Source organism: Vicia villosa, linkage group LG1, assembly GCF_029867415.1.
Source record: "Vicia villosa cultivar HV-30 ecotype Madison, WI linkage group LG1, Vvil1.0, whole genome shotgun sequence".
Classification (NCBI taxonomy): domain Eukaryota; kingdom Viridiplantae; phylum Streptophyta; class Magnoliopsida; order Fabales; family Fabaceae; genus Vicia; species Vicia villosa.
In genome coordinates this window covers 10,447,711-10,574,970 of record NC_081180.1, presented here as the reverse complement: position 1 = coordinate 10,574,970, position 127,260 = coordinate 10,447,711, and the positions used below count along the sequence as shown (strand labels likewise).

Below are 127,260 nucleotides of genomic sequence, written 5' to 3'. Positions count from 1 at the left end.
GGCAAGCATCTTTAACAAACACAACTCTTCCTGAAGAAAGATGTGGACTTATAGTTTAAGAGATCGAATCTCATCACAAGGGTTGTCTTTGAGAGTGTGCAAGGTGGGCTACCGCTCAGGGTCTCAAGTTTCTCACGGTTAAACAATAGATAAATAGGGCCTTATAAAATGTTTGTTGTATTAAATCATGATTAAATAGGACCTCTGTTTATTTTCCCGTAGTTAAATTGTAACTAACCTACACATGACTTCTAAAAACTTGAGACGACTCTGATCACACTCTATTACAATCCATTAGACATATAGTTTATTAATTTTAATTGATATATAGTTTATGTATATGTATTTATAAATATGAATTGATAAATTTAATTCTGTAGTGCATGTTGATTATATCAAATAAATAGTATATTAAAAGTGTCATAAATAATTGACCAGTTTTAAGCCAGTAATAAATCATCATTAGAAAAATCAATTTAAAAAATGTTCTTATGTGAAAAAATGAAAACTGTTGAAAACATTTTAACCCTCATAAATCTTTATTTTAAATAATTATGAATTTGCTATCCATTAGAACAAAATTGTTACAAAAATGAAAGACCATTGTTAATGATGATATCTTTTCTTTTTCTTTTTTGGTTATAAAGAAGGCTTGCACCCCAAGAGAAAAGAGAAACTATATTGTTAATAGTGATATGTGAAAGTTAAATATGTTCTTGAAAGTTGAGCATATGTTAAATAAAAGGTTTAATATTTTTTTTGTCCTTTATATTAACTAGTAATAAATCCGTGCATATGCACGGGTTTTAGTTTGGTACGAGCATTTGTTTATATAATATATTTATTTTAAATCAAAAATATAATTTGAATCAAATTTTTTAGATCATAAATACCATTTTTTCGTATATAAAAATATTTAGATCAATAATAATTTTTTTCCCGTATACAAATATTATTCATGTTTAGGTATCATTTAAAAAAATATCTGGATCAATAGTAAATTTTGGTATATAAAAATATTTATATTAATAATAAATATTTTTTCCGTATACCATTTTTGATTTTGGATCACAAATACCATTTTTCATATATAAAAATACTTAGATCATTAATAGATTTTTTCCAGTTACAAATACTATTTATGTTTAGGTATCATATACAAAAATCTGTGAATCAATCGTAAATTTTTGTATATATATTTAGATTTATAATAGTTTTTTTTTCTCGTATACTTTCTTTTAATAAAATGTTTTGGATCATAAATACCATTTTTCGTATATAAAAACATTTAGATCAATAAAAGATTTTTTTCCGTATACAAATATTATTTTTATTTAGACATCATTTACAAAACTATTTGAATCAATAGAATTTGATACTAATAGAATTTGACTATAAATAATAATATTATGTTACAATTGAATAAGTAATACACTTTTTCTCCCGTGTGTGTATATATATATATATATATATATATATATATATATATATATATATATATATATATATATATATATATATATATATATATATATATATATATATATATATATATATATTTCTCCTATTTACATTGATAACATATATTTGTGAAAGGATTTCAATAAAAAATAATTTATGCAAATATTATTTTAATTGTATAAACTTCATTAATGACATATATTAATATAAAAATATTTTGAATCATATAAATTAAAGTTAATGATAAGGGACACACATTTTTGTATTTTATCCAATAACACACATTTTCAAGTATATTTTAAATTAATTTTAATTAAAATATATATTTTAAAATAAAATTATTATTATTTTCTTAAAAAACATTGTATCCTAAAATAAAATTATTTCAAATTATATTTCTTCGTTATTAATATTTAATTACTAAAGTTAATTTTTAAAAATGAATATTATTTTAAATGTAAATTAACAATCATTTAAAATGATCATAATAATTTTTTATTAAAATATAATTTATTGGGATTTTTTGATTAATAATTTATTAGAAATAATAATAATAAAGTAATAAAAAGTGAAAAGTGAAAAAGTGAAAAGTGAGTTGGAAAAAACCAACAAAAGACAATTTTTGCCCCCAAGTTATTGATTTAGACTAAGATTATAAAAGAGTATTTTTGTGATTTCAAGAACAACAACTTCTCTTATATTATAGATAAGAAAAGTTTTAGTTGTTTATTGATCAGAGGATTTATCATGTAAATTAAAGGTAATTTAATTTTTATATATTATAATAGATAGATATAATAATAGATATGCTATAGTAATTCAGAAGTGATTAAACATGTGATCTCTAATATTGTTCAATTAAAGTAAATATTTTGTCCGCCCGTTAGAAAAATTAATTTAATTTACCTGTACGTTCGTACGATCACGCATTGATAGATAAAATTATTAACCTTTTCTAAAAATAATTGTATAACAATTGAATTTTTGCCGTTCATAAAAATATTTATAAATTATTCCCGTTTATAAAAATAACTATAACGTATTCCCGTTTATAAAAATATTTTTTTAATAATATAGTATTTGAATTTTTCAAATATTTATTTTTAATTTATTATAAAATGATTTTTTAAAATACATTAATAGTACCTTTTATTTAAACGAATTAAATATAACGATTAAAATAGAAATTGAATAAGATGAAGAAAATTATTTATCGTTGCTATTTTTAACCTTTTTTTATTTATCACATTATTAAATAAAAATATTGTAGCAAACAATTTTCCCTTTATAAAAATAAAACAACTGTTCTCTTTTATAAAAATTGTTAATCAACAATAAACTCTATTTAAAAAAATTTTGGCATTGATAATTATTGTCTATTTAAATGTAGAACTTAAAGTTGGTTTCAAATTATTTTCTCATAATAATGTAAATGTTACCGCTTTCAAATTCTTGTCTATTTATTGAATAGTTATTATTGTTAAAATTTAATTTGAAATTTATTTCCTGTTAACATTTATTATAACTTTTAAAATATAATAATTTTATAGTTAAAAACCTCATATCATTATTAAAAGATAATTATTTTAATCTAACAAATAATACTTGATTATACTATAAAATCAAAACTATAAAATTATAATAAAATAAGGTATTCACCCAAAAATAAAAATAAAAATGATATAATTTTTTACATCAACATTACATCATGTATAAAAATATGATTGATTCAGCTGAATATATAACTAATTTAATTTATAGTTAAAATTATTAATAAATAATTTATTGAAAAAAACATATTTTTACTACATATTACCTTAATTATCTACTAAAAAAAGTGACTATTTAATTGAACTAATTACAAATACGTCATTTGGTGTTTTTGGAAACGTAAGATATAGTTGGTAAAGAAATAAATAATAGATAGTGTAATGGTTTTAATGACATAAATTAAAGGTAGTTAATTGTTTTTGCCTTATAGAAAATAATGCATTTTACAACAATTGGAATTGAAAGAAAATATAATAACGTGATATCAATAACTTGTAAAATGCAAAAAAATCTTTTGGATAATAATTAGGATTGGAAAAAAAAAAGTTAACCGGCTAGAGTAAAAAAATTCAATATAATCTAATACAATAAATATATTCAAGATAATTTATTGCACATTTAAAATTTAGAAAATTCAACGTATATAATTCAAAAATACAATAAAAAAAATTACATTGCAGTGCATTTCATAGTGGATCTGAATCAATAATCATTTTATTAAAGAAATTGTTAATCATTTATAATACAAAACATCATTGTTGTGTATTTTCAAAATTGTTAATCATTTTTAATATAAAACATCGATGTTGTCTATTTTCTGGTTTCTTGTCTCTCACAACATCACTATTGTGATTACAGCTAATAACAATGTATTTGACAAAAAAAAAAACTCCAATGATGTCAACCTGAATTTATAAGAAAATTTTAGTGATCTAAATCATCACAAATTAGACGAATTCAGTAGTGTTGGAAACATGTTGAGTAAAAATCATGTTGTTAGCAGAACCTACAAAAACAAACAAATTATTCAATAAGATATTGTCATCTTACAAAATTTATTAAAAATGGAATAACGAAAAAAACTACAAAATTTATTCCAAATGGAATAATGAGAAGAATTAGCAAGTACAGTAGCATATCAAGCAAGTATTCAGTACATATTCTTTATCACTTTTGAAGTATCTGTGTTTTAGAGATTGAAATTGACTTATTTGAGCTAGCACCTATGTGATTATTTTGGAGTCTTATGAAAACATAAGTTGTTTTCAACTTATTTTCATAAACTCTTCATAATAACTTATAAAATCAGTTTATGAAGAAAAAAAGTGATTTTCTTTTATCTTTTGTAATAAATAAACATTCACAACATGTGTTTAATTAAGTTGTTTATTCAAACATGACCTCGTATAAAAATAGTTTGACTTTAGTTGATCTAAAAGTAGTTTATAAGTTATAAATAATCACTTATATGATAAGTGCTTAACTGAGCAATTTATACACACAGTTCTGAGTAAGAATATTTGGAAAATAGAGAAAGTGTAACCTGACATAGTTAATGGTGCTATCAGATTGAAATTCAAGTTAAGAAAAGAAAAACAATAAACAAATTTAGAATAAGAATGTACCTAACATAGTTAATTTGAGAGATTAGAAAAATCCCAAATCTTACTAAATGACGAACTCTTGATTTTATCGCGGTAACAAGTTCGCTTTTTGCCATTATTTCTATTTTCTTTCACATTCAGTAATCATGATTTGCAGTAACACCAGAAAGAAGGAGAAGAGAAATAGAGAAAATTAGTGAGATCCATTGCAAAGAAATTTAAGAAGTAGAAGTATCTCAATTTTGCGGTAACAAATAGAACGAAAAGGAGGAATAACAACATAATAAAAGAATTTTCGAATTGATGATATGAAAGATATGAAAAAAATTTCCTTTCAGTATTCGGTTTTCCTTTTGTTTGGTACCGAATGAATTGTGCAGGCTTCTGATATCGGATAGAAATGAAAAGATTAACATCCAATTTATTTAGATGCTTTGGATTACAAAGAGTTGTATGGGGAACACAATTACTCAAATGTATTCAGTCTAGGTAACAGAGTATAACAGTCATACTAATGATGGGTAATAGGGTTTACGGAATATCAAACATGAGATGGTAGACCAATTAATGAATTACTATTTATTTATTTATATTATTTTAATAAATTTTAGGTTAACTATTTAAGACATTCCAAATGACCATTATGCCATGAAATTAAGGTTGATTTAGTGATTTGATTGTGATTAGAATGTAATTAACAGGGGATTTAATTTTCTTATATTGATAGTAGACTTCGAGGATCATTTGAATCCCTTAACTTTAAAAATAAAGTTTATATTAATATTTTAACTCTTAAAAATGTGTCATGTTAGTCCTTTTTACCTAATTAGCAACGAATTTGACGATCTTTTTTAAACTTAGTTGTTAACTAGACGAAAAGGACTAAAATAATAAATTTTGAAGAATTAAGAGTTCAATACGATTTTTTTTAAAATTTAAAAGATCAAATTGAATTATGAAGTTAACATGTTAACATGGCAGAAAATATTAAACATAAACAAAATGATAAAGCATTTAGAGTATTTGAGTTTTGAGTATGTGAGGGCATTAACAACAACTAAATTAAACGTTGAAGAGAAAGTTGATAAATTCCCTGTCAATTTTTCAGTTCACTTTATGCAAAGAAAAATTAATATTTGACTTTAGAGAAATATGCACAGAAAGTCATCCACTCACACTGCTCATTATACCATTTACTAACAAATCAGTTTTGATTTAATTCTATATGCATCTACAAGTAAGATTTAATTAAAAGTCTCGTGAAGATCTTTTAATTTAACTTGACCAATTGTATAAAAATTCATAATATTAAAAACTACTATTTGTTTTACTTGTCAAACTTCTTATGTCAATAGTTTAGAATATGATTGTCTTAGATTGTTAGCAGTTTTCTAAACATTTCAGAGTTCATATATTGTAGGATAAGTGTATAGTACAAATTATTCAGTAAAATATGCGATAAGCATTCATATTCATACATGCAAAGAAACAAAACTTTTGTTACATAAAGTCAACATTTTCATTAGAAAATAAGAATTCCAACACTCAAGTAATTGAGCATTTGTTTACTAAATCTCACACATCAAAGTGCCACTTTTATAATATATCTAGTTGAAACAATCATTTGAACTCATGTCAATCAAACTTATAAATTATATATGAGAATGTTTCGACCATTTGAATTCATGTCAATCAAAGTTCAAAGTTGATAATAGAGAAAGAAAGAGACCAACACATAAGAAAGAAAACATATATAAGAAATTAAACACACATTGTAATGGAAAGGAATGAAAGCACCAAACTTTTTGAGAAACTGAGAACAAACCTGATAGAAAGGAAACGGGATATTAAAGTTAGATTTAAAATTTAAAATGTGAAAATGAACACTTGGCATCATGTAATAGGAAAAGTGGATAGTTAAATGGGAGCATTTGTTAATTACTGAGTAGTCTAATTGGTAGTGTAATTTATTTTTACATGAAGGGTCATTTTGGTAGAGCATGTGAGTCATTTGTTATTGGTAGATAGTAGATACCACAAAGAACTACAAGAAATTTATTTTGATGTCAATGTGAAGTGTTCCCTTCTCTTCGTGATAATCAAATGCACACAGTTCCATATTTCCTTTCTCTGAGCATTTCTCATAAATGTACCAACATATGATTGGAATTAAAATGAGGAATGTGAGTGAGACATACAAAATTATTAACAATATTAGGTTAAATTGAAGTTATATATTTGGATTTTGAGGAAATTCGGGTTTCAGTGTTCTCATTTGAACATGTTGAGAGGGACGAACTTGAATTAAATGTCTTTCTCGTTGAGACATGTCAATACTCTAGAAACCGTTATACAACCAATAAACTCAAAACAAAAGAAACCATTACATTGTGTTTCGAGTTGGAATTGATGGTGTCTTTGTCTTCTCTTTGTTTCCCTCCTATTGTGTTTCAAGTTTGACTCCTAAATAAAATGAAACTAGGGTTGTGAGTTGGTTCAAGTGTTTGATAACAAATGGTATTAAATTCAAAATAAACAAAAAACCCATGTCAACTAAAATAATATTTATTGGAGTGTCACGTATGCGCAACTTAATGATTTCACAAAATTTAATAGAAAGAATCAATGTGATTAACAAAATTAGTTTTAAGAGACTAAAAATGAATGTTTATAAGTTAGAGTACGAAAGTGAAATCTTAAATTAAGGCAATGAATCAAAAGATGCATTAAACCTATTGCTTTTTTATGATTTTTTATACAGTAAGATGTCATAAAGGAAAAAATTAAAAAAGATGAAATTACAAGAAAGAAATTTAAAAAAATCAAATAACTAAGACAAAATCATTTTTATAAATGTGTATGAAATGATGAAATTGAGACATATGAGAGCTATGTAATCGATACCCTTGAACTTATAGTGCAATTTAATTTTATGTTATTGTTTGATCAAAAAATTATTATTGTATTATTTTACAAAATTAATTTTAAAATATCTTACTATTATGCATTTTATAATTTTTTTCTAGTTTTTAACCAAAAAATTAAAGTTTTTCTAAATCTTTCTAGTTAACTAGCCATCCAATTGGGCTTGGAACATCTGAATTAACCTTCACTAACTCATTAAACATGGGCGATGATATATCTCAAATAACAACTGACCTAAGGTCAGTCAAAAAGAAGAAAATGTTTCTCCCTTAATTTTAGGGAGAATAAGTCTTCCCTTGACCATTTCATTGATAATAGAATTAGGGAATAATCGATCCACGGACTCAATAACTCAAACCCAAGAAAGCCTTTATAAATACCTCAGTCTTAGGAGTGGGGAGAGACAACCTAACTCAATTACACACATACAGAGCTTCTCACCCCTACATGATCTAGTTCTCCACCTCAGAACAAACCTTAAAACCTCTGACATCCCTTAATCACTAGATATTGTCATGCATTTTTACTTTTAGCCAGTACAAACAATAACTTTCTTAACATATAGAAACAATTGTTCTTTATTCATTAATCTTTCTTAAGAAAATTAAACACTTGTAACTAAGTTGTATTAGGTTTATTACTCTGTGTAAATTATTGTAAAAGAAAATTATTTTTTTCTAATTTTCCAAAGCCCTCTAACGAGAGGCAACAAGTCCTTATAGGTGTAAATAAAGGAAGCCATTAAAGTAAATCAAAATACTAGATTGTATATGTGGTTGTTTGTAATAAAGTTTGATTGTAGTGAAAATCATTCAAGTGTGAGCTATGAAGTAGATTATCGTTAACAGTGTAAACCAATGTAAATATTATGGGTGTAATTCTCTATCATATTCTCTTTACTTACCGATGACATACTTTTTGTGCTTGAGAATATCGAAAATGAATTTTAAATACAACACAATTATATTCATCCCCCTTTCTTGTGTTTTTCTCATCTTCACGTCACATCCCTTCTGATACCTTTAAATGACACTTTTCAACCTTTTTCTTAGTACGAGAGGTGCGTAAGGCAAGAAGTGGTGAAATCCTAATGAGAAAAAATTAGAGAAGCAAAGAGAGGGATTTTTAGAATTAAAGGCTGAGAAATGAAAGACTTTTGGAGGTATCTAAAGAGATTGAGTAATACTTATAAACTTTATATTTGTCTTATTTATACATTGAAATTCGAGATATTAGGAAACAATTGGGTGAAAAATAAGGTTTATTCTTATGAACTTAGAAGACTACTTTCTTGTAACTCTATTTTAATATCATGTAATAACTCATAAGCTACAGTAAATTTGAGAGTTTCTCTCTCCCCTATAGTAGTTCGGTTTAATCAAACTAGATAAATAATTTATATGGGTATTGTATCTTATTCTTATTACTTGTGTGAATTTGCCAACATTATATGTGTGTGCATTAATTTTTTTAGATTATTTATTTTGCTTTGTATTGTTGTTTGTCCAACACATTAAATTTTTTAATTAATTGAAGTTCCTGTAAAAACTAAAATGACATTGAGAATGTGGATTTCATGTTTAAATATATTGTGTATCACAATTTGAAATCTTAATGATTGATTAATTTTATTTATGTGTGTTGTTTGAGTGAAACTTTTCTCTTTTTCTATATATTTTTACTTATATGTGCTTAGAATAATTCTAATTCATATTTAGGTTGTTTAGAGAGAAAAAATGGTTAGGTATTATTTGTTCCCAAATACTTTTAAAGAAAATCCATGGAAAAAGTTTAAGATATAAAAAAGAAATTAAAATTGAAGCTTCATAATCAAATAATCTAAATTTCAGTGAGCTTTAAAACATATAATAAATTAACTTTTAAATGACATATAATTTGTTTTGTTTGAAGTAACAATAAGTTTACATATTAACACATTACAATCGTGATGTTCTTCTTCGTCATGTTATATATTGATGTGTGGTTTCAAGAGTGTGGGTGAGGAAAATAAAGAAAGTGATGATAATCCGTAGTTTGGTACTTGAAAAGAAGACGATTTTGAAGAGTGACCATTTTTCTAGTTGTTAGAATAATTCTTTGTCTCTTTAAATAGAATGTGCTCCCAATTATCTCCAGGATGAGTCTTTGCATGTTCATGTTCATAGTGTTGCAATCCCAGTCTTTGATCGATAAAGGGCGAGTTTCTTGATAGTTAGATTATTGTTAAAAGTGACCTTATACTAAATGTTACAATCTAAGTTTATTCAATTAAAAATGTTTTTAATTTTCAAAAACAAAAATCCTATATATCTAGTTTTTGGTGTTGCAAATCGTGATCAAATCCCAACACTTATTCTAAAAATCTAATTCTTCACACACAATACTGTAGCATAATATGATGACACTAATGTATTGCCTTCAATTTTTCCTATTGAAAATAATTTAGTTTAATTTTAATTTGTATCATTTTGATTATATGGAGTTAATCATCATTGTTACTTATATTTGTTTGTGAGTATTATGTAGATATTGTGAATTGCAAATATCAATTAAAAAAATGTCTTAGAGGTATAAGTAATTGTGTTAAGAGGAATATAATTTTAATTAAAAGTGACATTTATATTTAATTTTTGAATTTTTTTTATGATTTTAATTAAAATTCTAATTTAATTTCCATAAAAAATATTCAAATTTTGTTAAAGAACACATTTATTTATCACAAAAACAAAAATTCACATATCATGGCCGATCTAAACTATTGAAAAAAATAAAAAGAAATTAATCTTTTTTATACATTTTACGGTAATAGTTTCATAATTTATTGTGGAAAATGTTTACAAGTTACAAATATTTATGGCGGTTGTGAAGTCGTATGAATATGAGTGTTTCTTTTACAACTATTCATTCTTTTTTACATAAGACTCTCAAAATCGTTTCTAAATAATTTTTTTATAGTGAATGAAAATGATAAGAAGAAGAGAAAAGGAAAAACAGTTGTTAATAATGTATTATTAGATGTAGTAGTGATGAAACATCCAAATTATAATTTTTAATAAATAGTTATGGAACAAAAGTGAAATTACAAAATAAAATAAGAGATAAAATGTTTAATTTAGCCTTATGATTATGATTTGAAGGCGCTTTTCCAATTTGATGAACTCACAGTTCGTTTAAAAAACATGAACTCTACAAACATGACATGTACATGACTTATATAGTTGATGAGAAATCAAAGGCCTTAGATCTAAATAAGCTAATGAAATAGATAAAAAGATGTGATTAATATTCATAAGGCCTTAGGGTGTAACATACTTTTTCCATGTACATTCAATCAATTTATATATACATTTGTAAAGATATTTAAAAAATAAATTTTTAAAATGCCATTTTAATGTGATTTGATTGGACATACATGTAAATATCAATATAAATGCATAACTATTAATTTTTGAAAAGAATAATTAAATATTAAATGGAGAATTTATGAAAAGACATTAAATTAAGATAACAAATACTAACATTGAAAAAAGATAAATTATAAATTATAAACGAAATATTTAAATTAATTTATTTAATAATTAAAATATAATAAAATAATTTTATTTTATTTTTTATAAAAAGTTATAAAATAAATCAATTTTAAAATTATGAATTTCTTGTCATACAAGTGATATTGTCAAACATATCTTTAGTCATATTTTTAGTGTGGCGGGTGTGATGGAGTTGTTGATATTGGCAAGTAGTGGTACTGTTATCTATCTAGTAACAATAAATAAAATATGTGAATGCGTCTAGGAAATTTTTTTTCTTTCCAATAATCAACTTTTTCAATTAAATCTTTCCAATGACATATTTCCTTATTATTTACCTAAATAACTAGGTTTTGTTTTGAAAATAAGTGTAAGCGTCATCTCATATGATGCATGCACTCAAAAAGTAACTTAGGTGTTATATGAGAGATAGTTATTATGGGACATATTAGCCATCTCATATGGTGCCTAAGTTACGTTTTGAGGGCATGCGCCATATGAGATGACGCATACACTTATTTTTAAAATGAAACTTGATTATTTAGGTAAATAATGGGGAAACATGATTATAGATGGGATTTAGTTGAAAAAATTGGTTATAGGTAAAAAAAATCGCGTCTCGGATAACCTGAGTCAAATATGTGATTTTTTGTCAATATAAGCCATTTTTAAAAAAAATTCCAGAATAACCCACCTTTTAAAAAATTCTCAATCTACCCCGTTTTCTAGAAAAAAACTGGAACGCAACATTGGTGACAGGCCAATTGGTGTTTGCACCTAATATTCAAGAGGAGGCACCAGTTAGATTGGACGCATGCACCTATTGTTGTCAACCCAATTGGCGCATATGTGTTAAGTTGCAAAGGTGACGCCAATTTAATTGTCACCAATGTGTTATTTGTTTTTTCATAATGATCGACAATTTGTATAAAGTCGGAATCGGAAATATAAATATTAAATTTAGGCTACTAATGATGTTAAGTTTTTGTTAAGTTTTTGTTAAGTAGCAAAGGTGACGCCAATTTAATTGTCACCAATGAAACTAATGATGTTGATCGGGTTTGTCATACCGACCACCGGTTCCACGCCCCTAGTTACCCTAACTCGTTGCCCTCGCCCATTGTCATACCCCAAAATTTGCCCGATCAAATCCACGTCTGTCAATTCATCAGGGTATTAAAATAAGGGTCAGGGGGTTTAACATTTCTATTGATAAACTCATTCTCTTATAAGTTGCGTTGAGTAAAAAAAATATGGTGTAATTAACAGGTATTTCTGGCCCAATCATTTGGCCCAATCTATCCCATTATAAGGTTTTGACCTTTTGATTAATTATTCAGGGTTTATTTGTACTGGATTATTGTTATTATTATTGGCTATTAGGATTTTAGATTAATATTTTTTTTAGGATTATTAGTATTAATTTTACTATTATTAATTAGTATTAATTATTATTAGGTTTATCTTTATTATTAAATATTATTAGTACTAACTATTATTATTAATTTTAATAGGATCATTTTTGTTATTAGTTTCAATCATTACTTATTCTCATTTATTTACTATTATAATTATTATTATTAATTATTATTATTAGTAGGTTGTTAATATAAAATATGAAATAAATAAAAAAAAAGGGTTGTATTAACATCAAAGAAAAAAAACGTGAAAAGAAGTTTGAGAAAAAATATATACCAAGTTTGGAAGCCATGAGAATCAAATCTTGATTCTTTAATTAGAGAAGATTTTGATTGAGTTTTTGACCTAATTGAGACATATATAAACTAACAACAATTGCAGACACAAGGGGTTGGTGGTTGGGACGAAAACCTACTAAAGGGAGGCTAGGGTTCAAGGTTCAAAAGGAGAAAAGAAGAGGAAAAACTGGGAAGAACGTCCATTAAGCAATTTCAAAGCTCCATAAGCATTCGATTCCATTCCCAAGGTGATAAAGAGTAAGCCTATACAAATGCTTGAGCAATAAAACGTTTGAAAGGCCATGGTATATTGTTCATACTTTCGTATGCTTCTTGAAATTTCGTTCAACGCATATAGTTGTGTTTAAATATGATTTGATGATTGTTTCGAGTTTCTGAGTTGTTTTAGGGAAGAATAGAACCGTTTCTTTGGAGCTTTAACGCATAGAACACCATTTGCCATTGTTACGGCATAGAGTTCTTCCTTTTCGTTTTCATGATTATGGCCGATTTTGAATCAAATAAATCACACTATTAGACTCATCACGTTCTAATTAAGAGACCTAGGTGATCTATTTGTTAGAATAACATTGTTTTGTTTTATTTTAATTGTGTGTTTATGATTATTGAAACATATTGAAACCGTGACTTTGAGGACGATTTTCTAGTTGATTTGGTATTTTATTTGCTTCAAATTAATGATGGTTGTGTTCATGGCATTTAGATCTACAATTTTGGTTTTAATTTCGTTTGATTTCGTGGAGAATTGATGGAGTTATGGATGTGTGAAGATGAGAGGATGAAATTCGGTTTAGCCATTTATGGGGTGGTGTTTCACGATCAATTATGCAGCCCCATGAGGAAGATGATTTGCTGTCGCTGCGGGATTGGCCAGCCAATAAGTAAGAGGGCCCCGCTTTGACTTTTTGTTAAAACTAACAATTTACTGCAGGTTCTGGTATTTTTTCAATGGCTCCAGTATCAATGACACGGAATCATGGTAGCACGGATGGAAACGGTGGTTAATGGTAATTGAGTGGTCCTGGGTTTGAGTCTTAGCAAAGACATCTATTTTGTGCAACGTTTTATACATAGATCCGGTGCTGTACATCAGCGCTGGCACACGATGCGTCCTCACGCCACAATCGTCAGATCTCATCAGAATTGGATCCAACAACCCAGGAGCTGCAAGCCTATGGTGGACACTCTCAAGTGCATAACGTAGGATCCAGGTTCCTATTCAATTTATTTATTTGTTTTATTTATTTGTTAGGGTAAATAATAATGATTTGTATTTAATTTAATTTATTTATTTTTAGGATTAGTATAAATTAGGATTAGGTGATCATTTGGAACTATTTTCCCGATTGTGTCGATTATTCGACTTAATTGATTTAATTAATTTTAATTAATATTAAATCACAAAAAACCTATAAAGGTTATAAGTATTAGGCTTTGCCCCAATCCCATTAACCCTTAATTAATTCTCTCCTCGACCCGACTAAATCTATTAGTCGCATTAGGCGAGAGATAAAAATAACAATCTTTAATTAATTCTCTCCTCGACCCGACTAAATCTATTAGTCGCATTAGGCGAGAGATAAAAATAACAATCTTCAGTTAATTCTCTCCTCGACCCGACTAAAGCTATTAGTCGCTTTAGACGAGAGATAAAAAATTTAAATAAATTCAAAACACATTTAATTTGCTGCCCGCGACGATCAATCTATCGATCTGAGTAACCAGCAATGCCCCTTAATCCGTTAGCTATACTGACCAAATCTATTGGTCACCGCATCTAACGGTGCCATATCAAATCAGGGTTGTACGCCCAAACATCTAAAACATACTAAACCACGACACTACGGATTTTCATCCCTTCGATCAGGCAATTCAAAATGCCTTGCAAAACACAAATTCAAAAATACGATAGGCCACTCAAAAAGCCTTCAAAACAATTTCAAACCACAAATTCTAATTCTAAGGCGTACAACCCTGTGCCCGAACTACGTTGACTCTGATTCTCCATAAGGAGATACGTAGGCACTTGGTAACAAGGCGAGTCTCCCCCCTAAAATCTCAATTTTCCCCTATTCAATATTTTAGCCATAAACCTTTACCTTAGATTCAAAGCCAATAGGATAGGGTTGAGGGTGCCTAACACCTTCCCTCAATCTGATTATAATAACTTACCCCGAATCTCTGAACTGCGTAGGGTTTCCTATTCGCCCTTCAGAATAGGTGGCGACTCTAAAAGTCTAATTTTTAGGGCAGGTTGCTACACCCATGTTGTAGAGTCACCCTAGGTGTTTGAGGATTTGGTGTCCCAAAAACATTAGCATCATGAGATTCCTTAAGAAGTTTTTACATTTCAATGAAGTATTCTGTATGGAATGACGCGCTGTCGTAACTGAGTTTGTGACCCATGCCAGAGTAGTTGGGGCGTGTTTGGGTTATTGTTCTGCAGGCGGAACGATTAAAGGGCGATATTTGTGTGAGCAATTCGTTGGAGAAAGGTTGAAATGGTTGTGGTGTTCGATAGCCACATTGCATGTTTTGATTTTGTGATGTTTGGGCTTCTTGGCTATGGTAGGAGAAAAGGATTACATAAGGCAAACCTTCGACTTCAACATTGAGTCGAAGGTTTGTCTTATGTAATCCTTTTTCAAGATTTTGGACATGTTTTGAAGAGAGAGCGATCCTAATCTCGTGTATCTGTTCTTGAGATTCTTCCAAATCATGATTACCACGCTAGTCGAACTACTCAATCGACGTGGTTAATATTTCAAAGCTTTTTCACTCAAGACTTCTTGACACTTAACATTTTTCAACGTAGCTATTAGCCTTCTTTGTTGAATTTTATCTAGCTAAAATTTCCAAGCTAACAGATAAACACGCTTTTTCCTAATTCATCCAACATATCTTAGTTTTTTCAAAACTTACTCCCCATAAAAAAGTGTCGTTGAGTTTAAGTCAACTTGTTCAATACTTGACTTATATAGCCTCGTAAAATGAAAAAAGAACACTGGTAAACTATTTATGACTCGACTAATTAGAACCACTCTTCCACTCATTGAAAGGTGCCTACCTTTCCATGAGAGTCTCTTCTTTAATGGGTCAATAGTTTATTTTTAAGTAAATGATCTCTTAGGATTAGCTCCCACTTATAATTTTAAAAAGCAAAATGAAACTTTATTAACGCCACTACGATAAAGAAAGTTTGATGACACGTTTAATATGAAAACCACCTAAAATTTCTTAATTAATGTTTTGATTAAGAGTGGAAAAACAAGGTTGCTCCCCCTAAGATGACCTTTTTACTCGCATTTTTTTGCGAGATGACCTATACCCTCTAATGTGGTCGTCCTGTTCCGTCTATTTTTTTATAGGCGCAGGTATTAAAATAATTTTTTTATATAGTGTCCATAAAAACTCACCTATTCGTTTTGTCCGTCTCGCCTTAAGTCTGTCCTTTTTTAGTTAATTCTACTAATTTCAATTCTTGATGGTTTTGTTTTATACATTTATTTTTAAATATATGTATTTATTTTTTAAGTAAAATTTGTTAAAAATATGCTTTTATAAAAAATTGTTTTAAAAAAAGTGAAAAATTTAATTAAACGGTAAAAAAGTCTATTAATCTATTAAAAAATGAAAGAAAAATATAAATAAAAAATAGGAGGACAAGCCCGCCGCCCGCCAACCCACCATCTTGGTGGGACGGGCGTGATTTTTATGCTCATTTCATACAGCGGACTCGCCCGCTCCGCTCGTTTTTTGAGGGGCTTACGACTGGACGGAGCGGGCGGCCCGTTTTGCCACACCAAATAATTATATATATATATATATTTACTTTTTCATTTGTTAGATTTGAGCATATCCAAATGGAGTAGGGATCCACTCTATTTCCTAAAAAGAAATGGAGGATCCATTACTATAGTTTTGTGTGCATAAAGGTAAATAAATAGTAAATATGTGTCACATGTCTTAGAAATACATGTAATATACACACAAAACTATAGTAATGGATCCTCCATTTCTTTTTAGAAAATGGAGTGGATCTTTACTCATCCAAATGTTGCTTATCGATACTAAATTTTACTCATAGGATCCCTATTGAAACAGATTGTGATATCCACAACAGTAAAAAAGGGTGCATCCACTACAGTCATATCCTATCAACCATTAAATCTATTTATTAGGGGTGTTATGTGTACCATAGCTATTGGTGCATAAAGGATAACTCCTTGTTTCTTATTGGATATAAATAGCTTTCCTATTAGTTCATTGGTAACTAACTGATAACGATTTTGTAATAGAATGAAATAATGAAAGAATCATCTTCTTCTTTCTTTATCTTCTACATTCATTCAGTTCATAGTTCATGATAGCTTGGTATAGTTAATATGGTATCAGTAGAATTTACCTGCAAATCTTGCGCTTGCAAGATCTGATCTTTTCCGCTTCCGTTCCCTTCTTGCCAAGCTCGTCTTCTTTCCCCGCATCGTCGTGGATGACCAACAGCAAAATTCGTTCTTCATCCACCATTCTGATCATCCTGGTCTTTTTCTGGTGTCTCATCTCTTGACAGAAGAGAACTATCCGTCGTAGCGGTGTGTAATGCTCACTGCTCTCCGTGCAAAGAATAAGATTGGCTTCGTTGATTGCTCGATTTCGTAACCTCCTGACGGTGATCCTCAGTTTCCTCTCTGGCAATGCAATGACAACGTGGTTGCGTCGTGGCTTTTGAATTCAGTATCAAAAGATCTCACCTCCAGCATCATCTACGCCTCCACTGCGGCGACGATTTGGAATGATCTTCAAGAAAGGTTTTGGCATAACAACGGTCCCCGATTGTTTCCGCTTCACAAAGACTTCATCACTTGTACTCAAGGGAGTCTCTCGGTTGGTGCCTACTATTCCAAGATCAAAGGCCTTTGGGAGGAACTCGCTGAATTTCGTCCTACTCACCAATGTGTTTGTGGCGGTGTCAGTCCATTGATTGATCACATCAATTGTGATTAAGTTCTCACATTCTTGCTTGGATTGAATGAAAGCTTTAATCCAATTTGTAGTCAAATTCTCCTCATGGATCCATTACCATTGGTTAGTCGTGTTTTCGCATTGGTAATTCAGGAAGAGAACCAACGCATTGTCAATGCCATATCTAGTGAGAGTAATGAGGCAATAGCTTGTGCTGTTACTAATTCAAATGGTGCCAAGTCTAGGGCAGCTAAGAAGGATTGTCCCTTGAGTTCACATTGTTGTGTTCTTGGCCACATCAAGGACAAATGCTTCAAACTTCATGGCTATCCCCCTGGGTTCAAAAAGGGTAAAGGATCAAATTCATCACAGCCAAATGCTAATGCAGTTGACACTGACATCAGGGAGGAAGACACAACCTTGAACACCAAGCAATATCAAAAACTTATTGCTTACATTCAAGGTCAAATGGTTAGAGAATCCAGTTCAGATTCTCCATCAGGTGATTCAATTGGTATGGTTTTCACTTCATCACATCACAATTCTTACCCTGTTAGCAATACTTAGATAATTGACTCAGGGGCAACATCTCATATTGTGCACTCTTTAAAATTGTTTGATACATATAAATCTCATATTTAAATGGTTTTTTTTTAAAAAATATTTAAAAAAATAATTGTAGAGAAAGGTAGACACAAATGGTTTTATTTTAAAAAATACTTGTATAGAAAGGTGCAGTGAATCATTTTTCTTAGGGGTGTTCATTGGTTCGGGTAAATCCGAACCAAACCATAGTGTTTGGGTTGGATATTTTTTCAGTTCGGGCAAGAACCGAACCAAACCAATGAAATCCAATGACAATCAGTTCGGGCATTGGATTTTCAATTTTTTACCCGCAAAGCCCATCCCTAACCAACCCTAATTAATTATCATGAAAGTTACTACGAAGCATTCAACTTCAATAAGAAAAAAATAAAATGTATGTGGACAAAGTATGCTATTTTAATTTGTTATTAGAAAATTGTTAGTGTAATTTGATAAATGAACATAAAACTATGAAACACATTCATTATCATATTAACTCAAGTGACTAGTTATAGATCAAAAGTCTTAATCTTAAATATTTTTCTTGTTAGATGTTTTTGAATCTATTATGGAAAAAATTTTAGTCTAATATTTAAATTTGAACACTATTAATACTATATTTTTTATAATATTATGAAAAATTAATTTTTTGTAAATAAGTTTTTTTTAAAAAATATTTTTTCATTTTTTCATTTTTTATTTACCCGATCAATCCAACTCAAACCAAACCGTGGTTTCTCGGATCGATTCGGTTTGGACTTTATCACAATAACTTGTAAATCCAGTCCAAACCAATCCATTTATTTTTAATCAGTTTAGATATTGGATTCTCTCAAAACTGAACTAAACCGGCCCACGAACACCCCCTCATTTTTCTATCAAAATCGAGATTGATACATAGATACATATTCTAAAATTATAATCCTTCTAAAATCTTTTCAGCATATGAGGTGAGGAGGAGTTTCCATTAAATTTATAATCCTTCTAAAATCTTTTCAGCACATGAGGTGAGGAGGAGTTTCCATTATGTTCATCTCGCTCTGACTCGTTTTTTACTATTGTTTCTGAAAGGACGTGTTTTTTTTTTCACCCCTAATTTTGTTCAACAAATTCTCCCAAATAAAAGTTGCAATAGATAAGGGGCGAAAGTGTAATAAGAATAAAAATTTTAATTTGTATTTTTTGTCGGGTCTTGTCGGGTTATCAGATCTTATCTCCCCGTTGAAAAGAGCAACTCGCCGCCACATCTTGGCCGTGACCAAGGGAGCTTGTTTGAGCCGGAGATTCTCACAGCCGTCACTCTCCCTTCTCAATATCGTCCAGCCTCTTCTTACTCAAGGGTATACATTTTTCCTTGTCTGAGCTTTAAATAAAAAGCCCCAAATTTTGATTAAAAACCCTAATTTCCTTACTCAGTTTTGAATTAACTTGCTACTTGTTCTGACTTTGATATTAAATTGAGTATCATACTAAATTCTATATTTGATTTTTATTTGAAAAATTTGCATTTCTTTTTATTATTATATAACTTGTTTGCATGATTGTATAGTATCTAGTATGTATCTATCTACAAGCTCACAATAGTTTCTGTAAATACGCGGTGCTGCATACCGTGAATAACTGATTAATCAAGTGATACTACCCGTTTTCTAATGAGCTATTATATTTTGGTTGTTTCCATCATTCACACTTTTCCTTTTTCATATTGTATGAAGGTAATTATCCATGGCTACAGTTTCAAGGAAATGCACAATTGAGGCCTTGGAGAGAAGAATTCATACTGAATATAACGTAAAAGAAAAGAAGAAGCCTATAAATGAAGATATGAAATCACCTATTCTTGCACCTTCTATGTCTAATGTTTCGTCCTTGCATTTATGTCATCCATCATCAGATACACTCAACAAAGGTAATTTATATTTTTCTCGAAGAGAGAATAAACTGAAAGTGGCTTATGACAACAATTTATGCAGGAAAAACTTGTGAAAATAAGTTGAAATCAGTTCGTTGACATGACATAAGTTATTTTTTCATAAGATCTTTTAAACAGTCATGTAAGTGTTTGAGTCATAAGATAAACGCTAATGCATTGTTCTGGCTACTATGTAAGATTTTATTTTTTTGCTGTTAGAGAGAAAAAAGGTTAAGTATTATTGGTTCCCAAATACTTTTAAAGAAAATCCATAGAAAAAAACATTAGATATAAAGAAGAAAGTAAAATTGAAGCTTCATAATCAAATAGTCTAAATTTCAATGAGGTTTAAAACATATAATAAATTAACTTAAAAATGACATATATATTTTTTTGTTTGAAGTAACAATAAGTTCAAAGATTAACACATTACAATCGTGGTGTTCTTCTTCGTCGTGTTCTATATTGATGTGGGGTTTCAAGAGCGTGGTTGAGCAAAATAAAAGAAGTGATGATAATGTGTGATTCGGTGCTCGAAAAGAAGATGATTTGAAAGAGTGACCATTTTTCTAGTTGCTAGAATAATTTTTTGTCTCTTTAAATAGAAGGTGCTCCCAATTATCTCCGGGATGATTCTTTGCACGTTCATGTTCATAGTGTTGCAATCTCAATCTTTGATAAAGGGCACAGTAATCTTGTACTAAATATTAAAATCTAAGTTTATTCAATTAAAAATGTTTCTAATTTTCAAAAGCAAAAATCCTATATATCTAATTTTTGGTGTTTCAAATCCAACTATGATCAAATCCCAACACTCATTCTAAAAATTTAATTCTGGACACACAATCCTTTTGCATAATATGATAGCACTAATGTATCGCGTTCAATTTTTCTAGTGAAAATAATTTAGTTTAATTTTAATTCTAAAAAATGTGTTAGAGATATAAGTAATTATGTAAAGAGGAATATAATTTTAATTGAAAGTGAAATTTATATTTAATTTTTGAATTTGTTTATAATTTTAATTATAATTTTAATTAAAATTTTAATTTAATTTCCATAAAAAAGATATTTAAATTTTGTTAAAGAACACATTTATTTATCACAACAACAAAAAGTTCATGATCGATATAAACTATTGAAAAAAACTAAAAAGAAATTAATTTTTTTATACGTTTTACGGTGGTTTAGAACCACCCCAATGTACTCATCAATAGTTGTATGATAGTTTCATAAATTGTTCATATTTTTACATAAGACTTTCAAAATCGTTTCTAAATAATTTTGTTTATAGTGAATGAAAATGATAAGAAGAAGAGAAAAGAAAAAACAGTTGTTAATGATGTATTATTAGATGTAGTAGAGATGAAACACCCAAATTATCATTTTCAATAAATAATTATGAAACTAGAGTGAAATTACAAAATAAAATAGGAGATAAAATGTTTAATTTAGCCTTATTTTTAAGATTTGAAGACGCTTTTTCAATTTGATGAACTCACAATTCATTTAAAAAACATGACCTCTAAGAACATGACATGTACATGACTTATCTAGTTGATGAGGAATTGAAGGCCTTAGATCTAAATAAGCTAATGAAATGAAATGGATAAAAAGATGAGATTAATATTCATAAGGCCTTAGGGTGTAACATACTTTTTCCATGCACATTCAATGGATTTATATATACTTGTAAAGATATTTAAAAAATAAATTTATTAAAATGACATTTTAATGTGATTTGATTGGACATACATGTAAATATCAACCCATAACTTTAATTTTTAAAAGAATAATTAAATGCAGACAGTAAATGGAGAATTTAAAAAAAGACATTAAATTGAGATAACAAATACTAACATTGAAAAAAGATAAATTATAATCGAAATATCTAAACTAATTTATTTAATAATTAAAATACAATAAAATATTTTTTTAAAAGAAAATTATAAAATAAATCAATTTTAAAATTATGAGTTTTATGTCATAAAAGTGATATTGTCAAACATATTTTTAGTCATATTTTGAGTGTGGCTGGGTAGTGGAGTTGTTGATATTGACAAGTAGTGGTACCATTATCTACTATCAAGTAACAACAAATAAAATATGTGAATCCATCTCGGGAATGTTTTTTTTCAATAATTAATCTTTTTAATTAAAACTTTCCAATGACATATTTTTTTTATTATTTACCTAAATAATTTAGTTTTATTTTGAAAATAAGTGTAAGTGTCATCATATATAATGCATTATATAATGCATGTATTCAAAAAGTAACTTAGACGTCATATGAGATGATTATTATGTGACATATTAGTCATCTCATATAACATATTAAGTTACGTTTTGAGTGCATGCGTCATATGAGATGACGGCTACACTTATTTTCAAACTGAAACTTGATTATTTTGGTAAATAATTGAGGAAACATGATTATTGATGTGATTTAATTGAAAAAATTGGTTATTGATAAAAAAATTGTGTCTCAGATACTCTGAGTCAAATATGTGATTTTTTGCCAATATAAGCCACTTTTAAAAAAAAATCCCAAAATAACCCACATTTTAAAAAATTCTCAATCTACATCACTTTTTAAAAAAAACTAGAACGCAAGATTAGTGACAGGCGAATTGGTGTATGCACCTAAAATTCAAGAGGAGGCACCAATTAGATTGGACGCATTCACCTATTGTTGTCAACCCAATTGGCGCATATGTGTTAAGTTGCAAATGTGACGTCAATTCAATTGGCACCAATGCGTTATTTGTTTTTCATAATGATCGACAATTTGTATGAAGTCGGAATCGGAAATATAAATATTAAATTTAGGCTACGTTTACATACAAAAACAAAAAAAACACTAAGGTTGTTGATCGGGTTGGTCATACCGACCACCAGTTCCACACCCCCTAGTTACCCTAACTCGTTGCCCTCGCCCACGTTGTTGAGTCACTCTAGGTGTTTGAGGATTTGGTGTTCCAGGAACATTAGCATCACCATATTTCTTAACAAGTTCTTGCATTTCAATGAAGTATTGTGTATGGAATGACATGTTGCCGTAACTGAGTTTGTGACCCATGCCAGAGTAGTTGGGGCGTGTTTGAATTATTGGTGTGCGGGCGGAACGATTGAAGGGTGACATTTGTGTGAACAATTCGTTGGAGAAAGGTTGAAATGGTTGTTGTGGTGTTTGATAGCCATATTGTATGTTTTGATTTTATGATGTTTGAACCTCTAAGCTATGGTAGGAGAAAAGGATTACGTAAGGCAAATCTTTGACTCAATGTTGAAGTCGATGGTTTTCCTAATGTAATCCTTTTCGAGATTTTGGACATGTTTTGAAGAGAGAGCGATCCTAATCCCGTGGATCTGTTCTTGAGATTCTTCCAAATCATGATTACCACGCTAGTCGAACTACTCAGTCGACGTGGTTAATATTTCAAAGCTTTTCACTCAAGACTTCTTGACACTTAACATTTTTCAACGTAGCTATTAACATTCTTTGTTGATTTTTCTCTAGCTAAACTTTCCAGGCTAACAGGTAAACACGCCTTTTCCTAATTCATCCAACATATCTTAGATTTCAAAACTTACTCCCCATAAAAAAGTGTCGTTGATTTTGAGTCAACTTGTTCAATACCTTACTTATATAGTCTTGTAAAATGAAAAAAGAACACTAATAAACTATTTATGACTTGACTAATTAGAACCACCCTTCCACCCATCGAAAGATGCCTACCTTTCCATGAAAGTCTCTTTTTGAATAGATCAATAGTTTATTTTTAAGTAAATAATCTCTTAGGATTAGCTCTACTTATAATTTCAAAAAGTAAAATGAAACTTTATTAACACTGCTACGATAAAGAAAGTTTGATGACACTTTTAATATGAAAACCACATAAAATTTCTTAATTGTTGTTTTGATTAAGAGTGGAAAAACGAGGCTGCTCCCCCAAACATGACCTTTTTAATCGTATTTTGTCAATGATTTAGACCTATACTCTCTAATGTGATCGTCTTGTTCAATCGTTTTTTTTAGAGGTGCATGTATTAAATTATTATTTTTTGTATAGTTTTCCCAAAAACTCTCTGCCCCGTCCTCATTTTTCATTATGTTCATCACGCTATGACTCGTTTTTTACTAGGTAATGTTTTTTTCCACCCCTAATTTTGTTCAACAAATTCTCCCAAATAAAAATTGCAATAGATAAGAGGGCAAAAGTGTAATAAAATAAGAATAAAAGATTTAATTTGTATTTTTGTCGGGTCATGTCGGGTTATCGGATCTTGTCCGCCCGTCGAAAAGAGCAACTCGCCGCCGCATCTTGGCCGCGATAGTGATCAACTTTTCTTGTGCGTTTTTTTCCTCACTTCCGCCGTGACCGAGGGAGCTTGTTGGAGCCGGAGATTCTCACAGCCGTCATTCTCCCTTCTCAATATCGTCCAACCTCTTCTTACTCAAGGTATGCATTCTTCCTCGTTTGAGCTTTAAATCAAAAGCCCCAAAATTTTGATTAAAAACCCTAATTTCCTTACTCAGTTTTGAATTAATTTGCTACTTGTTCTGACTTTGATATTAAATCGAGTATCATACTAAATTCTATATTTGATTTTTCTTTGAAAAATTTGCATTTCTTTTTATTATTATATAACTTGTTTGCATGATTGTAGTATGTACTAGTATGTATCTATCTACAAGCTCACAATAGTTTCTGTAAATACGCGGTGCTGCATGCCGTGAAGAACTGATTAATCAAGTGATGCTACCAGTTATCTAATGAGCTATTATATTTTGGTTGTTTCCATCATTCACAATTTTCCTTTTTCATATTGTATGAAGGTAATTATCAATGGCTACGGATTCAAGGAAACGCACAATTGAGGCCTTGGAGAGAAGAATTCATACTGAATATATCGGAAAAGAAAAGAAAAAGCCTGTAAGTGAAGATATGAAATCGCATATTCTTTCACCTTCTCTACGTCTAATTTTTCGTCCCCGCATTTATGTCATCCATCATCGGATACACTCAACAAAGGTAATTTATATTTTTCTCGAAGAGAGAATAAGCTGAAAGTGGCTTATGACAACAATTTATACAGAAAAACTTGTGAAAATAAGTTGAAAACAGTTCGTTGACATATCATAAGTTATTTTTTCGTAAGATCTTTTAAACAGTCATTTAAGTGTTTAAGTCATAAGATAAACACTACTGCATTGTTCTGGCTAGTATGTAAGATTTTATTTTTTGCTGTTAGTTTTAGTGTTTTACTTTAAGCTGATACATTTTTATTTTACTTTTTTAGGGATTTTCAGTCTTTTTGGCCGTACCATTTTGCAAGGTATTGTGCAGCCTATGAAACATTAAGATTCTTTCTTCTTTAGTTTCTTCATCTTGATTTTTGAAGTTCTTATGTTAATTATATATTTAAGTTATAACTTGAATTTATGTGCAGATATTGAAGATGCCTCAGAGTATGCTCAACTTTCTGTGACTTTAAATTAAAATCTGATCACAAGTTCACAACTAATGGAGAGGTATTTTATTTCAAGCGTTTTATGATCAACTTATCTTTAATAATGTAATTTGATGGAGTCAATAGTTAATCTTCTCTAAAGTTTGAACTTTGAACTCAAAAATGATTAATAGAAAGAGTAATTTTTTGATCTCAATCTTTTAACCTATTTATGACCATGGAAAAATGCAATACAAAGGTTTTAGCTCCCATTCTTTGTCTTCCCTGTTTGCTTTGAATTGATGTATGACTTATATTCTTCAGTTTTCTGCCGAAAGAGGAAGTCCATTTCATGGAATATTGCATGAACTTCTTCAGAAAGGAGATGCAGCCGTAAAGTACATGCAGGGATCTAGAGACATGAAAATCGACAACTGGATCCTTCTTGATAATTATGTACAAATATGCCCACTTTCTTTATCTTCTCAGTCTCGGCCTTTGCGAAGGCATTCAAAACATTCTAAAAAGCACATGTCAATGAAACAACATAAAAAGCATGGATCATTGGATCTTTCTCGAGACTTCTGTAAGTAAGTTTAAGGTCTCTAAACTTCACTTCATCGCAATCTGTTGATCCTTACCATTACTGCTATAGCCCCTCAATTTTGGTAGTGTATATTGTAAGGAATTTTTCATTTCGTTTTTTATGGTGGAATCCTTAGATTCATGCTAGGAACAAGTAAAGTATTATGCACCTTGCTTTATTCTAGTTGCATAATTTTTTCTACTATGGTATTCTTTTAATTCTCTTATCCCTGTTCATTTTAATTTCAGATTTGATATTTTCAAGCCAATGCATGTTATGTGGAAAGATTATATAGCACTACTGCTTAAATCCTCCGGGTACTATTCTAAATTTGCTATTGATGAATTTCCCAGTTTCTTAACTTCAGGTTTTCCTGCACTTTTACTTTCTGATGGTTTTTATGACAAAAAACCTATTTAATATTATAGGAGAAATCAATTAGCTCAATGTCTTCTTGGTGCAGATCTACATGGTGCTATTATTTTAGGTTTGAGTGCACTCTATTTCTATTTAAGTGAATCAAGTTTTTCAAAATGCATTTCTATGATGATTGTGGTTTTAGTTTAATGTTATCTTGTTGATTTTTTTTTTTTTTTTACATCTGAACTCCTTATAGAAGGCTCCACATGCATTGGCTTTTCAATTTAGAAAAAGAGTCGGGATTTTGAGATTCTTGAATAACAAATATTAAATTTTTTAATCCTCTGCCTTCGAAATAATGGTATGGTTGTTATCACTGACTGCACTGTGTCCATATCGATGTTTTTCCAGTCGTGGACAGTAAGCAAACCCGTTTTACTGGAATTGGTGGCATCATCGTTCATGAAACTTCTGAAGCTTTTGGTATAGTTACAGAAGAGAACAAATTTCGAGGTAATCCGTTCACTATATAAAAATATTAATTGCTGTAGCATTGGTAGATTTGGAAAAGTTTACCAAAGGACCCGCAAGAGAGAGAGAAAAAAAAAAAAGACAGCTGGCATATGAGACAAAGGTTGTTAGGACAGCACATGGCAGAGCCAGGTGTCCAGCTGTGAGTGGACAAATAGTACTAGGTTTGCAAATAAATAGCAGTAATGATTGTGAGTCAGATAGGCAGAAATTGAGTAGTGGAATATCCACTTGGGAGAGTAATAGGCCTCTCTAAGAGCCTCTGTCATTTCTATCTTTTTTTTCTGCAATTTCTAAGCTTTCTGCTTTTAGCTTGTACTACTAGATCCCATTTGAACTCTAGTAGCTTAATAAAAATCAGAGCTTTCTTACACAATCTTTTCCCTGTTTATTTACTGTTTTTTAGATATTAAATTGAATCCTATCAATTTGGTATCTAGAGCCTTGGTTCGAAGAACACAGTGGATGGTTGTTACTCGTAGTGAGATGGAAAACAGAGTCGACTCAGTAGAGCAAAGGATGAACACTTTCGAAGGAACGTTGGAACAGATTCGCCTGATGGTGTTGGAGCAGCAGGCGAGGCCGCACGTTACAGCTGAGCAAATCCGTCAGATAATCTTAGAACAACCACGGCGAAACCATGGAAGAAACGGACGCCCACCAAGGGGTGGGTACGACGAAGAAGAGGAAGAAGAGAGCGACAGAAGCTCCCTCTCACGCGAATCGCAACACCGTTACCGGCGAAATAGAGGTGAGGGTCGTTCACGATTCTTTGGAAGTCGAAGGAGACTGGAGATTCCGTTGTTCAAAGGTGAGGATGCTTATGGTTGGCTGGTGAAGATAGAACGATACTTCCTGTTGAACGAAGTTAGGACAAAGGACAAACTAGATGTAGCAATGATGGCAATGGAGGATAGGGCCCTAAATTGGTACCAATGGTGGGAAGAACAAACATCTTTGAAAACGTGGGAGGAATTCAAGATAGCCGTGATGAGACGTTTTCAACCAGGGTTGCTGCACAACCCTTTGGGACCATTATTGAGTCTGAAACAGAAAGGCTCAGTAGGAGAGTATAGAGAGAAATTTGAAATGATGGTGGCACCTTTGAGGAGGGAGGAACGAATCATGCTAGACTCAATTTTTCTGAATGGACTCAAGGATGAGATCCAGGCTGAGTTGAAGCTCCATGAAAGCCAGGATTTAGCTGAGTTGATGGACAGAGCCCTATTAATTGAGGAAAAAAATGAGGTTGTCACAAAGAAGGGTAGCTCATGGAAAGATAGGGGAGGCACTTTCAGATTGAAAGATCCTGCAGAGGCTGGAGGATCTAAGAAGGAAAGTGAGACGAATCAAGGAGGAGGAATGGACAAAGGAAAGGGTCGAAGGCTGGACCCTGCAGAGCTGGAGGAAAGGAGCAAGAAAGGGCTTTGTTTCAAATGTGGAGACAAGTGGAATAGGGAACATGTTTGCAAATTTAAACATATGAGCTTGAAGCTGTGTGAAGACAGTAGTGAGGAAGAGGTAGAGGTAGAGAGGTTAGAAGAAAACCATATGGCAGTAGCAGATAGGGTAAAAGAGCTGCAGACTCTGCAATTATCTATGCAGAGTAGGGATGGGTTCACTTCTAACAAATCTTTCAAGGTATGGGTGGAAGTGAAGGGGAAGAAGCTGCTGACTTTAATAGATTCAGGGGCTACCAGCAATTTTATTGACCCAAAAGTGGCAGCAGAGCTAGCTGTGAAAATAGTGGAAACTCCTACTTATGTGATTGAAGTAGGAAATGGAGAGAAGGTGAAAAATCAAGGAGTGTGTGAGGGGCTGGAATTCAATATGCAGGGAGTGAAATTCAGTCAACATTTTTTCATGATGGAGTTAGGTGGTACTGAATTGGTGTTAGGCATGGATTGGCTAGCGAGTTTGGGGAAGATTGAAGCCAACTTTGGAGAGCTCAGTTTAAAATGGGAGAAAGAGGGTTTGGCATATGAAATCAAAGGAGATTCTGCCTTATGTGTTAGGCAATCAAATTGGAAGGCTATGCTCAGAAATTTAAGAGATGAAGGTGTAGGATTCTATGTGCACTCTAGGGAACCAGAAGCATTGAAGGAAACAGGGGGGCAGGAGGAATGGGAGAAACTTTTGAAGCCTTTTGAGGCATTGTATGGGAGAAGGCCTCCTGTGTTGATAAGAGGGGATACTCCTTCATCAGCAATAGATGAAGTGAATAAATTGACTGCCGAGAGGAATGTGGTTTTGAGGGAACTGCAGGAGCAATTGCTTAGAGCTCAAGATGTCATGAGGAGTCAAGCAAACAAACATAGAAGGGCTGTGGGGTATGAGGTTGGAGAGAGTGTTTTTCTGAAAATCCAGCCTTATAAAATGAGGAAATTGGCTAAAAGGTTGAATAAAAAACTTAGCCCAAGGTATTATGGTCCCTATGAAACAATACAAAAAATTGGTGCAGTAGCTTATAAATTAAAGCTGCCAGAGGACACTAGGGTGCATCCTGTGTTCCATGCTTCATTGCTCAAGAAAGCTGTATCACCTTCTGTGGCAACACAGCCTTTACCTGTGTGCATCAATGAAGATTGGCATCTGGAACCAGTCCCTGAGAAGATTCTGGAACAGAGAAAAAATGAGCAGGGTGGACTAGAGGCATTGGTTCAATGGAAGGGCTTGCCTGAGTTTGAAAATTCATGGGAGAGTGTGGACAAACTGCAGGCTGAATTTCCAGAATTTCTCCTTGAGGTCAAGGAGAATTTTGAAGGGGGGAGAATTGGTAGATTTGGAAAAGTTTACCAAAGGACCCGCAAGAGAGAGAGAAAAAAAAAAAAGACAGCTGGCATATGAGACAAAGGTTGTTAGGACAGCACATGGCAGAGCCAGGTGTCCAGCTGTGAGTGGACAAATAGTACTAGGTTTGCAAATAAATAGCAGTAATGATTGTGAGTCAGATAGGCAGAAATTGAGTAGTGGAATATCCACTTGGGAGAGTAATAGGCCTCTCTAAGAGCCTCTGTCATTTCTATCTTTTTTTCTGCAATTTCTAAGCTTTCTGCTTTTAGCTTGTACTACTAGATCCCATTTGAACTCTAGTAGCTTAATAAAAATCAGAGCTTTCTTACACAATCTTTTCCCTGTTTATTTACTGTTTTTTAGATATTAAATTGAATCCTATCAAGCATTAACAGAGCAAATTTTCCTGTATTCTCAGGTATTAGAGTTGTTTGTTTAGGCTTATGGCTTATCTTAAATTTTACTAGTGATTGTTGTCAAATGTGTTAGTTACGAATTATAAGGAGTTTTGCAAACTTGTTCTGGTATCTCTTTATTCTATTATGTATCCTTTTCATTGTTACCTTGCAGTTGTTCCAAAGAAGGGTTCTGTATTTGTATTCCAAGTTGGTTGCTGGAAAGTCACTCTGCAAGGAGATTAACTCAATTCAAGAAAGATTGGATTATGATTGTAGCGGTACGTGAAGACACATCCTCATTCGTCAGTTTCCAATTTACACATATTCTTTTAACATTTAGTTTAATAGATATTTCGTAGTTTATACAAAATTTTGAGTATGAGCATTGTTGCATGCTAAATATTTACATTATTCTTACATGTGAATGGTTTTTAAATATTAATTAGTATATATTATTATAAACTAAATACGCTTAATTTGAAGTATAAAAAAAATCAATCAAGGTATATCAATGGGAGAATGATGTGAAATTTTTACATAAGAATAATGGAATAAGTAATATCATATATATCTAAGTTACAAAAGGATATATTACAAAAGGTTATCTAGCTACGACTTGATATGATATTTTACATGGTAAATAAATAAATAGAATTACAAACAAAGAAGGAACATATATAGGCATAAAAAAAAAGAATGATGATATACTACATAAGAAAATGATAAAGAGAGTGTCCTAGAGTATAGGACTAGGAGTTAGGGGTGGCAAAACGGGCCGTGGCCCGCGGGGCCGGCCCGCCACCCGCCAAAAAATGGCGGGTTGGGTTGGGATTTTAGGCTCGCCGCTCGCCAAAACTCGCCCCGCAAAAACCCGTCGCCCGCCATACCCGCCCCGCCAAAGCCCGCCGCCCGCCAAAATCCGCCTCTCCTCCAAAACTCACTCTTTTTTTAGTTAATTCTAGTAATTTTAATTCTTGATGGTTTATTTTATACATTTATTTATAAATATATGTAATATTTTTTTAAGTAAATTTGTTAAAAAGTTGCTTTATAAAAAATTGTTTTAAAAAATAAGTGAAAAGTTTAATTAAAAGGTAAAAAAAGCCTATTAATCTATTAAAAAAATATAAATAAAAATAGGCGGGTAAGCCCGCCGCCCGCCAACCCGCCATCTTGGCGGGGCGGGCATGACTTTTATGCCCATTTTACTTGGCGGGCATGCCCGCCCCGCTCGTTTTTTGGCGGGCATAAGGCGGGGCGGGCGGCGGGCGGGGCGGGCGGCCCGTTTTGCCACCCCTACTAGGAGTGAGTGCATTCAAGTGGAAGACCTTGTGGAAATCTCTTCTTATCTGTGCAGTAATTGTAAATCATATAGTTCTTCTGCACCCATCTCATCCTCTGCAAACCAGTTGAGTCAAGCTCTTGTGATAGCCATGATGCCGATGTAGGAGAAGATTTGCATGATGATTTTCCACTGCTCCATATACAAGCATTATTTGCATTGAAATTTCTGTATGAAGCTGTGAATGGTGCTTTGGACCAATCTGTCTTTATAAGTCCACCTCTTGTTGCCCAATCATCAGCATTCCACAGGCTTGAGTATATCCTCATTGCTTGATTCTTAGGAAATGGAACTCCAATTCTTTCCAAATTCTTGAACTCCCTTATTGGTGTCCCGTCCACTGAAAACCTGAAATTAGTTCATCAAAAGTTTAATAACTTCACTATGATAACAATTTATAAAAGAACAATATATCATTGAATTGGATGAATGCTTACACAATACGTTGTGGATTCCATAGAATTGAGTACGTGTGAAAATTTGCAGTTGGGTCAAACCATAGATGAAATTGTTGCTCTCTATTACCTTTTCCTTGGCTAAACACATTGGTATGAACTATGTAAGGATCACCACTCAAATTTCCCAAGAATTCGAAGTCTATCTCATCCCATGCACCTCCTTTTGAGGATAGCTGAATTAATTTAACATAAAAAATTCCAATCGGTATAATCTCTTTGCATTAAATCAAATATACTATAAATTTTTTTCATGCATGTATACTTACATAATAGGCGGTGACAGTGCCAGCAGAGTTTCCTGGAACAAGTTTAAGCTGCATATCAATTTTGCCAAATAAGTATTCATTTTTGGATTGAAAGCCAGAGCCGGAGGCTTTGTCAAGGGAAAGAGTGAGAAGATTGGCGTTGTTGAGTATTTTGGCACGACCGTCTCCCCATGTAATTTGAAAATCTTGGTTGAAGTTAGCAGCAACACATGCTACATTAATGAAAAGGAGCACTAGTAATTTGTTGCAAGTGGTAAAAGCCATGATGTTGTGAATTAGTAAAAGTGGTAATATTGGATATGTTGTGAAGATTGAAGAGTTGTTTGGTGTATATATAGTAAATGAAGAATGTGAGATTTGAAGCAAGTTGCTAAGAGGGGAAAAGGATAAGAAGGTGAGTTTGTGATATAGTACTTGTAGCAAGCTGTAGGTAGTTGTATTGAATTGAATGGTATAAAGAAATTTAGCTGTCAAAAGCTCAAATGATAACTAAACCAACAAACTTTGTCGTATTTAATTAATTAAGAAAGTATGGATAAAGGTAAAACTGGTGAAGAGGGTATGTTGCAATTGGAGGAGTACGCGGTTTAAGATTGGATTTTGGGAGAGAATTGCATGACTATGCAGTCACTTTCATGATCATGTAAATAATAAAGTAATGTTGCATGTTTGTATGTATGAGTGAATATCTTTTTACTTAAGTGGATATGGTTCCTGTCAACGTCGCCACAATTGACCCTATTCCCTTGTTAAGAGGCAGCTAGCTAGCTGTAAATTATAATTATATTTACTTTTTCATTTGTTAGATTCATTAGTGTATATCCAAAGGCTGCTTCAGGATGGATACTAAATTCTGCTCATAGGATCTCTATCAAAACCGATATTTACACATAGATACAAATTTCAACTTAATTTGCTGTTATTGCAAATACTGAATTTATTGTTAGTAAGTTTAGAACTTATAAATTATGACTAGGGATATTCTTACTCCAAAAATACGTTGTCAAGAATGAGAAGTGGGAAATGATTGTGTGATATGAATAAAGTGGCTAGGAAAGGAAAAGGATAGGAAGGTGAGATTGGGATACTGAAAGGTGTATTGTATTCAATTGAATGTTATGGTATAAGAAAGAAAGCTGTCAAAAGCTCAGATGAGATTTCAACTAACAAACTTTGTCTTATTTAGTTAACTAAGATTGGACGGGTAAAGTTAATACTGGTGGAGGAGGGTATGTTGCAATTGGAGGAGCAAGCGGTTTAATATTGGATTTGCATGACTATGCGGTCACTATCATATCATCATATAATTGTAAGTAAAGTTAAAAGTTGTATGAATTGATGAATATCTTAGTTATAGGATAAGTGCCTGTCCTTGTCGCCACGATTGACCCTATCCCCTTATAAGAGGCAGCAACCACCTTAAGGTAATATTTACTTTTTTTTTTTTTTTTTTTAATGTTTACATTCATTTTCTACACCAAATACTTACACCGTATGCACTGCACTGTTTACTGTATTTATACGATAAATAATATTTTTTAAATAAAAAATATATTTATGAACAGTGTTACAAACATGATCATTGCTCGTGAACAATGCATGCACATTAACTTTTAGTAGTAAAATAAAGTAGATTAATAAAATTTAAAAAGTAACTTTTAGTAGTAAAACAAAGTAGATTAGTAAAATTTAAAAAATTGGTTAATGAAGTGATGAACTTGGTTAATAAACGTCCAAATATTAAAAATAATTTAGTGGTAGAACAAAATTGACTAATAAAAAGTAAAAAGTGGGTTAATGAAGTGGTCAAGTTAGTTAATAAATGTCCAAATATTAAAAATAATTTTCAATAAGAAAATAAAGTTGGTTAATAAAAAGTAAAATGTTGGGTAATGAAGTTATGAAGTTGATTAATAAACTCTCAGATGTTAAAAATAGTAATTTTTAGTAGTAAAACAAAGTTGGTTAATAAAATGTAAAATGTTGGTTAATAAAATTACGAAGTTGGTTAATCACACAATTTTATATCGACATCCTTTTATCTAAAAAAAATTATTTTTAACAAAATATATTTATTATTATAATATTTTACTGTTAACTGTATTGATGAACAATGAAATACGGTATAGTGTATGTGTTTGGTGCAAAAATGACATTTTTCTTACTTTTTTTTCCACTTGTGTTAGTTAGAGGCCGAGAGCATATTCCATATGGATGGATAATAAGTTCTGCTCTTAGGGTTATGGTTGTTAATGATAAAGTTCAATTGAAACAAATTATAATGAAGATAGCTTTAATTGATGTTTCAATTCTACTATCAGAACCGGGTCGAACCCATGACCTAGCTTTGATACTACTTTAACTGGATCAAGCGCTTACCACTGCGCTAAAAGCAATTGTTTGTAGCCAAGGCGCAACTATATTCCCTTATAGTGAACCTCTTCAAAGGGCCTACCTGGTGCACCTAACACACCTGTGTAGGCGCCCGTGGGTGGGATGTTAAGTCCTTCGAATCTCTCAGGTTGACGCTGGATTAATTAAGCCAACAGACCCAACACAATAGGCTGTGATCATCAATAAATGTTACAAACTACCTTTTTCCAAATTGAGTTGTAATTTTTGAAGGATCCTAAACATCACTTTGGATTAAATAGAAAGGTCTAGATGCATGATAAGGTTGAGAGTAACAAGGAGCTATCTTATTTTTAGCAAGAACACCACTTTCACATTCAGGGGTACCAGATAAAAAATTAGAATTTAACAACCTTATGAGTTCCTCAACTTGTTCCTTTCTCAAAGTAGTCTTTTTTGCCTCATGAGCTATAGGGAAGGGTCTGTGAACTTTAGGACCTGATTTGGTGCCCTTTAGATGAGCTAGTCTCCCATGAATTTTTCAGCAAGTTTCCTGGGTATGACGTGGTTTGTTGCAGTGGTCACACCACCAGAGGTTTGAAAAATTCTTCTGGTTACTTGAACTCTTCAGGGCAGTAATTTCTGCAGCAAGAGCATTGGTCTCAGGAGGAGGTGGAACAATTTTGATCACACTTCTCCTAGTTTCCTCTTTTCTGACTTTAGCAAAGACCTCACCCAATGAAGGTAAGGTTGCTCTCCCAATGATCCTGCCACGAACTTCATCTAGCTCCTCATTCAGACTAGTAAGGAATTGAAATATTCTACCTTCTTTCACTGTTTGTTGATGGTGTTTGGCATCCTTTGCTGAGTTCCACTTGTAAGTGTTAAAGAGATCAAGTTCCTGTCAAACCCGCTTCAAAGAGTGGAAGTATTTTGTCACGTTATTACCTCCATGCCGAATTTCTATGACTTGCAAGGTGAATTCATAAATCTGAGATTTATTTCCAAGGTCATAATACATTTTTGTGACTCTATTCCATAGCTCTTTGGCTGTGGAATAGCATATGTAATTGCTGCTAATGTCTTCCCCCATGGAGTTTACTAGCCAAGTCATGACCATGTAGTTTTCAGAATCCCAAACAACATAATGTGGATCAGTAGTATCTGGCTTGGGTCGCTCACCATTGAGGTATCTGAGTTTTCCTCTGCCACGAATATACAATTGGACAGATTGATGCCACCGAAAGTAGTTCGACCCATTGAGTCGAAAGGTGGTGATTTGGACAAAATGAAATTCGCCGGAAATAACTCGCGACAAGTCTTTGGGGTCGACAATCTCCTCCTTATTCTGATCATCGGTGGTGGCTGAGGAACTGTCAACCATGACTGCAAATCAGAGGCGCAGAGATCTTTTCTCTGATGCCAAGTTAAAATATTTGGTAATATTATATTTAACTATACAAGGATTCCTCCTTTTTATAGAGGGAATTACAACAGGTGATAGACTACAATTTAGGAAGGAAATCCTAAATTAAGGAAAGAATAAATCATAATAAGAAATTACCTGAAGTAGACTAAACAGAAAGGAATCAAATTAATTATATACAGACAAAATTATTTACTCCCAGTTAAGAGTTGTAAATGCTGTATTTTACACCTTGTCAACACTCTTCTACTCAACGTATAATACTACCACCTGTTACCCTCATTCGTTTCTCCTTTAGGTCTCCACGCCGTGAGATAAGTGTATTACCCAAAAGAACGATATACATTATTATTAACCAATACATATCATTAATTTCCAAAAAAGGTAAAGTAGCGAGACTCCACACCTACCATGCTATAATACGTGCGGATATTGAGTATATACCTATGTCTAGGCTTAGTACTCAATAGATGATTATCTTGGATCCAGTAATGACAAGCACCTTTCGATGTCATATTACAGCATGAAAACATGTTTTAGTGTAACACGGTGAACTGACTTTTATAATCGAAAATGTCGCGGTTAAGCAAGAGTCGCCACCGACTTTTATTTTATCCAATTGGAAAGGCAAAAAGAACAGGAAAGACCTTTGAAAGATTTTGAGTTCGGGGGTAGGTTATACAAAGGGAAGGTGTTAGGCACCCTTTGCATCCATGGTTATCCATGGGCTCTTAATTGCTTAGCTCACTTGTTTGTTTGAATCCTTTGAAAGAGTGTCGTGTGTGAATAGTAAAAATTTCGTTTAAGGACTTTGGCTTATAAATAAGCGTAGCCTTGAAAGTATTTGAAATGAGGTGTGAAAAGTATTTTGAATTGATTTGAATACGAGCAAGCAATTAAGCTACCTACCCTACGTTTGTCTTTCGTGTTCTTTAAGTCTTTCGGGTGAAAGGGTCTATCCATACCATAAAGGGTAGGAAGTCTTTCAATTGGATGTTAAGGGTCATCGAGGTTTATCGTTCGCCACAAGACTGTCCCTTGCCATAAAGAGGGCAGGTAGTCTAAGGGAAGGATATAATAGTCATTAATCCTTTTAGGCATCATGCGAGGATACCTTAGCAATAGGACAATCATCTTATAAGGCAACATTGAGGGACAGAATTGATGATAATGAACTGAGGGCAACGTTTGTTTTGCTTAGGTATCCTCGGAATCGAGGGACGTTGACTATTTAGTACAATTAAAGGCAACAAGGCAACGGGCAACAAAGGCAACCAGAGGGATTACCCTAAAGGTGTGTGGGTGCAACAATCACGTGGTTAACTTCGATTACATTTATCTTGCAGTTAGTGATCTATCGTCCAGTTAATTATTCTTGTCACTCCCTATATTACTAACCATGCAGTAAAATAATGATACAATTTAAGTACCTTCAAGGCCAATCAATACAACCAGTAAACAGTTACATAATAATATGGGGAAGGGGACAATGAAACCAGCGGATCCCTTAATAGGGTTTGACACAAGTAATAATGAACAAAGAATATCAGGGTTAGGGTTTAGGTTTACCAACATTCGCAGCTCTGGAAATTTGACCAACCTTAGCCTTGACTAATGAAGGTTGATGGGCGGAGGTTTGCCTTGAGCAAGAAACACTGACCCTGACCATTAAGAGTTGACAGAAGATAAAGAAGGAAGTGAGTGTAGGTGGAATTCTTTAACACTAGAAAGTAAACCCTAGTTGATATTTTATAAGGCACAATAAAATAAAAACATTATTTAAAATAAAGATATTGGAGAACTTAGCTTTTTGTCGGGTGAGGCGCGTAGTCGGAAGGCGCTTGAAAAAGACAATCCTGAAAAGGCACAGAAAAAAGAAGTATATTTTTTTAGTGTAGGAATGTTCTCATAAAGCCTGATTCGGGGCACAAATTAACCATGGTTAATAAAATAGTAAAAGTTAAATTAATTAATTATTGGTATTAATCTAATTAAACAATTAAACATTAAATTAATCTAATCATAAAAAAAACAATTAAATCAAATTAAATATTTAGTCAAATATTACCAAAATTATGATTTCATATAAAAAAAGGAAATTTAAAAAGAAGTTTTATTAAACAAGTGAAATAAACAACATATATAAAAAAACAAAAGAAGATAAATAAATAAAGACAAGTTGTATGATAAAAGAAAACTTAGCGTTTAGGATCCTGTGTGGCAGGCTGATGAGGATCTATGATGCACCCTCACTGCAGTATGCGTTGGATCTGTTGGGATAATGATCTGATGTTTGATTGTTGAGGGTACACCATAGGCGGCTTTGATGGTGCACACTGGACCTGCTGTTGAAATTTTGTGAAAAATAATGCAGACTATGGGAATCGATCCCATGACATTGCACTCAATAGAGTATCACTTGCGCTTCTCCACTAGGCCAGGTTCACTATGCTGTCAACAAAACGAGTTACCAATATAATATCAGGAAATTTATTCGCCCAGAACTTAAAAAAACGTGCGCGCCTCGAGGCTTCTTCTTCCTCGGATGTCTGCAGAATACACAGTATGGCCACAGTTTTTTTGTGTATTCCATTAGCCCCTGCAAAATCGATCCTAACCGAAAACAATGAATAAATTGAATTCAAAGGCACAATCCGATCATAAATCATCATTCGAACTCAACAGTATCCTCGATTTTGGCTAATTTTATCTCCACCTTCAAGCCCCAAATCGGAGCTCTTGTGACCTAACAATGGTGGAAGGCCAAACCTGCACTCAAGCTTCGATTAAAACACACAGAAAGCTTCGCAACACTATAAGAAACGCAAATATGTACCTAAATTATATTTATCACGCATGAATCAATGAAATCGTTATATAAAAAATTCACGCAAACCGTGAGTGATATCCTTTGATTCTGAACGGGTTGGCTAAATGTGAGGATGTGATTAGCTTCCAGAAACACCAAGGAACATGTTGCAATCCTTTAAATGCCTTCAATTGTCCTCCAAACCAGAAAACGCAACTGGCACTTTTTCTTGAAATTGTGAAGGCTCGGCTGGTGCTCTTGAGGCTGCGAACCTTGTATCTTCCCGAAATTCCGACTGCAAATTCCACTTGTTCCACGTTTCTATGCTTCTGTTTATTCCGGCCTTCTTCGATTAGTGTTGTCATTATGAACCTGAAAATAAAACAAACAAACCAAAAAAGACTGCAACTGCAAGTGAGTTTTTATGTTAATTGTTATATCAATGAGATGAATTTGAGAGAGGGTTTGGTCTTGGTTGTATGAATAATGGTTTATGGTTTGCATTGGCTTATGAAATCTTACTGAGGCAAACGTGAGAGGGTATGATGATTGGTGAAAGATCAACGTATGTATGCATGAGTGAAAAAGCAGCGTGACTGTAAAAGAGAAATAGGATTTGTTGTGGTATGGGAATGGCTACGTGAGAATCCTCCAAAATAAGGGTTTTTTGTTAGTAATTTATAAGAGAAAAAAACTAGGTTTTAAAAGGACAATGGGTTTAGATCAATTTGAGCCCAATGGACTTCATATTTTTTTTTTCTAAAAAACAAACAGAAATAGAACAAATGCAAATAATAGTATAGTAAAGTAATTTACTAATTTTAATTAAAATTCAACTTAAATTTAAATTGAATTAAAATTTAAATTGTAAACCACCAAAGGATTGGTAAATCGAAAATATTGTTAAATCGTAAAAACGAACAAAATGCGGAAAGGTGAATATGTAATGCATATTTTTTTGAATTTTTTGAATTAATGCAAAATTAAGTTGATCTCCTGACGTTAAGATGCAAATGATATGCAAAACCTACGCTAAAAACAAAAAAATCTGGAGGGCAAATTTTGGGGTATGACAGCTACCCCTGTTCAATTATCTTAAACCTGAAGATGTAGAGTGATTTGTATGCCAGTCGGTATCTGAAGGTGGAAGATGATTGAACACTAGAATACCAAGAAATTTGCCCTATTTGAAGTAGGGACTTCTGTCGGAGATGGGTTTGTAGATGCCATCTGGTACTTGTTGGAGTATGGATTGTTGCGAAGTTTCTGCTTTTTGCTGTCTTCTTTTTTGTTTGAATGTTGAGGAACCGTCAAAGGTGTCGACTCAAGTCTGTGTCGGGTTATTTAAGGAACCGTCAAAGGTATCGACTTAAATTTGAAGCATATTGTTGAGGCACCGTCAAAGGTATCGACTCAGATATGCGGATAGGTTGTATAAGGAACCGTCAAAGGTGTCGACTTATATCTGAAGTGTGTCGTTAAGGAACCGTTAAAGGTGTCGACTTAACTTTGCAGCATATCATTGAGGCACCGTCAAAGGTATCGACTCAGATATGTAGATAGACTGTATAAGGAACCGTCAAAGGTATCGACTTATATCTGAAGTGTGTTGTTAAGGAACCGTCAAAGGTGTCGACTTAACTCTTGCTATATTAAGGAACCGTCAAAGGTGTCGACTTAATACTGAAGTAGGCTGTTAAGGAACCGTCAAAGGTGTCGACTTAACTCTGAAGTGGATTAAGGAACCGTCAAAGGTATCGACTTAATTCTGAAAGTAGATCATTAAGGAACCGTCAAAGGTATCGACTTAGATCTGAAATGTTTCGAAGTTGTTTATTTGATTGCAGCAATAACCTGAAAAAGGCAAAGTTAGCTTTTTTATGCCATGTTATGATGCATGTATTGTGTTTATGTGACGGGATTCTCAAAATAAATGAGAACCTTGCATGTTATGTATGCATTTGTCGCGATGCATTATGTATTATGTATGAACCTGTATGTGACTGTATGAGTATGTTTAAATGAGTTCATCAAAGTGAGAAACTTTGTATGAAATGTATGCAATGTATGAATATGTTTATGATTTATGACGTATGACTATGATTTATGCTTTTTGACACATCTTGATTGAGAAGGTGGATCTCCATGTCATTGTAATTTTGATGTTTGATCTTATCTTGAAGATGCTCAGCTGGGGATTTATGATTTCTGCTTTGGGGATGATCAGTAACTTGATGTTCCCTGATTGGGGATTAGAGATATTAATAAACCATGTTGGAGAAGACCAAAGTGTTGGAGAACCGATAGTGTTGAAGATGTAAACTCTGTTGGGGAGCCATGTCTTTGTCGGGACGAGAGCATTTGAAGATATCTTCTTAATGATTACTCTGTGGGGATATGATCTCGTGAACCCGGCTCTGTGGGAAGACGTGGGTGTCTTGAATATTGCCCCTAGCATTATAGTACCTGCCATTCCTGGATTTAAGACATGTCACTGAATGTTGATCAAGATGTCAAACTGGACTTGCATAGGTTTGCCCCCGCTAGTAAGAGCTTTGGAAAGATTCGCCTCACGAGGACTTTATGAGATGTGCCGCTATGGGCGACATGCCCTCAGTAATCGTAAACTCAGGATGATGCCCCTGATTATTTTGGCATCCTGAGAGATTCTCAGAATCTTGACTTGATTGCCTCAGTTTGATCAGGAACATAGCTTGAAACCCACTTGAGGTGTATGCCTTTGATTGTTTGGCTTTTGAGAGATTCTTGGAATCTTGACTTGATTGCCCCAGATTGTTTGGACAAATAGTTTGAAACCCACTTGAGGTGTATGCCTTTGATTGTTTGACTTTTGAGAGATTCTTGGAACCTTGACTGGTTTGCCCCAGATTGATTGGGCAAAACATGCCATGCCCATTGTATACGTGGGAGACATTTCTTCTCGAAGTAATTTTGTCTATCGGGATAACTTTCAGTCATTAGCCATACCCTGTGCAAGTTCTTTCTGATGCTAACATTTGAAATTATGTAGCAGAATATGTTTAATAATGAATTCATGAGATGCAGTGCATACGTTTGTCTTGAGTTTTGAGAAAAACATTAAAACAAGAGATGTAAAAACATGATATTTGTAACAACGTGATGTTTGTAAAAACGGAACATCAACTCAGCATTTTTGGTAAACCTTAAGGAGTCAGGATACTTTTGTTGTGACAGTATGCTTTCGAACTAACCATGCTTCAGTTAGGGCTTTCAAGGGTTGTAACGTGGCTTGGTTCACGATTTAAGAAACAAAGGATAATGGCTCAAAATTTGATTGTACCCACCCCTCTTCGTGATGATCTTCAGTCCTAAGCTCAATTAATTCAACTTGTGCCTTCAGGTTCCAAGAGACTTTTGGATTTGCACCTTTGATAATGATGATGGTTCACAAGTAAAGAGAATTTTTGAGATGACAGTCACTTCTTCCTTTTGGTAGTCACAACTTTGAGTTGTTCAAGAATTTATTGACTTCTCTTTTTCATTCATTTTGTTTTATATCCCTAACTTTTGCCTAAACTGTCTATTTTGAGCTTACAGTCAGCGGGATGCCTTGATTTTTGCCTAAGTCATCATTTTGATTTTTGACTTAGCAGGCTTTTCTTTGTATGTATATTTTCATCATTTTTTTTTATTTTTTTTATTTTTTATTTTTTGAAAGATATTGACTGCCTTACTTAATGATTGATGAACCATCATTGGCTTTTGATTGACATCTCCAACACTTCTTTGATGTGTGCAGATGAACGCTTGTGATTGAAATCTTTATTGAAAGGTGTTACTGAACGATTCTCTTGAAATAGAACGTACGGCCAAATTAACTGAGAACTACCCTGCCCCAGGATATGATCAAGGGTTTTAATTTAGTACAAGAAAGAAACTTCTACTTCTTAGGCTCAAAGGGGTTGACGAGGGATTAACATCCTTATATCTCCACTGTTTAGGAATTGAAATAATGCCTGTACATCGTCAGCATAGTCCGTTCAAAAGCATACTGTATGAGGTTATGGTATCGTTTTCGTCATCCTCCCTCAAAAGGCATACAGCTTTAGCAGGAATTGAGTATCATAAAACATATGCAAAGTAAAGATGCAGTTTAGATGAGTGATAGCGAAGTAATTTATTCAAGACAAACATATGCAATGCACTGATGATGATTATTAAAACAGATAATGTCTATCATAAGACGACTGTTTAAACACATAGAAAAGAAACATGCAAATGCAAGTAGATCTAATGATCCAAAGTCCGTCCGTCTAGACGTCAATCAGTCTTGTCATGACTAGGCGTAGGAGCGGTGATTACCACAGGAGTTTCAGGAGAGTTGGATTTGATTCCTCCGTCATTGATCAGATCTTGAATCTTTATTCCTTAATGTCCAGCAATTGTTTGTGTAATGTCCAAGACTGTTGAAACGGTACGCGCACCTCGTATTGAGTTTATAGTCAGGAGTGGAGGTGTTAGCATTCTTAGGAGGGTCCCTTAGAGTAATCAATTCGATCTTCAATGGATGTTGTAATGCTTGAGCCAATGACATATTGATCTCGGTGAATTGACGCTTAGGTACGTCTGGCTTTCTTCGTTGTTGTGGGACTTGGTGTAGAGATTCAGAGTATCCGGGGTTCGAGCTTCTGGAATGTGTATCTGATTGAGAAGACCAGAACGGGTCATGCTTTAGACCATATCTGTAGAGGAGTATCAGAACGAGTCATACATTAGACCATATCTGAGGAGGAATATCAGAACGAGCCATACATTAGACTATATCTGTTGAGGAATAACAGAACGAGTCATACGTTAGACCATATCTGTTGGAATGTCAGAACGAGTCATACATTGGACTATATCTGTTGAAGGATATCAGAACGAGTTATTCATTAAACCATATCTGAAGGGGAATGTCAGAACGAGTCATACATTAGACCATATCTGATGAAATAATGCCAGAACGAGTCATACATTAGACCATATCTGACTGAAGATACCGGAACGGGTCACACATTGGACCATATCTGATAGGGAATACCGGAACGGGTCGCACGTTAGACCATATCTGATAGAGAATGCTTGCTTGTTAGAGTCGATGAGTTATTTGACGAAGTTTTGGAATGTAAAAGGGCTTGTCAGAATGAATCTCCCGCTCGATTATATCTGAGAGGAATGATTGTCGAGGCGGAACCTGAAAACAAAGTTAGAAATATGCGATGTCATGAATGCAAATGAAATGTTTTTCAAGGATCTTTAAGGAATTTAGTCAGCAACATTGGAAAGTGATTTGGTCGCATATTTGTTTGAAGAATTCTGACTCTTGTCTTTGAACATCCTTCTTTGAGAATCAAGCTCACCATATCGAGTGGATCATCGCCTCTGATTCAGGATACTTCTGTTATTGGAAGGTATGTGGCCGGAGGAAAGTAAATCCTCTTGCCCCTTGATTAGGAAATTCGTCCTTGATAAGAGCACTTAAAATTGTGCGCCCTAAATTCCTAAGATCCTTAAAAGGGTTAGTTAAATCATGTTATGCTCATGGTGTCATGATGTCATGCAGATGCAATGCATTAAGTAAAGCATAAGGTCAAATTGTCCTACAGGCAAATCCTGCAAGAAAGTAGAAAGTTAAAACGTAAGGCAATGAGGACGAAATGTCCTACAAGCAATCCTGCAAGGAAATAGAAAGTTAGAGCATAAGGTAATGAGGACGAAATGTCCTACAAGCAATCCTGCAAGGAAATAGAAAGTTAGATAACAAACAGGTCACACAAGAGTCCTTAGGTTTAAAGGCTTGCATGAAGTTGGTAGGTAAGTACCCCCCACTGAAGTTAAGTTGGTTCAACCTGTCCTATATAAAGATCGGGTTCTAGGGAGCTCATATCATTGACCTTTCTCGAAGGCGCTTATCTCAGTTCGGCAATCGAATCACCAACCAAGAAGGTCCTGAAAGTCCAGTCCATATGAGTGTAGCTTCGAGTATCAACCAACTCCGATCGGAACCAAAGCCAGCTATCTCGCTACTTGCTAATAGGCCAAAGTCAAGTTCAACTAGGGTTCTAAGGCAAATTAGTGCTTAATGACACCACGCAGCAGCCAAGTGTTTCCTCAAGTCGGATCCCAAGGAACACCAGGACAAACAAATGTGTCACACTAACGATGGCCACCATATCAACCACATCAGTATACGCTGTGCAGTCTCCTTGGTCTCATGCCATTTACCTAAGGTTCTCAGATCCGGGTTAGGATCTTTCACACAAGTAAATACCCAAAACAGCCTTTGAAATATAAAGCAAACAAATCAAACAATTAAAGTGATCCTAAACTTTAAGGTAACCCCTCTTTTATTCGAAAGCATCCCCAGCAGAGTCGCCAGTTCTGTAACACGGTGAACTGACTTTTATAATCGAAAATGTCGCGGTTAAGCAAGAGTCGCCACCGACTTTTATTTTATCCAATTGGAAAGGCAAAAAGAACAGGAAAGACCTTTGAAAGATTTTGAGTTCGGGGGTAGGTTATACAAAGGGAAGGTGTTAGGCACCCTTTGCATCCATGGTTATCCATGGGCTCTTAATTGCTTAGCTCACTTGTTTGTTTGAATCCTTTGAAAGAGTGTCGTGTGTGAATAGTAAAAATTTCGTTTAAGGACTTTGGCTTATAAATAAGCGTAGCCTTGAAAGTATTTGAAATGAGGTGTGAAAAGTATTTTGAATTGATTTGAATACGAGCAAGCAATTAAGCTACCTACCCTACGTTTGTCTTTCGTGTTCTTTAAGTCTTTCGGGTGAAAGGGTCTATCCATACCATAAAGGGTAGGAAGTCTTTCAATTGGATGTTAAGGGTCATCGAGGTTTATCGTTCGCCACAAGACTGTCCCTTGCCATAAAGAGGGCATGTAGTCTAAGGGAAGGATATAATAGTCATTAATCCTTTTAGGCATCATGCGAGGATACCTTAGCAATAGGACAATCATCTTATAAGGCAACATTGAGGGACAGAATTGATGATAATGAACTGAGGGCAACGTTTGTTTTGCTTAGGTATCCTCGGAATCGAGGGACGTTGACTATTTAGTACAATTAAAGGCAACAAGGCAACGGGCAACAAAGGCAACCAGAGGGATTACCCTAAAGGTGTGTGGGTGCAACAATCACGTGGTTAACTTCGATTACATTTATCTTGCAGTTAGTGATCTATCGTCCAGTTAATTATTCTTGTCACTCCCTATATTACTAACCATGCAGTAAAATAATGATACAATTTAAGTACCTTCAAGGCCAATCAATACAACCAGTAAACAGTTACATAATAATATGGGGAAGGGGACAATGAAACCAGCGGATCCCTTAATAGGGTTTGACACAAGTAATAATGAACAAAGAATATCAGGGTTAGGGTTTAGGTTTACCAACATTCGCAGCTCTGGAAATTTGACCAACCTTAGCCTTGACTAATGAAGGTTGATGGGCGGAGGTTTGCCTTGAGCAAGAAACACTGACCCTGACCATTAAGAGTTGACAGAAGATAAAGAAGGAAGTGAGTGTAGGTGGAATTCTTTAACACTAGAAAGTAAACCCTAGTTGATATTTTATAAGGCACAATAAAATAAAAACATTATTTAAAATAAAGATATTGGAGAACTTAGCTTTTTGTCGGGTGAGGCGCGTAGTCGGAAGGCGCTTGAAAAAGACAATCCTGAAAAGGCACAGAAAAAAAGAAGTATATTTTTTTAGTGTAGGAATGTTCTCATAAAGCCTGATTCGGGGCACAAATTAACCATGGTTAATAAAATAGTAAAAGTTAAATTAATTAATTATTGGTATTAATCTAATTAAACAATTAAACATTAAATTAATCTAATCATAAAAAAAACAATTAAATCAAATTAAATATTTAGTCAAATATTACCAAAATTATGATTTCATATAAAAAAAGGAAATTTAAAAAGAAGTTTTATTAAACAAGTGAAATAAACAACATATATAAAAAAACAAAAGAAGATAAATAAATAAAGACAAGTTGTATGATAAAAGAAAACTTAGCGTTTAGGATCCTGTGTGGCAGGCTGATGAGGATCTATGATGCACCCTCACTGCAGTATGCGTTGGATCTGTTGGGATAATGATCTGATGTTTGATTGTTGAGGGTACACCATAGGCGGCTTTGATGGTGCACACTGGACCTGCTGTTGAAATTTTGTGAAAAATAATGCAGACTATGGGAATCGATCCCATGACATTGCACTCAATAGAGTATCACTTGCGCTTCTCCACTAGGCCAGGTTCACTATGCTGTCAACAAAACGAGTTACCAATATAATATCAGGAAATTTATTCGCCCAGAACTTAAAAAAACGTGCGCGCCTCGAGGCTTCTTCTTCCTCGGATGTCTGCAGAATACACAGTATGGCCACAGTTTTTTTGTGTATTCCATTAGCCCCTGCAAAATCGATCCTAACCAAAAACAATGAATAAATTGAATTCAAAGGCACAATCCGATCATAAATCATCATTCGAACTCAACAGTATCCTCGATTTTGGCTAATTTTATCTCCACCTTCAAGCCCCAAATCGGAGCTCTTGTGACCTAACAATGGTGGAAGGCCAAACCTGCACTCAAGCTTCGATTAAAACACACAGAAAGCTTCGCAACACTATAAGAAACGCAAATATGTACCTAAATTATATTTATCACGCATGAATCAATGAAATCGTTATATAAAAAATTCACGCAAACCGTGAGTGATATCCTTTGATTCTGAACGGGTTGGCTAAATGTGAGGATGTGATTAGCTTCCAGAAACACCAAGGAACATGTTGCAATCCTTTAAATGCCTTCAATTGTCCTCCAAACCAGAAAACGCAACTGGCACTTTTTCTTGAAATTGTGAAGGCTCGGCTGGTGCTCTTGAGGCTGCGAACCTTGTATCTTCCCGAAATTCCGACTGCAAATTCCACTTGTTCCACGTTTCTATGCTTCTGTTTATTCCGGCCTTCTTCGATTAGTGTTGTCATTATGAACCTGAAAATAAAACAAACAAACCAAAAAAGACTGCAACTGCAAGTGAGTTTTTATGTTAATTGTTATATCAATGAGATGAATTTGAGAGAGGGTTTGGTCTTGGTTGTATGAATAATGGTTTATGGTTTGCATTGGCTTATGAAATCTTACTGAGGCAAACGTGAGAGGGTATGATGATTGGTGAAAGATCAACGTATGTATGCATGAGTGAAAAAGCAGCGTGACTGTAAAAGAGAAATAGGATTTGTTGTGGTATGGGAATGGCTACGTGAGAATCCTCCAAAATAAGGGTTTTTTGTTAGTAATTTATAAGAGAAAAAAACTAGGTTTTAAAAGGACAATGGGTTTAGATCAATTTGAGCCCAATGGACTTCATATTTTTTTTTTCTAAAAAACAAACATAAATAGAACAAATGCAAATAATAGTATAGTAAAGTAATTTACTAATTTTAATTAAAATTCAACTTAAATTTAAATTGAATTAAAATTTAAATTGTAAACCACCAAAGGATTGGTAAATCGAAAATATTGTTAAATCGTAAAAACGAACAAAATGCGGAAAGGTGAATATGTAATGCATATTTTTTTGAATTTTTTGAATTAATGCAAAATTAAGTTGATCTCCTGACGTTAAGATGCAAATGATATGCAAAACCTACGCTAAAAACAAAAAATCTGGAGGGCAAATTTTGGGGTATGACATTTAGGTTGCAAATCTAAAACAAGCATTAATATTAAAGAGTCACAAGTATTACATCATGAGTAGATTTACATATAACACATGATATATTTATTACACAAATATAATGACTATATCTAACTCCAATAATAGAAATTTTAGCTACACTTACACATGGTTTGTGTAATAGTTGGTCTTTCCAGAGACGTTGACTTCAGAAATGGGATCCACCATGTCACCTGAGGATCCCTTCCGACTTCATATTTCCTTTCTTATCCTTCCGTTGTTGACCAAAGTGAACCTACTCAAATTATGTACTCATGCGATCCACTGTAACTCCCTTTGCACTAAATTTACAACTTTTATTTATAGGAAAAATTCTAAAGCTCTTGTTGGGCGCACCGTTCTTGCATACATCGTGCCTGGCTTGCTCTAACACTTCTGTTCATCCTATTTTCTTCTTCATAAAAGCAACACTTGCATGTCTTTCACATGTGCTTGCCCGCCTTTGCTCGCCTAGTGCACCACCCATTTGACTAGCACGCTAACCCTTGATTCATTATGAAGTACTTGTACCTGGTGCTGCCACCTAGCCATACTCTGCACCTAGCGCTCATGTAGATAAGACTTAGCGAGCCTCGTTTCTTCAGGGTTATTCTTTTGAGTGTTTTCTTCATGTTGATTTGTGGTTATACAATTCTTTTCATATGTTTTTAATAAATGCATGCAAGAAAAGCCTAATAGGCGTTTCTTTATTTTTCATAGATAAATTGGGGATTTTTCGTAATGATTGCTTGCAAAATAAGCTGATAAGTGCCGACATTTTGAACGTAAATTTAGCACTTATCAATTAGACTTATCCTAGAGAATATCTCATATGAGTTACTTAAAGATACAAAACCAAATATTTTTAATTTTTCGCAATTTTCGATTGCAAATGTTTTATTCTAAATGATCGCGACTTTACGTGTCTATAAATCTGATGACTGCAAGTGCACAGTCGTGTCGTGTAGTTTTAAAAGATATCAAATCCACAGGGACTATGAATCGATCTACCGTTATCTAAGGTTACTATGTAAAGCTAGGGCTACTAAAATTTTGATTGATCCTAAGGGAGAGTGATGGTGAGAAATAAAGAATATAATAAAAGACAGGTATCAGCATGTATTTCGTTTAACTTAAGGTGATCCGAAGGTCCATTGGCTTTTGCATAATTCGATTAAAAATCTTTACTAATTCAATTGGTTAAAAATCCTCGTCTCAAACTTTCGCTCTATTGATTCAGATTACTATCCTAATCCTAATGTACGCTTTCGCCATCCCATTAGATTTTAGAAGAGCTTTTTGGAAACAACGTAATTAATAAAATGCCTATTTTATGAAGTTGTTATCTATTTAAATCCCCTAATCTCAAACTTTCGCTCTGTTGACTCGGAACATGCTAATATCCCTAACGTACGCTTTCGCCATCCCGCTCGGGTGTAAAAACAATTTTTGAAAATAAATAAGTTCTAATTAGTTTTAATACGCTTTCGCCATCCTTAAAACTAATGTCCTATGTCTACTATCCAGTTAAAGATCTCAAACTTTCGCTCTATTGATTTTAACCTTTGACCGTCTTAACCCCTCAAACTTTCGCTCTATTGGTTTTAAGACTTACTAATTAAATTAGACATATAAACCAAAAACAGGTGATAGTTAATAAAACATAATTAAGCCAATTTATTTCGGATCCCACAGTTAACTTACTCTACATACCGATACCTTAGCTATTTAGCCAGACATATTAATACGGTTAAGCATGCATAAACTAATTTGGCTTATAATAAAAGGCATGTTAAAAGGCATATAATATATCATGCAAATCAATATATAAATAAGGCGGTAAATATTAAACCTGAATTAAATAAATGGCAAGTAAATCTTCAAGTATCGAACTTCCACCACAGGTTGGCTGGATCGTTCTTCGGAATTTAAACGGACAGAAAATAAAACAAGGAAATAAAAGCGATAAATCTAACGTAAGGCTAGATTTATAAAAAGTCCACAACAATTTCCGGTGTAGAAATCGTTGTGAGAAAATAAGTGTTTGAATGAAAGCAGAATGAAAAATATGGTTCGCGGTACAATTTCGGCAGCACTTCGTTGGCAGGAAATCGGACTCTTTGGAAGTGAGATAGTAGGTTCTATTTATAAGGGAGGTTTTGCTGTGACGTTGCGTGAAAAGAGGAACTCAGCAGACTTGGACTTGGAGACGTGCGTCTCCGATTCTTGGGGAAGTTCTGTTGAATGACTTGAGACGTGCGTCTCAAGTGGAGTAAAAGTAGGAGGAGCTGGAGACGGGCGTCTCCACTCTGGTGACGTGGCGTAGAACATTGGAGACGTGCGTCTCCATGTGCTGGCAAGGTTTTGGGCCACGCGCCTTTGGTTCCTTTGTGGGCTGAATTGTCTCTTTTTGGCCCTTGGGTCTTATTTGCACCCCTCTTTCACTTCAGCACTTCTTTTTCATCATTTAGGCATAAATGTTGGTTGTTTTAGCTCCATTTCTTCTCTTTTTCACAATTAGTCATAATAAGAGTGTAAAACCTGAAACAAAGCAAAAACTCGCGTAATATCATAATAAATTAACATAATAAACGGAAAATGCTATAAATATCTATGGATTTCAAGCTAAATATACGATATAAAATCGTGTTATCACTAAACAATGGTAAAGACAAGTTGGATAAGTTTGATGCCAAAGCTGGTGAAGGAATCTTTCTAAGGTATTCTATTGAACAGGTGACTCCAAGCACAAGAGAGGGGGAATGGGTGAGGTGACTCCAAGCACAAGAGAGGGGGAGGGGTGAGGTGACTCCAAGCACAAGAGAGGGCGAGGGGGGGTGAATTGTGGTATTTAAAAATCGTGATTAAATTAAAATTTATTTCTTAAAACAATAACTTGTGTTGGTGTTAAAATTGCAGAGATAAAAGCAAAAGTAATGGACTAAAAGTAAAGAGAAATTAAAGAGTTAGGGAGATTGCACTAGAATTTATTGAGGTTTGACCGATATTTTGGCCTACTCCTGCCCCCAAGAAAAACTTATTGAGACTTTCACTAAAATTATTTTTGAGCTTTTACCAGTTTGTGCCCAAGAACCTTATTACAATCGACTGAGAGATTTTCACTGGCTGATCCCTAGATTTTCACTGGCTGATCCCTCAAACTGAGTGGAGCTTTTCACAAGCTAAGTCCACGAACCAAAAAAGATTTTGACTAGCTGATATGGAATCCAAACAAAGGTTTTGCTAGGATAACCTTAACAACCAAACAAGAAAAATGCAAGAGAATCACACTTGAAAAAATAGCTGAACACCGGTACAACTAAAATTTTAGAAATGTATTTCACTCACAAAGGAACTAAGACAACTTTTAGTGAGACAGAGAGAAAGAATGATTTAAAATCAAATTCCGGTGTGTGAAATAGTGAGGAGACTGCCTCCTTATATATGAGAAAATGTAGCTCAAAAAGAAAAACGATCCATGAAATTTTTAATGCTCATAATCATTTATGTCATAGATATAATCGATTATATTGTGTACAAATATAAACTTTTCAAATTGCATGTGTTGTTATTAATTGACTACCAAGTCTAATAATCGATTTTGAGGTGTTAGAATTGAGATAATCGACTAGGCCTGATAGATAATTGATTATTTAGAGTAATTTTCACTCATAGTTAATTATATAGGCTTATTTTAAATATCAACTCCATACAATTGATATAAATTGGAGTTGGAATTCATTAATTCTATACTTTAATAGATAAAATATTAAAGTTTATAAATATAACATGATATCACAATTCATTAGTAAACAATTGAGCTTGGAATACAAAAAATCTGAATATTTATTTATTTGTTTATTGTATAAAAGAATAATCGAATTGAAATGAAGCAAGTTACAACTACAAGTGAAAGAATTTGAATGGGCCTAACTAAAAAGAAAAAGGAAAAAAATAAATCTTTAAAACATATAGTTTGCAATATGAATATAGAAAGATTGATTAAAGATTGATTAAGATGCCGTGCACTCAGTTGGAAGTCCTTGAGGAAATCTTTTGGCGTCATTGCAATAATTATAAATCATGTAATTCTTCTGAACCCAACTCAATCTCTGTTGACTTGTTGAATCCAACTGTTGAGAGTACCAAGCATTGGATGATGAAGCATCTGCATTGAAATTTCTGTATGAAGCTACGAATGGAGCTTGATTCCAATCTGTCTTGACAAGACCGCCTCTTGTTGCCCAATCATCAGCATTCCATAGACTTGAATATATTCTCATTGCTTGATTCTTTGGAAATGCAACTCCTTTTGATTCCATATTCTTGAACTCTCTTATTGGTGTTCCATCCACTGAAAAACTGCATTCAATGAATACACACATGCTCATCAGAAATCAACACTCATTAAATGAAATTGAAATGTGTGTTAAATTTGTAAGCAGTACTTACACAATGCGTTGAGGATTCCAGAGAATGGAATAGGTGTGGAAATCAGCAGTTGGATCAAACCATAGATAGAATTGTTGCTCTCTATTTCCCTTTCCTTGACTAAACACATTGGTATGAAGAATGTATGGTTGTCCACTCACATTTCCCAAGAATTCAAAATCAATCTCATCCCAGTTTGATCCTTTAGATGATAACTGCATCATGCCATAGCAAAAATAAGGAATTAGAAATTTGAAACTTCAATGAATATTACTACAAGTATTACTACTAGTAGCATATTAGCATTAAAATAGTAAGTGTTGTTTGTACTTACATAGTAAGCAGTGACGGTGCCTGCAGAATTTCCAGGTACAAGCTTGAGTTGCATATCGATGTTGCCGAAGAGATATTCATTCTTGGATTGAAAACCAGAACCAGAGGCTTTGTCAAGAGAAAGAGTGAGAAGTTGGCCATTATCAAGTATTTTTGCACGACCATCTCCCCAAGTAATATCGAAGTTTTGGTAGAAGTCTCCTGCTGCATAGGTTGCCATGAAAGAAGCAAAAAATAGTTGAGATAGGAGGAAAGTAATGGTTGAAGAACTATGATAAAATGCCATGGTGAATTTGTATTGAACGTATATAGTAATGGTGATGAAATGAATGTTGAATGGATGATTTTGGCAGAGAAATGGAAGTTGTATTTATAGTCATACATTTGTGAAAGGAAGGAAGAAAGAGAGGAAAGTGCAGTCACTCAAATATGTTGCCGTGTACAGCTAGGAGTAGTAGTTTTTCATTCCATCATGAGTTGGCACAAATATTAGTTATATATACAAGAGCCATGTTTTAATAGGCGCTCTAAAATCTTGACTAGTTTTATGGATTATTATATAATAACACATTAACACTTATGTTCTTCTAGATGAGAAAGAGTGCGGTGATCATAAAACTTCTTTTAAGGGTGTGTTTGGATTGGCGGTAGATAGAATTGATTTTGAGAGAATTGAGTTTGGTAGAATTGATTTTAATAGAATTGAGTTTACAAGAATTAATTTATGTTTGGATACAATGATATAGAAGTGATTGTTATCAATTAATGTTGTTTGGATAGTTTTAACAAAATTGGTTTTGAATTGTATAATTACCAAAATGGTAATAAATTCTAGTACAAATCAAAAAGAAAAGAAGTAATTGATGAAAATTAAAGAGGGTAAAGTAGGAAAATTTAAAAGATGTAATAAATAATATATAATAAATGTAGAATTGATTCTACTAAACTCAAAAGTTAGGAATTGTAGCTTTACTAGAATTGCTTTTGGAGGATGAGAATTGATTTTGAAAAAGTATCCAAACAAAAAAATAAAACCAATTATCAAGTTGAAATGGACTAGAAGTGCTTTTGGGGCTTGTAGAAGTCAATCCAAACATGCACTAAATAAAGTAAAATGTTTACAAGTGGGCAGCACCCTTTTTTGTTGCAGCAAACCCAAAATATTGGATTCAAAAGGTTTAGGTGACGCGCATTCACATATTGGGTGTCGAAAATGCATGTCGGTTTCAATGTTTATTGTCGGGACATAAATTTCATTATTTTTATTTCTTTTGGGTAGCTAAGCACTAACAGTCAATACATTATCAACAACCCCTCGATACATTTTGGATAAAATATGTAATAATAATAATAATAATAATAAAGCAACTAGATAAAAATATGTTTGAATTAATAGTGGGACACAACTTTATATATCTTTCACAAGTGACTCAGATGTGTGAATTTTAAAAAAATCCGAATAAAAATGAGAACGTTGATTATAGAATCGAAATCAACTTATATACTAGGTACATTGATAATTGTCAATTGTTAGAATCCAAAATGTGGATAGTTTGTTAATAACTTTTGTGGTATTTCGATAACTTTTCTCCTTATTTTCGATTCAATTTCGGTTTATTATCGTGTAAATAAATAAAATCGAGTTTAGTAGTAAATATATTATTTATTAGTTTTTCTTATGTATTTTGTAGGTATTTTGCAATGTGAGAAAGTTTTGGATGATAGAAGGTCATAGATGGCACTTTGGAGCAAGATTTAAGGCCTTTTGAAGAAGTCATGTTCAGCAAGGGCCGCTGAGCGGCGGTCAAACACGCTTTCCAATAGCGAGAGGAAACTTTTTGTTCAGTCAGCTCCGCTTAGCGGACCCTTGCGTGGAAGCAGATATTTTTAGTGTTCCGCTTAGCGGCCGTCTGGGCGCTAAGCGGAGTTACTTTTTCAATGTACTACTTTTAGGCACTTGGAGATATTTTGGGGTGTAATCTTATCTTCTTTTTCATTCTTACCAAGAACACATTCTAGGGCAAGAGAGATGAGAGAAAAAACTCATTTCCATTCAAGATTTCTCAAGCATTTTTCTACATCATCTTTGGATTCTCATGCTAGGAGATCTTGTTTTGATGTTTGTTGTTGAATCTATGGAGAGCTAAACTCCCCATGTGTCAAGATTAGAGGTAGTTAGCTTGTATAGTATGTATTTAGTTTGATCTTTTGTATATGAATCTTGTTAATGATTAATATATGGTGAATATCTTTGTTATTCATGTTTATATGTTGTTTTGATACACTATTGAGAGATATGTTTCAAATCTTGACCTAAAGGATATTCATCTATCAACAAACAAACTCTAGAGATAGATTTGTGGGTTGATAATCACAGATATCAAGCTTTAAAGATTATTATGTTAATTGTCGGCATGAGAGATCATCTGACGGTTGATATAATAACATTCACGATATTGCTTTAGAGATAAACGGTGTCGAGAGGATACGTGGTTGTATTAATCATTAATACGTTCATATACATAGTCATCAAAGTATATAAAAAGCAAGCTAATGAAAACTAATCTTGACACAGTTTTACCAAACCGCTTTTAAACCCTAAGTTATTGTCTTTAATTTCTTTTCATGCATCATGCTTTTTACATCTTATGACACTAAACTCTTTCATAATCCTAACTCAAAACACCTTAAACTGTAGAACGGCGGTAATATCGCTTCAATCCCTGAGGAAACGATAAAGGAAATACTTACCCTTTTAACATCAACAACAATTATCTCTCTAGAATTCAACATGTATCATGCTACGCGGTTTTTTTCTTCTGATGTGTTCCCACATGTTTTTGGTTGTTGAACTACTTCAAACCGTTAATACTATCGAAAGTGTCTTCAAGTCTACCCCATTTGTGTATTCGAAAATACGCCAAGTCAAAACACTTGTCTGTCGAAAGGATCAACTTGTCGAGATTTGACGTTGGCAACATGATTTAACTGTCTACACTTAAAATTTATATTCATGTCATATCCTACATCTTTGTCGAAATGCTGAACAGAAAATCTCATGCTAACGGATACCCAAAAAAAATACCATTTTCGATCATATTAGCAATATGGTAAAGATATGGCATTTTTTAGTAAACTTATAGCACTATTCAAACCATTCTGCGTATGTCAACGTCATATTGACTACCTATACCTACTTGTCTTCATGACTACCTATACTTAGCCGTCACATCTACAATTGTGCAATCCCAAATCCCTTATATGCTGCTAATATTGAAGGTCATATCTATGTTGGCAATCGCACTTACATTTTGGAACCACCATTGAAGAAGGAAAAATCTATCATTTAGACTTCTCAAGTATTGATTCCTTTTTCTATTGCATGTAATATTCATGCATTCTTGGATCCTTTACCCAAATAATCTGTAAAGTCCGCCAAATTGAGCAAACCTCGCACATTTGAGGACAAAAACTTTGAGTTAGGGTTTATGGATCAACCCCATTGTGTATTATGTTCTTCTCTTTATAGCAAAATATTTTTCAAACCTGTGTAATTTAAAAATATAATCAATAAAACTAATTTCAAAACACAATAATAATAAGAGAATAATTAAATAGCCATGACATCAAATTTATCGCGTGGAAAACTTCCTTTAAAGTGAGATAATAACAACCATATGAGCTAATAACAGAGAATATTAATATTCACCGAAAAACAACAAAGGTGGAAAACACACTTAACTCTAGAGAATATATATATATATATATATATATATATATATATATATATATATATATATATATATATATATATATATATATATATATATATATATATATATATATATATATATATATATATATATATATATATATATATATATATATAAGTGATAGAAACATACAGAATTTGCAGTTCTAACTGATAAAGTTTGCTACATAACCATCTATCACTCGGAGCTAATTTTTCTTTTTTTCACAATATTGTCCTTCCTTTTTTAATTCCCTATTTTTGTTTTTTCTAGAAGTCTTATTTAGTTGCTTTATGGATTAAAAAAAATCTCTTTCAATCACTAACCAATTGAGTTCATCAATTATAACAATACACATAATTTTTTTTTCTTTTATTATTCTTCTCTTTTTTTCATTTTATAAATAAATGGTGGATCTCACTCTAAGACTCATGGTTTATAATTTGGAGAAGTAGAGGGGTATTGGACTGATATGATTGTTGGATCGAATAAATTATTGAATTAGTGAGAACCAATCAAAACTGATAGAAATCGATGAACCGACGATTTTGAGAAACCGACAGATTAAATGCTCGATTTTTCTCTGAAAAAACGACATCATTTTGATAATTAAAAAATTGAAATATAAGTAGACTTTGTTCAAAAACTTATTTGAAACACTTTTTTTCATTGGAATTATTAAACATTGCATTTATTTTGTTATTCAGTTTATGTTGAAATTAGACTTTGTTTAAAATTTATTTGGATTTGTCTTTTGTACTATTTTGTTAAAATAAAATAAAATTGAAATATAAATATACATTGTTCAAAGCTTATTTGAAACAACTTTTCGTCATTGGAATGAAATTTATTATACACTGCAGTTATTTTGTTATTCAATTTATGTTGCAATCAGACTTTGTTCAAAAGTTATTTAAATTAAATTTATGATGACTATGTTTATAATTTGAATTTCTAGAAGGAACTTATCAAATTATGATATTTTGAAATTTTGTAGGTGTCGTGATTTTTGTAGAGAGTGGTTCATCCGGTTCAACCGATTTAATAACTATGTAGTTTATTTATATAGATCGATTTATTCAACTAAGTTATTCGATTTAATTCAGTTTAGTAATGCAGTCGGCTAGTGATCCAGGAGTTTGACCAACGAACCAGTGACTCAGTACCCTCACTGGTTTAATGATCGGCCCGATTTTTAAAAGATAAATTGAGCTTCAAATTAGTTACCAAGTTAGTTATACACTTAGTTTATATAAGTCTTATTATATCATTTTAGTGAATTAAACTTTCATTTTGATCAATCCAAAATTTTACACTTTTTCATATTTTCTCTCATCTATAATTTACTTAGATTCTTTCTATATACTATCAAGAATCTTAACATTTTTATTTAATAAACTACTAATAAATAAATGTTTTTACTCAACTAAAATTAAGATAGAAATTGTATATATTTATTTTATATGTCGACTCCAAACAATTGATATAAATTGGAGTTGGAATTCATTAAGTCTATACTTTAAAAGATAAAATATTAAAGTATAGAAATATAGCATGATATCACGATTCATTAACAAACAATTGAGCTTGGAATACAAAAAATTTGAATATTTATTTATTTATTAATTGTTTCAAAGAATAAATGAATATGAGGCAAGTTACTACAGAAATTGAATAGAACCAACTAAAAGGAAGAAAAAAAAATTAAATCTTCAAACATATGGTTACAATATGAATATAAGATTGATTAAGATGCATTGCACTCTGTTGGAAGGCCTTGAGGAAATCTTTTGGTGTCACTGCAATAATTGTAAATCATGTAATTCTTTTGCACCCAACTCAATCTCTGTTGACTTGTTGAATCCAACTGTTGAGAGTACCAAGCATTGGATGAGGAAGCATCTGCATTGAAACTCCTGTATGAAGCTACGAATGGAGCTTGATTCCAATCTGTTTTGACAAGACCACCTCTTGTTGCCCAATCATCAGCATTCCATAGACTTGAATATATCCTCATTGCTTGATTCTTTGGAAATGCAACTCCTTTTGATTCCATGTTCTTGAATTCTCTTATTGCTGTTCCATCCACAGAAAAACTGCATTCAATGAATAAACAAATGATCATCAATACTCTATTCATTTAGTGAAAATGAAATGTGTGTCAGATTTGTACTTACATAATGCGTTGAGGATTCCAGAGAATGGAATAAGTGTGGAAATCAGCAGTTGGATCAAACCATAGATAGAATTGCTGCTCTCTGTTTCCTTTGCCTTGACTAAACACATTGGTATGAAGAATGTATGGTTGTCCACTTACATTTCCCAAGAATTCAAAATCAATTTCATCCCAGTTTGATCCTTTTGATGATAACTGCATCATGACATATTCAAATAAATAATTAGGAATTTCAAATTTGAATTAATATTACTATAACTATTATTCTAACATATTAATTAGCATTAAGATAGTAAGCGTTATTTGTACTTACATAGTATGCAGTGACAGTGCCTGCAGAATTTCCAGGTACAAGTTTGAGTTGCATATCGATGTTGCCGAAGAGATATTCATTCTTGGATTGAAAACCAGAACCAGAGGCTTTGTCAAGAGAAAGAGTGAGAAGTTGACCGTTATCGAGTATTTTTGCACGACCATCTCCCCAAGTAATATCAAAATTCTGGTAGAAATTCCCTGCAGCATATGCTGTCATGAAGGAAGCAAAGAGCAATAGAGATAGAAGAAAAGTGATGGTTGAAGAACTATAAATAAAAGCCATTGTGTGTAGATTAGTAATGGTGATGAAATTAATGTTAAAGGGATGATTATGGAAGAGAAATAGGAGTTGTATTTATAGTCATACATTTCTGGAAGGAAGGAAGAAAGAGAGGAAAGTGCATTTCCACTCAGACATGTTTCCGCGTATACAGCTAGCAGTAAACTGAAGTATTTTTCAATTACATGATGAATTATAAGTTGGCACAAATATTATATAGAAGAGCCAAGTCTACAAGTGGGTATCACTCGTTTTCTTTTTCGCAGCCAAAATAAGAGACTCAAAGTTAAAGTAGTAAAGGGGTTTAGGAGACGCATTCACATATTTGTCGCTATCGAACATACAAAGTCGGTTTCAATGTTTAATGTGGGGTCTCAAATTTCATTATGTTTATTTCTTTTGGGTAGCACCAGCCCCTCAGGATATGACTAGGGGTATTCTTCACAATATCACTTTCTAAATTTTTAGTTTATCACTTAAAATTGCAAATTTATATGCGTAAATAAAACTCCTTTGATAATCTTATCTTTTGGTTATTTGAAATTCAAGAATATTAAATAATATAATATACTAGTAATTTAGACCATCTCCAGCGGTAATTGTTTACCGTTTCGTACGCCAGTTGACGCTGTGACAAAGTTTGAAAATTGAAGTCCGTCACGCATGTGAACGTAAGACGAACAATTGAATAAAATAATAATATAATTTAAAAGCTATTGTTCAACAGCTCTTTTGTCTTTTTAATTTTTTTTATAATTTATTTGGTTATAAATAGAAGCAAATGTTAGTCAAATTTTATCTCACAATTTTATTTCTTACTTATAGTATTTTAATTTTTCTCTCACAATTTCATCAGTATAATCCAAAACATAATGTTATAAACTTATAATTTATTCTATTATCTTATAATTTTTTATTAAGTTAAGTAGTTTATCGCTTACAACTTTATTTTCTTTTAGTATTATTTGTTCACTTTATTTTCTTTTCTTTTATTTTGTTTCATACTTATAAACTAATTCAATAGTTAGTTTTATCAATTTTTACAAAATTTATAAGCTAACATATTCTCTATTAATATTAACTAAATTATTTATACTTGGGTCTGGCTCAATGGTTACTCTTTAATATGTTTCTCATCCCTATTTAGAAATTGTTGAGTGTCTTTTCATAAGTAATTGGTTAATTAACACGAGTGTCTAATTGGTTATAGGTGGCAAAATAAGTCAAATAAATTAAAGAAAAATGATTTAGGAGTTGGTGTAATTAGTTATGCATTTGCAATAACCAGTTACCATTATTAGTATTTTTCAAAGTTGTACTGGTTACAGGTTTTGTGTGATGAGTTATAGGTACGAGTTTTTCAGTTTTCTATTATTTGACTTATGTAGCTTGTGTCTCAATCGGCTTATAATAATTGTATAAATGTCTTGGAGGCATTCTCATCAATGTTAACAAAAATATTCCCACTCTCAATCCTCTCTCTCTCTCTCTCTAATTCTTTATATTCTCTCTCTCTCTCTCTCTCTCTCTAATTCTTTCTATCTCCATCTTTCTGTCACTCTCCACATTCAAACCCTCCATTTTCACCAACAAGTGATTGCAAGTTCTAACAGAACCAAATATGACCATCATCTCATCCTTATAGACTTGTAATAATTGTATAAATGTCTTGGAGGCATTCTCATCAATGTTAACCAAATTTGAGTTTTGTTAATTTCTCTAAGTACTTCAATTGATGAGATGATGGAAGTTTATGTTATTTAATTAAATTTTGTTGCGAGTATATTAAACTTAATTGAAAAGTATGCGTGTTATGTTGAGTAGCATCCTTAATATTTTTTTATTCTTTAAACTAAGAGTCGGGGGTTTTAGGGTGTTACATAGTGGTATAAGAGCATGGCGGTCCATCTGGCCAGGTTTTTTGGTGTTGTCCATTCTCTAGTATGTGATATGTGTGAAATTCTGTAGGTGCTCATTTGCTTTTCTAACCATTTGCTAACAAGAGCGGGATTGAAACAAGTAGGGAAAAGCTTTTGCTTCTTTGAGAAGTTTCAGGTTTTGAGGGATGGTTCAGAGTATCATTGTTTGCAAGAGTGCATGTGCTGACGAGGTTGTGTTGTATCCAGAACTCGAAGATAGTACAAATTCGAGACTCATGTTCGTCGGTCAGGAAGAAATATCCTTGAGAGGATCAACCCAACCTTCTGACATGCGTAGGTGTGCTAGACTTAATTGGAAACAAAAGATGATCTGCCCACCATAGGTGGACCAATATGTATTTAATGAATTGCTTGCTTATTGTGATTCATATGCCTTTGAGGAAAAATTTGAAAATGCAAAGAAAAATAAAGCATCTAAAAATGGAGCCTGCAATCATACAGTTTGAAGTATTAGTATCATCCAACATGCTCTTCTAATGGTAATTATATTTTTATCTCACCATTTTTTAAAAAATTATATTTTCATTTAGCATATATTGTTAATTAAAGTTAATTGTATTAATTAGACTAATGAGAAGAGAAGAACTGCACTAATTAATAAGCTTCATGAGAGGACATATGGGAGGGAAAACAACGAGTACATCAACGAGCGTGCTAGAAAATCTTGGGTAAGATGCTATTTATGTTTAATTATTTTATTTGATTCTTTTACATAACTAAATTGTTTAAACTCTAATATTTTATTTAACTTTTTACGTATCTGTCGGAGGAGTATCATCTAACTTCATGAAATAGTTGTTCTAAGGGACCCACGTCATGTTGATTCAGTTATGTCCCTTCATACTTGGAGTGATTCAATTGTCGGAAAAAATAAAAATGGAAAACTTTATGATGTTGGACCTTTGGCCTCCAACTATAGAAGAAGGGATATAACTTTATTTACGAGAATTACAAATGGGAAAGGTTTGTCATGTCCACCAGTATTAATCCCTAAAATGGCGGAAATAGTGAGATAGTTAGCTCTAAGTGAGACAACACGTGAAACAACGCATGAGGCTGAAACGGAGGAAATGAGAAAAAGACATTTTGAGTTGGGTGAAGCCTTGAGAGTTTAACAACAACAAATGCAAGAATATATGCTATCACAAAATAACTCAATCAATATTTTAGTGGATATGACAAAGCTTGTGGATTTGGAGCGATTTGTGGTCAAGAAGCAATAAGCAAGGATGAAAAAGATCAGAGTGATAAAGACACTATGGATGATTGATATTTTTATTGATATTTAAATTTCTAATTTTCAAATATTAATTTTTTGTTTTTAATAATTATTTTTAAATATAAATTTTACAACATTTAAATATTTTTAATTAATTTTGAATTTAAAAATGTTATATTCCTACAAATTATTTATAATAATATAAATATAATTAAATATATAATTTTCCATATGCGAGGTGTAGAACTCTTACAACATGTTGCCAGGTGTTTTTCATCTTGCAAATTCACGTGTTATGAGGTGTTATTCACTAGTAATACATGTCAAATCTCTGCACACTTCTTTGGGACATAGTTAATGTCATGTGCACTATATAAAAATTTGCATAGTGTTTTCACCAACGTTGTAAAGTTTTTTTCACCTTGTAAATAGTTATGACAAACGTTTTTGTTAAGTGTTCTATCCACTCGCAAAATTTGTAGTTGTGATGTGTTTTTTTGTGCTATGAAATACTTTTACTCGTAGAGTCGTAATTTGATATTTTTTTATGGTGTGTTAGGAGTTTGTTTGTGATTGAATGTAAAGTAAAGAAGTCACTAGTTATTGCATTGTGCTTGTTCCTAAACTGATATTATTTACAAATATTAATATAAGGGAGGGTGTTAAAATTTATTTATTTATTTGTTTTGGAATTTCCAAAAATCTGGTGTTTAGAATTGTGGGTATTGATCGTGTCTTAGTAGTTTCGTGGATAGCTTATTTTGAGGGGTTTCGTGGATTTACACACAACCAATCATATTTTTTTATTAATTAAATAATAAAACTAAAATTATCTCTCTCCTCCATTATCTCAACCACCCTCCATGTTGGCAATTAAAAACGAAATTAAATTTTAAGTAAATTTAAATTCTCTCTCTTTTTATTGGTTGTTCCTAAATATATGGATTTAGGTTCGTGTCCATGCAAGAATTGCTCTAAGACCTAGTTTATGAACAATAAGCATCCAATATTTTTCAATTTTAAAACTATTTACATCAAGAAGAAGACCAGATGAAAAAAACGACAGAGAGAGATATTAACCAACAAAAGCACTAAACAAATCTTAGTGCATATGCATGAAGGATGCAGACTTGAAGAGAACACAGAAAAAATGATATGCAACTAAATGATATATATATAGTTTAAGTTGATGCACTCATAAGTAATTATATGAAGAAGGCAATCAACTTAGTAATGTGATTTGCATTGTGATGCTCACTGCATACACAGAATTTTAGACCCATTATTGGAAAAAAGTTTCATGCATGCAAGTGGAGATAGAGAAGAAAAGACATGATGGATCGTAGATCATGTAATATAGACAGACTGGAATAATGCAGCAAAAGAATAGAGAGAATGGATGAAATGTGACTAATTAGTGTCTTTAATTTCCCTCCACGTTCCATTTGGGAGTACGCATGACAACAAAACTACAGTAATTACATCGCAAAATAATTAGCCAAAAAAAGAATCATTCATCAATGAAGTACAAACACATATCTAATGACATCATTTTCATAAAATCTATAATGTGATTAACATTGATGAGAACTTAAACTTGTTTTCAATTTTCAACTCACAAGCAAACATATCCAAACTGATTATATATGAAAAATTCAACAAGATGAAGTAAACTGATGAATCATTGAAACATATAATAGAGATCTTTACAATCCAAATTCAAACATAAAAGTAAGCTGATCAACTATTCAACAATCCAAATTCAACAAGATCATTACAATCCAAATTCAAACATAAAACTAAAACGTAACTAAACTGATGATCAAAAACAGTACATGAAATGAAATATTCAAGAAGATGAAGTAAGCTGATCAACTATTCAAACTTGATACAGATCTTTGCAATCCAAACTCAAACATAAAACTAAAACGTAACATCTTTCTTATTTCCAGCAGCATGATTCCTTCTTCAACCAACGAAGTCGATCCATCGAAAAAACTAGAAATTCAAAAACAAAAATAGTTTTCATAAATCTCCATTTTGAAAGTATTTGAAAAGCTTAAAAAGAAATCAAATTTAGTTACCTTTATTTATCCACCAGGTCTAGGACGCACGGCTTTATCATCATGTCGTTGTTGCAGCCAGTTCTTAAAACGCGGATAGGCCACCCAGTAACATATTGCAGCACCGATCAACGCCGTAGGGATGGTGAGACCGAGCACAAATCCCAGTGACGTCGAGTTGTCATCCGGGGTTTCAACATTTCCAGGTGAAATGTCATTCTCAAGAACACTTCTGAACGACGACATTCTTGTGATTTTCTTCATTCAATGGAGAACAAGATGCGATCAAAGAATCTAGAGAGAGAGAGAGAGAGAGAGAGAGAGAGAGAGAGAGAGATGATTTGAGTTTTGTAATGAAGAGAAGTATTTATTTACACACAATGAAGAAGTTATAGAAGTTAGTTTGAATTTAGTTAGTTACAATTCTGTTTAGTTAGTTAGTGCGTGAGTAATAATCACCTACAGCATAGTTAGTTTACCTATGGTGGTCACTCACTCATTCATCTTTGATAATAAGAATACAATACAAGAGAAGAAAGAGTATAATCTATCATATAAGAAAAGTCTACCATTTGGGATTTTCTTAGGCTATCCACATCAGCATCTCTTCCCACAATAATCCACATCAGCCTTTGACAGTTACAGTGTTTCTTCTTCCAATTTTCTATTTCCTTTATTTCATTCAATCCAATTTTATCGTTCACAACCATTCATCAGCGGTTACAATCACGAAACGTTTCAATCTTCATATCCAACCATCCTTTCTCATCCTTTCTCTCATCCTTTCTCTCTCGCACGGGTAACAAAATTTCCCCAAATTCTAACCCTTTTCTTCTTCAATCGATCCCTATTGTGATTTTGTTCTTCTTCTGCTTCTCTTCTCTGTAACATTAATTGTGGAAATGGAAGAACGAATTTGATGGCTTCGAACCATTGAACTAACAATTACTTAAAGCCATTTGGAATCGATGAAGACTCTTCCATCTGGTGCTGATAAAATTCCTCATTTGAATGTTGTAATTCTCGGTGAAAATATTGCTAACGAAGAAGAAGATTATGTTCTTCCCAGCGAAGAATTCGCTTCCAAAGCACATGTTCGATGACCGGAACAGGTTCTTTTCATCAATAGTTTTTATGGATTTTGACGTTAATTTTTTTTAATTTTTTTCATTAAAATTTTTGAGTTTTGTTTAGTGTATGTTTGTTTTGGAATTTGTTAGTATCTGCAGATGTATAAGAGATCCATTGAGGATCCTGCTGAATTTTGGTCTGAAATTGCATCTGACTTGAAACTGATACGAAAACTGATATGGAAACTGTACAACAATTGGTGTTTCCGGTGTTGCGGATCCGTCAACAAGCTTCCATTTGCACCCTGATCGAAGCAATTATTGGGTTTTGTTTGAATTTTCAGATAAGGTTTGTTTTTTGATGCAGATTAGATAGATTCTTTTCATGTGCATTTTATGATCGATTTTGCTCTGCTTTTGTTTTTTTAAAGATTTGGTTTTTAAGATTGTGGTTGATTGTTGTGCATTTAGATTGATTCCTTATCTGAATTGTGACCATCATTGATTGATCGGTGATTTGTTTGTGGTTCTTTGATTTGAACTGAATGAGAATTCTGAGTTCAAGTGAGTGTTTGTTGAAGTAGTTTTGTTTTTCTACTTCAGGAAGATTGTTGCTGCAAGAATTGGAGACTCGGATAACTGGTTTTGTTGATATGGGATCAGGGAGTATTGCTCTGATGGTTGAGACATTGAAAATCAGGTTAGACATTTATAAATGGTTCATATTTAGACATTTATACTCATTTGGAATGATGTTTGTATCGTAGTGTACTTTCTATTGAGTTGGAGGACATCTCGGGCAACGATGGCATCTATATTCAATCTGATGGAGAGCATGTGGGATTCCTTCTGATGGCATCTATAAGGTTTGTTGTTTGGATGAGGTAGAAATTAGAAAGCAATAAAATTGATATTTAAAAGCAATTTGATGTATTCCTATGGACTTCTATATCTTTCACTTTCCACCTATTCTTTACTATGTGCTACACAACTAGCCTTCAATGATGTCTTTTAGACGATTTAGAAGTGAATTTACGATCTTTTGGTTAAGATAAACATGTGTGAACGAGTATTTTCGTTTAGAAGGGTTGATTAGTCTCTAAATTACTATCTTTGTGAAATTTGTTACATTGTATTTGCAGCTCTGTCTGGTGATATGAGCAAACTTCTCTTGGCAGCAAAGAAGATAAGAAGAGCAACATGTACATAATTTTGATTTTGTTTATGCTTTGAATTTCAGATGGCGATTCGTTTCAATTTGGGTTTCTCCGATTAAGCTAACGGTTCTCCAATTTGGAGGAACCATTGGAGTTTAAGGTTTAGCTTCTGTTTAATTTTCATTCAAGCTGTGCTCCGTGTTGCAACTCTAGAAGGATTTGGGTGTTTAGTAATAATAATCAATATTAACTATTTACCAAACTAATTCTTTTCACTCTGTATTGAATTGTTTATAATCACGATTGTTATTTGTTGATGATGTTGTAGGAAATGGCGACTCCAATTGAGCTTCCAAACAGGATAAGAGCGGAAGGGAAGCATTATTATTCCATGTGGCATATGCTATTTGAGATCGACACTAAATATGTGCCGTTTAAGCCGATTGGTCGGGGAGCGTATGGGATTGTATGTTCTTCTCTTCTTAGATCTGGAACCAGAACCAGGAGGGCGACCTCTTCCTATCTTTGAATCCAATGGCAATGATGAAGAATTATTGAGGAATGACGAATCGAATGGTATATCCAATTGTTCTAGGTATGATAAGAGATTTTCATTGGACCTATTAATTGCAGTTATGGCCATTTTAGTTTTTTAATTTTTGACTCTCTATTTTGATCTGTTGGAAATTGAATGTACAACTCTTTATGTGTAGAGCAGAAGCCCTTTTGAAACTTCATCAAATTGATGATGCAGAATTAATTTTGTCACATGCTCCGAAATCGGATCCACAAATTAATCATTCACCTTTTGAAGCAATATATTTTGGGATGTTTGCTGAAGCTTATTCCTTCTATGTCAGAACACAGATTCAGATCGCATTCGGAAGGTGAGTTTAGACACGATACTATAAGTATTACTAACCTTCATTGGAAAATTCTAAGGTGTCAATGGTTTATGTTGCAGTGTGAATAATCAATTATTGATGTATTGCAGGTTTGAGAATGCGGTTACATCTGTAGAGAAGGCAAATCATATTGATCTCCAAAATATTGAAATTGCTGGAAAATGATTTTATATTTTTTTCTTTTGCATTTAAACGTGTTCAAACCATGATTTAAATATGTACAAGACATGTTTTTACCAGTTACTTTTATGTCATGTTTTTCTTATGTACTCAACATTTATTGTTTAGGGTTGTTGAATCTGATGAAGTTTCTGTTTGGTTTTGCAGTTTTGTAACGAGTATGTTGTTCCAAGGTATATAATGGGTATTGTTAAGAAAGTCACTGCTGGAAAATGATTTTATATTTTTTTCTTTTGCATTTAAACGTGTGCAAACCATGATTTAAATATGTACAAGGCATGTTTTTACCAGTTACTTTTATGTCATGTTTTTCTTATGTACTCAACATTTATTGTTTAGGGTTGTTGAATCTGATGAAGTTTCTGTTTGGTTTTGCAGTTTTGTAACAAGTATGTTGTTCCAAGGTATATAATGGGTATTGTTAAGAAAGTCACTGCACAGGATATAGTTTGTTCATAGGTCCTTAATCTTTTTAATCCTTCTCATCTGTGCATGCTTTTGATTTTTCCCAGGGTTCAAGAGGGAACTTTATGTTGTTTTTTTAAGAAACATCATTTGACAGAAAAATGGTGGAAAAGGATAGTTAGCCTTGAAATGCACTCAATTCTTCCTATTTATTTCACTCAATTCTTCCTACTTTGAGGGATATTTACTGTTAGTTTGATTTTGTGTAGGTGTGAAGGTGCATGTGTAAAGTTATATAGATTTGGTTTCTTCATTCGTAGAGAAATTGGTGAAAGAGCAAGCATCGATGAAGACTCATCTTGATATTACGGTATGAATATGATATGATTCTAATCTGTGATTGGGCGTGTGTTTTACGATGTTGAATGCTTGAATGGTCAAAGGAACATATTTATATGATTAACCTTCCGGTCTTCTTAGCCATATTTATCATCTTCCTTCAGGTATACCATATTTGCCACTCATATGGAGAATATATCGGAATTAGCAACAATCTATCCTAACGTGAAAATTCATCACTTTCATGTTGAATTAAAAAACAACCATTTGGAGTTCAAGGTGGTATCTCTAATTCTCTATCCTTTTCCTCTTGCATCAGATTACTATCTTCAAACTAATATTTTTCTTTAATTTGTTTCAACTTAAGGAAGGACCGAAGCATATCCCCCATTATGGGCTTCTCTTAGCAGAAGAGGCAGGATTACCAAGTTCAGTTATTGAGACAGCCAGAATGATCACAGGTTGTTGCAAATTCTTTGGGCCTCATTTGCCTTAAGTTCTATGACTCTTGGATTTTATATGCCATTATTTAAAACATTTGTTTTATACGGTTGATGTAATTATATTAGGAGCATTAGAATCAGGAGATTTTTCATGAGATCGACACCCATCAAACCTGGATTTACGAACATGATCGTCCCCGACGCAAAACTCGACAACATATTAAAATGATGAAAACTGTAGATAACCCGGTAAAACATTGCAGAACAAGAATTTTGTAAAAACTAATTTCGAGGAACAAAGAGGGCTTTCGTGGAAATTCGCTGCTGCAAATCAGAATCACGGCGCTGGAACTATGTCGATGCCACCATCGAAAGATAAGTGTTTCTCATCCATTACTTTAAATTATCGAAAGACTACTTTTGAATTGGGTTATGCATGACAGGTTTTACACGGTTTTGGTGAAGTTGTAACTTTTGTAAAGACTGCCATAGATTGCAGGGGGATGTATAATTAATAATTAGGTAACTATGTTCATACTTATTTCATAAGAAAGTTATGGTTACTATGTCAGACTTATTGCACATGTAGGTTATTATTCTCAAGCTTTCTGTAATCATGCATGCATATGTTTAATTTTTTAGTGTTTAATCAACAATTTTTCTTTGATTTGTTTTGTTTAGTGTTTGTTTATTTATAAAATTATCACTACAGTCTTTGAAATGATTATTACACTCTTTGAAATGATTATTACACACTATTCATGTGTAAATCCTAATTTAACTTATATGCGTAGGAGAGATGTTTATGATTTGCACCAGTGTTCTCGGTAAATTTTGCAGTCATGGATTGTTATATACATTAAGTGACAGATTATGTTGAAGAATTGGTGAATATATAGAATTGGTAAATATATGGCTGTTAATGTTTCATTGTTACATTACAGGCCTTCTGTTTGCTGTTCTGATAACTGAAGTGTTGACTGATTCAATTAAAGACGTTGTTGGCAGGCCACGGCCCGACTTCTTTTGGCGTTGCTTTCCTGATGGAATACAGGTAATAGGAATTATGCAAGTATCATATCATTTGTTGTCATTAATTAACTTGATTGGTTTGTGTTTTTTTCTTATTGTTTATTGTTGTCATTGTCTTGATAGTTTTGTTTATGATGAGGATGCGAGCTTATGTTTTGAGGAAAGTGGTCATTAACCCTTTGTTTGATTAAACTTATAGGTGTATGATGCATTGGGAGGTGTGATTTTTCATGGAAAGTTTAGTGATATAAAAGAAGTACATAAGAGTTTCCCAAGCGGTCATACATCATGTGAGCAATTATTTTCCTATCTTTAGTCAGTCAATGCATGATTGGATTGATAGCGAGTTTAGCAGTATCAATGTGCCGCTGATTTTGGAAAAAGCTACATTTTAAAGCTTCGACAAACTCACACTGCTACTATGATTTCGTCAAACTCAGCGTGATTCCGAACATACACTCCATTGTCTCTATAAGTGCTCGAGTTAGTTAGTTTGAGCAATTGGAATCAGCATTGACAGGTACTTATCTAATCAGATAAATTTTTTTGGCTGGGTCCTTTGCAGGTCTTGGTTTTCTCTCCTTGAATTGATGCTCATTATGATTCAGCCCCATCTGCATAATTTGAAGGACCTTCTTTGGTGCCAACTTGGATCCTTGGACTGGTCGTCATCTTTGTTCTTCTGAAACCTCTTTGCAATTGGTCTGGTAAGCTCACATACACAAACATAGAAGGTTGTATAGGTTTAAATCTAAAATGCAGTTACGGTTGACATTATAGTTTCTTCGTAATGTGAACGTGTACAGATGAATGCAACTACGTTGGTTTGCATACTGCAATTTAGAACCATGGTAATCGGCAAAAATCAATATAACAATGTCAGTATCATCATATGTACAGGTTTATTCTCAAGTTGCTTCCGAGATAATAGAGAAGAAATTGGCTGATGTGAAGCAAGGGATGTCTCACGCTTATTAGAATTATCTGGAACGTCTCGCGCTTATTTGTAATAATCTATAGTGTGTCTATTGTTTAATATGATATCTCTTCATTTTGTTAAACCAGCTGTATCTAATTTTCCTTCATGTGAGTGGAATTAACATTTTATTCAAAGAGTATTCAATTATGAGTCACTGTTTTCCGCTGCAATGTTGTTAACTTCCAGGCAAAAGCATGGTTTTTGAATCAATTTAGGGAGCTGCTTTGGAATTACTTGGAAGTGGTTTATGTAGAGGGATTTGGAAGGGTGAGGATTAAGGTGGTTATAGTTTGTTATAATTCTGTTGGTTCTGTTAAGGGGATTGACAATTCAGTATAATCATTTCAACTTTGTCTGGATGTTGAACATTTTTGTTTTACATAATAGTTAATAGTAAGTTTTTATTGTAAAACTTATGAAGCACACAAGGTTGGGATTTCTTTAAGCAAATCATTTTCTTAAAGGATTTAAATAATTTTTTATTTGGATAATTATGTAACCTTTTCAATTGCTCATAACCCATTTGCATGAAATTTTCATCTATCTCACCCACCATGTAGTTTGGTTTGATGTTTATCCATTGGACTTTACTATCATTTTTGTATAGTAGCGATATTAATTGATTGAATGTTGTTTTATATTAGTTTTATTAGAAAAACTTAACTAATATGAATTTAAATTTTATTTTATTATAAAAATCTTATCATGAACCGTAGGAGACTCAATCATTTTAGTCGATTTATAAATAATTATTTAAGAAATTCACAAAAACTTTAGTTGAAGTATTATAGAGTATCAATAGTTTTTCATTAAAAGAATAAAATATATTTAATAATTATTTCAGACTAATTAGTTCAATTATAGGCAGAGATCGAATATAAAAAACATTTTCATATAATTAGTTCAATTTTCTATTTGAAGAAAATGATGTTACTGATCAAATGATTGAGTATTAACGGAAACATGAAAATGATCAAAATATTTAATTTTAAAGGGAACAATAACAACACCCACAAAATATTGAATATTAACGGGAATATAAAGTTACTGATAAAAATATTGAATATTAACGGGAGCACGAAGTTAGTGATCAAAATTTTGAATATTAAAATAACAATTTTATTATTCTTTTATTTAAAACCAATTATTTTTCAATGGAACCTTAATATTTAAGAAATATTGCATCCTTAATTGTATTATTCAATCTAAAACAATATTTACTTATTTTCTTAATTACTTTTTATTTTCAATATTCAATTTTTTAATATTAGTATTTTTATAATTTTACTCATTTTAAGCAAAATTTAGTCTTTTACTAATACCTTTTAGGCCTATTAATCCTACTCTATTAACTGAAGGAATAAAATTAGGTTACCGACTCTCTTTTGGACATGGAGCTTACCATCTTAGGCCCAAACTATTATATCACTTTATTAACTTATTTATTTTAACCTAACCCTGAGCCCAAACTGTTCAAAAAATATTTTTCTTTTACAAACATATTTTATTATTATATTAACCTATCCTCTCAAAATTTAATTTTCCCTATCATTTTTAATTTTCCTCAACCACAATGCGCAAACACGACGGGTACCCGTGCGAGCACGGGTAAGACACTAGTTTTTTCAGAAAAAGAAAGAATATTCGTAGAAAAATTATCTATATGAAATTGAAAGTGGGACCCCCAGTAGAAATTTTAAATTATACGCACTCTTAGTCGGTGTACACGCTTTTTCAATACTTTTCTAGAGTGACTGACTGATTTAAAACGTGTAATGTTTTCAATTTCATCTCAAAGGAAAATATTAATATTTTATTATATTTGTATAATGACTTATATCCGATTAATTGATTTTGTTGCAAAGTCATTTTTAATTTGAGATGGATAACATTTTATTTTTTATTTTAAATTGTTATGTTTTGTTTTACTTTGAAAAATATTTATAAAATTAGAAATTTTATATATTGATATCAAGATTAAAAACTGATGATAAAATTGGAGTTTTTTGAAATTCTTTTTATGATAATTTTCAAATTTGTGAAATGGTTTCTTTAATGTATATTGTAATATTTGTTAGAGGCAACTCGAGGGGGTCAACGAGGGAGCATTCTTTACTTGGGACACACTTTGTGAGAGACACACCACATCTCCACCTAAAACCTTAAGGTGATAGGTGGGACTGACAACGCGATTGTTAAGGGGTGGATAATTAACTCAATGGACTCTTCTCTAATCAGCAACTTTATTCGATTCTCCACTGCCAAGATGGTGTGAGATGCAATTGCGACCACATACTTTAATGGCAGTGATACCTCCCAGGTGTATGACCTTCGGCGACGGGTGACACGTCTTAAACAAGCTGGTGGTTCTCTTGAAAAATATTATAACGATCTCCAAGGACTTTGGCGTGAGATAGATTTTCGTCGTCCAAATCTGATGACATGTCAAGTTGATATCCAACACTACAATACTCTTGTCCAAGAAGAACGAGTGTATGTGTTTTTGGATGGACTTGATGACCGCTTAGATAATATCAGAAGCGATGTTTTACAAATGAAACCGTTTCCAACAGTGGAGCAAGCATATGCACATGTTAGGAGGGAAGCTCTTCGTCAGGCAGTGATGACAGACAACTCCAATGAATTATCTGGAGCAGTTCTCGCATCTAAGGGCCTCAAATTACATAACAGTAAGATATTTTCTCAATCCAAACAAAAAGAACCATCTAATGGCACTAAGTGTTCTCATTGTGGAGGTAACAAACATACTAGTTAGTCATGTTTTAAGCTTCATGGCTATCCAGACTGGTGGCCAGACTTTCAGGCTCGAAAGCGTCGCGAAGCATCAGAGAGCAACTCGGGCAAAGCTGCAGTAGCTACTGCTGAACCGCATCTTTCCCTCATTCCAAAATCAAGTTCCCACACCACTGAAGGTAATGTTCTAATTTGCTCTAATCATGATGATGACTCTAATGCATGGATACTTGATTCCGGAGCTACCGATCATATGACGTTTGATGCTGCTGATTTTTCTGAACATTCGACCCCTCGGCGCTTAAGTATTGCCAACGCAAATGGTGGTTTATCGGCGGTAACAGGGGCTGGAACTGTGATGTTATCACCATCCCTTTTGCTTTCAAATACACTACTGGTTTCCTCTCTATCTCATAAGTTGTTGCCTGTGAGTCAAGTTACAAAAGACTTGAACTGTGTTGTGCTAATTTATCCGTCTTTCTGTTTCCTTCAGGATATTCTCACGAAGGAGATCATTGGGCATGGTACTAAGAGAGTGGGACTTTACTATATGGAGGATTTCAGTGTAGGCCGAGCGCATCACATGCATTATCCAAGAAACAACAAAATGGAGCAAGTCTTACTTTGGCATCGTCGATTAGGCCATCCTTCGTTTGGTTACCTGAAGCATGTGTTCCCAAATTTATTTTCAGATACATCTTTGTTGAACTTCAAATGTGAAGCTTGTATTTTAGCCAAGAGTCATCGAGTCACTTTTCCATTAAGTGTGAATAAAAGTAATGTTCCTTTTGCTTTAATCCATTCTGATGTATGGGGTCCATCCCCAAAATCTTCTATCTCTGGTTATCGGTGGTTTGTGATATTTGTTGATGATTGCACTCGAATGACTTGGATTTATTTATTAAAACAAAAAAATGAAGTGGTACACATATTTCAACAATTTCATAAAATGATTCAGACTCAATATTCAAAGAAGATTAGGATCCTTCGCTCTGATAATGGTGGGGAGTTTGTAAATCACCAATTCCATGAGTATTTCAAAAAACACGGACTTATTCACGAAACCACGTGTCCACAAACTCCACAACAAAATGGTATTGCAGAACGGAAAAATCTCCATATCCTTGAAACTGCTCGTGCTCTTTTACATGGAGCACATGTGCCTCACCACCATTGGACTGATGTTGTTACTACAGCAGTATATCTCATCAATCGGATGTCGTCGAAGGTTCTTGAATTTAAAACTCCGCTGCAGACCCTGTCCACATATGTACCGCTGCCTACAATACAAATGTTGCCACCTCGTGTCTTTGGGTGTGTTGCGTTTGTTCACCTACATAAAAACCAGCGAACAAAGCTTGATCCGTGTGCCATTCGCTGCCTGTTTTTGGGATATGGTGTACACCAGAAAGGGTATCGCTGCTATGACCCTACTACTCGACGCATTTATGTAACTATGGATGTTAAATTCTTGGAATTTGACCATTTCTACTCTTCGGCATCACCCAATTCTTCTCTTCAGGGGAAGACACCAGAAGAAGAGTCGAATTGGTCGACATTTGACTGGTTCAAAGATATTGATATGCCATCAACTGAAGTTTTTGGTGATTATTGTCAAACTCAAACAGACCATATGAATCCTGAAGTTGAAGTATCAGAGTCCCCCCCCCCCTCTCCAGTACTCAACGATCCATCTCCTGAGAATATCATTGAGGTAAGCTCTCCTATATCTCCTGATAATGATAATAATGGTGATATCTCTGTTAGCTAAGAATTACCTCACAGGCATAATCGGGGAAAACCACCGAAGCGTTACTCTCCTGAAGAAGAGGATCATAGATCGAGGTATCCAATTGCTAATTATGTTTCTATGAAAGACTTATCTGAACCAATTAAGAAATTTGCAAATGAGCTATCTTCACACAGTGTACCTTGCAACGTTGAAGAGGCCATTGAAGATCCTAGATGGGTTCAAGCTATGAATGAAGAAATGGAGGCATTAAACAAGAATGCGACATGGACTCTTGTCCCTTTACCAAAAGGAAAGAAACCAGTAGGGTGTAAGTGGGTTTTCTCTATCAAATACAAAGCTGACGGGTCTATTGAAAGGTACAAAGCAAGACTAGTAGCTAAAGGCTTGCCGTAGACTATCAAGAAACTTTTTCTCCTGTTGCCAAGTTGAGCACTGTCAGGGTTCTTTTATCTCTTGCAGTAAATCTTGATTGGCCATTGCATCAGTTAGACGTGAAGAACGCGTTTCTCCATGGGCACTTGAAAGAAGAAATATATATGGATATCCCTCCGGGATACATGACAAATTATGAGACTAAGGTGGTGTGTAAATTGCAACGCAGTTTGTATGGCTTGAAGCAATCTCCTAGAGCGTGGTTTGGGAGAGTGAACCTGGCAATGAAAAAATATGGCTTCCAACAAAGCAACGCAGATCATACGTTGTTTCTGAAGCACCGTCAAGGTAAGGTCACAGCTTTGATTGTGTATGTAGATGATATGATTATTACAGGAGATGACTCTGAGGAAATAGCAAAACTTCAAAAACAACTGGCAGCCGAATTTGAGATGAAAAATCTAGGTGGACTCAAATATTTTCTAGGTATTGAAGTTGCTAGGTCGAAGAAAGGCATTTTTTTATCTCAACGAAAATACATCTTAGATCTTTTATCAGAAGTTGGGCTACTAGACTATAAACCTGTAGATACTCCAATTGTCCAGAACCACCAACTTGGAGAATATCCAGACCAAGTGCCAACAAACAAAGGAAGGTACCAGAGATTGGTTGGCAAACTTATTTACTTATCTCATACACGACCTGATATAGCGTATGCGGTAAGTGTAGTAAGTCAATTTATGCACAACCCGAGTAAAGATCACATGGACGCAGTAATTCGAATCATGCGGTACTTGAAGTCATCGCCTGGAAAAGGCTTGATCTTCACAAAGAATAATCATGTACAAGTTGAAGGCTATATAAACGCTGATTGGACAGGAGATATCACTAACAGAAAATCCACCTCAGGTTATTTTACCTTTGTTGGAGGAAATTTGGTTACTTGGAAAAGTAAGAAACAAAAGGTTGTAGCATTATCAAGTGCTGAAGCAGAGTTTCGAGGGATGGCTAAAGGTCTTTGTGAGCTTCTCTGGCTTCGAAGACTGTTAATTGAAATTGGCTTTGCTCCGAATAATGCGATGAATCTTTTTGTGACAACAAGTCTGCAATTGAAATTGCTCATAATCCGGTTCAACATGATCGAACAAAACATGTGGAAGTAGATCGACACTTTATTAAGCAAAATTTGGAGACCAAGATAATTCAATTTCCGTTTGTTAAGTCTGAAGATCAATTAGCCGATATACTCACAAAAGCTGTATGTAGTAGAGATTTCTACAACGCACTTAACAAGTTGGGCATTCGAGATATCTATGCACCAACTTGAGGGGGAGTGTTGGCGTTAGCTGTCAACAAGATTGTAGGAACTATAATAGGAATATAGTTATTAATTGTTAATTACCTTGATTTGGTTATAATTATTCTGATTTAATTATAATTAGAAATAGGGTTTTCTGTGTATATAAATATAACCTATTTCCCTTTGTAATATACAATTTGAGATATATGAAAGTGTCGTATCAGTTTAACACGTTTTTGTTTGGTATTTTTGCGTATTGTGAAGTGCTTTTCAATCGCAATTTAATATTTTTTGTGGTGTGTTAGAAGTTTGTTCGTTAAGGAATGCAAAGTAAATAAAGAAGTCGTTGGTTATTGTTATTGCATTGTGTTTGTTCCTAAACTGAAATTATTTACAAATATTAATGTAAGGGAGGGAGTTAAAATTTATTTATTTATTTGTTTTAAAATTTCCAAAAGTCTGGTCTTTATAAATTGTGGGTATCGTGTGTTAGTAGTTTAGTGGATGACTCATTTTTAGGGGTTTCAGTAAATAGTGAGTAATAGTATCTATTGTAATGCCTATTTAAAGACTTAGTTTATGAATAATAAGCATCCAATATTTTTCAATTTTAAAAGTGTTTACATCAAGAAGAAGACCAGATGAAAAAAACGATAGAGATCAGAGAGATATTAAGCAACAAAAGCACTAAACAAATCTAAGTGCATGCATGAAGGAAACAGACTTCAAGAGGACACAGAAAAAATATATGCAATGCAACTAAGTGATACTTTAAGTTGATGCATGCACTCATAACTATATGAAGAAGGGAATCAACTTAGTAATGGGATTTGCATTGTAACGCTCACTGCTTACACAAAATTTTATATACCCATTGAAAAATTTTCATGCATGAAAGTGGAGATGCAGAAGAAAAGGAAAGTATGGATCACATCATAGATCATCTATGCAAAAGATTAGATCGAATGTATGAACTGTATATGCATGGATGGAATGTAACTAATTAGTGTTTAATTTCCCTCCACGTTCAATTTGGTGGGAGGACGCATGACAACAAATATACACAGTTTCATCGCAAAATAATTAGCCAAAAAAAGAATCATTCATCAATGAAGTACATACACATGTACATAAAACCTAATGACATCATTTATGAGAACTTAAACTTGTTTTCCATTTTCAACTCACAAACAAACATATCCAAACCGATTATATATGAAAAATTCAACAAGATGAAGTAAACTGATGAATCATTGAAACATAATAGAGATCTTTACAATCCAAATTCAAACATAAAACTAAAACGTAACCAAACTGATGATCAAAAACAGTACATGAAATATTCAAGAAGAGGAAGTAAATTGATCAACTATTCAAACATGATAGAGATCTTTACAATCCAAATTCAAACATAAAACTAAAACGGAATTAACACCTAACTAAAATCTTTCATATTTCCACGTTGAAAATCCTTCTGCAAGCAACCACGTCCATCCATCGAAAAAACTACAAATTCAAAAACAACAGTTTTCATAAATCTCCATTTTGAAAGTATTTCAAAAGCTTAAAAAGAAATCAAATATACCTTTATCCTTCTACAGTTCTACTGCATCTCGAAGTTACCTACGAGGTCCATCAGGACCCACGGCTCTGTCAGTATGTCGTTGTTGCAGCCAGTTCTTAAAACGCGGATAGGCCACCCAGTAACCTATTGCAGCAAGAGTCAACGCCGTAGGGATGGTGAGACCAAGCAGAAGTCCCAGTGGCATTGAGTTGTCATCCGGAGTTTCAACATTTCCAGGTGAAAATGACATGTCACTCTCAACAACACTTCTGAACGACGACATTCTTGTGATTTTCTTGATTCAATGGAGAAGAAGATGCGATCAAAGAATCTAGAGAGAGAGAGATGGTTTGAGTTTTGTAATGAAGAGAAGTATTTACATACAACACAATGAAGAAGTTATAGAAGTTAGTTACTTTGAATTTAGTTAGTTACAATTCTGTTTAGTTAGTTAGTTAGTGTGTGTGAGTAATAATCACCTACAACTTACTTAGTTTACCTATGCTGCTCACTCACTCATTCATCTTTGATAATAAGAATACAATACAAGAGAAGAAAGAGTCTAATTTTTCCAGAAAAAGAAAGAATATTCGTAGAAAAATTATCTATATGAAATTGATAGTGGGACCCACAAAAGAAATTTCAAATTGTACGCAGTTTTGATTGTGTACACACTTTTTCAATTCTTTTCTAGAGTGACCGACTGATTTAAAATGTGTAATGTTTTCAATTTCATCTCAAAGGGAAATACTAATATTTTATTTATATTTGTGTAATGACTTATATCTTAATAGTAATTGATTTTGTTGTAAAGTCATTTTTAATTTGAGATGGATAACATTTTAGTTTTTATTTTAAATTGTTATGTTTTGTTTTACTTTTAAAAATATTTTCAAATTTGTGAAATGGTTTCTTAAATGTATTCACTTTCAATGGTCGTTGTTCTTATATTGTCAACCGAATTAATTTTTTTTAATAAGCAATGGAATTAAAAGGGAGCAGAAGGGATGCTCCACTAGGGATGTCAATTGCATCTGTTAATGGGAATCCCTGTGGGGAATATCTGTGCGGAGATTTGAAGTTGGAGATTTTTTTTCCCGTGGGGATGGGGATGGAGGGAAAAGTTCCCCCGATAACACTTTGGGGCGGGGATTGGAAAAGTATCCTCCGTCCCCGTGGATTCCCCGACTCCGACGATATATTTTAATTTATATATTTTATATATTATATAATTATATATTTTACATGAAAAATATTAATGTATTAGAAAATGAAGAGTCATTAGAAGTTATAGATTTGTCACACATAATCAACCACTTGCGTTGGACGACGTTGGTGTTGTTGTAGTAAATCAGTGGAAGCACGGTAGAAAGTTATGTTACTATTTATTTATTTATTTTTACATAAAAAATATTAGCAACATCAAGTTCTTTTGTTTTTTTTATTTATTATTGATGCAAGATGTATTTTTATTTTTTTTATAAAATAATGATGCAAATATATGCTTTTTAAAAATACGGAAAAAAATAACAAAATACTAGTGTCATATTTTTGATCAAAAAGTGTAGAAATTTTCTTAAGATTCGATCTCCGTGGATATCCGTGGGGATCTGTGGGGATGGGGATGGGGGGAAATATTCCCCCGTGGCGAGGATTAGAGATGGGGATGGGGACTAAATTTGGGGGCGGGGCGGGGAGCGGAGAAATATCCTCCGAACAATATCTGCCCCGTTGACATCCCTACGCTCCACCCCAATAAATTAGTCAAAGTTAAAAGTATTTTTATCACACCATATACATTTTTCATAAAATTTAAAAAATGTCATTTTTGCGATCTTGAAAAGATATTTTTTTTTACATAGACATTAATTGATTGATTAGCTTTGCTTTATAAAAACATAAGGATTAAAAAATTTATCAATTAATTGGTTTTGCTTTTATGAAATAAGAGAAGGATAAAATAATTTGTCTATTTAGAAGATAGCATCCGTAGACTAATTAACAAATTTCAGATGCTAACCTCTAGATGATAATGTTATATATATGATTAGTTCTTAAACTCTTTCACTGAAAATTTTATGTAATGTTTTCTTAAATCTTCTGAAAAATCCTTTATTTTCTTATTCAATTATTGTGTTCAATAATACAATGAGCTAAAAAAATGAGTTTCTTGTTTGCTTTGGTTTTATTGGCTAGTTTTCTTATCTCTTTATCTGTTTCGGTGGTCCCTTTGGTTCCGATCATGGAGTGGCAAAGGGTCAACAAGAAAGCCTTCAATGGAGGAAGAAAACATCTTATGAGGTTGATGTCTACCCGGTAGGAGCAAAAATGAAGGGTGAGGTGGAAAGCGGAGTTTCTTCAATTTATTTCCTTGAAGTCCCATAGAGCTACAATTTTGCTTTATTATACAAATGGCATTGGAGAATTTTAGAGGAAAAAGAGTCTATGTAGAGGGAGTTATTGAAGGTCGTGTATGGAAATATTAATCATGACATTCTGGCAAGTGACAATAGAGATGGTAAGACACTAAAAAAAAGTGCTCCCCAGCGACACATATTAGCGACGTGGCTGTCACGTGGGTATTTATTGCCTCTAGCGACGTGATTACCACGTCGCCACATGTTTTTAATTTTAAAATAACTTTATAAACATAAAGTAAGGATGAGTCAGACGTTGGGTTACGTGAATAAAGTTGCGACGTGGGTCAAACGTCGCTACATTAAATGTATAAATTATAAATTTAAAAAGCAATAACGTTCACATGGGGGGAGATTGGGGGGAGATTCAAATTTTAAAAAATTAAGTAGTGACGTTGTAAACACGTCGCAACATTTAAAACGTTATATTGAATTGACTAGGTGACAGGATTTATGGCAGAGACATTAATTAAATGTTACCGTTTGCTTGTTGCGACGTGTTTACCACGTGGCAACTAGCGAAATTAAATTCACGTCGCTACATTGGGTATAAATCAATGCAATTCACTTTACTCCACCACACCTTCGTTGCAGAACAAGAACAACAATAACTTCATCCCCAAAACCAGAACAAGAACAACAACTTCAATCTCCCAAAATCCAACTCCAATTGCATCAATCCAAATATTTTTTTGATATCAAAGGTAATGAAGAGGTTGAACAAGTATTATGTTATAATTTTATTTTTTATTCTGTTATTAATTTTTTATTTTTTTTTTTGGTATAGTTTTAGTAGATTGAAGAAGGAGGAGAGTAGATTGAAGAAGGAGGAGAGTAGATTGAAGAAGAGGTAAGTAATTAAAATATATTTTTAGTGTAATTTATAATGATTTTTGGGTTAGATATATGGTATATATTTTTGGGATACATTTATAATGTGATTTTTTTTAGTAGATTTATTAAGATAATATGTATGTGTTATAGATTTTTTAGTAGATTTATTAATTAAGATATGAATGTGTTTGTATATAGATTTATAATGTGTTTGTATAAATTGTAAAACTATTAGAAATAAATTGATATATTAAAATTGTTATAATGTGTTTTAAAAAAATTGATATATTAAAATTGTTTTTAGTATAATTTTATTAATATTTTTATTAAAACTATACAAACATTATTATATATTATATATTAAAACTATTAATATTATACAAACATTAAAATTATTAAAGTTGTTTTTAGTATATTGATATATTAAAACTATTATTAAAATTATTATATATATTATAATATTTTACAGTATATAAAATAGATTATTATAAATATTAATATAAATTTAAAAAGAATATAATAGTTATATATATTATAAAGTTTTCATTTTTAAGAATATAATATAAATATATACTATAAAGTTCTCACTTTAAAAAATATATTTTTATAACTTAAATAAATTTTATATATGTAAAACTAATATAATAGTTATATATTATAAAGTTTTCATTTTTAATTTTTATTATATATATTATTTATTATAATGAGAAATATTATACTAAAAAAAATTTTAATAAAAAACAAAATATGTATATGTATATCATATATTTAATAAAAACATTTTTTATTTTTATTTTTTATTTTATTCATATATAATAGATTTAAAACTGAATTTGTATATATGTTATAAAAACATAATATGCATGTGTTTGTATATTTCCAAATATAATAGTAATATTTCTTATTTCTTATTTTTTATTTTTATTACTATATATGTAACAAATATATAACAGTAGTATTTTTATTAAATAATATTTCTAATATATGTAGTCTAAAATGTGTAGTTAAAAAAAAATTATTTTATGGTTAAATATGTTCAATATAACGCGTGTAGTTAAAAATATTAGTAGTATTGTTACTAAATAATAGTTTTATTAAGAATAGTAAATATTAACTAGTATACGTCTAAGAAGAATATTAAGTTGATTAGTATTCTAACTCCAAATGACAATGATTGTATAAATGTGCAGTATGGAATATTATCGGTATTATCGTAGTTGGATGTACGATAGAACATTTCCAGGAAGAATGGGACTTAAACCCAATTTTATAGTAGGAGTTGAAGGGTTTATAAGTTGGGCGTTTGCTCAGGAATTATGTCGAAGCGAAGGAGGAGTTAGGTGTCCCTGTCTTAAATGTGAATGTAGACAATAATTAGTGACCCACAGGAAATAACAGCTCATTTGCATAGAAGGGGTTTCATTGCAAATTATTGGGTTTGGACGTTTAACGGTGAAGAACTACCTAGTAACGTACAAGAGACTAGCAACTCTCATGCTTCAAGTAGTCGGCCGCCTGTGGAATATGAGGAAAACTTTAATCTGATTGGTGACATGGTTGAGGATGCTTTTGGTGTGAACGTGACCTATGATGAGCCTGAAGATTTTGGTGGGGAAGAGTTGCCGAATGAGTAAGCGCAGAAATTTTATCAGTTGTTGAATGAGATGAATACGCCGTTGTTTGATGGATCGTCTGAGTCAAAGTTATCAATTTGTGTGAGATTGTTGGCCGCCAAGGCAAATTGGAATGTTCCTGATCAATGTTTGGAATTCTTCGTAAAGATGATGTTGGACTCAACTGCAATGAAAGACAACTTGCCTACAACATTTTATGAAGCAAAGAAGTTGGTGTCGAAGTTGGGCTTAAGAGTAAGAAAGATTGATTGTTGCATTAATGGTTGTATGTTGTTCTACGACAATGAGTTTGGTACTCAAAATGGGTTGTTGGAGGAATGTAAGTTTTGTAAGAGTCCAAGATATAAAGTTCCCAGTAGAGCCGTTAACACTAATCAAGACCGTGTAGCAGTAAAGTCCATGTTTTATCTTCCAATAATACCAAGGTTAAAAAGAATGTTTGCTTCAATGCACAGTGCAAGTCAAATGACATGGCATCACACAAATAACACAAGTCCAGGCACTATGAGGCATCCATCTGATGGCGAGGCATGGAAGCATTTTGATCGAATGCATCCTGATTTTGCCGCAGAACCTAGAAATGTCAGGCTTGGATTATGCTCGGATGGATTTACTCCCTATGTCCAAGGGTCGGGAACCGCATATTCTTGTTGGCCAGTTATTGTAACCCCTTACAACCTCCCTCCTGAGATGTGCATGACAAAACCATACATGTTTTTGACGTGCGTCATTCCAGGACCTTCGAGTCCAAAAGCAGGAATTGATGTGTATTTACAACCTTTAATTGATGATTTGAAGAGATTGTGGATTGGAGAATGGACTTATGATATATCACGTAAAGAAAACTTTATAATGCGAGCTTCATTGATGTTGACCATCAACGACTTTCCAGCATATGGCATGTTGTCTGGTTGGGGTACGCATGGCAAAATGGGTTGTCCGCATTGCATGGGAAACAACAAAGGGTTCACGTTGGATAAAGGTGGGAAAAGCTCGTGGTTTGACTGTCACCGAAGATTCCTACCACGAAATCACTCCTATAGAAGAAACATGACAAACTTTAAAAAAGATGTACGAGTGAAAGATTCGCCTCCGCCTCGATTGTCACCATGGGCTATATGGGAACAAGTTAGTGAGCTACCAAAATTTACAGATACTGGCAAAGAATGCCGAATTGAAGGATACGGAGTCACGCACAATTGGACAAAAAGAAGTATATTTTGGGACCTCCCGTATTGGAAGGATAACTTGTTGCGCCATAATCTAGATGTTATGCATATTGAGAAGAATTTTTTTGATAATGTATTTAACACAGTGATGGATGTGAAAGGCAAAACAAAAGATAATGAAAAGGCCAGACAAGACATGGAAAAATGGTGTAACAGAAGAGAGTTGGAGTTGAAGCCTCTACCGAATGGAAAGTTATTAAAACCCAAGGCTTGTTTCACTTTGACTTCCCAAGAAGCTAAAGCTGTTTGTCGATGGCTAAAAGATTTGAGAATGCCCGATGGGTATTCATCAAATTTATCAAGGTGTGCTGACCCTAACACTGGGAAGTTGCATGGAATGAAAAGTCACGATTGTCACATTTTCATGGAACAATTGTTACCAATTGCATTTGGCTCGCTACCCAAACATGTTCTTGATCCACTGACTGAAATTAGTCAGTTTTTTAGAGATATTTGTGCGTCAGCTTTAAAAGTGGAAGACATCATGAAGTTGGACCAAAACATTGCAATCATTCTTTGTAAGTTGGAACAAGTATTTCCGCCTGGTTTCTTCGACTCAATGGAACATTTACCTGTGCATCTTGCATATGAAGCCTTTCTTGGTGGACCAGTTCAATATAGGTGGATGTATCCGTTTGAAAGGTTCATGGGTGATTCAAAGCGATCAGTGAAGAATAAAGCAAGAGTTGAAGGTTCTATATGTGCACATTACCTGCATCGAGAAACATCACATTTTTGCAGTCATTATTTCAATCACTTGATGTTAACTCCTAGAACCATACGGAATCCGGTAAATGTCAACCAGAGGAGTCAATTCACCTTATCAGTATTCGGTCTTCCAGGTCGACCTTCTGGAAAGAAGAGTGTGCATTGGTTGACCCAGAAAGAAATGCAATCCGCACATGTCCATGTCTTGATCAACTGCGTCGAAGTTAAACAATACCTTGAGTAAGTTTACCCAATAGTTTTTTTTACCTTTGTTGACAATGTCTGTATACCAAACTTATTTAACTTATGGTGTATATTTTGTAGGGAATTTAACAATGCCTATTTTCATAGTACCGGTGTACAATCAACATCCGGCGTCATTCATGCTGAATTTCCCTTATGGTTCAAGCAAAGATTGTCTACCGTGTTTCCACCAACTCCAGAAATACTCCATTTGTGAAACTTGGCAGAAGGCCCTATCCAAAGCGCAAATGAATGGCACACATACTTCGTGAACGGATATAAGTTTCACACTGAGGCATGGACCGAAGGGAAAAAAACCATAAACAGTGGTGTATTTGTAAAAGGAGTTACAGATGGTGGTGAAGATGACTTTTATGGAGTTATTAAACATATCTACGAGTTGGTATACCATTACATGGATTCAGAAAATAAAGTTGTCTTGTTTTATTGTGAATGATATGATCCAAGTAGAGGCACAAAAATAGACAGGTCATACGGTACTGTTGAGATTCAAATGAACCGGAAATACAAAGAGTATGATCCTTTCATAATGTCAAATATTGTTAGGCAAGTTTATTATGTACCTTATCCTTCATTTGTGACACGTAAAAGAGGATGGTGTGTTGCAATAAAAACAAAACCGCAAGGTCATATTGAAAATGGCGATCAAGTAGAAGATGTTGCCTATCAAGTTGATGATGTTGATCAAATTAATGAAGTGGTTGCAGCTGAAGACATTACAAGTTTGTCTGATACAATTGTTGAGGGACATCAAGTTGATGCATCTATATTGTTGGTTGAAAATAATGTGGATGAAGAGAATGATGAAGAGTTTGAATCCGATGACAACAATGAAGAGAATGACGAAGAGAACGACGAAGAGAACGACGAAGATAATGATGAAGAGAATGATGAAGAGAATGATGAAGAGAATGATGTGGATAGCGAAGATGAAGAATAACTAAACATTGAATGTATATTTATATGTTAATGAATATTTATTTATGTGTTAATGAATATTTATTTATGTGTTAATGAATATCTATTTATGTGTTAGTGGATATCTATTAAATATCTATTTATGTGTTAATGAATATTTATGTGTTAATGAATATTTATGTGTTGATGAATATTTATGTGTTGATGAATAATAAAATAGGTAAAATGCCACCTAAGAGTAAAGATAGTGGTAAGAAGTCCCAACGTCCGAGGATAGTAGTATGTGAGGCGCCTCCCATGGTCGTGTCTTCCCGCCCTCAGAGTGTTGATCCTATGTCTTTAGCCAGTACTCAGGCTTTTACCCCATTACTCTCCTCCCACACATTTCCGTCTGGGGTACCGCCATCCTTCCAGTACTCAGCGGTACCGCCATCCTTCCAGCATCCTAGTGTGCCCTCGTCCTTCCAGCAGGCGGGAGGACCTAGCTTTCCATTCACACATACTGGTGTGCCCCCGCCCAGCTTTCCATTCGCCCATACTGGCATGCCTTCATCCTTCCAGCATACTGGAGGATCTGGTTTCTCATATCCCATGCAGATGACTTCCTCCTTTCAGCATACGGGAGGATCCAGCAGTACACCTCCGACACAGGCTGGACGATCTCCTAGTCCACGCCCCACACAGGCTGGACGATCTACCCGTCCACGTCCGACACAGGCTGGACGATCTCCTAGTCCACGCCCCACACAGGTTGGAGGCTCACGCACCCCACATCCCACACATGTACCAGCCCGTGAGGTTGATGAGGCAGTTGATGAGATAGACGGAGCTGATCTTCGTGGGAGGGATGATCCCGATGAGATTCATGTCGTTGACGGTAGATTTTGGATTCATCCCGAAGGAAGCAAGTAAGTTTCCTATTTAAAAACTTTAATATATGTATACATTTTCATTTTTTATATAAATTTATATCTAACATTTTCATTTTTTGTTTCAGTTTTACGCCGAGTCGGACTGCTGCTAGGATTGTTAACTATATAATTCAGCAGATGTATAAATCAGCTTTTAAGAGCTATGGGGACGTCAAAAATAAAGATGAATGGTTTAGAATGTTTAAGGTATTGTTATTTATGTAGGTTATGCATTTAATTTATTGTTTTAGTTATAGTTATTTAAATAAAATTCTCATTATAATTACTTAACATTTTATTTTAATGTCATACAACATTATTGCAGGAGAAATGTGTGTGGGATCCTTTGAGTGAAAAAAGTGTTCAGAAAGTTTTCAATACCAGATGCTCTAAAAGAATGTCTGATATGCTGCGGCGAGTAAGGGAGAATTATGAGCTTCACGGCATCCGTCCTAGCTGGATAGGCGAGGAGGTTTTTCAGGAGCTTGTAATATATTGGAGGACTCCAGAATTCCGGGCTAAATCAGAAACCTTTAAGAAGATGAGGGCATCTGAAAAGGGCGGTTGTGTCAACACAGTTGGAAGTATTAGCACCGCCGAGCATGCCCGACGATTGGTAAAAGTTTTAAAATTTTTAAGTTACTTCTTTATTCATAATATAATTTACTAATTATTTTTAATTATATTATTTAGGCTAAGCAGTTGGGTAGAAGACCATTGATGCCTGAGCTGATTTCGAGGACCCGGACAAGGAGATCGGGAGGTGTTGTCGACGAGCGCACTAGGATGTATCTTGTAAGTGAAATTTACGTTGTTTATTTTTTTTATATTGATACAAAGTTTGTGATGTGAATTTCATGTGGCAATTGATAATTTGCCACGTGAAAATCATGTGGCAAATCATAAGTTGTGGCGTGAAAATAACGTGGCAACGTTTTAATATATTTTAATTTATAATATGTATATATTTATTTAGTATCATTAAATATGCATTTAAATATTTAACTTAATTTTTTTTATTGAATATTTGTGCAGGAAGAATATGATAAACGACTTGCCATTTTTCTGGAAAATAATCCTCAATTCATGCCAGCAGAGGGGGAGCCGCTTAACGCGGATGTTGATCACTACATTTGGTGTGACGTTATTAAAGATAAAGGGCCTAATGGTTGCTTTTTTGGGGCTGGAAATTTGGCGTCCAGCTATAGATCTGGTGACCGTAATCTGTTCCAAAGAGTTCAGGATGGAGAGGGTGGATCGCGTCAACCAAATCTGACACAGGAACAAACTGAATTAGTAAGGCAATTAGCGAGACGCGAAAGTGAGGCCCAGATCGAGATGATGCGGAAGAAGCAGTCTGATATGGAGGAGCAGCATGCGCGACAGATGGAGGGCATTATGAAGAAGCAAGCTGAGATGGAGGAGCAGATGAGACGGTTTATGCAAGGAGGAGGAAATTACAGTAATGCTCCTCCTCAAGAGCCGGAGGATGACGGGGTGGCTGATGATTTTAATCCGGATAACTATTTTCCGGATGATGCCTCTTAAAAACATTTTGTATTTTATTTGTTTTAAATTTTTTTTAATGTAAAATATTCTACATTTTAATTCATTAAAATATTAGTTTTAAATTTTTAATTTTATTTAATTGAATTTATTATATAATGTTTATTATATTAATTTATTTTATATAAATTTATTATATAAATTAGTTTTTATAGATTTTATTATATAAATTTTATTTTATAGATTTTATTATATAAATTTTATTATATATAAATTTTATTATATATATTTTATTATATATTATATTTTATTATATATTAATTAATTATATAAAATATATAAAATAAAACAAATCTAGCGTGAATAAATTTAAAAAAAAAAAAACATTTAATGTAGCGATGTGGGAAACACGTCGCTACATTGGTCAACAAACACACTTCCCCACACCTGCCACACCTGCTGTGTGTGCAGTGGGATGTTTCCTATGTAATCCTGTTGCGACGTGGGAGTCACGTCGCTACTTTCTGACGTGGTCTCCACGTCGCTACAATGTTGCCACGCGTGCTCCTGCGACATAAATGCTCACGTCGCTACTTTTTGTTTGCCACGTGATTTTGCATGTTGCGACGTGTAATCCACGTCGCTGCAGAGAACATTTTTTGTAGTGAGAGGGCGGAATCAGCTTGGTGGAAAGATCTAATTGCGACTATTAAGAGGCATGTGTATGGTGATTTTGAATTTTCATCAGATCGGTAAGAAGAAGGAAGAGGTGGTGGAAAGTATGAGGAAGTGGAATGATATTTGGGAGTGGGAGAATTTTGGGTTATGGGGTGATTTGGATGTAGACCTCTTACTCAAAAAACAAGAGGTATTGAAGATAGAATTTTGTGCTTGCCAAACCAAACTGTTGGTTACACTGTAAAGTATGGATACGATATAATAGTTGTTGGTTATACCTTGGAGGATGAAGTTGATGGAAAGCCATAAGCGTTCAGAAATTTATGGAGACTGCATCTTCCTTTTCGAATTAAAGATTTCAGTTGGAGAATCTCTCTCAATAGGTTTCCGAGTAAGGACCAATTAGGAAGGTGTGGGATCTTAACTAGTCACCATGATCTCTATTGTGTCCTATGTTTTCAATTTGGATCACCTTTTGATCAACTGACAGGTTATAAAGAAGGTTTGGCAAGAGAAGGAAAATTGATTAGATTTTGAGATGGGGCTTGAAGGAACTATTTGGCCAAAATTTGTTCTTCGTTGTAGAAGTTTTGTTAAGTTTAAAGCTAAAAATGGGAAGGAATGAGTAGCTTGGATGGCGGTTATTTGGTGCATATAGAATCTTAGAAATAAAATTATGTTCAAAATTCAATCGCCAATGTATCATATTTAATTTGCTCCATTAAATTATCGTTGTGGAAATGGTCCATTCTAGTAAATATTTTTTATTCCAACTATAACTTTTATCATTTGTGTAAGGATCCAATCCCTTGTCTAATTTAAGTTGTTGTTTGTAGGAAGTCTTTCTATTTCGGTTCTTCCGAATTTGTAATCGGGAAAGAGTGCCCCTAATACTTTTTTAATTCAATATTTGTTTATAAAAAAAAATATTTCCTTCAATATAATAAATCTAAGAAACCTTCATAAATTACAGGTAACGTACAACTATATCTATTTCCCATGATTCATAATGTGGTTTTTTTTTTCATCTAAGAAGTCATCTGAAAGCTAACTTTTTGAATTTTTTGAACTTCTCTCAAATGACATTTTTCAAATTTGTAAAATGATTTCTTGAATATTGTTCCTGTAAAAACACTTTTGGATCACCTCCCGAAAGTTAATCCAATGAGACTGCAATTGTATTGTGTAAGACTGAGAGGATGACTGGATGGATGACTGGATGAGTATGCATGAACTCAAGAGTACACATATCTAAGTGCATGCATGAAGGAAACAGACTGGAAGAGGACACAGAAAAAATATATGCAACTAAATGATACTTTAAGTTGATGCATGCACTCATAACTATATGAAGAAGGCAATCAACTTAGTAATGGGATTTGCATATTGTCACGCTCACTGCTTACACAAAATTTTATATACCCATTGGAAAAGCTTCATGCATGAAAGTGGAGATGCAGAAGAAAAGGAAAGTATGGATCATAGATCATCTATACAAAGAATATAAACAGACTGGAATAATTCAGCAAAAGAATAGATAGAATGCATGAAAAAAGAGCATGAACTGTATATACATGGATGAAATGTGACTAATTAGTGTGTTTAATTTCCCTCCACGTTCCGTTTGGGAGGACGCATGACAACAAAAATACAGTTTCATCGCAAAATAATTAGCCAAAAAAAGAATCATTCATCAATCAAGTACATACACTGATACACATGTACATAAAACCTAATGCCATCATTTACATAAATTCTAGAATATGAGAACTTAAACTTCTTTTTAATTTTCAACTCACAAACAAACATATCCAAACTGATGATCAAAAACAGTACATGAAATATTCAAGAAGATGAAGTAAATTGATCAACTATTCCAACATGATAGAGATCTTTACAATCCAAATTCAAACATAAAACTAAAACGGAATTAACACCTAACTAAAATCTTTCATATTTCCACGTTGAAAATCCTTCTGCAAGCAAGCAACCACGTCCATCCATCGATAGAAAACTAGAAATTCAAAAACAACAGTTTTCATAAATCTCCATTTTGAAAGTGTTTCAAAAGCTTTAAAAGAAATCAAATTTAGTTACCTTTATCCACCAGGTCTAGGACGCACGGCTTTATCATCATGTCGTTGTTGCAGCCAGTTCTTAAAACGCGGATAGGCCACCCAGTAACATATTGCAGCACCGATCAACGCCGTAGGGATGGTGAGACCGAGCACAAATCCCAGTGACGTCGAGTTGTCATCCGGGGTTTCAACATTTCCAGGTGAAATGTCATTCTCAACAACACTTCTGAACGACGACATTCTTGTGATTTTCTTGATTCAATGGAGAACAAGATGCGATCAAAGAATCTAGAGAGAGAGAGAGAGAGAGAGAGAGAGAGAGAGAGAGAGAGAGAGAGAGAGAGAGAGAGATGTTGAGTTTTGTAATGAAGAGAAGTATTTATTTACACACAGCACAATGAAGAAGTTATAGAAGTTAGTTACTTTGAATTTAGTTAGTTACAAATCTGTTTAGTTAGTTAGTGCGCGAGTAATAATCACCTACAACATAGTTAGTTTACCTATGGTGGTCACTCACTCATTCATCTTTGATAATAAGAATACAATGCAAGAGAAGAAAGAGTCTAATTTTTCCAGAAAAAGAAAGAAGATTCGTAGAAAAATTCTCTATAAGAAATTGAAAGTGGGACCCACAAGAAATTTCAAATTATACTTGTGTACACACTTTTTGAATACTTTTAGAGTGACTGATTTAAAATGTGTAGTGTTTTCAATTTCATCTCAAAGGGAAATATTAATATTTTACTAATTTGTATAATGACTTATATCTTAATAATTGATTTTGTTGCAAAGTCATTTTTAATTTGAGATAGATGACATTTTAAATTTGTTATTTTTTGTTTTACTTTTAAAAATATTTATGAGTTGGATTAGAAAAATTATTGATATCAAGAAATAAAATTGATGATAAAATATATTGTTTCCATTTATTCATAATGTAAATTTTTTTTTCATCTAGGAATTCCTCTTGAAAGATAACTTTTGGAATTTTTTGAATTTCTTTGATTACAATTTTCAAATTTGTGAAATGATTTCTTTAACATATTCACTTTTAATGGTTGTAAATATTGCGTACTCTTAAATAATTTGTGAAACTTGTTAATTAGTCTTCGGATGTTATGCATTATCAATTCTTTGATGTTATCTTCTAATTTGTCAATTTAGAAGATAACATTCGGAAACTAACTAACAAATTTCAGATGTTAACCTTTAGATGGTAATGTTATATGATTAGCTCTGAAACTCTTTCACTCAATATTTTATATAATATTTTCTTCTATCTTCTGAAAAATCATTTTCTTCTTATTCAATTTTTGTGTTTAATAATACAATGGGCTAAAAAAATGAGTTTCTTGTTTAAAAACATAAACTAGTTTCTTTTTTCTTTTTTTTTAATAAGCAATTTAGACCTAGCGGGTTTCGAACCTGAGACCTTAAGAGGAGCACACTCTCAAGACCCAAGCGATTCACCGCTAGACCACACACACGCACACATAAACTAGTTTCTTGTTTGTTTTGGTTTTTTTGGCTAGTTTTATTATCTCTTTATCTATTTCGGTGGTCTTTTTGGTTTTGATCATGGAGTGGCAAAGGGTCAACAAGAAGGCCTTCAATGGAGGAAGTAAACATCTTATGAGGTTTGATGTCTACCCGGTAGGAGCAAAAATGGAGGGTGAGGTGGAAAGCGGAGTTTCTTCAATTTATTTCTTGGAAGTCCCAGAGAGCTACAAAGCCAAGGATATTTTTGAGATATTCAAGAAACGCAGGACTTAATGGAGGTGGTATTCCCTCCGAAGAGGAATTAATTTGGCAAAAGGTTTGGTTTTGCAAGGTTCAAAGGAGCAGACGACATAAGGATGTTGGCGGTTAGATTGGACAACATTTAATAGAGGAGAAGAAGATTTACGTAAATGTTCCCCGGTTTGTAAGGAGGCATGAAGGTTTCGGGGAAGGAGTTTTAGGAAAGGGGAATAAAGGAAGACCAAGAACTCAAAGAAGGGATACTTCGAGTTACAAGAGAGATCAAGGAGGCAAGGTAGGTAGCAGATCTTTTGTAGAAGTAATAGGCAGCAAAGCTTCAGTAGGGCTTATGGTTAACCCAGATTCATCGTATAACCTTCAAACCTATTTCGAAGTGGAAGGTTATTTTACTATTAAGGTTACGCCTCTTGGATGTAATATATGTTTGTTGGAAGAAATGGAATTAGGAGAAATCAAAGATCTTAATCGAGAAGGAAAGAGTTGTCGGAGTCAATGGTTTACACATATCAGGGAATGGATAGAGGAAGATGTGGACAAGGAAAGATTAACTTGGATTAGATGTTTTGGTATCCCCTACCATGCTTGGAACATCCCTTTCTCTGAATTTCTGGCGAAGACGGCAGGCACATATATTTTCTCTGACGAAAACACTTTGAAATGAGAATGCATGGATGTGGTCAGGATCTTGGTGAGAACAAGGTGTTATATAGTTCTCAATGAGTATTTTTCTGTAAAGATTAATGAGGCGGCTTTTAGAATCAAGATGATAGAAGACTCACATGCTTCCTTGCGAATCATTGTGAAACAAAATGATATGCAATAGAATAAGCCCGATGATTCTTCAGATTCATATAGCTCTTGAGGTATCAATAAGTTTAAAGGTCGCAAAGATTGGAAGTTGGAGGAAACCTCAAACAATTCGATAGCAAGAAAAAGTACATATTCATTGATCAAGGAAGGAGATTGCAAAGTCGACTAAAGCCAAAAAGAAAGGATTGAGGAAGCGGTTTTAGATATCTTCTGAAAAGTTGAAAAGGAATATAGGTGAAGTCATTTTTTACTCTGCAATTGAAGCGAATAAGGAGGCGAAAGCAGTTACACGAAAAGGTGTTGGGTCCCAAGAAGACATGTCCAGGTCAATGGCTTTTAAGGAGAGAGTGGCGAGTAGGGCTAACACTTTAGTGGACACTTTATTCAAAGCCAAAGCAGCTAGTGGGATTATTGGATCCATTCAAAATAATCTTATTCCCAGAGCTATAGTTTCAAAGACAAGGGTCGTTAGTGAGTTTGGGCCTAGTGAATGAGATCCTTCTAGATTCAAGTCCAAGGTAGATCCAAGTGGGCATTTAAAGGCAAAACTCAATTCTCCAATCACATTGAATAAGGCATAAAAGCATTCCATTTTCAAAATCAAGAGTCTTTAAATCCCTAATCAAATCCCTTATTCCTTAGTCAAAATTGATTCTCTATAGAGTTCGAAGGAAAAAAGTGATTGATTTTTGTGTGGCTCAATTATATGTTGTGAATCGATTTCTAATTCAGATGTTCATAATGTGATTTTTTTTCATCTAGGAAGTCATCTGAAAGCTAACTTTTTGAATTCTTTGAACTTCTCTCGCATGACATATTTTAAATTTGTAGAATGATTTCTTGAATATTGTTCCTGTAAAACACTTTTGGACATCCCTCGGAAGTTAATCCAGTGAGGCTGCAATTGTATTGTGTAAGATTGAGAGGGTGATTGGATGGATTAAGGGATTCGAGATGCATGATAGTAGTATGCATGAACTCAAGAGTGAATGTCCTGCTTATCCCTCAGACATGAGCTCTTATTTATACCTCTTCAATGATGACCTGAAACTAGGGGTGGCAAACGGGCATGCCCGCCCCGCAAAAGCCCGTGAAAAACGGGGCGGGCGGACGGGCTTTTTTAAGAGTGCGGGTTTAAAACCTTGCCCCGCCCCGCAAAAACGTGAGGGCGGGCGGAGAAAGCCCGCGGGCATTAGGCTTTTTAGGCCTAAAAATAGTAAAATTCTATGAAAAAACAAATGCCCGCAAAAGCCCACAAAAAAACGGGGCGGACACATTAAAGAGATCGGGCCTAAAACCTTGTCCCGCCCCGCGAAAAAGTGCGGGTAAAACAGGCTTTCCCCGCGGGCCGGTCCCGTTTTGCCACCCCTACCTGAAACCATTATGGAGGGACTCTTTGAGACCCCTAATAATGGTATCAATTGTAACTTTCGTTGTTGCCTTTATGGAGCATAACGATTTGCATAACGGCCCAAACATCCCTTCGTATTCGTAACTGCCACAGCCGACTGAGGCTAACCGGCAGCCGAGGTACTAACCCGTAGATCCTTTCGACTTGCTCAGTGTCCTGTGTAGGGGTATCCCTCAGGCCTACCCGATCGGATGTTATAAGTCGGCTTCCTTGCTATAGCTCATAATCTCATATTCCGAACTATTAGTCGGCCTAAGTATTTTTTTTATATGTATAAATACATTCACTTTCAATGGTTATAAATATTTTGTACGGTGATATTGTCAACCAAGCTAATAAATAAGAGGATGGTGTGCTCTCCTACCCGATGTTGTATCCATTAATGTTAAAGAAAAGTTTTTACTAACAAATAGGAGTTTATATTACATGGGAAAAAAAACAATGAGGTGAGGTGTGAAAGAAATTGTAGTTTAAAGAATAAGGAAATGTATACTACTATAGTAACATTTGTAGCCATTCATCAAATGCCTAAAATGATTTTAATATAAGAAACAGATTATTTCCTAATCACAATTTGTGTCACTTTTAATTTATCAGATGTCTAAAATCTTTTTAATATAAGAAATAAATTATTTCCTTTTAATCTCAACTTTAAATCTCATTCCACTTCTACAAGATTTACAATCAATTCTAGAGATGTATAATTGATTTTACGTGATTTTAAGATATTTGATTTTTTTTTAAGTAAAATTGATTCGGACTATAAAATTGATTCTACTAGAAGTTAGAATTTATAGCTTCTACCTCTAAAATTGATATCGGATGAATAATTTTTACACTAAAATTTATTGTTCAACTCACTTTTACTTAAATGCACTCAAACATAAATCAATAATGTTAAACTCAATATTATTAAAATCAATTCTACCAAACTTAATTCTGCTAAAATCAATTATGTCGACCAAACATACTATTGTCCCACCAAATAAGGTGAAGTATATGAATTGTTCTATCTACAAGTATACTTCTATGTTAATCATTAATATCAAAGCCTTTCTTAATAACCTCTTAAATCTTTCTCTTCCTTTACCTCTAAGTGTTTGGTTTATGTCCAATCAGAATCTCAATAGAGATAACCTCTTAAATCTTTCTCTTCCTTTACCTCTAATTGTTTGGTTTATGTCCAATCAGAATCTCAATAGAGATCATTTTTATACTTTCTCTTCCTTTACCTCTAATTGTTTGGTTTACGTCCAATCAGAATCTCAATAGAGATTATTTTTATACTTCAGTCTTCAATTTCAACTATTATTACCAAACCTATAGTACTAATAATAATGAGGAATAGAGTAAGAGTAAGAGAAAAAGATAAACACGTATCACGTGACACATTTTAAGAATGCTTCACAATTAGAATCCATCCACTAAAGTACCGGCGGCGTCACCATTGTTCAAATATCTTATTAACCCAAAAAACCATGACGAGTGTTTTGGTGCAATCCACAGTGATAATGAGATAATAATATGAAACTCACAATTAATATACATTATAAGAGACCTGAGTTATCATCTCAAATCTGATAGGTGTTTGGCAAACATATCATCCCTTAATCCAGAATAAATGAAAAGGTGATGAATAAGAGTATTAACAAGAAAGTCAAAAACATATGACAATCGCGGTTTTTCCTAAGCTTGAACATACTGTACAGGAAGTTCGTTCAAAATCAGATACAAGGGCATGAATGAAGAATATGATACCATGGACTGCACAATTTGGATGGTGCTGAAGAAGACAACTAAATTTGCAGAACATCAGAAAAATCTTAAGGCTTTTGATTAAACCTACTATCATTTGTCCAAACAACCCTACTCGTCTAACTCCTCTATCTGAGCCCGCTTCTCAGCTGCTATCTTTCTGATAAAGAAACCCCACCTCATTGCTGCCTTGATCTTCAGCCATCCCACAACAGCTCTACCAGGACGAGAGCGGTCCTCATCGAAGTTCGGCATAGGAGATGGCATGAATGATGGGAAGGAATAACCATCCTCGGTATTCATGGAAGCATGACCACCCATGCTGAAAAGGCGGAGCAAGTGCTGCATGTCTTCATTCTCTAGTATCTCATTACTTCTAACACGGATTTCATCTTCCGAAAAGAAGTCATCAACGCCCTTGTCCCTGTTGTGTGACCAATCATCAAAAGGATTTGGTGCAGATGGTTGAATAGAAGAGCTACCAGCATGGAAACCTGATGTCGATTGAGGAGGACCAAGAGCCAACCCAACGGTGCTATGATCATTTCTAGAGCTTAGAGATTGGTGATCATTGCTTATTAATTGATCATTAGACAGATATAATGAGCCTTCGAACTGACTCCGAGAGCTGGAATTTCCAATCAATGCCTGGCTTGGATACCTTGTCACCATATTATTGATATAACCTGAAATTGTATAGTAAGAAAGTCATACACAATCATCAATGTTGCATGAAACTATGCAAATAAACAAGTATATAGATGTATGCAAAACGATCCATCAAATTGGGATTCAAGGAAACAGAAATGCTTACCTCCAACTGGCATCCCTGAATTAATCTGGTGTTCAGAAGTAACAGACATGGGGAGGGATGGCATTTGCAGTTGATGGTCTAAACCACCATCAAAATCAATTGCCTCAACATGAAGTTCATTTTCAGGTACAGCAGAATTGTTGTTTTGCTCGGCATCTATAAGTGATTTACCATCGTACTCTATAACCTGCTCCCAATTGTCATATGCCTTTTTCACCAATGAATCTACGTAAACCTGGACTTGTAAAAAATAAAATAAAGGCATTACAAGCTTACCCTATTCCGAAGAAAGGGCTTCACAGGAAACTACAAACTTTGAGCCTTGGTAAGTCTTAATTGTCACAGTAATGTATTATCAAGGAGTTCCAAGCACTTTTTGGTTGTGCTCAATACCAGTGCTTGCTTATTAAAAAAAAAACTTTAAAATGGTGCTCATGCAAGTTTGAGTAACAGATACATACAGCCAACATTTCCATACGAATTATATTAATTGGAGCACGCCAGGAACATAAATGCATTATTGATCATTTAGAGAAAAACAGTATCAATCAGAGTCATCAAACAAAATAGCATGCACTTTTTGGTTGTGATGAATATCAGTATTCTTGCAAATGTGAGAAAGAAAAAGAAACATACAGCTAACATTTCCATATCAATCATATTAATTGGAGCATGCTTTGTACAGTAAACGAATGCTCGACTTTTGGAGAAAGAAAGTATCAATCAGAAAGTCATCAAACAAAGTAACTGAAATATCAATGGAAAAAAAGCAGGGTGCAAACTAACCTTCTGATTATCATTGAGAGAATCAGCAGAGAAGAATTGCTCTCCTGTTATAAGGCCACGCAGCTCATAGACGTGGTTAAAAATAACACCAACATTTCTTGTATCCTCTGGATAATAAACATAAAGCTTCCCACTTAGAACACATGTCTTTGCATGTTCTAAGAGAGCTTCCCACATCTTGTTTGACATACCACTCCCAAGGATCTACATTTAAATGATATAAGAAAACTGGTGGAAATACCTAAATTCAAGATAAAGTGCAATATCTAAACTTACATTCCGCAATTTCTGTTGATCCTTAACCACAAGTCGAACCTAAATTCAAGATAAAGTGCAATATCTAAACTTACATTCCGCAATTTCTGTTGATCCTTAACCACAAGGGCTTCCTTCCGATACTACCATTGCACCTGTCAAACCGACAAAATTTCCCAGTGTAATGCTTTTCTTCGACATTCTTATTACATGTTCTAGAAAGTGAATGATCGGAATGAATAATAATTTATCTCAATTTATTCTTACATTTGTCACGGTGCTGTGTTTTTCAGTCTGAAGATGAAAGGGAGATGTGCTCTAGAACAATTTATTGCACAAACATAGACAAAAAGGTAGTTCAGGATTTTTACATTTCTATTAAATTTTGCTTAGAGGAACTATTTGATCTTTTTCTTTATCTGTGATTTTTACATTTCTAATCATTTATTTTCTTGTTATACTTGCAGCTGACTCAAGCAGATGTGAAACACTTCTTTGACTCTATCTATGGAGAGGTTTGTAGTTTTTTTATGTGGAATTAAGCTTTTACTGCTTATTGTTTGAATGTTGGTATCTAGTGAGATATTTTCTTAGAGTGGTTGTCAGAGTATAACAAGAATGTAATAAATGGATGTGTAATAATATGAGCAAATTGGATGGTGGTTACAGTTACACGATAGATCCGACAGTAATTCAGCCATTGAATGCAATTAGATATAACCTTGATTGTTGATAACATCTAATGGTTTAGAGCACCACCACTGACTTGGTTCTGATGTTGAGCTTTCGCTTTTTTTCGTTTGAACACTGAGTTTAGGAGCCATTACACATACGCATTTCGGGTGATCTGTGGTGATGCATATGCCCCTAGCTTTGCTTCTTGAAGGTTTACGAGGTTTCAATAATGGGTGTATTGTAGGTTCTTATTAGATATTTGTTTGTTTCTTCCAGTAGTCCATTCTGTTTGTCAAGATTATTATAACATTGTGAAGAAAAGATGAGAGAATAAAGGGAATGGTGCTCTGCCAGGGTTCAATAGTTTTGTGAAAATTCATTTTAGGGAATACAGATAGTTCAAGCTAATACAAAGAGTTAGTGAATATGTATGTGCATTAAGTTAAATACTAAACTACCTTAAAGTAGTTTAAATAACACTGTAAATTATAAAAAACTATTATTGAACATCTAACTTATTTTCATTAAACATATCACTTAGACAGTGCTCTCTGCAATTGGTTATTAAAATGAATCTACTTGTTTGTTAGCTTAGGTTTTATCAGGTTCAAATGTTTGATTGCTTTTAGTCACTAAAAAATTATGTAATTGTAATTAATTCTTTTATAATTTATTATCTATAATTGTTTCAATTATTAATACTTCTAATGCTTTGTAGGCTAAGTTCACTTGCCCCCTGATGATAATGATGAAGATAATAAGCAACTTAAGAAGCAGTGGTATAAAGACATTTCTTTGTCAAAACATAAATCAAAGAAGAAGAAGAAGAAGAAGAAGAAGAAGAAGAAAACTTATATATGAAGAAAGTGTTATGACTTAGTTAAAAAATAATTTTTATGTGTATGATTTTATAGTACTTGAAATATTATGACTGTACATGATTTTGTATACTTTTTGGTTAATATTAAAAATATTTTGACTTAGTTAAAATATGATTTTTATGTGTATGATTTTATAGTATTTGCAATATTATGACTGAAAATAAAATATAAATAAATGGTGTATATGAAATAGGATGTAAATAGATTATATAATTGTTCCTGATTTTTACAAAAATAGGGTGTAATTAAGAACATATCTATATCCGATTTTTATAAAAATGAGGTGTAATTAAGAACGTATCTACACCCAATTTTTATTAAAACTGGGTGTAATTAAGAACGTAATTACACCCGATTTTTATTAAAATAGGGTGTAATTAAGAACGTAATTACGCCAATTACACCTGATTTTTGTTAAAATAGAGTGTAACAAAGAACTATTTACACCCGATATTTTTAAAATGGGGAGTAATTAAGAACGTATTTACACCCGATTTTAATTAAAATAGGGTGTAAACTAGAACGTATTTACACCCGTTTTAAACGGGTGTAAATTCGTTAGACATTTCTTACCCGGTGGATATACACCCGATTTTTATTAAAAATAATTAGTGTAAATTTAATAAAAAACGGATGTAAATTAACATTTTTGTACTAGTGATAGTTAGTTCTAAGTGAGGCAGCACGTAAAACAACGCAAAAGATTGAAATGGAGGAAATGAAAAAAAGACATTTTGAATTGGGTGAAGTCTTGAGAGTTTCACAACAACAAATGCAAGAATATATTCTCTCACAAAATAACTCAACTTATGGTTCATTGGGTTAAAATCATAGTTTTAGTGGATATGACAAAGTTGGCGGATTTAGAGCCGTTTGTGGCCGAGTAGTAAGCGAGAATGAAGAAGATGAGAGTGATGAAAACACTGGGGATGATTGATACTTTTATTGTTATTTAAATTTCTAATTTTCAAATACTAATTTTTGGTTTTTAATATTTATTTTTATATATAATTTTTACAATATTTAAATATTTTTAGTTAATTTTAAATTTAAATATGTTATATTCCTACAAATAATATTTATTATATTTATATTATTACAAATAATAAAATTAATATTTATAATAATATAATATAATTAAAAAAAATTAAATATTTATAATTTTTCATATGTAGCCCCTACAACGCGTTGCAAGGTGTTTTTGTTCTTGCAAATTCGTGTGTTGCTAGATGCTTTTACCTAACAATACATGTTAAATTTCAGACCGCTCTTTGGCATATAATTGACGTTATTCAGCGTTATTTTGCACTCTATAGAAATTTGTAGGGTGTTTTTCGCCAAACAACATTGTAAAGTATTTTTCACCTTACAAATAGTCACGACAAACGTTTTTGTTTGGTATTTTTGTGTATTGTGAAGTACTTTTCAGTCGCAATTTGATATTTTTTTGTGGTGTACGTTAGAAGTTTGTTAGTTAATGGATGCAAAGTAAATAAAGAAGTTGTTGGTTATTGTTATTGCATTGTGTTTGTTCCTAAACTGAAATTATTTGCAAATATTAATATAAGGGAAGGTGTTGAAATTTATTTATTTATTTATTTGTTTTAGAATTTCCAAAAGTCTGGTCTTTATAAATTGTGGGTATGGTGTGTTAGTAGTTTAGTAGTGAGTAATAATATCTATTGTATTGTTTTGTCAAAAAAAAATAATAATAATAATAATATCTATTGTAATGCCTATTTAAATTAAAGACTTAGTTCTATGAATAATAAGCATCCAATATTTTTCAATTTTAAAACTGTTTACATCAAGAAGAAGACTAAGTGCATGCATGAAGGAAACAGACTTGAAGAGGACACAGAAAAAAAATATGCAACTAAATGATACTTTAAGTTGATGCATGCACTCATCATAACTCATAGTAATGGGATTTGCATTTGTAACGCTCACTGCTTACACAAAATTTTATATACCCATTGGAAAAAGTTTCATACATGTAATTACATCGCAAAATAATTAGCCAAGAAAAGAATCATTCATCAATCAAGTACAAACACATATCTAATGACATCATTTTCATAAAATCTATAATGTGATTAACATTGATGAGAACTTAAACTTGTTTTCAATTTTCAACTCACAAGCAAACATATCCAAATTCCAAACTGATTATATATGAAAAATTCAAGAAGATGAAGTAAACTGATGAATCATTGAAACATAATAGAGATCTTTACAATTCAAATTCAAGAAGATGAAGTAAACTGATGAATCATTGAAACATATAATAGAGATCTTTACAATCCAAATTCAAACATAAAACTAAAACGTAACCAAACTGAGTGATGATCAAAAACAGTACATGAAATGAAATATTCAACAAGATGAAGTAAACTGATCAACTATTCAAACATGATAGAGATCTTTGCAATCCAAATTCAAACATAAAACTAAAACGAAATGAACACCTAACTAAAATCTTTCATATTTCCACGTTGAAAGTCCTTCTGCAAGCAAGCAACCACGTCCATCGATCCATCGATAAAAACTAGAAATTCAAAAACAAAAATAGTTTTCATAAATCTCCATTTTGAAAGTATTTCAAAAGCTTAAAAAGAAATCAAATTTAGTTACCTTTATCCACCAGGTCTAGGACGCACGGCTTTATCATCATGTCGTTGTTGCAGCCAGTTCTTAAAACGCGGATAGGCGACCCAGTAACATATTGCAGCACCGATCAACGCCGTAGGGATGGTGAGACCAAGCACAAGTCCCAGTGGCATTGAGTTGTCATCCGGGGTTTCAACATTTCCTGGTGAAAATGACATGTCACTGTCAAGAACACTTCTGAACGACGACATTCTTGTGATTTTCTTCATTCAATGGAGAACAAGATGCGATCAAAGAATCTAGAGAGAGAGAGAGAGAGAGAGAGAGAGAGAGAGAGAGAGAGAGAGAGAGAGAGAGAGAGAGAGAGAGAGAGAGATGATTTGAGTTTTGTAATGAAGAGAACTATTTACACAATGAAGAAGTTATAGAAATTAGTTACTTTGAATTTAGTTAGTTACAATTCTGTTTAGTTAGTTAGTTAGTGTGTGAGTAATAATCACCTACAACTTACTTAGTTTACCTATGGTGCTCACTCACTCATTCATCTTTGATAATAAGAATACAATGCAAGAGAAGAAAGAGTATAATTTTTCCAGAAAAAGAGAGAAGATTAGTAGAAAAATTATCTATATGAAATTGAAAGTGGGACCCACAAAAGAAATTTTAAATTATACGCACTTTTAATTGGTGTACACGCTTTTTCAATACTTTTCTAGAGTGACTATGATTTAAAATGTGTAATGTTTTCAATTTCATCTCAAAGGGAAATATTGAGGTTAAGAAAAAGGTAAAATAAGTATAAAAATATTACAAAATTAAAATAAAATTACCAATATCTAAACTTATGTAATGTAATTACAAAAATAGATTAAAGTTATAAATAAATTACAAATCATTTCAATATACTCCCTCTAGTCCCATTTATAAGAAAAAATTCTCTTTTTAGATATATTGAATAAATAATGTATCTGGACGACATATTGTTCAGATACATTATTTATTCAATGTATCTAAAAAGATAATATTTTCTTATAAATGGAACCGGAGATAGTAATAAATATTATCGGTCCTAACACAAAAAATTAGAAGAACATGAAACAAATAAGGCTTAAAAGTTATTTGTTCAACTATATTCAATTCTTAATTATAAATAAGAATATTTTAAAGACTTATTATCTTCCAGCACGTTTTATGTTCAAGAAAAAAAATTAAACAACCATGTTTAAAAAAAAAATTACAAAAAAAAACTATGTTTTCAGATTATTTACCAAAGTGTCTAGGTTTGGGACACCGAAAAGGTGTATGCGCCAAATGAAATGGGTTGTTCTGCTAGTCGCTGTCTATGAATTCGTCAACGCCACCATAATTTCCCGGAAACCGATTGTCGTAAAGTCGGTTACCCAAGCCCTCAAAAGTGTTAAATGGTGGTGGGGAGTGAGTTAGGATACGACTTTCGATACGTAGCACCCAGCAGCACTAGAACTACCTTGATAAAATCCAAATTGGTTCGACGGTGTTGCATAGCCAAAAGGGGTGCCACGGTGAGATGATTCAGCATGTGGACCATCGTCGGGACTTAGATGGAGGCTTGACGAACCGGTCTCAATGTTTTGGCCGAACAACCTTGTGGACCCTGTGTACGCTGCAAATCCAAGTGGTTGTGATTGGGTATGATATTGGCTAGCGGAATGGTGTTTGTTTTCAGCTTCTTGGAAAGGTTGAGACTGTGTTTGGAAGAGATTTTGTTGGCGGTAGTTGCGGTTGGAACGAGACGGAGTCTGGAACAGATTTTGTTGTTGGTGGGTGTACTGATTTTGTTCTTGTTCTCGTTGTTGTAGTTGTTGTTGCTGTAGTTGTTGTCGTTGTTGTAGTCGTTGTTGTTGTTGTTCCTCTTCAGGTTGTTGTTGTGGTAGGATATAGTTGTGAGCACGGGGGTCTATCAAGTAGAACGGATCTGCAATAAATAAATTAGGGGTGGTAACCGTACGGTACCAACTCATGTATTGTGCGGACAGTTTCATCTCACGATCACTCACGGGGAAGTCTAGGACATATTGGCGAAGGTCTTTCCACATATGGCGCCATTCGGGTGCAAAATCCTTCCATAATAACTTGTTCATACACAATATTCATAAGAAAACATACAAAAAGTAAGGAGGATTGCATCAAAGCCTTGACACCAAAAGTGTTTAGCTATCCATAGACATGGTAGCTTGCACAAGAAGGAAGGAAGGAAGAATAGCAAGCATCAACGGTGATTTCTCGACGATCAATGCTCCGATTCCTCGATTCTATGTTGCTACAGGTGTATTAGGGTTTCTTGGCTCTCAAAATGGTGTAACTCCTCTCAAAAACAGAACTGTCCCTTAAATACAAAATTCAGATTCTGTCCAGCGCGCGTTGCGCGCTGTAGCTCGCGTCGCGCCCCCTTCATTAATGATCAAACCGCCCTAAAACGCGCATCGCGCGCTCCTATGCTCGCGGCGCGCGGAAGCCCCTGGATTTTGATCTTTATTTTTCCTTTCAGCGCGCGGCGCACGCTCTAGCTCGCGACGCGCCCTTGAGCCTGACTTTGAAACTTTGTCTTTGCAATTCTTTCATCAATCCAAGCCTCAAGTTCCATCCCCAAAAGAAAACCTGCACAAAAATCACTACAAAATAGGTTAACAGAAAACGAAAGCTAAATTAATTAAACTAATATTATTTACTTCAAAATAAACGGGAATCCAAGAATATGCGATAAAAATAGTCAAAAGGTACCAAATACAAGAGCAAATATTAACACAATTTGGCACCTAACAATGATGTTTTAGTGATTGATGAACTATATGAATGATCATATGATAATATGTTATGGTGAAATGTAATTGTATGAATATGTCTGATAGTTACTATGTTATAAATTATTATACATGTTAAATAATAATTAAATCAATTGCGATGGTTATGAAGTGTGGTTGTGAAATAATTATATGATGTGCATATGATTGCGATTACTTATGTTGAGGTGTGTAGTTCAAAAATGGGAACTATTATTGTTTATGCAATAATAATTGACAATTATATGAATGAGTGTGATGTGTTGATGATTGATTTCTGTGTTAATAATTATTTTATGATGATAAGTTATGTTAATTTTCATGGAGAAGAGTCCATGAAAGTGTGAGTCATTAAGGTGTGTTTTTAATGGTTCGAATCGGGACCATTGATAAATGTTGCAACATAAAAGTTATTGTTGCACTATTATTGCATCATATGTTTTGTTGTGATGACGTTACGAGTTGCTGATTTTGAAGAGGGTATGGATGATTTTCGGGTTCGAAGAGGGACCTAGTTCGAATAGGGGTCGTTGGTGAGGGGACAATAACGATAATATAACTCTAATGTCCACATTAATACCACATGCATATAGAGTCGAGGTGTTGTTACATTGCATATATATTTGCATTGTGATTACTGTGTGAATAAACTATCTATTGAAGATTGTTGTTGTTATTTATGTGTTACCAGGGCCGACCCTGGGCCTGGGCAAGCAGGCCCACAGCCCAGGGCTTCAAAAAATTGGGGGCCTCAATTTTGGGAGGTGTGGTTAAAACATATAATACTAAAACCAAAAATATATACTTATTAGCGAAAACAGACAACAGTTCGTTGCATATAGCCTAGTGGTTTGGCAATATCTTTGGAATGTTTGAGTAGGCGGTTCAAGTCCTGTGGGGCTGCTTTCAAATTTTAATTATTATAATTTTTCAAGAACTCTCCATTGTTTCATAACTCTCTTTATCTAACTACAGTTTATTTTACTCCCTATCTAACTAGTTCACTAAATATAGATGATATAATTTTTGTGACTATTACTATTTTTCAAATTTTAATTATAGTATAATTTTAAATTTTAAATTAAATTTTATTTCAATGATTATTTATTGTAACTCTTATAATTTTATTTTAATTTATTTTAGATAAATTTTAAAGACTATTTATATGTTATAATCAAATATTTAAAATTTTGTCAATCAATTCATTTAATATCAATTCTTTTTACGATGGAAATCAAATTTATAATCACTTGTGCTTTGATTATATGACTTGGTTAAAACGCCACTTTCATTTTTTTGAGATAGTGAATGTTGCTTAGAAATTGGAGCAATTAAAGCACTTAAAAAATTCTTATTCTTAATTCAGTTAATCATATTTCGATTTTGAATTCTTTAATAATTTGCAGATTACTACTTATCTATATTGAAATTCTTTTTATGGTTAGAAACAATCAAAGACATATTTTTAATTTTTTTCTCCGAGATTCTTCTTCATTTTAAAGGCGAGTAAAACGTCAATTTTTTTAGGGGTCCATTTATTTGTTTGCCCCGGGCCTCTAAAATGTCGGGACCGGCCCTGTGTGTTACTCTTCCTGGTCTTATGCACCACTAACATATGTAAGTGTATTCTCACTCCTTTTTTGTTTTGTTGGTGTGTTGATGTATGTTACGTACAGATACTTATGGGAGGGAAAACAACGAGTACATCAACGAGCGTGCTAGAAAATCTTGGGTAAGATGCTATTTATGTTTAATTATTTTATTTGATTCTTTTATATAACTAAATTGTTTAAAATCTAATTTTTTTTTATTTAACTTTTTACGTATGTGTAGGAGGAGTATTATAGACGACTCGTAGAATATCTATCTAACATCATGAAACAGCTGTTCCGAGGGACCCACGTCATGTTGATCCAATTATGTCACTTCATATTTGGAGTGATTCAATTGTCGGGAAGAATAAAAATGGAAAAATCTATAGTGTTCGGACCTTTGGCCTCCAACTATAGAAAAAGTGATAGAACTTTATTTACGAGAATTGCAAATGGGAAATGTTTCTCACGTCCACCAGTATTAATCCCTAAAATGGCAGAAATAGTGAGATAGTTAGCTCTAAGTAGGTTTCAGAACAACAAATGCAAGAATATATCCTCTCACAAAATAACCCTACTTATGGTTCAAAGGGTTAAAATCAAGGTTTTAGTGGATATGACAAAGTTGGCAGATTTGGAACGGTTTGTGGCCAGTAAGCGAGGATGAAGAACATCAGAGTGATGAAGACACTATGGATGGTTGATATTTTTATTGTTATTTAAATTTTTAATGTTTAAATATTAATTTTATGTTTTTAATAATTATTTTTAAATATAAATTTTACAACATTTAAATATTTTAAATTAATTTTGAATTAAAAAATATTATATTCCTACAAATTATTTATTATATTTATATTATTATAAATATTAAAATAAATATTTTAATAATATAAATATATTTAAAAAATTAATTAAATATATAATTGCCCATATGCATAGGAAATATAAGTCGCTATAATGACTCAGTTGAACAAAAGAGCATGAGAGTTTGGTGATTGTTTGGGAATAATGATTACGATAACAAATTAAATCAAAGCGTAAAGTTGGGTTTCAAATGATATGAGAAAATATGTTAGGGCTAGATGTATGGATTGCCTTGTAACAACCTTTAATCCTTATTTTATGTAATATTGTTAGAATCGTCCAATATCGAATCTCAAGAACTGTTTTCCTTAATTCCTTAACCGAAAACTTTTGATGTTCATTTTTAATCCTAATTCCTTAACTATTCAAGATGATATCAAGCAATATACACTTTTTAACAAGAATATAACGGTTACTATGGTTAAATCCCCATTCTTAAGCGATTTCACGGTAGTTTTAGAGGCGTAGAACCCCTACAACGCATTACAAGGTGTTTTTCATCTTGCAAAATTGTTTGTTGTGGTGTGTTTTTCACTAGCAATACATGTCAACTCTCTGCACACCTCTTTGACATATAGTTGACGTTATGTGCACTATATAGAAATTTGAAAGGTATTTTCACCGAGCAATGTTGTAAAGTGTTTTTCATCTTGCAAATAGTTAAGACAGACGTTTTTGCTAAGTGTTCTGTCCGCTCGCAAAAATTTTAGTTGTGAGGTGTTTTTCTATAATATTCTTTTTGTGGTGTGTTAGGAGTTTGTCCGTGATAGAATGTAAAGTAAAGAAGTCACTAGTTATTGCATTGTGCTTGTTTCTAAACTGATATTATTTACAAATATTAATATAAGGGAGGGTGTTAAAATTTATTTGTTTTGGAATTTCCAAAAATCTGGTCTTTAGAATTGTGGGTATTGATCGTGTCTTAGTAGTTTAGTGGATAGCTTATTTTGAGGGGTTTCGGCAAATAGTGAGTAATAGTATCTATTGTAATGCCTATTTAAAGACCTAGTTTATGAATAATAAGCATCCAATATTTTTCAATTTTAAAACTATTTCCATCAAGAAGAAGACCAGATGAAAAAACGACAGAGAGATATTAACCAACAAAAGCACTAAACAAATCTTAGTGCAATAAATGACATGCATGAAGGTTGCAGACTTGAAGAGGACACAGAAAAAATGATACGCAACTAAATGATATATATAGTTTAAGTTGATGCACTCATAAGTAACTATATGAAGAAAGCAATCAACTTAGTAATGCGATTTGCATTGTAATGCTCACTGCATACACAAAATTTTAAAGACCCATTGGAAAAAAGTTTCATGCATGAAAGTGGAGATAGAGAAGAAAGGACAGGATGGATCATAGATCATGTAATATAAACAGACTGGAATAATGCATCCAAAGAATAGAGAAAATGCATGAACTGTATATGCATATATGGATGAAATATGACTAATTAGTATATTTAATTTCCCTCCGCGTTCCATTTGGGAGGATGCATGACAACAAATATACAGTTTCATCGCAAAATAATTAGTCAAAAAAAGAATCATTCACCAATGAATACACATTTACATAAAACCTAATGTCATCATTTACATAAATTCTATAATGTGACTAACATTGATGAGAACTTAAACTTGTTTTCAATTTTCAACTCACAAGCAAACATATCCAAACTGATTATATATGAAAAATTCAATAAGATGAAGTAAACTGATGAATCATTGAAACATATAATAGAGATCTTTTCAAACATAAAACTAAAACGTAACCAAACTGAGTGATGATCAAAAACAGTACATGAAATGAAATATTCAACAAGATGAAGTAAACTGATCAACTATTCAAACATGATAGAGATCTTTGCAATCCAAATTCAAACATAAAACTAAAACGTAACATCTTTCTTATTTCCAGCAGCATGATTCCTTCTTCAACCAACCACGTCCATCGATCCATAGAAAAAACTACAAATTCAAAAACAACAGTTTTCATAAATCTCCATTTTGAAAGTATTTCAAAAGCTTAAAAAGAAATCAAATATACCTTTATCCTTCTACAGTTCTAATGCATCTCGAAGTTACCTACGAGGTCCATCAGGACCCACGGCTCTGTCATCATGTCGTTGTTGCAGCCAGTTCATAAAACGCGGATAGGCGAACCAGTAACCTGTTGCAGCAAGAATCAACACCGTAGGGATGGTGAGACCAAGCACAAGTCCCAGTGGCATTGAGTTGTCATCCGGGGTTTCAACATTTCCTGGTGAAAATGACATGTCACTGTCAAGAACACTTCTGAACGACGACATTCTTGTGATTTTCTTCATTCAATGGAGAACAAGATGCGATCAAAGAATCTAGAGAGAGAGAGAGAGAGAGAGAGAGAGATGATTTGAGTATTGTAATGAAAAAAGTATTTACACACAACACAATGAAGAAGTTATAGAAATTAGTTACTTTGAATTTAGTTAGGGTGAATTCTTATCTACCCAACTCAAAAAGTTGGGTAAGGTTATCTCCTTTGTAAAATGCTTTGAAAACAACAAATATTTATAATATTTTAATAAATAATTAAATGTGTTAAATGAGATGTAATTATATGATTGGTTGGAGGTACACTACCCAACTTTTTGTGATGGGTAGAAAAGTTATCCCCTTTGGTTAGTTACAATTCTGTTGTTTAGTTAGTTAGTGTGTGAGTAATAATCACCTACAACTTACTTAGTTTACCTATGGTGCTCACTCACTCATTCATCTTTGATAATAAGAATACAATGCAAGAGAAGAAAGAAAGAATATTCGTAGAAAAATTATCTATATGAAATTGATAGTGGGACCCACAAGTTGTGTACACACTTTTTTCGATACTTTTAGAGTGACTGATTTAAAATGTGTAGTGTTTTCAATTTCATCTCAATGGGAAATATTAATATTTTATTATATTTGTATAATGACTTATATCTTAATAATTGATTTTGTTGCAAAGTCATTTTTAATTTGAGATAGATGACATTTTAAATTTGTTATTTTTTGTTTTACTTTTAAAAATATTTATGAGTTGGATACTTGGATTAGAAAAATTATTGATATCAAGAAATAAAATTGATGATAAAATACATTGTTTCCCTTTATTCATAATGTAAATTTTTTTTTTCATCTAGGAATTCCTCTTGAAAGATAACTTTTGGAATTTTTGTATGTCTTTGATGACAATTTTCAAATTTGTGAAATGATTTCTTTAACATATTCACTTTTAATGGTTGTAAATATTGCGTACTCTTAAATAATTTGTGAAATTTGTTAGTTAGTCTTCGGATATTATGCATTATCAATTCTTTGATGTTATCTTCTAATTTGTCAATTTAGAAGATAACATTCGGAAACTAACTAACAAATTTCAGATGTTAACCTTTAGATGGTAATGTTATATGATTAGTTCTGAAACTCTTTCACTCAATATTTTATAAAATATTTTTTTCTATCTTCTGAAAAATCCTTTTCTTCTTATTCAATTTTTGTGTTTAATAATACAATGGACTAAAAAAATGAGTTTCTTGTTTAAAAACATAAACTAGTTTCTTGTTTGTTTTGGTTTTTTTGGCTAGTTTTATTATCTCTTTATCTATTTCGGTGGTCTTTTTGGTTTTGATCATGGAGTGGCAAAGGGTCAACAAGAAGGCCTTCAATGGAGGAAGTAAACATCTTATGAGGTTTGATGTCTACCCGGTAGGAGCAAAAATGGAGGGTGAGGTGGAAAGCGGAGTTTCTTCAATTTATTTCTTGGAAGTCCCAGAGAGCTACAAAGCCAAGGATATTTTTGAGATATTCAAGAAACGCAGGACTTAATGGAGGTGGTATTCCCTCCGAAGAGGAATTAATTTGGCAAAAGGTTTGGTTTTGCAAGGTTCAAAGGAGCTGACGACATAAGGATGTTGGCGGTTAGATTGGACAACATTTAATAGAGGAGAAGAAGATTTACGTAAATGTTCCCCGGTTTGTAAGGAGGCATGAAGGTTTCGGGGAAGGAGTTTTAGGAAAGGGGAATAAAGGAAGACCAAGAACTCAAAGAAGGGATACTTCGAGTTACAAGAGAGATCAAGGAGGCAAGGTAGGTAGCAGATCTTTTGTAGAAGTAATAGGCAGCAAAGCTTCAGTAGGGCTTATGGTTAACCCAGATTCATCTTATAACCTTCAAACCTATTTCGAAGTGGAAGGTTATTTTACTATTAAGGTTACGCCTCTTGGATGTAATATATGTTTGTTGGAAGAAATGGAATTAGGAGAAATCAAAGATCTTAATCGAGAAGGAAAGAGTTGTCGGAGTCAATGGTTTACACATATCAGGGAATGGATAGAGGAAGATGTGGACAAGGAAAGATTAACTTGGATTAGATGTTTTGGTATCCCCTACCATGCTTGGAACATCCCTTTCTCTGAATTTCTGGCGAAGACGGCAGGCACATATATTTTCTCTGACGAAAACACTTTGAAATGAGAATGCATGGATGTGGTCAGGATCTTGGTGAGAACAAGGTGTTATATAGTTCTCAATGAGTATTTTTCTGTAAAGATTAATGAGGCGGCTTTTAGAATCAAGATGATAGAAGACTCACATGCTTCCTTGCGAATCATTGTGAAACAAAATGATATGCAATAGAATAAGCCCGATGATTCTTCAGATTCATATAGCTCTTGAGGTATCAATAAGTTTAAAGGTCGCAAAGATTGGAAGTTGGAGGAAACCTCAAACAATTCGATAGCAAGAAAAAGTACATATTCATTGATCAAGGAAGGAGATTGCAAAGTCGACTAAAGCCAAAAAGAAAGGATTGAGGAAGTGTTAGATATCTTCTGAAAAGTTGAAAAGGAATATAGGTGAAGTCATTTTTTACTCTGCAATTGAAGCGAATAAGGAGGCGAAAGCAGTTACACGAAAAGGTGTTGGGTCCCAAGAAGACATGTCAAGGTCAATGGCTTTTAAGGAGAGAGCGGCGAGTAGGGCTAACACTTTAGTGGACACTTTATTCAAAGCCAAAGCAGCTAGTGGGATTATTGGATCCATTCAAAATAATCTTATTCCCAGAGCTATAGTTTCAAAGACAAGGGTCGTTAGTGAGTTTGGGCCTAGTGAAGGAGATCCTTCTAGATTCAAGTCCAAGGTAGATCCAAATGGGCATTTAAAGGCAAAACTCAATTCTCCAATCACATTGAATAAGGCATAAAAGCATTCCATTTTCAAAATCAAGAGTCTTTAAATCCCTAATCAAATCCCTTATTCCTTAGTCAAAATTGATTCTCTATAGAGTTCCAAGGAAAAAAGTGATTGATTTTTGTGTGGCTCAATTATATGTTGTGAATCGATTTCTAATTCAGATGTTCATAATGTGATTTTTTTTCATCTAGGAAGTCATCTGAAAGCTAACTTTTTGAATTCTTTGAACTTCTCTCGCATGACATATTTTAAATTTGTAGAATGATTTCTTGAATATTGTTCCTGTAAAACACTTTTGGACATCCCTCGGAAGTTAATCCAGTGAGGCTGCAATTGTATTGTGTAAGATTGAGAGGGTGATTGGATGGATTAAGGGATTCGAGATGCACGATAGTAGTATGCATGAACTCAAGAGTGAATGTCCTGCTTATCCCTCAGACATGAGCTCTTATTTATACCTCTTCAATGATGACCTGAAACTAGGGGTGGCAAACGGGCATGCCCGCCCCGCAAAAGCCCGTGAAAAAACGGGGCGGGCGGGCGGGCGGGCTTTTTTAAGAGTGCGGGTTTAAAACCTTGTCCCGCCCCGCAAAAACGTGAGGGCGGGCGGGGAAAGCCCGCGGGCATTCGGCTTTTTAGACCTAAAAATAGTAAAATTCTATGAAAAACAAATGCCCGCAAAAGCCCACAAAAAAATGGGGCGGGGCGGGGCGGACACATTAAAGAGAGCGGACCTAAAACCTTGTCCCGCCCCGCGAAAAAGTGCCGGTAAAACAGGCTTTTCCCGCGGGCCGGTCCCGTTTTGCCACCCCTACCTGAAACCATTATGGAGGGACTCTTTGATACCCCTAATAATGGTATCAATTGTAACTTTCGTTGTTGCCTTTATGGAGCATAACGATTTGCATAACGGCCCAAACATCCCTTCGTATTCGTAACTGCCACAGCCGACTGAGGCTAACCGGCAACCGAGGTACTAACCCGTAGATCCTTTCGACTTGCTCAGTGTTCTGTGTAGGGGTATCCCTCAGGCCTACCCGATCGGATGCTATAAGTCGGCTTCCTTGCTATAGCTCATAATCTCATATTCCGAACTATTAATCGGCCTAAGTATTTTTTTTATATGTATAAATACATTCACTTTCAATGGTTATAAATATTTTGTACGGTGATATTGTCAACCAAGCTAATAAATAAGAGGATGGTGTGCTCTCCTACCCGATGTTGTATACATTAATGTTAAAGAAAAGTTTTTACTAACAAATAGGAGTTTATATTACATGGGAAAAAAAAACAATGAGGTGAGGTGTGAAAGAAATTGTAGTTTAAAGAATAAGGAAATGTATACTACTATAGTAACATTTGTAGCCATTCATCAAATGCCTAAAATGTTTTTAATATAAGAAACAGATTATTTCCTAATCACAATTTGTGTCACTTTTAATTTATCAGATGTCTAAAATCTTTTTAATATAAGAAATAAATTATTTCCTTTTAATCTCAACTTTAAATCTCATTCCACTTCTACAAGATTTACAATCAATTCTAGAGATGTATAATTGATTTTACGTGATTTTAAGATATTTGATTTTTTTTAAAGTAAAATTGATTCGGACTATAAAATTGATTCTACTAGAAGTTAGAATTTATAGCTTCTACCTCTAAAATTGATATCGGATGAATAATTTTTACTCTAAAATTTATTGTTCAACTCACTTTTACTTAAATGCACTCAAACATAAATCAATAATGTTAAACTCAATATTATTAAAATCAATTCTACCAAACTTAATTCTGCTAAAATCAATTATGTCGACCATCAATCCAAACATTCTATTGTCCCACCAAATAAGGTGAAGTATATGAATTGTTCTATCTACAAGTATACTTCTATGTTAATCATTAATATCAAAGCCTTTCTTAATAACCTCTTAAATCTTTCTCTTCCTTTACCTCTAAGTGTTTGGTTTATGTCCAATCAGAATCTCAATAGAGATAACCTCTTAAATCTTTCTCTTCCTTTACCTCTAATTGTTTGGTTTATGTCCAATCAGAATCTCAATAGAGATCATTTTTATACTTTCTCTTCCTTTACCTCTAATTGTTTGGTTTATGTCCAATCAGAATCTCAATAGAGATTATTTTTATACTTCAGTCTTCAATTTCAACTATTATTACCAAACCTATAGTACTAGATAATGAGGAATAGAGTAAGAGAAAAAGATAAACATGTATAACGTGACACATTTTAAGAATGCTTCACAATTAGAATCCATCCACTAAAGTACCGGCATCACCACTGTTCAAACATCTTATTAACCAAAACCATGACGAATGTTGTGGTGCAATCCAGTGATAACGAGATAATAATATGAAACTCACAATTAATATACATTATAAGAGACCTGAGTTATCATCTCAAATCTGATAGGTGTTTGGCAAACATATCATCCCTTAATCCAGAATAAATGAAAAGGTGATGAATAAGAGTATTAACAAGAAAGTCAAAAACATATGACAATCGCGGTTTTTCCTAAGCTTGAACATACTGTACAGGAAGTTCGTTCAAAATCAGATACAAGGGCATGAATGAAGAATATGATACCATGGACTGCACAATTTGGATGGTGCTGAAGAAGACAACTAAATTTGCAGAACATCAGAAAAATCTTAAGGCTTTTGATTAAACCTACTATCATTTGTCCAAACAACCCTACTCGTCTAACTCCTCTATCTGAGCCCGCTTCTCAGCTGCTATCTTTCTGATAAAGAAACCCCACCTCATTGCTGCCTTGATCTTCAGCCATCCCACAACAGCTCTACCAGGACGAGAGCGGTCCTCATCGAAGTTCGGCATAGGAGATGGCATGAATGATGGGAAGGAATAACCATCCTCGGTATTCATGGAAGCATGACCACCCATGCTGAAAAGGCGAAGCAAGTGCTGCATGTCTTCATTCTCTAGTATCTCATTACTTCTAACACGGATTTCATCTTCCGAAAAGAAGTCATCAACGCCCTTGTCCCTGTTGTGTGACCAATCATCAAAAGGATTTGGTGCAGATGGTTGAATAGAAGAGCTACCAGCATGGAAACCTGATGTCGATTGAGGAGGACCAAGAGCCAACCCAACGGTGCTATGATCATTTCTAGAGCTTAGAGATTGGTGATCATTGCTTATTAATTGATCATTAGACAGATATAATGAGCCTTCGAACTGACTCCGAGAGCTGGAATTTCCAATCAATGCCTGGCTTGGATACCTTGTCACCATATTATTGATATAACCTGAAATTGTATAGTAAGAAAGTCATACACAATCATCAATGTTGCATGAAACTATGCAAATAAACAAGTATATAGATGTATGCAAAACGATCCATCAAATTGGGATTCAAGGAAACAGAAATGCTTACCTCCAACTGGCATCCCTGAATTAATCTGGTGTTCAGAAGTAACAGACATGGGGAGGGATGGCATTTGCAGTTGATGGTCTAAACCACCATCAAAATCAATTGCCTCAACATGAAGTTCATTTTCAGGTACAGCAGTATTGTTGTTTTGCTCGGCATCTATAAGTGATTTACCATCGTACTCTATAACCTGCTCCCAATTGTCATATGCCTTTTTCACCAATGAATCTACGTAAACCTGGACTTGCAAAAAATAAAATAAAAGCATTACAAGCTTACCCTATTCCGAAGAAAGGGCTTCACAGGAAACTACAAACTTGGAGCCTTGGTAAGTCTTACTTGTCACAGTAATGTATTATCAAGGAGTTCCAAGCACTTTTTGGTTGTGCTCAATACCAGTGCTTGCTTATTAAAAAAAAAAAACTTTAAAATGGTGCTCATGCAAGTTTGAGTAACAGATACATACAGCCAACATTTCCATACGAATTATATTAATTGGAGCACGCCAGGAACATAAATGCATGCTCGACATTTAGAGAAAAACAGTGTATCAATCAGAGTCATCAAACAAAATAGCATGCACTTTTTGGTTGTGATGAATATCAGTATTCTTGCAAGTGTGAGAAAGAAAAAGAAACATACAGCTAACATTTCCATATCAATCATATTAATTGGAGCATGCATTGTACAGTAAACGAATGCTCGACTTTTGGAGAAAGAAAGTATCAATCAGAGAGTCATCAAACAAAGTAACTGAAATATCAATGGAAAAAAAAGCAGGGTGCAAACTAACCTTCTGATTATCATTGAGAGAATCAGCAGAGAAGAATTGCTCTCCTGTTATAAGGCCACGCAGCTCATAGACGTGGTTAAAAATAACACCAACATTTCTTGTATCCTCTGGATAATAAACATAAAGCTTCCCACTTAGAACACATGTCTTTGCATGTTCTAAGAGAGCTTCCCACATCTTGTTTGACATACCACTCCCAAGGATCTACATTTAAATGATATAAGAAAACTGGTGGAAAGACCTAAATTCAAGATAAAGTGCAATATTTAAACTTACATTTCGCAATTTCTGTTGATCCTTAACCACAAGTCGAAGAAAGTCTTCAACTGTGAATATTCCTGCATTATTCAACTTTTTGTGAAATGACCCATCCTTGCCTATTTTCTCCAATCTCCATACATCATCATTAAATGAAGGAGGATAGTGCTTCTTGTATACTGCAAAAAGGACAAAGTATAATATTTTAAAAGATTGTAGCAATTTACAAGCAGAAAGCATTAAAGCTAGAGAAAAGCTAAAAATATAGCCCTACATTCTCCTCTATGATCTTTAACAGTGAAAGCCACAGTCTTGGCTTCGCGAATGCGTATAGAGTCGCCAAAACCTGCTGCAACCTTCATGCCAAGCCTGAATTTACGGCTCCTTATCCAGCTTGAATTGTCAGTAAATGTCAGTTCCCCCAATGTTCCAACTCCTTCCTTCAGTGTCACTTGCAGGTCCCCAGTCAACAAAGGTCTCTTTCCTTCGCGTTCTTTCACCACATGGCTTTCAAATTCTTCTTGGTTCCAATCTTCATCATCTTCATTGTTAAAATCGCCTTCGAGGACAACAACATCAAGCTTTATACAGGACTCAGGTCCAGATGTTATGACATTACCACTATTGGCATCGACCAGAACAACATGAATTGGAGCTCCCTGCTCGCCTTCAACTTTTCCTCCTGTGAATAAAGGAAGAGCCAGTCGGGACCTAAACTGAAGCCGCAAGTTTCTACCATCAGGACCTTCAATCCTTTTAGGGGAAGACCTGAAATTTTGGAATTTTAACCTGTTAGAAGAAAATACCAGACTTACCAATGTATTAAATTTAAATTAAATAGGACTGATCAGTTGGAGGTGGCATCAATTGAAGTGGTGATAGTTACACTTTGCAGATAGGATATTGACTTCACTTCTTTACTTCTAGTTTCTTCTAAAATAAATAGTCAATGACTTACTGTACACTTTGACCTAGGCAGGTAGCTCCAAATTGAAGAATGGACACTGTTTCCTGATTTTAAGGTTTTGTTTTACATCATTTATAAAGTTACATTCTAAAAACTCCATTGGATATTTTCTTCCAATATAATGTCCATCCGTTGAAAATTATACATGTAAAATGCTTGCAAATTAATGCCTATATGCAAGAACCTACATCAGTTCATTAAAAATATTTCTATTCAATGATTCAGAGGGAAATCAGGGTAGCAGTATTAGAGAAATGAATGCAATTCAACTCCAACTAATTGAGTCAACTAACCATCAGTTAGTTACTAAATAATTGCACAATCATAATTTAAGGGAAGCCGTGAAAACTACAAATACTCTGAAATTGGTTTTCAACTTGTAAGTAATAAATTTCTCAGACCTTCCAGTTCCATTAAGTCTTGCAGGACCTAGCTTCGCCAAAGCACGCTCCACTTCTTCACTAACCTGTTTCAATCAGTATTATTAAAATATTTGATTTTGGGCATCAAATGCAGAAACTTACGAGTCCAACAAAAACAATAATATTAGATATGATGTCACAAAACGGCTTTTAGTTGGATGAAAAAGAAAATAACTTCATTGTATTTACATCTCCAGCCCCCCACACCCAAAACAAAAAAAATGTCAAAAAAGAAAATAAGTAACAGAAGTCAGGGTGAAGACAACTGTCTTACAACTCTTCGAAGAATAGGTTCTAAAGATGAGCAAAGCTTCTGCAAACTGTCCACCTTGAGAGCTTCAACAATTACACTGCAAAACAGTGAAATAGCTATTACAATCTTTCGATAAATTTGGAAATATCAGAATGAATCTTTCTAAGTGCACTATACAACAATAATCAAAATGGAACCATAACCACTAAGAAAATTTCACATGATCTTCAGCATAAAGGATAAAGAGGGGTTTCTCCAACAACAATAAAAAGTACTATTAACAATGACAAGTGACAACAAAAGGTTTGACCATGGCATCGACTTAGAAAATAGCCTAGTAAATCAAGCTGATTAGTAAAACAAATTAGCACTATAGATTAAGAATAGAGATATAATCAACATTACAAACCATATCCATAATTATACAGATTGTTTAGTAGCAATAACATTGACATTCCTTTCACCTGCTTCCAACAGGGAATTAGCAGAAGCGACTGATTGCGAATTAATTAAAAATAGCACAGCTCCCAAAACATAACTTTCTCAGAATTACCAACTAGTGTAAAATAGTAACAGAATCAGAGTAGTAAGTCCCGGATAGCGGTGCAGAGCGGCTTACTCCAAAAGAAGGATAGTGGGATTGAGTATAGCGGCGCAGAGTGGCTGACTCCAAAAGTGGGATATTGGGATTGCGTATAGCGGCACAGAGTGGCTGACTCCAAAAGTGGGATAGCAGGATGTATGGCAGGATGACAGCTCTATTTGATCTTTTTTGGACAAATTACATATAATAATTATAAACATATACTTAATGTAAAACTAAACAAATAACTCAATTCATAAAATATTCATAAATCAAAGCACGACTCTTGAAGTGCATAAAAGACTATGAAGGAAGGTTAAAGTTGAGTCTCAACTCAAATTTGATTGAAAACCCCAAATTACCCTTAAAACTTTATAAATTTAAGGGGTAATTTCGTTTTTTTAAGGGAAAAGTATAGCGAGCTGGAAACCACTCTGGGCTGGGAACCCGCTTTTTACCCTATTGCGGCTGCTAAAGTGTTCTGTACCACTAAGACTCTTCCCATATCGGAAGGCCTCCCCTCTGCTCCGCTATAGCGGAATAGCACGGCTATTGACAGGTATTGACTACTCTGAATAGAATTGAAACTAAAATATCCAAATTAAGTTAACAATTAACAATCACACAACTAAAGAGGTTGACTAAACAAAGCAAATTCACAGAATCATAGTAATAACGGAACAAAAAACTCGAATTACCTGGCAAGAGCAGGCCTCTTTCGTTCAGGCTGGTCATCTTCACCACCCTCCAGAGTCCTTTTCCCCATATTAACTCCGTCAGTAGTTGGTCTCTGCATATACACTCTTCAATACCAAAACCCTAGAAAACCAAATTCCACAATCATACTCCAAAACCATATAATAACAATAATAAAATAAAAAAAGTCACCATTATCACCTACTGCAGGCTTATAAAATAATTAATAAAAAATTAACATCAATAAACAAACAATCAAACACACAAACAAACAAATAAACCCTAGCAGATGCACTAATTAAAAACAAAAGAACAGATCTTAAAAACACGATAAGAAAGAAATTAAACACAAATTAGACAGAAATCTTACGATTATAGAATCAGGAAAACTCGAAAAAGCGATTTGTAGCCAGAAATTGGAGATAAAAACAAAAGTGACGGAAACGAAGTGTTAAGAGAGAGATGATAATTTTGGTGGAAGTGGAAAATTGAAGAAGAAAAAGGACGAAAAAGAGTAAAGAAAAAACAGAAAGCGGGAAAGTGACGGGGATTTAACGGCGTTACTTAGTTACCTGAGAGAGAACTTATAGCAGTGTTTGGTGAGAGAAAGAAGAGAGAGAGAAAGAAGAGCGAGAAAAGCGATTATGTGTAATGGATTTTGGTTGAGTTGGAAAGTCTTTTGAGTTCAATTTGTTTGTACTGTTATTTTTTTGTGTCTTTGGTCTACTCTGGCGACTTATGGAGGAATTATTGTCTGCGTTACGGTTTATGGTACACCCTTGTTTAAATAGATTTGTTGGATTATAAGCAACTGAAACGTGTTTGGATTTGAATGGATGATCTTAGCCGTTGTTTTTTCGACAGGATTAGATGAGTTCATTGCACTTGACACGTCACTGTAAATGCTTTGTATGCTGATTACGTCACTTGCCGATTAACAAACAGCTGACGTCACCTCTTCATTTTTTTGAAACTTGATGTTATAGGAATAGGATAACTAGACCGGTTTAATTTTATCTTTTTTTAATAAAGAGGATGATCAGACCGGTTATTGAACCGGAGAAAACAGCGGTTTAAATTTCAAAGGTTCAACTTTGACTAGGTGATAGTTGAATTCTACTTTTAGATATTTTTGAAAACCTATTTTTAAATATTTTAACTAGGCAATTGCCTATGCTTATGCACGGTTGTGTTAAATAAAAATCATATATAATTACAAAATGTTATAAAATATTTAAACAATACATTTGAAATTAAATAATAAAAATAATAGAATATATGCTTTTTCATCAAATAACTAAGCAATTAAATAGAATAATTATGATTATTATGGTTTTCATATAAATATTAAGTAGATTTGATGTTCTAATTTAAATGTGTTCCATGTTTGATAATATTTGTCATGTATTTTTCTTTTTTAATACTTATTGAAAACGTTCAATTTTTTTTTTATGTATTACTCCTAATAATAAATATTTATCTGTATAATATATTTTATTAATATCTTATTTGTTATTAAAAAATATAAAATAGAAAATATTGATGATTTGTTCTTCTCACTTAATGATTGATATTTGTTCTTCTCATCTCACATTATAAAATATTCTCACTTGATATGCTCTATATATATATATATATATATATATATATATATATATATATATATATATATATATATATATATATATATATATATATATATATATATATATATATAAATTATAAATATTTATTATATATTTTATTATATGGATAAAACAGAGTTAAGTGGTGTATATTAGCATAAATAGAGGTTAAATATTCAAATTGATTAATAAATATTTTAGATAAAATAGGAAAGTCGAACACTATCAAAAAAAAGTTGGCTTAGTTAGTAAGGAGTTGGCTCACACACCAATATCGTGAGTTCAACTCTTTAAGCCTTGAGATTAGTCGAGACCTTGACAAACCTCTAATATGAGAAAACAATTATAGTACAATAGTAAGGGTGCGTTTGTTTGACGGATTTAAATTTCCATCTTTAAAATGTTATTCCTTGAAATGATAATTCCTAGAGTTTTATTTCTATTAATTTGTTTGGTAAATAATTAAGGTTCCTAAAAGTATTTTTGCGATGTATTTTATTTGTAATTTTAAACTTTAAAAATATAAAATAATGTGTTGAAATAATATGAAAGTGGGTAGTTTGAGTTGGTTATTTTTTATTCTTAAGGGAATATATAATTCACACCCTTTGACATGGGAACAAATAGTTAAAATTTCATGAATAACTTATATTCCTGTGTATTATTGATTCCAAGTAAGGGTAGTAAAGCGGGCGGCCCGTTCTGTTTAGGCTCGCTCTATTTAAGCCCGTCCAAAAGCGGGGCGGGTCTACTTAGATGTCTGAGCTCAAAAGTCATGCCCGCCCCATTTATTAACGAGTTGGCACCGACCCGCCAATTTTTTTATTTTTTATTTTATAATTGTAATTACCACATAATTTACAAAAAAAATAATTATTACTAAAAAGGTCGATAAAATATTCTTTTAACAATGCACAATAGAACTTCAACGTGTCTTAAGTCCAAACAATTCAAAAAATAAAACAAATAAAGATCAATTATAACAAAAAAAATAACGAAATAAACTCAACCACAATAAAAAAGGCATGTCAAAATAAATTAATAAAGAATACATATCACTCTAATCCTATTTAAAAACTAACTACTAAAAATCAAATTAAGAATTTACATAAGACAAACATAATAATACATCACGGTGCATAAAATATCAACACCTATACTTCTCACTAATTAATTCATATAAACTTTTATATTAACCGATTTCTAAATAACGAAATAAACTCAACCACATTAAAAAAAAGCATGTCAAAATAAATTAATAAAGAATACATATCACTCTAATCCTATTTAAAAACTAAATACTAAAAAACCAAATTAAGAATTTACATAAGACAGACAATGATAACAATTACACCACATAATAATACATCACGGTGCATAAAATAGTAATGCATAAAATATCAACACCTAAATTTCTCACTAATTAATTCATATAAACTTTTATATTAACGGATTCCTCAATAATTAAATCCAAAATTTGCCACACTTATAGACTCATCAAATCCCTCCTTTTCTTAAAATCAACATCTATATCTAAAGAAAACATGTGAGCAAATGTATTAACAACTTAATAAATATGCATGTTATACAAGTGTTCTTTTATTTCAAACTTTTCCAATCAACACATGTATTAGAAAGTTATAGAAAGAAAGTTATAGAAAGAAATGTTACGATTATAATTCAATTTGTATGTAAATAATTTAAAATACAATTCATTAAACATAATTCTAAGAGAAGAGAGTTGTTTTTATAGTTAAAGTTGTTTTAATTTTAAATAAAAAATAATTTTTTTAACAAAAAGCCCGCGGACAAAACCCACCCCGCACCGCCTCGGCCCGTTTTTTTAAGCGGGCTAGGCGGGGCGGGCCAACTTAAGGTACCGAGCCGAAAACTTCAGCTCAGCCCGCCTAAAATGGCGGGTCAAACGGACCGACCTGACGGACCTGATCCGTTTTGCCGCCCCTAATTCCAAGGCATTTTTTTCTTTCCCATCTACCAAACTAAGGAATAGATACTCACATCACATATCATCTCAATTGGAAGTCCATTTACCACCCAACTAAGAATCAGCAACACACAAATATAACTATACGACCAAGTATGCGAACTCATACCCATGTATGGGGAATCCAAAAGTAGCTCATGTCTTCTAACCTAGGCCACACAAGCACACCATTAGTGAGTAGTCATCGGAAACTGAGTTCGGAATCTACCAAGTGTACACTGCCAATAGACTATAATAAGTACACCGCTTTCGATTAATCAGGTGTGTTAATTGCAAGTGAATTACGTTGATATGGTCACACAAGAACACATGTGGTGAGTAACCCAAGTGTAATTCGTCTACATGGCTACACAAGCAAACCAATCGATACGCCAATGTGTTAACCGCAAGTGCACACGTGTACAGGGCTATACAACTCACACAGCTCCGGTGTGTTAACCGTAAGTGATTTGTGCCTATGTGGCTACACAAGTACACCCGTGGTGAGTAACCCAAGTGTAATCCTCCAACATGGCTACACAAGCACACCAATCGATAACACCGATGTGTTAACTATAAATGGGTATACGCCCTATCAGACCCCCACAAACACAACGCTCGATAGCCCGATATGTTAACCGCAAGTGATTTACACCTCAGGTCTAGGCTTACTTTGGCTCAAGCATACATAACCAAAACCACATCCAAACGTTCAATCAGAACGACAGGTAACTAGAAACACAAGCAATATAATCAAGCGAAATTTGAACCCTCAACTAGAACGACGGGAAACGGGCATGACAAGCAATATCATCAGCTATAGGGCATTACATCAATCACACATATAAAAGAGACATAAGACAAGTGATCATATAATGTCATTTAGTCATTGTGCATCACATTAGGCACATACATAATTAGAACATAAACAATTGATCACCATATAGTCCATCCTTTCATAATATTCTACAATTAGCATAACTATAAGGATTACACCATGCCATATATTATTATTACCCCTAAATCATTTGCATAAAACAATTCCATCACTTCACTAGTAAATAGAGCATTGGAAGAGCTTTCCAACGCTTCCGATCGCGTTTGATTTCGAGTTACGGAACTCAAGTTATGCTAATTTTAATTTCTGAATTTTTTTATCTTAACAGTGGGAACCGGTTACCTCAACCATGTAACCGGTTACGGGCTCGAAAAATAGCCCAGAAACCCATTTTTCTTGCATGTAATTGGCTATCGGCTGCATGTAATCAATTACCA

The 127,260-nt window shown here is 33.3% G+C and overlaps 8 protein-coding genes and 1 long non-coding RNA gene across 26 annotated transcripts; 4 read left to right on the top strand and 5 right to left on the bottom strand.

Annotated features, from left to right (window-relative positions):
• The first annotated feature begins 26,150 nt into the window (after positions 1 to 26,150).
• Positions 26,151 to 30,801, top strand: LOC131628242 (uncharacterized). Of its 6 annotated transcripts, none has more exons than XR_009291713.1 (4): positions 26,151 to 26,288; positions 26,537 to 26,605; positions 27,060 to 27,161; positions 30,543 to 30,801. XR_009291713.1 is itself a non-coding variant. In XM_058899117.1 (4 exons), the coding sequence occupies exon 4, from the start codon at positions 27,645 to 27,647 to the stop codon at positions 30,024 to 30,026; it is 2,382 nt and encodes a 793-aa protein (XP_058755100.1). In that variant the 5' UTR covers positions 26,151 to 26,288; positions 26,537 to 26,605; positions 26,717 to 26,775; positions 27,060 to 27,644; the 3' UTR covers positions 30,027 to 30,801. The 6 variants fall into 6 exon arrangements, 5 of the variants coding, with proteins under 5 accessions (XP_058755100.1, XP_058755088.1, XP_058755106.1 ...); XM_058899117.1 differs by adding an exon at positions 26,717 to 26,775 and having other exon boundaries at positions 27,060 to 30,801; XM_058899105.1 differs by having other exon boundaries at positions 27,060 to 30,801.
• A 113-nt stretch (positions 30,802 to 30,914) lies between these two features.
• Positions 30,915 to 33,088, bottom strand: LOC131628274 (xyloglucan endotransglucosylase/hydrolase protein 22-like). Its single transcript, XM_058899133.1, has 3 exons — positions 32,437 to 33,088; positions 32,150 to 32,343; positions 30,915 to 32,060 (listed from the first exon to the last, which is right to left on the bottom strand). The coding sequence occupies exons 1-3, from the start codon at positions 32,698 to 32,700 to the stop codon at positions 31,670 to 31,672; spliced, it is 849 nt and encodes a 282-aa protein (XP_058755116.1). The 5' UTR covers positions 32,701 to 33,088; the 3' UTR covers positions 30,915 to 31,669.
• A 19,510-nt stretch (positions 33,089 to 52,598) lies between these two features.
• LOC131628233 (xyloglucan endotransglucosylase/hydrolase protein 24-like) lies at positions 52,599 to 53,924 on the bottom strand. Its single transcript, XM_058899098.1, has 3 exons — positions 53,561 to 53,924; positions 53,248 to 53,441; positions 52,599 to 53,157 (listed from the first exon to the last, which is right to left on the bottom strand). The coding sequence occupies exons 1-3, from the start codon at positions 53,843 to 53,845 to the stop codon at positions 52,809 to 52,811; spliced, it is 828 nt and encodes a 275-aa protein (XP_058755081.1). The 5' UTR covers positions 53,846 to 53,924; the 3' UTR covers positions 52,599 to 52,808.
• A 4,948-nt stretch (positions 53,925 to 58,872) lies between these two features.
• Positions 58,873 to 60,144, bottom strand: LOC131628224 (probable xyloglucan endotransglucosylase/hydrolase protein 23). The gene is made up of 3 exons (XM_058899091.1): positions 59,801 to 60,144; positions 59,489 to 59,682; positions 58,873 to 59,407 (listed from the first exon to the last, which is right to left on the bottom strand). Exons 1-3 carry the CDS (start codon positions 60,083 to 60,085, stop codon positions 59,059 to 59,061), a joined length of 828 nt encoding a protein of 275 aa, XP_058755074.1. The 5' UTR covers positions 60,086 to 60,144; the 3' UTR covers positions 58,873 to 59,058.
• A 5,764-nt stretch (positions 60,145 to 65,908) lies between these two features.
• LOC131600929 (TPR repeat-containing thioredoxin TTL2-like) lies at positions 65,909 to 69,373 on the top strand. 11 transcript variants are annotated; one of them, XR_009283558.1, is made up of 8 exons: positions 65,909 to 66,416; positions 66,525 to 66,723; positions 66,978 to 67,074; positions 67,142 to 67,240; positions 67,615 to 67,691; positions 67,860 to 68,126; positions 68,245 to 68,418; positions 68,526 to 68,644. XR_009283558.1 is itself a non-coding variant. In XM_058872748.1 (6 exons), the coding sequence occupies exons 4-6, from the start codon at positions 67,957 to 67,959 to the stop codon at positions 68,599 to 68,601; spliced, it is 420 nt and encodes a 139-aa protein (XP_058728731.1). In that variant the 5' UTR covers positions 65,909 to 66,723; positions 66,978 to 67,240; positions 67,615 to 67,691; positions 67,860 to 67,956; the 3' UTR covers positions 68,602 to 68,644. The 11 variants fall into 11 exon arrangements, 1 of the variants encoding a protein (XP_058728731.1); XR_009283565.1 differs by having other exon boundaries at positions 67,517 to 67,691; XR_009283564.1 differs by having other exon boundaries at positions 66,978 to 67,240; positions 68,250 to 68,418.
• Positions 69,374 to 69,502: 129 nt separating this feature from the next.
• On the top strand, positions 69,503 to 72,052 carry LOC131600913 (uncharacterized). Of its 2 annotated transcripts, none has more exons than XR_009283526.1 (7): positions 69,503 to 69,639; positions 69,732 to 69,821; positions 69,930 to 70,325; positions 70,748 to 70,857; positions 71,035 to 71,125; positions 71,401 to 71,542; positions 71,736 to 72,052. It is a non-coding gene; the product is annotated as an uncharacterized LOC131600913 (long non-coding RNA). The 2 variants fall into 2 exon arrangements; XR_009283520.1 differs by having other exon boundaries at positions 69,728 to 69,821.
• Positions 72,053 to 85,326: 13,274 nt separating this feature from the next.
• Positions 85,327 to 87,572, top strand: LOC131600897 (uncharacterized). The gene is made up of 2 exons (XM_058872747.1): positions 85,327 to 86,619; positions 86,704 to 87,572. Exons 1-2 carry the CDS (start codon positions 85,343 to 85,345, stop codon positions 86,837 to 86,839), a joined length of 1,413 nt encoding a protein of 470 aa, XP_058728730.1. The 5' UTR covers positions 85,327 to 85,342; the 3' UTR covers positions 86,840 to 87,572.
• A 10,669-nt stretch (positions 87,573 to 98,241) lies between these two features.
• LOC131646787 (calmodulin-binding protein 60 B-like) lies at positions 98,242 to 100,527 on the bottom strand. The gene is made up of 5 exons (XM_058916777.1): positions 100,474 to 100,527; positions 100,348 to 100,386; positions 100,072 to 100,275; positions 99,286 to 99,520; positions 98,242 to 99,157 (listed from the first exon to the last, which is right to left on the bottom strand). Exons 1-5 carry the CDS (start codon positions 100,525 to 100,527, stop codon positions 98,583 to 98,585), a joined length of 1,107 nt encoding a protein of 368 aa, XP_058772760.1. The 3' UTR covers positions 98,242 to 98,582.
• A 16,817-nt stretch (positions 100,528 to 117,344) lies between these two features.
• Positions 117,345 to 123,098, bottom strand: LOC131628210 (calmodulin-binding protein 60 B). 2 transcript variants are annotated; one of them, XM_058899078.1, is made up of 9 exons: positions 122,949 to 123,098; positions 122,379 to 122,499; positions 121,119 to 121,194; positions 120,824 to 120,888; positions 119,730 to 120,223; positions 119,474 to 119,634; positions 119,198 to 119,401; positions 118,408 to 118,642; positions 117,345 to 118,279 (listed from the first exon to the last, which is right to left on the bottom strand). In XM_058899078.1, the coding sequence occupies exons 2-9, from the start codon at positions 122,474 to 122,476 to the stop codon at positions 117,705 to 117,707; spliced, it is 1,908 nt and encodes a 635-aa protein (XP_058755061.1). In that variant the 5' UTR covers positions 122,477 to 122,499; positions 122,949 to 123,098; the 3' UTR covers positions 117,345 to 117,704. The 2 variants fall into 2 exon arrangements, with proteins under 2 accessions (XP_058755061.1, XP_058755054.1); XM_058899071.1 differs by lacking the exon at positions 122,949 to 123,098 and adding an exon at positions 122,747 to 122,942.
• Between the last annotated feature and the right edge of the window lie 4,162 nt (positions 123,099 to 127,260).

What these genes read in the sequence shown, in the direction of transcription:
- LOC131628242 (XM_058899105.1), top strand. Translation starts at nt 27,645, where the DNA reads ATGGTTGTTACTCGTAGTGAGATGGAAAACAGAGTCGACTCAGTAGAG.
- LOC131628274 (XM_058899133.1), bottom strand. Translation starts at nt 32,700, where the DNA reads ATGGCTTTTACCACTTGCAACAAATTACTAGTGCTCCTTTTCATTAAT. An exon ending in GCACTGTCACCGCCTATTAT is followed by an intron (nt 32,344 to 32,436) that starts GTAAGTATACAT and finishes AAATTAATTCAG; the next exon opens with CTATCCTCAAAAGGAGGTGC. An exon ending in TGGAATCCACAACGTATTGT is followed by an intron (nt 32,061 to 32,149) that starts GTAAGCATTCAT and finishes AACTAATTTCAG; the next exon opens with GTTTTCAGTGGACGGGACAC.
- LOC131628233 (XM_058899098.1), bottom strand. Translation starts at nt 53,845, where the DNA reads ATGGCATTTTATCATAGTTCTTCAACCATTACTTTCCTCCTATCTCAA. An exon ending in GCACCGTCACTGCTTACTAT is followed by an intron (nt 53,442 to 53,560) that starts GTAAGTACAAAC and finishes GGCATGATGCAG; the next exon opens with TTATCATCTAAAGGATCAAA. An exon ending in TGGAATCCTCAACGCATTGT is followed by an intron (nt 53,158 to 53,247) that starts GTAAGTACTGCT and finishes CATTGAATGCAG; the next exon opens with TTTTTCAGTGGATGGAACAC.
- LOC131628224 (XM_058899091.1), bottom strand. Translation starts at nt 60,085, where the DNA reads ATGGCTTTTATTTATAGTTCTTCAACCATCACTTTTCTTCTATCTCTA. An exon ending in GCACTGTCACTGCATACTAT is followed by an intron (nt 59,683 to 59,800) that starts GTAAGTACAAAT and finishes GTCATGATGCAG; the next exon opens with TTATCATCAAAAGGATCAAA. An exon ending in TGGAATCCTCAACGCATTAT is followed by an intron (nt 59,408 to 59,488) that starts GTAAGTACAAAT and finishes CATTGAATGCAG; the next exon opens with TTTTTCTGTGGATGGAACAG.
- LOC131600929 (XM_058872748.1), top strand. Translation starts at nt 67,957, where the DNA reads ATGTGCCGTTTAAGCCGATTGGTCGGGGAGCGTATGGGATTGTATGTT. An exon ending in GGTATATCCAATTGTTCTAG is followed by an intron (nt 68,127 to 68,244) that starts GTATGATAAGAG and finishes CTTTATGTGTAG; the next exon opens with AGCAGAAGCCCTTTTGAAAC. An exon ending in ATTCAGATCGCATTCGGAAG is followed by an intron (nt 68,419 to 68,525) that starts GTGAGTTTAGAC and finishes GATGTATTGCAG; the next exon opens with GTTTGAGAATGCGGTTACAT.
- LOC131600897 (XM_058872747.1), top strand. Translation starts at nt 85,343, where the DNA reads ATGTTGTCTGGTTGGGGTACGCATGGCAAAATGGGTTGTCCGCATTGC. An exon ending in GAAGTTAAACAATACCTTGA is followed by an intron (nt 86,620 to 86,703) that starts GTAAGTTTACCC and finishes TATATTTTGTAG; the next exon opens with GGAATTTAACAATGCCTATT.
- LOC131646787 (XM_058916777.1), bottom strand. Translation starts at nt 100,527, where the DNA reads ATGTCGAAGAAAAGCATTACACTGGGAAATTTTGTCGGTTTGACAGGT. An exon ending in TCGGTTTGACAGGTGCAATG is followed by an intron (nt 100,387 to 100,473) that starts GTAGTATCGGAA and finishes TCTTGAATTTAG; the next exon opens with GTTCGACTTGTGGTTAAGGA. An exon ending in ATCAACAGAAATTGCGGAAT is followed by an intron (nt 100,276 to 100,347) that starts GTAAGTTTAGAT and finishes ATTTAAATGTAG; the next exon opens with ATCCTTGGGAGTGGTATGTC.
- LOC131628210 (XM_058899078.1), bottom strand. Translation starts at nt 122,476, where the DNA reads ATGCAGAGACCAACTACTGACGGAGTTAATATGGGGAAAAGGACTCTG. An exon ending in CTCTCAATGATAATCAGAAG is followed by an intron (nt 118,643 to 119,197) that starts GTTAGTTTGCAC and finishes TTGCAAGTCCAG; the next exon opens with GTTTACGTAGATTCATTGGT. An exon ending in TTCAGGGATGCCAGTTGGAG is followed by an intron (nt 118,280 to 118,407) that starts GTAAGCATTTCT and finishes ATACAATTTCAG; the next exon opens with GTTATATCAATAATATGGTG.